General features: G+C 32.5%; 12 protein-coding genes, 2 long non-coding RNA genes and 5 other non-coding genes across 25 annotated transcripts; 12 read left to right on the forward strand and 7 right to left on the reverse strand.

Annotated features, from left to right (window-relative positions):
- Positions 1-3232: 3232 nt before the first annotated feature.
- LOC130804348 (protein NDL1) lies at positions 3233-7857 on the reverse strand. 4 transcript variants are annotated; one of them, XM_057668760.1, is made up of 11 exons: positions 7465-7857; positions 6894-6993; positions 6181-6278; positions 5945-6033; positions 5649-5709; positions 5455-5541; positions 5301-5378; positions 5131-5190; positions 4966-5021; positions 3978-4113; positions 3233-3869 (listed from the first exon to the last, which is right to left on the reverse strand). In XM_057668760.1, the coding sequence occupies exons 1-11, from the start codon at positions 7522-7524 to the stop codon at positions 3648-3650; spliced, it is 1047 nt and encodes a 348-aa protein (XP_057524743.1). In that variant the 5' UTR covers positions 7525-7857; the 3' UTR covers positions 3233-3647. The 4 variants fall into 4 exon arrangements, with proteins under 4 accessions (XP_057524743.1, XP_057524742.1, XP_057524741.1 ...); XM_057668759.1 differs by having other exon boundaries at positions 5131-5187; positions 6181-6281; positions 7465-7643; XM_057668758.1 differs by having other exon boundaries at positions 6181-6281; positions 7465-7642.
- Positions 7858-21888: 14031 nt separating this feature from the next.
- Positions 21889-31989, forward strand: LOC130804008 (serine/threonine protein phosphatase 2A 55 kDa regulatory subunit B beta isoform-like). 2 transcript variants are annotated; one of them, XM_057668291.1, is made up of 15 exons: positions 21889-22468; positions 23758-23858; positions 23970-24068; positions 24177-24296; positions 26512-26712; positions 26914-27005; positions 28465-28583; positions 29103-29226; positions 29340-29463; positions 30120-30188; positions 30296-30387; positions 30497-30574; positions 30711-30781; positions 31305-31449; positions 31607-31989. In XM_057668291.1, the coding sequence occupies exons 1-14, from the start codon at positions 22369-22371 to the stop codon at positions 31439-31441; spliced, it is 1527 nt and encodes a 508-aa protein (XP_057524274.1). In that variant the 5' UTR covers positions 21889-22368; the 3' UTR covers positions 31442-31449; positions 31607-31989. The 2 variants fall into 2 exon arrangements, with proteins under 2 accessions (XP_057524274.1, XP_057524273.1); XM_057668290.1 differs by having other exon boundaries at positions 31305-31989.
- A 4607-nt stretch (positions 31990-36596) lies between these two features.
- Positions 36597-38153, reverse strand: LOC130803780 (uncharacterized). The gene has a single exon (XM_057667981.1). It carries the CDS (start codon positions 38151-38153, stop codon positions 36597-36599), a length of 1557 nt encoding a protein of 518 aa, XP_057523964.1.
- A 3250-nt stretch (positions 38154-41403) lies between these two features.
- Positions 41404-46826, forward strand: LOC130804279 (NADH dehydrogenase [ubiquinone] iron-sulfur protein 7, mitochondrial). Its single transcript, XM_057668665.1, has 2 exons — positions 41404-41930; positions 46238-46826. The coding sequence occupies exons 1-2, from the start codon at positions 41530-41532 to the stop codon at positions 46470-46472; spliced, it is 636 nt and encodes a 211-aa protein (XP_057524648.1). The 5' UTR covers positions 41404-41529; the 3' UTR covers positions 46473-46826.
- A 1638-nt stretch (positions 46827-48464) lies between these two features.
- On the forward strand, positions 48465-55681 carry LOC130803844 (uncharacterized). Its single transcript, XM_057668043.1, has 6 exons — positions 48465-48843; positions 50432-50706; positions 50859-50948; positions 51025-51096; positions 51189-51302; positions 54233-55681. The coding sequence occupies exons 1-6, from the start codon at positions 48594-48596 to the stop codon at positions 55343-55345; spliced, it is 1914 nt and encodes a 637-aa protein (XP_057524026.1). The 5' UTR covers positions 48465-48593; the 3' UTR covers positions 55346-55681.
- A 1959-nt stretch (positions 55682-57640) lies between these two features.
- On the forward strand, positions 57641-59509 carry LOC130804299 (uncharacterized). Its single transcript, XR_009039998.1, has 2 exons — positions 57641-57828; positions 57979-59509. It is a non-coding gene; the product is annotated as an uncharacterized LOC130804299 (long non-coding RNA).
- On the forward strand, positions 58685-58836 carry LOC130804936 (small nucleolar RNA snoR138). Its single transcript, XR_009040114.1, has one exon. It is a non-coding gene; the product is annotated as a small nucleolar RNA snoR138 (small nucleolar RNA).
- LOC130804922 (small nucleolar RNA R24) lies at positions 58876-58968 on the forward strand. Its single transcript, XR_009040101.1, has one exon. It is a non-coding gene; the product is annotated as a small nucleolar RNA R24 (small nucleolar RNA).
- LOC130804924 (small nucleolar RNA R16) lies at positions 59300-59385 on the forward strand. The gene has a single exon (XR_009040103.1). It is a non-coding gene; the product is annotated as a small nucleolar RNA R16 (small nucleolar RNA).
- Positions 59510-61874: 2365 nt separating the features above from the next.
- Positions 61875-61963, reverse strand: TRNAM-CAU (transfer RNA methionine (anticodon CAU)). Its single transcript is given in 2 exon segments — positions 61875-61910; positions 61926-61963. It is a non-coding gene; the product is annotated as a tRNA-Met (tRNA).
- Positions 61964-63167: 1204 nt separating this feature from the next.
- Positions 63168-67652, reverse strand: LOC130804413 (uncharacterized protein C6G9.01c). Of its 3 annotated transcripts, XM_057668835.1 has the most exons (3): positions 67468-67652; positions 65529-65606; positions 63168-63890 (listed from the first exon to the last, which is right to left on the reverse strand). In XM_057668835.1, exon 3 carries the CDS (start codon positions 63843-63845, stop codon positions 63456-63458), a length of 390 nt encoding a protein of 129 aa, XP_057524818.1. In that variant the 5' UTR covers positions 63846-63890; positions 65529-65606; positions 67468-67652; the 3' UTR covers positions 63168-63455. The 3 variants fall into 3 exon arrangements, with proteins under 3 accessions (XP_057524818.1, XP_057524817.1, XP_057524819.1); XM_057668834.1 differs by lacking the exon at positions 65529-65606; XM_057668836.1 differs by lacking the exon at positions 65529-65606 and having other exon boundaries at positions 67448-67636.
- A 5027-nt stretch (positions 67653-72679) lies between these two features.
- LOC130803781 (thioredoxin H9-like) lies at positions 72680-73114 on the forward strand. The gene has a single exon (XM_057667982.1). It carries the CDS (start codon positions 72680-72682, stop codon positions 73112-73114), a length of 435 nt encoding a protein of 144 aa, XP_057523965.1.
- An 835-nt stretch (positions 73115-73949) lies between these two features.
- LOC130804213 (thioredoxin-like protein HCF164, chloroplastic) lies at positions 73950-79790 on the reverse strand. Its single transcript, XM_057668579.1, has 5 exons — positions 79585-79790; positions 77803-78004; positions 77247-77465; positions 74524-74627; positions 73950-74445 (listed from the first exon to the last, which is right to left on the reverse strand). Exons 2-5 carry the CDS (start codon positions 77977-77979, stop codon positions 74163-74165), a joined length of 783 nt encoding a protein of 260 aa, XP_057524562.1. The 5' UTR covers positions 77980-78004; positions 79585-79790; the 3' UTR covers positions 73950-74162.
- Positions 79791-80866: 1076 nt separating this feature from the next.
- LOC130804328 (serine hydroxymethyltransferase 3, chloroplastic) lies at positions 80867-85755 on the reverse strand. Its single transcript, XM_057668723.1, has 11 exons — positions 85222-85755; positions 84058-84253; positions 83790-83964; positions 83580-83697; positions 83376-83488; positions 83154-83276; positions 82250-82354; positions 82037-82123; positions 81848-81955; positions 81484-81556; positions 80867-81396 (listed from the first exon to the last, which is right to left on the reverse strand). The coding sequence occupies exons 1-11, from the start codon at positions 85442-85444 to the stop codon at positions 81122-81124; spliced, it is 1596 nt and encodes a 531-aa protein (XP_057524706.1). The 5' UTR covers positions 85445-85755; the 3' UTR covers positions 80867-81121.
- An 8795-nt stretch (positions 85756-94550) lies between these two features.
- On the forward strand, positions 94551-99022 carry LOC130804670 (probable protein phosphatase 2C 12). Its single transcript, XM_057669199.1, has 5 exons — positions 94551-94865; positions 95593-95901; positions 97118-97232; positions 97323-97546; positions 98305-99022. Exons 1-5 carry the CDS (start codon positions 94701-94703, stop codon positions 98503-98505), a joined length of 1014 nt encoding a protein of 337 aa, XP_057525182.1. The 5' UTR covers positions 94551-94700; the 3' UTR covers positions 98506-99022.
- Positions 99023-101051: 2029 nt separating this feature from the next.
- Positions 101052-107252, forward strand: LOC130803957 (probable protein phosphatase 2C 12). The gene is made up of 5 exons (XM_057668202.1): positions 101052-101393; positions 103854-104174; positions 105012-105129; positions 105224-105447; positions 105984-107252. The coding sequence occupies exons 1-5, from the start codon at positions 101244-101246 to the stop codon at positions 106152-106154; spliced, it is 984 nt and encodes a 327-aa protein (XP_057524185.1). The 5' UTR covers positions 101052-101243; the 3' UTR covers positions 106155-107252.
- Positions 107253-107703: 451 nt separating this feature from the next.
- Positions 107704-110953, reverse strand: LOC130803958 (uncharacterized). The gene is made up of 3 exons (XR_009039964.1): positions 110779-110953; positions 110270-110391; positions 107704-107840 (listed from the first exon to the last, which is right to left on the reverse strand). It is a non-coding gene; the product is annotated as an uncharacterized LOC130803958 (long non-coding RNA).
- An 11942-nt stretch (positions 110954-122895) lies between these two features.
- LOC130803959 (vacuolar-processing enzyme gamma-isozyme-like) lies at positions 122896-130488 on the forward strand. The gene is made up of 9 exons (XM_057668204.1): positions 122896-123169; positions 124108-124272; positions 124664-124820; positions 125504-125589; positions 125981-126180; positions 126407-126455; positions 128466-128672; positions 129465-129671; positions 130121-130488. Exons 1-9 carry the CDS (start codon positions 122963-122965, stop codon positions 130277-130279), a joined length of 1437 nt encoding a protein of 478 aa, XP_057524187.1. The 5' UTR covers positions 122896-122962; the 3' UTR covers positions 130280-130488.
- Positions 130489-139469: 8981 nt separating this feature from the next.
- On the forward strand, positions 139470-139585 carry LOC130804899 (U5 spliceosomal RNA). Its single transcript, XR_009040080.1, has one exon. It is a non-coding gene; the product is annotated as a U5 spliceosomal RNA (small nuclear RNA).
- Positions 139586-144179: the final 4594 nt, after the last annotated feature.

A 144179-nucleotide genomic window follows, 5' to 3' on the forward strand; every position in this document is an offset into this window, starting at 1 on the left:
ACTACACTCAATTATAAATTAATTCAAAATACACCCGACTATTTGGACCGGGACATAACTTTGAGTAAATCTAATTTAACTTTAATAATAAAATAAGGGTGTTATTTTGAATACATAAAAAATATTTGAGTATATCTTGAGTTAAAATACTCTAAGACTCATTCCGTTAATAATTTTTATGCTTAAAAAGTAATGAAAATGATTTTTCATTAACATTTACAATGTTTAATACTGACTATCAAATAGACTGTAATGATTCAGTATATTTCGAGCTACTTGATAATAAAAATAGTCATAGTTTATTAATATGGAAGTTTTGAACTCAAAATCGACCATCTCATCTTTTAGAATATATAACATATGTTGGAGCGTCAACCATCAGCTTAAACTTATAGTTGTATTGGTTCTTTGACTTGATATCAGAAGCCAATGTGACAAGAGGTCACGGGTTCAAATCTCAACCACCCCTCATTTAAAGGGGAATATTAAGCGCATATACACTTCTAGCCCAATAAACTCTGATACCATATCAAAGAACCAACTCAACTAAAAGTTTAAGCTAATGGTTGAAACCTCAATTTATACTATAAGATCATCTAACTTCTTTTGTTAGACATTGACCTTTAATCACGAGGAATGCATCTTCAAAGTACAAATTGACTGTACTCAAATTTTTGGCCCTTCGCTAATCAAATGGTTGCTTCTTTATGTTGGAATTCATTAATTGAAGCAAGTAAAATGAGACAAGCTTTAATTTATTTGGACAATAGGGTGGAACTGAGTAAGAATACCCTTGGAACATAAATTGTATTCAATTTTACCACCTGGGACCTTTAAGTATAAACTTTACTAGTGAAGACTTTATAACTACATCCAACAATATTATTTAATCACTAGTCAAGTATTGATACAATTATCATTTTTATTCGGATTGTACTTTTGTGTTAAACCGGGTTCGGAACCTTTTGGCTGTTGCAGGTGGTTCTGTTTTGGGATTGTTTTTTGGCGGTTTGGTACCAGTTCCATTCCCGGTAACCCGCCCCTTGGCCATCACTAATTGCAGGTATGAAGAGTCCGAATTTGCTAAATGGTATTGAATATTGATGATGTTTCTAATGGTCTTAATTTTCAGGTCCATTAGACTGATCACATTCCTGATTTGTTGACGACAATGACTAATTAGATTGTGGCATGTTTCTGAATTCTTTGAAATATTTACTGATGCAACTTCACAGATCATGGAGAGTGCATCACTTATGCCTTCCTAGCTGTTGGAATCTGATCTCCGATCTAGTTACTTTCAGCAGAACACCCCAAAATGATAAGTGGGATGCGAACAGATTCCTGATGCAGCACCGGAAAGACTCGACATCTCGGTTTGAACCAAGTCATTCAACAATAGTGCAGACGCGAACAATTATTGGTTGTTGCTCGTTACTTCTTAGCTCTCGCTTCCCTCGAACAAACAAGATTAGGGTCAGAACCCGGCTCTCACTGCAGCAACAAGCAAATATCTAGCACAAGATATCAGTCTGTGCTAACAGCAAGCTGTTCACTTGACAGTTGACAGTGTGGACTAGACTAGTTAAAACAGCTTTATGAACTCGAGTTCAAACCTTACACAATCCCTTACACGAGAGTCCTTTGGGCTAGAAGTTTGGATGCAGTACGGGTCCTCCTTATACCTAACGCTGAATATATGATCCATGGTGTTCGTTCGAGGAAACTATTGAGTATGATGATAATGATGTGTAGTTAGAAGTTCTTTCTAGAAGTTCAAACAAGTCACAGATGTTACCTTTGCTAGAAAAGGTATGTCTAGAAGTTCAAAGGAAGTATTGTGACCAACCATTATGGAAAACCCTGATGTGTATCTGTGCTTGCATTCATCCTAAATAATCATTCTTATTTCATATGCCTTTATTTGAGCTTGGCACATAATTTAAAGGGGCGGAGAGAGTACATTATACTGTGCTAGGAGAGGTGTTTCTGGGCATGTGTAATGTATCCGACTACAAAGAGCAACATAAGTAAAAAGGACTCCAATATTAGTTTATATTAGCTTATATTACTTTAGTTGCTTGAATCACATGTTTTTAGGCCCCTATATTTTCAAAGAATGTAACATTAATCGGGCCTCTAACATATTTGTGTATTTTTACTCGACCCAGATGGATGATGTTGGAAAAAATGACCCATATGTGATCCCACATCAAAAAATTAGAGAGAGATTGACTAACATATAAGTTTGATGAGGTACTCTTATTAGCAATTTATTTTAGAATAAAACCTCATCGGATTAGTGTGCAGTGTACTCTCCTCGTGCATATTGGTGCTTAGATGAGATGCACATGGTGAATATATACTTCTATGTGTAGAGGATAGACAAAAATAATAAACGTAGAAAACTCATAGGACGGAAGAAGTATTACATCTAATTAATCATTAACTGTTGTTGATAATGACTCAAAACAGCAATTGTGTCGGCAACACATACATATGCACGTTGTAATTAGTTTTTGTTTGATCATATCATTTGCTATTGAAGGATTCGCTTAGTAGTATATGATTAATTGCTAATGAAACTTCATTGTAATCAACTTGTTTTTTAATGGAAGACTTCATGTATGAAGTTAAATGTTTATTCTTGTATCTTATTGACTCTTATATGAATTTATTAGTCTTATTTGGGCTTTTTTATTTATTACTAATATAAAAATTTGTACAATACACGGAGTTTTTACTCTTAAAAGTGTTGTAACTTCTCGAACAATATTTTGTAATTGGTATCAACACAATCAAAACATTACTTGACTAGAAAACAAAAAGAGCCAAAAAAACATTTGTTGCAATACCAACATGTGTGATAGCTTGTTTCTTTATCAGTATATTGAACCCATAGATGTCACGATACAAATAGACTTCAACCTTTGATGAACTATTTCTATGTTGATTGTTGAGATAAACTTTAGCTCAACTCAAACCCATTATAATTTCAAATATAATGTACTAATATTTTTTGTTTATTTTCTTAAATGTTTCCAAACGAAAATCATAAATCAACACAGTGATTGATAGTTTTTCCTTTCACAGTTGTATGGATTCTTTAACCAAATCCGAACTAATAAAAATAGTCTCTAAATTTTGGCCAATTACGAGTTCACAACACATCTTTGATGTACAACCAATTTCAAATATCAACAGTACCTCCAAAGCAACAAGTGGGCATTGCTAAAGTCAAAACATTTTGACGTACACTGTTTGAAGCTTGAAGAAAATATAGAAATTGTTTGTATCAAAAGAAAGATAATTATTATTCCAGCCCCAAAGAATTCCATTTATTATTTCTTTCCTTCATCATAATCATTATTCCAAACATTTACACACAACTCAACCCCCCCTCCCCTCAAAATAAATTCTATGCTTACAAAATTAATAAAATTTTTGAATCTCAACCTTTCCAGACTAATTATTATTCTTGTCCTGTCTTCTATAGTTTAATATTTGTCTTCTGCTTTCATATCTACAACCCTCCTATACCCCCCATCTTCATTCCTACTAGACAAAAAACCGTCTAACATAATTCCTTAGAGCGTATATATCACGATCACAATCACAATCGACTTCTATGGATATTACACCTTGATTCATACCTCTAGTGAGACACGAGTCTTGATCGGTTTTAACTTTAGGCCCATGCTCTCGGGTGAAAGGAGTTCCGGGGAAATGCAACATGGACTTAATGGGCTTCTTGGGCTTACACTTATGTGCGATTGCCTGTAGAAACCATAGCCCATGAGGAAATATTCTAAAGGGATCAACATGGCATGTGGTTGCTCCTCCGTTACCAATGACCCGCATGCTTGAACCTGCAACGTTTTTATTTTAATGAATTAATGAGAAAATTACAGCGAATGACGTTAAATTTTCTGAGAATGATATCAACATCGTCGACAAGAAGTGAGCCCATTAGATACCTCCACTAAGGCACTAAATCTTCTATCTAGTTTTGTGGCCATGTGCACTGCTTCTGAGTGGAAAGTTGAGTCCTCTCCAACGAATATTAGTGATCGACATCGTAGTTTCTTCAATCCTTCACTTATATCAGGCCTCCTGTGTAGGGGCAAGAGGAAAAGTTGAGAATCTAAACTATCAAGTGTAAAAGCAATTAGGATTTACAGTAAATTGGATGACTGAATGAGACAGACACAAGAATATTGCTCAGTCTGTATCCAAGAAGCCACACTTTGATCAAGAATTTACCTAAAATCAAAAAAAAAAAAAAAAAGAAAGCTCTTCCATGTTCGAACATTCACAATTTTTAACTTGCCCGGGTAACAATGATTTGGAAATCTTGTCCGGTTTTGTTATTTGTAATATAGAAAGTCCAAACTTTGACTTGCTAATTTTAAATGTGAACTATTTCGTCAAAGAGTATTGAGTATTTTAAATGGACAAATAAAGGACCAGAAGTAGAATAATGCATTGGTCTAATGGTTCAAGACTCTCCCTTTCATTCCCATGCCACGAGTATAATTCTCACCACCTATAAGAAGGATGCCCTAATATCCCCTTTGTAACGGAATTATCCTTGCCAGAAAAAAGAAGTAAAATTAATAAAAATAAAAAATGAAGGATTGGAAAGGGAAGCATGAAGCATGAAGCATGGAAGAGTTTGAAATTAAGAGACATGAGTAAAAATATAATATCTTGGTTTACACAGTTGAAGGATAGATGACACTAAGTACAATTATTTTCTGTTCACTAGTATGTAAAGGTACGTTCGAGTCGGTATCAATCTATCAGATCCTAATCCCTAGCTTTAATAATACTTTAACAACCATTGTCAAGGGTTAAAAAGTAAAGGAGCAGTAGAACAAGAGGAAAAAGAGATTCTATACAAGAGATTCTTATTTTGTAGATAACATGTCAAAATCAAGTAAAAATAAAAGTGGAAAATAATACCTGTTAATTGCCTCCAGAAAATGCATTACATTAGTACTTTCTCTATCGTCCAACCACTGATTAAGACAAAGAAAAAGCCGAAAAATCAGTGTTCCCCACACAAACACCATTGTCTCACTCACATAGCAAAACACTAATAAAAGGTATCGAGGCAAGAAGACTCACTTTTCGACATGCCTGGACTATATCTGATTCTGGTACAAGAGCATTACCCCGAAGTTCCTGCTATTATTATTTACAGTGCAACAATAAACAACTTCGTATAAGTCAATAGTTTGAAAAGGAAAAACAAAGTGAGATTAAGTAATAATTACAAGCAGGAGAGTGTAATATACCTTACTAAAATACCGTTTAACCAACATCTCTTTTACAACACTACACATGCCATAGAAGTAAAGTAGATTTGACATAACCTACAAGAAATACAAAGCTTTATCAGGCAAGATTCTTTACTTTGAACAATTGGTAGGCAAGTTCAGAAAAAGGGACCTTATTGTACAACCATTCGGTCCAAGAAGGTGCTCTACATAGAGGAGAGATTAGTATCAAACCAAGAACGCGCTGTTTATATTTCGTCTGGATGCAAAAAAGGCAACAGAGCAACAATGAGTACATAATACAAACTTACTTTAGACGCTTTTTGTCACACAAGGCCGATGGGTATCAATTAAAGTTCAACTTACAGCAAACAAAGTTAAAATGTATGCTCCAGCAGTAACTCCCATACACATAACTTCACCGAGTCTGCAACAAACAACAGTTTTGAACATAAGTTTTTTCAATTGCTAAGTCACTGTTAATTTTTAAGTTAAAGATCAAAACAACAACCATAAGGCGATGTCGTAATCATTTCCGCACTCAAAAAATAGATCAGCAATGGGTGTCAGATAACACAGAGGAATTCCATTACCCCAATGCTATTAAGTGGTTCCCACCTAGGAGGGGTAGAAAACTTATAAATTTGTAACGGAAAAATTACCCAAAATAGTCAAGAACATCGAGTATCTGATCCGCCAAATCATCAACTGAAGGCTCAGAAGCATCATAATTAATTGCAGCCGCTCCCCACTGTAACAATTCATAAACAAAAGTCCCCATATTAGATTTACAAAACCCAATGAAAGATCCTTGAACAATAGTCAAACAAGAAGCTAACCATGACCAATAATATTAATTATGATAACAAAGTACTATAATTAAATCAAAGTTACAAACCTCATGACCTGGAGGGCTGATGTGGTATATACAAAAGTTGTGTAGAAGCAAAGATAAAGCCTCAGGGCACATAAATAATCCTTGAAAACAAGATGCATCTGCTTAACATAAGGCGGGAATCAATAATACGAATTCTATATTATTATATTTTAGTACTATAAACAAAAATAACCATGTTATACATAATTAATGATCAACATTTAACACTCAACTTGCATAAAAAGCAATCATCTAATCATTTAATTTCTATTTTTTTCCTTTCTGGTATTGCTTCTTTATCATCCTTAAATAAAATTATTTGAAGTCATCAAGAAGTAAGCACTACTACCTACCACAGACCCTAACACATAGCATAAACAAATGCTAATAAAGTACCAAGTAAAACCATACACAAGCTACTCAAACCAAAAAAAAATATTTTAAAGTGAAAAATGAGAATTAATGATGTAACAAATACCTCGGTCATTTGATTAAAAATCCTGCTATAATATTAAATTTTGTATCATATAAAATGTTAGTCGAATTGGTTGCATACACGAGTAGACACGAGTGTTCAGCTCAACATAAAATACTCCGTATTTAGTATTTTAAATTCCTCTCTGGTGGAAGTGGCCGAATTGGTAAATGTGGCAAACTCCTTTTGTTCCAATTTAATGACAACATTACTAATTCACCAAATTTCAATAAGAGAGCTGAGTATAAAAATTACTCACAATTTAAAGCTAAATCTGGGTAGGTAATAAGTGCTGGCTTATCTTGATCACCATAAACAGCTACCCAAACCGGACCCGAACCCGTTTTTACATAATACTCCTGGAAAAATTCAAACCAAACAATTCCATAAACACAATGCACTTAACCAAAATTAATGCGCCATTCTAATAAAATCAACAAAATCAAAACCATAACAAACATTTCCAAATTGAGAAATAATTCAATTTAAGCAAATAAAAGGCAAAAATATTCATCAACTTCGGTCCCCCTCCCCCCAATCAAAAATTTAGCAATAGGAAATCATTGCCACTTTCAAGACAAAAAAAAAGGATCAATACAATACATATATTACCTAATTACCAATTTCATAATAAGCAAAATTGCAAACTGAGTAAATAATTTCTCAACAAATTAATTGCTAAAATTGATTCATATATTCAACGAACAACTAAAATTAACACCTACAGAAAAATGTTATTTACGATATAAAAATAATCAATCTAATCTTTTCTATTATAGAAAAATAAAAGTCAAATGATTATTTTAAAAAAAAGGTAAATTAAAATGCACCTTGCTATCAATGGAGATCGGCTCAATATTGACAGAAACAGAATCACTAGAATCCGCCATTGTTCTTCGTATAATTTCTCTCTCTAGAAAGAGATTTTATTAATTTTTGGGGATTTTTAGTTCGGTGAAGGGGTTTAATTTATACGACTAAATTAAATTTTCTCTCTCCTCTGCCAGTGAAGGAGTGCAGTGAGTCACCGACGCTTAGAATAAGATGATGAGGTCAGTGAAGGGAGTTAACCATGGTTAAAGATTTAGACTAAAGATGGAGTACCGACAGTTTTATTGGAATTACTATTTTAGCCTTGTCTTTATATGGTAGTTTTGGATGTTGATGGGTAATTTTTGGAATTAAAGAAAATAATTTTTATATTTTGGGTGTGAATTTGTAGGAGATGGAAACTTCTTTTTTAATGGGTATTAATTATTGGTGGTCAAATAGTCATGTGGATCTTGAGGTTTAAACACTAAATCTACTTTTAAAGAAAAAAAGAAATTATTAATTGAATGACAAGTAAAGAATGAAAAAAAGAAGGAAAAAAGAAAAGGTGGAAAAGTGCTCAATCTATCATTGTTGGTTGATATTTGGAGTTTTTTGTTTTTTCCTTTATGTGATTTTCTTTTTCTTTTTATAAGGTAAGAAAGTAAAAATGTATAAGTAATTTTTTCACAAGAAAAAATAGTGATTGAGAAACTTTTTCTGTTACTTTTAATTTTACATTATATGGGATAAAAATTTCAGTCAAGGTAAATATAAAAGATGTAGAGGGAGTATTAACCAGTTAAATTATATATTACTCCTTTAATTTTTTTTATTTTTTATAAGTTGTAAAATGAGTAAAATTTAGTGAAAAAGGAAAATTACATTGGAGAATAAGACAAAAAAATAAGTGAATAATAGAAATAAATGGTTAAAATAAAGAAAATAATAAGTTCACGGTTGAAATTAAAAGAAAGAAGATGGGACCATTGTCATAAAAAAAAAAACAATACAAAATTAATGAGACAAAATATAATGAAAAATAATACAAATTAAAAAGCACAAGGAATATATATAAATATATTTATTTTCTAATAATTAGTGAGGTCAATGAGCTCAATAGAGACATTAACACAAAGTTGAAATGAACATATGATCTAAGAGTGCATGTTTAAAAAAAAATTAATTGTAGTTGTTCATGTTATCGTTATATTTTAGTAGTCAAAAATATATCATTATTAGTTATATTATATTTTACCCTTTATTAATTTTACCCTTTAAAAAAAAAAACAGTTATATTTTACCCTTTATTAATTTTTTCATTTTTAGAGAATGTCCTTTGAGAACATAGTTATATTATATCATTATTAGTTGAACAATAAAAATAAAATGATATATATTGCTATTTAAACTCATATTTTCGTATTGCTTTCTAATGCCTAAAAGGGATAAGACAATTAGACAATGTTGATTTAGTAGTCAAAAATCAAAATAGTAATTATGAAGTATTTTTAATATTTTGAGTTTGCTAAGTCTTAGGTTCCAATAATCTTGCCTGCGTCGGTAATATCAAAAGTTTTATGTGACTATAAATTAATTTTAAGTTTGAGTACTTTCAGAAATGATTTTATTTTAGTTCAAATAAATATTACTTTTTCTAATTCATTAAAATAAATTAAACAAGATCCTACTTAATTATGTTTTAACTTATAAATAAATAATAAAATACAAATTAAAAGTAAGAGATGATTAATATCTAAAAAGCAAACTAAACATTAATAGTGAATTGAAAGGAGTATCTTTTTCATGTAAGATTATAAAATCGAATCTCACGTATTCATCTTATTCCTTTAATTTATCCTATAATTATTAAAAAAAATTAAGTCTTCAAAAATCCGCACCGTATAAATTTAATAACCCAGGTCATACAATTTCAAGAGTGATATTGTGTGTGAGGAAAAGCATTAAATCCGTTTCATAATAAACGTTCTAATTAATAGAGATACACATCAAGGGCATATGCACACTATGTCAAGCTATTAAGAAAATATAAATTAAATTCAACAAGTATAAGTCCATTTCAGAAAGACACTGGTCTAGTTAAATTAAATTCATATATAGTTTTATATAAGAAAACAATAAATAAGACAAATAATTAAATGGTAGAAACGTTAATATTTTTCATTGGCAATGTAATTTATAATACTCCTTCCGTTTCTTTTTATTTGTCTACTTTACTTTTTGTACTTATTTCATTGCGAATTTTAAGCCTCAATATCTCTTAGTACGCATCATATAAAATTGTAAAAATTTATATATTAAAGTTGTTTACATCAAGATGAATCTAGCAAGATCCTACATGAATATATTTTATTTTTAATATATACTTTAAAAGTCAAATTCAAATTTTTCTCTCCTAAAACGAAAAAAGTTAAAGTGGACAAACAAAAACGAACAGTGTAATTAAATTATCTATCAACTATGCTATTTACAAGGACCCGTTTATGACCCTTATTAAGCTTTTTAGCCCGCTTTATTTAAATTGTAGTAAAGTCCGTTATCGACTCGACTCATTTTCGAGTTGCCCCTTACAAAACCCTTCTAAAACGAGCCAAATAAGGGTTCAAAATAGGAATCCGGGCCGTTAAACACCCCTAATCACTACTAATAAACTTTTAAGAGTTTTGATCAACTTAAACTAAACTGAAAAATAACCATGGAATTCAGTTTACACGAATACAATGCAATAATTTAAAATGGAGCCAAAAATGATAACTTTAAACCATAACTTGGTGATTTGCTCTCATATTTGTTGAAACCCATAATGTGGGAAACTTATCTTGTCTACTCTCAAACTGAAAATAAAAATTCAAGACGTACAAGTAAAAATTAATAAATGTACGTGGGTTTTTTTAAAAAAGTGAAAAAAGGGATAAATGTCATGAAACACATTACTCCTACTTATTATATGCAACCCTTGAGAAGGATAAAGCTTGAGAAAACTACGTGTAGTAGTAGTAATTGTAACAAGAGGAGTACACCAGATTCAGATTTTGTCTCATTTTGAGTAAATAATATTTTCATCAAATAAAATTTTAAATTTGATTTTTACCTATCACTTTTTTTTTTAGCCAATTCTATAATAATAATTATTATTATAATAAGTAGTAATAGTCAAGGCTAGCCTACAAGGGAGCAAAAAGATTTGTGCCGTATTCAAAAAATTAGAAAAACAATGCTATAACATTTAATAGAAGTAGTTAAGAGCTTATAATAACATATTTAGTAATTAGGGGTTTATAATTAATATTTCACCCTGACGTTTCAAATTTTAGTATCCGCAAGTGAGAGTAGTACACCGTATAGAGTTGCTTGGTTAGTTTTCAGTCCAAATTTTCTGTTGAAACATCACAAATGTTGAGGTTCGTAGTGCTTTATCATCCATACAAATGTTGAATTTCCATCACTTTTTATATGATTCAATATTGGGATGAAGTTGGTATATGTCATTGCTATTAAATTTATTTTTTTTTAATTGAAGGGTAAGTTGAGAGAAGACATAGGAAGAGTACTGAAAATTAAATTTTAAAGTTAAAATATAATTTGAGATGAATATTATATGCTCTAATTGATATATATTTAACTTTTTTTTTTCTTTGAAGGAGAAATTAAGTTAATCTATATGCTATTAGTCAATTACAATGAAACTATATTGTCATCCTTGTCACATTTTATTAAATTTATCTTTTAATCATTGTGTTTTAAAATATTTATAAGGGCTATTGTTTTATGAAAAACTACTAATAAGTGAACTGATTTTAAGTAATAAACATAAATAGTAAAATCAATTAAATTAAATTATATATATATATATATATATATATATATATATATATATATATATATATATATATATATATATATATATAATCTTTATTAATTGTTTTAAAATTTTTACTACAAAATCCCTGTTCAATTAACAAAATCAAACAATCTACATAAATTTCTTTATTATAAAGAGATTAACATTTTTTCCAAAAATTATAGTATTAGTCAAAACTCACAAAATGATTTCGAAATTTCCAAGCAAAATCTTAAAATTTTCTATCAAAATTCTCTTAAATGTTATTAATTTCGTCAATTATAAAAGAAAATTGGTTTTTTTATAACTTTCTTAATATGTTATATTAATTACAATATACTCAATTTAAGTGATAGTAAGGACAATAACTATTAAAAGATTTTATGCGTGATAAGTTCTCATCTAGCCTTAATTTTAATATTCCCTTTTTTCTTATCAAATATGCCATTTATTTTTTTGCACTACTAACCAACTACTTTTAGTTGTTTAATCAATCAAAAAATTAAAAGAAAATCAGCAAATAAAATATTATTTATAGGCTGATAATATTCTTTAAAGTTAATAAGGCCTAAGCTTCTATCCTATATTGGCTATATAGCCTTTACGGTCCGTTTGGTACATGGTATTAGAGGGCGGTAATGGTAATAAAATTAAGTAATGAAAATTTTTATTGTTTGGTTACCTTCAATGATAATGGATGGTAATAAAATAAGGTAATGAAATTACCAAAAAGAGCCATTTTCATTACCATCAAACAACATGGTATTAGGCGGTAATGATAATGAAGTATTACTGTGGTAATAAAATAAGGTAATGTTGTTTCGAGCTGAAGAAAAAAAATAATGAAGAAAAAAAAGGTAATGTATGTAATTATCCAAAAAAAATATTATTATTAAAAAAAGAATCATTAGATAGAATAATTTAAATACAATAATGCTTTTAGATACAAATATACAATAATGAAACTAGGAGTCATTACCATTTTTTATTACTAACAACCAAATGCAATCAATGGAATATTATCTTCCATTACCATTCTTTAATCATGCATACCAAACAAAAGAATCTTCATTACCAATTCTCATATCCATTCCTTCATTACTATTGCCATTATAACATTTCATTCCCATTACTTCATTACCATCAACCAAACGGGCCGTTAGGGTATATCCTAATTACTCTTATATCATATAAAAAATTAATATTTGACTCAAAAAATTCTCACATATGTATTTAAGTCAAATAGTAGTGTTTTATAGAGATGAAAGGAGTGGTAATTACCAAAAAGGCAATACAACAATATATATTTTTAATTTACATTTGAATCCTTCCTTATAAGATTAGTTATGAATTATGGTCGTGCGTTGTGGATATTAATGTTATTATTCCTTGAAGATCAAAATGATATCTATATATCTATTATTATATAAATACGCTATATATATTGATTATATATCCACCATTAAAAGTTAAAATAGTACTTGGATGGATGGACAACTAAGATCAAAGTCTACACCACTATATTCATAATCATTACGGTTTTATATTGGTAATCATTTTATGTGGATATGTTCATTTCATTTACTAGTAGTAGTCACTACTCCAAATCTATCCTTTTTTCTTAAGGCAATCTATTAGGAGTTTTATACACCTATTTAGTAAATGGCTTTGAGAAGTAGTCTGAATAAATAACGATGATTTGTAATATTAGCAAATTATTTTTATGTAGAAGAATTTAATATGGTAAGGCTTAAGGATTTTTATTTTTTTTATTTATTTTGTTAGTGTTATTGGTATTTATTTTGTCATTTTATGATGATTTACAAATTACGGGCTTTTAGGTTTGATTTTTGAAGCATTCACTCCGAGCTATTTTTTTCTCTTCAATAAACTTATATGTACTAATGTGACACTTAGTATATTATATGTTACTTCGACTTAATTTAAACTTTCATAACGCAAAATGTTGTATTTATTGTTCTAATTTAATATTAATTCACGTAAACAACGATCAAAATATCTCATCTAGCACCGCTGCCAAAAAAGTTTTAGAACAAAAACCTTGAAGAAGTCACAATTGTAAACGGAAGATCCTATATTGACCCTCCAATTTTCCTACATTTGTTTATTAGAAGTTGAAATTTTTAGTATTGATAAAGATACGCTTTATTTAAATATTTAATTAAAAAAAAAACTATATTCTAATTCATATACATATTACAATATACCATTCGAATTAAATGGCCTAATCCTTTTTCAATCACCTTATTAGTTAGTGAAGCATCAAAGAAATTGTTTGTCTTTGATAACTGGCGTTTAAATCACTTAAAAACTAACTTTTGAGACAAAAATATAAATATTTTTTGGTGTATTGTTTTTTATTAACTTAAATGTGTTGACTTTTATCTCTAATAATAAATAGAGATTTTTTCATAAAAAAAATATGTAACAAGTAAAAAAACAGACTAAAGAAAAATATAACCATTAATAAGGGACACAGTATATGTATAGATTTTGTACTCCTAATATAGTGATATATTGTTACAAGATGTCGCTATGATATGCAAACTCACAAAGAGTAAAAGTTGTATAAAAATAAAAATAAAAAGTAATGAATTTGGTTTAATAATTAATAGAAGTACTAATAATTAATTTAATATTTTCTCCGTATTGAAATATTTATTACGTTATAGTTATTAACACTATTAATTATTCAGATTTATTTTATATATCGCGGCTAATATATATGAAACAACACAATAAATTGCATTAAAAAAAATATTGCAAGTATAATGAATAGAATAAATATAACCAAAGTGTATACGTTGAATATAGAAGCAGGAGTGTAGGAGTATATTAATGGGGGTAAACATGGCAAATGGCAATGTATCCTTAATCATTTAATGTCATCTCACCTGCCAACAACCCTACTACTTCTACGATCCGTTTGGTAGGTGGTAATGGGAATGCAAAAGTAGTGTAATTTCAGTTGAAAAATTTCTTGACTACCTTGATGGTCATGCTTGTCCAACTTCAATCATCTCATTTTCTTCATAAAATCCATTTCAATGCATTACCATTAGGAGTGGTGGTATAGGGTGGTAATGGACATTTGTACATAAAAAAAAAATTTGTGATCAAAGTTTCTTTATCATGGGAATGGTACGGAACTTTTGCTGAAATTTTATACTATAAATCATTCTCATTACCACTATTTAGTACCACTAACCAAACGGATAGTTAGAATTTAAATTTGCCACATCTCCAACCTCCCGGGCATATAATCCATTTTTTTATGTTTATCATTTCACTTTTCACCTAAACTTAATGCTTTTCCACTACCTTTGTATGTTGTTTTGTAATGAAATAAGAAAGTGTAAAAAACACTTAAAATATCTGAAAATAGGTGTAATTGGAGACAACTGTTAATATGCTGAAAGTGTTTATGATCCTTTCGCTAATAAGACCTCAAATCCTGCAATACAATGTTAGCCTTGCCCGGGGTGGTTTCCTAAAAAGCCCCTCTGACGCTAAAGTCAGATCGGGAAACAGAAAGTAATGAATATATGATAATTAATGAATGCAAGATTAACGTATTACAGGATGAGTTCAGATCAATTAAGGATATTTGATTAAGTATAGATTGTAAGTAGGAGGGCGGTGTATTTTTATGGAGTAATGGTAGGAAGATAAAAACTTAGTCGGGTGCAAATGATATATGCAACATGTATTTATAATGGTAGAATGGAGGTTGGATGATGAATTAATGTGGGAATCATAGGTATGATGGGTGAGTGGTAAGTTATGGTGAGTAGTGGGTAGTTATTTTAGGGAGTTATTGGACTGATGGGGTGGTTTAGGGTTTGACTAAATAAATTACCAGTTTATTTATTTGACCCCATAGCATTTGTAATAAATATTAATACTTTTTCCGTTTCAAATTAGTTATAATATTAGAATTTTTACACTTATTTATCATTCATAATTTATGATTAATTTTTAATCTATTAATTATAAGTTAAGACACAGTTAAGTGAGATCTTGTTTAATCCATTTTAATGCAAATATTTTTAATATCAAATTTCTATAATTTTTTACTATAAAGTACATAATTAAAAATATTAAAAATTAAATTAGTGCAATAGACTGCGTGAAAAGACGAACTTTGCAAATATTTTGAAACAGAAGAAGTATTATTCATTGTAAATTAGCAGTAGAAGATTTTTTTTACTTCAATAATAAAAGTACTTGCATATCTAGACGGAGCAAAAATACATGTTTATAAACTTTAATGTTATGTTTGTTTTACTATTTAAAAAAAAATTGAATGCCTAAAAATAAATAATTAAATTATAATAAAATCAATATAAATGAATAACAATTAGTATTTGAGGCTCCTAAATTTAAGAGGTCATGCGCAATTGGACACCTTGCACATGCACAGAACCAGCACCATGCTTGATGCTTGCGTGTAACCACGTGCTTTCAAACACTAAGTCTATAATACTTATTATTATTATTATTATTATTATTATTATTAGCAGTAGTAGGTTAATCATGAATATTTATATTACTTGTTTTACATAGATTGTTACATTTGATTTAAAAACTCAAATAATTTTTTTCTCCTTAAAAGTTATCATTTTTTTAACATGTTTCATACATTTTAATTTTATTTTAATATCATTCATATAATTCAAATCAACTTTATTAGCAATTTTTAATTTTTGTATAATATGCACCTATGGTATTTTTTTAATTCCAGAGAAATAAGTTAAATATAGTAATAGACATGAGTATTATTGATGATTGACTTACTCACAACATATTAATACTAGTATTTATTAGTTTTAATAAGTATGACAGACTCATACAAGTATAAATTTTGCTTTAAGATTCACGTCATGATACTGTCAAACATCTGTCAAGACAAAAGGAGATCTAGGAGTAACTTCTAGTTCCAAATTAGTACTCCTAATAAAGTAATGGTTATGATATTTGTAACTTTTAGGGTTGTAAATAAAAATTAATAATTTTAGGGTTGTAAATAAAAATTAATAATTTTATTTATTATTAATGATTTTAACTTTTTAAGATAATTTAATCAAAAAATTGAAAAATAATTAATATTTTATTTAATTATTTTTACTTTCCAAGAAAGAATAAATGTTAAAATAATGAAATATAATTAAAATTTTATGCTTCCCGAGAAAAATTGTATTAAATCACATAAATAAAATACGAAATTCTATCTTATATACTATCCTAATATATATATATATCGTGCGGCTAAATACTCCATTTGTTTACCATTGTTGGAGTATTTGATAAATGATTTTTGGATCGGCTTTTTAATTGATTTTTGGGTTTAATTTTTTATCGACTAAAAAGTAAAAAAAATATGTTAGGTATATAGTTTCAACGGTTAACTTGTTGGCTTTTTTTTTTTTTATTGATTATTGGCTTGTTGACTTACTTTTTTCCTATTGGATAGTCAACATCTAATGTCTAATTTTAATAAATATTTTCTTAAACAACCGACTTATCCAACTAGCTTAATAACTGTAAAAAAGTTAATATTTTCAATTGGTCAAACAAGTTGCCAACAAATATTTTCCAACCACTCCTAGAGCTTTCAATCTTTAAAGGGAAATGAATTTTTATATGGAAATAATAATGAGGTAATTAGCGTGAATATTGTTTTATTGAATACTACTTCTGAATCTTTTTGATGTTCTTATTTGTCATTTTAGACAGTTTCAATTAATGTTCATACAAAAGAATATTTTTTATTAATTTATATCCAACTTTTTGTTATATTTAATCTTGATCATTCCAATTTTAATATCTTTTTAATGCTTATGCTATGCATATATTTTCCGCAAACTTTATTTTGACATTTTTATAATTCTTATGACCTTACAAGTCGTTTGTTTTCCGCTAATTTTATTTAAAAATTTTCAACGCTTGTACTACCCATGTTTTTTCGACTAATTTTATTCTATTATTTTTTAAATGTTTATTGTCTCCATTTTTTCTCGATTAATTTTGTTATTCAATAAAATAACATATATCAACTATATATCTACTTTATCATTACTTTCATTTCAATGATTTCAAATTTCTTAATTCACAAAAACATTTCTTCAAGAAACATCAATTGGGAATAGTAATAGTATTAAAGTTATGAAAAAGTGGAGAAATAAACATTGAAAATTATGAATACTTCTATAGAGTTAGTGGGAAACGTATAGATATTATAAACACTAAAAATGTTTGAATTAATTAGTAAAAACAAGGAAATCATAAGCATTAAAAATGTTGAAGTTTGAAGTAAAACTGAGATTTATTTTTATCCCGATTAAAAGAAAATGGAGTGTTTGGTAAATAGGTTATTGGACAACGTTAGCTTATTTGACATAATAGATATCAAATCACTTAAAATTAGTATTTGGTAAATTAGGTGGTTAAAATAAATTATTGTTTTGAATAAGTTGTTTTTGAACAAGCTACTCTTAGCATCAGATTCAGAATCTGTTAGTCAAACCAGTTTATAAAATCTGTCAAACAAATTAATCACTTCAATCAGCTATCAGTCATTTGTCAAACACATCACATATTTTATTCCCCTTGATTAGATTGTTTTTTGATAATGTATACACTAGAGCCTTGTATTTACTTAATCTTAAGCTCTTATAAGTTACCTATGTATAGTTTTTGATATTTGAACTTCTCTTCTTCCCTCTAATGCACATGAAGAGAGACTGAAAATTTTTAAGAAAGTGGAGCTTCATAGTGATATAGCTATGTAGTTAAGTAGGTTACTTATTTGGCTCGTCTCATTTATAGTTAGGCTTTAAAGTAGATAAAAGGGCCCCTAAAATTCTAAAGGCGTAATAAGTTATATAATCTCTTGTTGAGTCAAGCTCCAAATCTCACCTTGATGGAGGTGAGTTCGATCACCTCGGAGCTTACTCTTTAGCTTGCATGTTTCGGAATGAAGTTGTGAGCGCAAAGAAGTATGAGAGCTTATGTTTTAGGTCACTTAATGAAGTGATTAATAATGATGATTTGATATGCCTTGATGAAGGCAAGATTCAAGCGATGAGGTGCTCGACCAGCTGAACTAAGTGGAATCAGTCGAGCAATGGCTCAAGCAAAGCAGCACAGAAGATCCAGTGAGCACTAGACAGGCGCTCGACCAGTCGAGCTGGGCATGCACGCTCGATCGAGCGACATGTAGTACGTGAAAACAAAATCTTTATGTTTTAATCATGGTTTTTGTGGGCTTTTGTGGGTTTGTACTAAGGCCTCTAAATATATAATGGGACTATATAAGGAGTCTTAGAAGTTCATTAGGGTAGAAAAGAGAGCCTAATACTAAGAGTTAACTAGCGTTTTAGTCAAGAGTGTTCACTCCACATGTATTAGGGCATTTGAGAGAGATTGACATCAAAGGTTCAATCTTTCCTTTGAGAGGTTATTCTTAAAGCTTGTAAGGTGAGTTATTAATGTATTGTTGAGCATATTAATGATAAAATACTTGTTTTAAGGGGGAGGTATTCATAGATTTCTCATACATCTTGTGTTTTGCGTCTTCTATTGTTGTGCTCTGTTTTTGTTGTTTCCTTTTGTTTTTGTGTTTGTTTCTTCACCATTGCAATAGCCCATTCACAAAATCTCCTTTTATTTTGTATTGTTTATATTTTAGCTATTTTATAAAAAAAAAATCCTAATAATTGATATTATATAGCAAAAAATTAAATTATATCAATTTTATTCAAATTAAAATGAACCTTGTAGGAGTATATAAAAAAAATTGAGCCCTAAAAAATTTAATCTGTTGTATATGTTTTGGCTTGAATTTATGAAATTAAACATTTTCATTTTCCAAAAACACTTATTAACAGAATATATAATTATTATAAATAATATGCATGTTAAATTTTTGCTGAGAGCCTAAAATATTTAGGACAACTGCGATAGTAAGTGGAGAGTTCAAAGTGAAACAGAGGTAACATTATTTGAGGTGATTAATAAATTTACTATATTTCTATTGTTTAGTTTATTAAATTTGTTCAAGGGTAAATGAAAGAATTAAAAATACATAGCTATCTCATCATACAACACTTATAGATTTTTGTTTTATATTTTTTCGGAGATTTTCCCAACAAAATGGCATGCAAGTTGTAGGTTTGCCAAGAGAATTGAAAGTATCTTATATGTTCTATTTATTATTAATTTTTTTAAAATCATTATTCTGTTTTTATATTTATCCCTTGGTTCGAAAATACACAAATTCTTGTGAAAGATGGTCTCTTTGAGAGACCATGTCTAACTAGGTCGGCCCGTTAAATATTTTTTAAAATATTGTAAGTAGGCATTCAGAATGATATAAGTAGATATTTAAGATATTGGAAGTAGGCATTAAGGATACGATAAGTAAGCATTAAGGATAATATAAGTAAGCATTATGAATACGGTAATTAGACATTAATCTTTAATGAACTGGGCTTGAGATATGCCTCTCAAAGAGACAGTTTCTCAAGAGACTAGCTTTCAAAAATATTAAATATTAAACATAATAAAAAAAACTTCAGATACTTATAAATACATAATATATTTTTTTAAAAAAACCTACCATAATTTTCGATGCAATTATTTTATTAAGATTTTATCATGTGACTTATAAATTTGACGAAAATATACATTTTTTACTTCTTTTATTTGCATAATAATCATGTGCATGAAATAAGTCTGTCACGTGAGATTGTGAAAATCAATAATAGTGTTGCATTTGGTAAAGCTCTATAAGATTGTCATTTGCCATTTAGTAGCAAAATTATTAAATTACTCCACATAATATGATATATGATTTTTTATACTTATTTTATTTTCATATTAATCACGTGGTTGAAATAGGTTTACCATGCAAGATTGGGATAACCAATAACATTATTGCATTTGGTGAAGCCTTATAAAATAATCATTTGTCATTTAACAGTAAAATTAAAAAATTACATGATTAAATCTGAAATTTAGAATGCATGTCATCAATAGTAACTTTCCTAATAAAATTAATTTGAAATTTACGATGTATTTTTCTAACTTGAATTCAAGTCATCCTTATAGAGATTATCCTTACTTACCACTAATACTTATTATTCGATGTTAGTAAGTTTTTTATTAATTTTGTTCACATACAAGATTAGAGAATTCACAACGACCTAATTATTTTGTATCAAATAGCGCTAATGTTAGGGATAGTAGGAGATTCGAGTTTGTTTAGTGGTGTGTTAAGCTAGTGATGTTAAAAAAGCATTTGGTGGGAGGCAAGTCAGGCAAGTGACAACTTCGCTTCACTGGTGTTCTTCTATGTTTGATCCTACACTACACCCTTGTGAGATAGAACACATAAATGCAATAAATAGGCAAAGAATGAATAGAATAAATCAATTTTATTTATACATAAAACACAGCTAATTCTAATTGATTTAACCATACTTGAATTTGCTAGTTGAATGGGTCTTGAGGGAGGGTCTAGGTTGGGTCTGAATCTGAACACTTAGATCAGACCCATACCTGAAATCCAAATCTATTTATTTTTTTTAACTAAAAATCAAACTCGAATTTGATGGGTCTAAAAAATTACACCCATAACTTAAAAATAGAGGTGGGTGTAAGGCTGGCTTAATAGGTTATTGGACCCACCACCCTAAATCTATTTCTCTCTTATATACAGCCTTCCCTTTATATTCTATTTCTAATGCTAATTCGGGCCTTATACATACTTCCCTAAATTAATAATGGAATCTTATCAAAGGACAACACATGTCCCATACAAAAATCAACAAATTGAAAAACACAATAGTAGCTTGCACTGATCTATTTGAATGAGCAAGCTATATGCTTGAACGATCCGATCAATTTCTCAACCTAATGATGCTGCTTCTAGCTGCTGTTGCTGGCCTTGATCGAGGCACCCTCTTTGCATCCCTATTCCAACCATTATTATTGCTTCCTTGAAGCCCAACTTCAATATACTCAATCCTTTTGCATTTCCATCATTGCTCACGAATCACGATGGTGTATGCCTTGATTTGAGCCATTAGTATGGAGTACTTTCTATTTATACAAATTTATCTAGGAAAGAACATATCAACTTGAATCATTTAATAACCAAACTGAAAACTAGTCTAAGTTAAAATTCTCATAATAGGCCTAACCTAAACATACATTTGCTCTTGTGGATTTCAATAAATAGTTCATCTTCGTTGTCAAACTAAAATAAGGTTAAACACAAACATAATGATAAATGCATCATAAGAGTTGAATCTATACATGTTCGATGAGGTTCTATTTTAAAACAATTGATGATAGGAGTAGTCTATCAAACTTATATGTTAGTCAATCTTTCTAATTATTCAACGTGAGATAAGATGTGGGTCCAATATTTTCATAAATCTTTCATCGCTAAATTATTTTCTATTATTACATATTTCTAATGTTTAATTGTCAAAGTTTGAGATGAGACATAAATAGAACAATGATATAGAATTTGTAGAATCTCATAAGGCCATCATATTACCTTGAAGTTGAATCTATATTTTCTTTAGTTCACTCTTATAAGGCTACACTTACCAAATCGTGGCTATAGCACTACTCATCAACAAAGACCTCACAACATACTTATATTTAGAGAGAGATTGTCTCTATCGATGTGTGTTTTTGGCTTTGGGAATCTTTCATCTTTTGGGATCAATCATCATTGAGATTGTGAAAAACCCACAAATATAAAATTAGAAAAACCATACTTCTTTGATTATGTTCAAATTAAGAAATTTGCATTTCATTTTCGTTCATAGGTGATCTCTTTTAGACTATTGGATTGGGTATCTAATTTTGTATCCATTTGAGCGAAAAAGAAAAACGATTGGAACTTTAATGGAAGAAGATTCTATTTTACCCAGAAATCCTTAAATTTGATCGTTTTATTCATGCAATACCCTTTATATAATTGGTTGATATTGATCGTAAATCTGATCAGAAACTTCATTTGGGAATGAAGGGTGGTGATGGAGGAATGGGTCCGCCACAGCCGTGGGATTGGAAGTTCTCTCAAGTTTTTGGGGAAAGAACTGCTGGCGAAGAGATTCAGGAAGGTATATCCTATGTTAAAATCTTTGATTTTGTCATTTAATGGTAAATTAAGAACTGGGTTTTTGTTTCTTTTTGATTTTTTTTGACTTTTCAGAAATTTGTGTTTTATGTGATTTCAATGCTGTAAAGTTGAATGTAGTCATGAAATTGTCTTTAGATTGACTAAGTCTGGAATTTGAGACATAATTTTAATATGTGATAGAGTGGGTCAGCAATCAGCATTCATTTCAATGGACTATGTTATGTTTTGGGTTACAGTTTTGGTGTTTTTATTGCTGTATTGTAAATTGGGAGTTTAGGATTTTGGAGCTAGAATTTGTTTCGTTTGTTACAATCCAGGATGCCCATTTTTGTTGGAAACTCCTTCTAATAAAAGTTGTTTAGTCATGGCCAGTGTCACATGATTCACTGATATTCTCATAAATCGAAAAAGGCGAATTATGGCCGGTTTTGGGATGTTTTTGGGAGAATTGCGAATTCAAAACTACTGATCATGGCTTTGTTAGTTGTTACTTTGTCATTTGTACAGAATTGCAATTGCTAAATTGTACATATGGACTTGTGGATAGTGCCTTTTGTATTCCCAAAAAATGGGGAAGACCTATGCAGATAGATGCTTGATGGTTTAATTATGGGATTAACTGCCATTTTGGGGGATGTGGTAAGAGGCTAAGAGCCCTGAGGGTCTCTTAATTTCATTTTAATTAACTATTAATCTGTTATCAAGCTGATATAATCATATTATAATTAAGTTGCTTTATTGGCTATTCTATGAACGATTTGTATTTTCTAGTAATAAAGGATTTAAACTTGAACATCGTTTTACCGATCTATGAAATTTTCTGAGATATATGACGGGATGGGGCTTGGACTTAAGCACATGGACACCACTAACCCTAGATTTAACTTGAATCGTAGTTCATAAAAATGAAAATATCGAGTTTTGTGTGTTTGCTATGAAGGCATGCTGCTAATTTTAGATTGGTTATTTTCAAAATTCATGATTACCATACTTGGCATCAGTTGACAACATTTCATTAGCACTATAATTGGTGCATAAGAAAATGATCTTGTAAATGTCAATTATCTGAGATTTGGGATTTTATTCCCACGAGCCTGAATTTGATGGCTTGATTAATGTATCTGATGAGTCCCAAGTAAAACAATCATAAACTCGGTAATTTTCTGTGCAAGATTAAATGCCTTTGAAATTTTTTATTGATATTGCTATTGTGATCTATTATGCTTTCAGCAGAGTCCATTCATTTACAACCATTTTTCTTCTTTGCAGTTGATATAATATCAGCTATTGAATTCGACAAAAATGGGGACCACCTTGCTACTGGAGACCGTGGGGGTCGGGTGGTTTTGTTTGAGAGAACCGATAGAAAGGTGTAAGTTCGATCTTGCTTGGTTGATTTTGTCCTGTAGTAAATTTGCTGCTGTTTGATCACTTATTGTCCATTGTGATACCAATTTCTAATGTGATAATATGATATGTAGCATGTTGGACCTAGAAGAGATCTTGAAAAGATGGATAGTGCTGCTAGTAGGCATCCTGAGTTTCGCTATCAGACCGAATTTCAGAGCCATGAGCCTGAGGTATTTATTTTTCATTGTTTCGGCCATCACGTGGTGATTCGTCTCCTGCAATTAGTGGTTCTTAATGTATTCTCTATAATGAGCCATATTTTTACTGTTGTGTCTCAGTTTGACTATCTCAAGAGTTTAGAGATTGAGGAGAAAATCAATAAGATCAGATGGTGTCAGATGGCTAACGGTGCGCTATTCCTTCTTTCCACAAATGACAAAACCATCAAATTCTGGAAGGTGATTAAATACGTACTTTCAACATCTGTCATTAGATTTTCGATGACCTAATTACATCCAGATTCAACTATAGTTTATCTTGTGGATGGAGGATTTACACGTAGTTTGCTTCTTGTCTACCTTTATCTTTTTGCTATGCTAGCTTTGAGTTCAGTGAAGATTATTTAACCCTCAAAGAGGGAAGGTGTATCTAGCTTTAACACATGGAAAATAACCCACATTTGATCCCACGTCGAAGAACTTACATAGAGGTGGATTAACATATAAGCTTTGATGAGCTACTCCTCATCTTGTGTGGGTTTTGTTGTATACAAGTCCATTAATAAATTTATCATAGTATCAGAGGTCACAATTTGTTTTTAGTAGTGAACTTCTTTTGAGTTTGTAAGTATGTTTCCTCTTCTCCTCCTTGCTTGGGTTGTCTAGACCTATTTCTTAAATTCTATTAATCATGCTTATGCAAAGTCTGGCTGTTGTTTAGATCATGCTAATGTTCGAGGTGTTGAGATTTTTTGATAATGTTGTTTATTATGTATCAACTACGTTATTTCAAAAACCGACTTGTAGTATTTGGACAAACATTACCTAACAAGTTGGATTTGAATGATGACTTGGAAAACTAACTAGCTTCCAGAAAAATTTATGATTGATCCTGTAGTTTGGTTGAACTATACTATTCACAATGTTGAAGGGATAACAAAATAACGATGGAAAATTTTATTATTTGGGAGGAACTTTTGCACTTCATTTAGATTGAGGGAATTGGAAGAAAAGGAAGGGAGGGATTTGATGGGATACAATTTCCTTTGTTTAGATATTTGGAAGGGAGAGATTTGGAAATAAGAGATTTGAAGGGATTATTTCTCTTAATTTTGTTGATGACCAAATCTCTCCAAATGTGGAAAGATTTGAAAAAAAAAAGGTTTTCTTCATACACTCCCTTCCTTTTCCTCTTAAACAAACAAAAGAAGCTTTTCTTATCATTATTTCCCTGTCTTTTCCCTTCCCTACCTTCCTTGTTCCACACTTCCACCTTTTTCTTTTCCTCTTGAATTCTTATCCAAACATAGTGTTAGAGAAGAGGAAATGCTCTAGCCTTCAAGTCTAGAGGAGCAGTAATTGTTTGTTTAGAAGGAAAGGGGTGTGAAAAAAAGGGTTTCATCAATTGCTGTTTTTGTAATTAATTTGCTAACTTCTGATTGAACTCTCAGATCAAACACATTTTTATCCGTAGTTTCTTTGTTCGTGACAAATCAATGTATCTCCTACAACAGTCAACATCTGAGGTTTTGCGATAAAATTTGCAATGGATAGATGATGGATGGAATGAATAGAAGATCCTTAATTTCATAACACAAAGTAAATTTGTTCGGAATTAAAGATTCATTAGTGTATATCTAGTAAGTTTGATGAATTATAAGGAGATGAAGGCACCAACGTTTTTATGTTTCAGGAAAATAAAATTATGTTGTCATGAACAACACTATAGAAGTGAAATTACTATCTTGCGTCTTTAATAATTTATCAGATTATCTTCCTCTATTCCAATTCCACTAACCAAATACTAGGCCTGTCCATTTTCCGTATAGTTGAAACACGAGCCGTGTGTTACAGAGTTATTGCTTGAAGTAAATCAAGTTCACATCTAACGGGTCTCCTGAAGAACTTATTAGACAAAGTTTTGCCACTCAAGGGATTTTGATTCTGCAAGGCTCAATAGTTTCAGCCATTGCTCTGGCCTCTATTGAATTATTGGATTGATGGTCTTTTTTGAGGAAGAGCAATGTCCTGGGAGAATGGTGAAGAAGTCTCCCAGTAATGGATCTGCGGTGGAACTAATACTGACCAATTAGTTTATAATGTGCCGATCATTCTGAGGATTTTTGTGGTACATGAAATGGTAGTGCTAGAGTAGTCTATCAAGCATAAATTGTTCTTGTAAAGGAAGCAACTCTATCAAGGAGTTTCTGAAGTATAAGCTGGGTTTAGATGATGTATGCAGGTTTATCCCTTCTGGAATCTGTTGAGCGTTGATCTCATAACCAAAGTTCCTCTTTGTGATTGTGAGTGAAACATGTTCACCATTTTTGAATCGTGTCGATCGTGGATTTGAGCAGTCCTTGTAAAGATGAACTCGAATTTTGTGGTAGTATGCTAACATAATTAGCACATGATTCCTCTATTCTTACCTGTCTTTATGTTTTTGCCGGGGCAGGTTCAGGAGAAGAAAATTAAGAAAGTGTACAATGTGAATTTAGATTCATCGAAGATCAATCCAAGTTCTCACAATGGTTCAAGCATATTGACAAGCTCCAAACACATTCCAAATGGAGGATGTGGGATGAAGCGTGCTAATTGTTTGAGCAGTGACTTTCAATTCCCACCTGGAGGCATTGCATCACTACATTTACCCAAGGTAATTGTGTTCGACTATTAAAAGGGAATGTGGTTCTAATATTGAAGAAATTGATTGTGAATCATGGGATTTGTTCTAAAACTTCTGAACTTCTAGATATTGGCACTCATAAATTTTAAAATTAATATATAAGGAGTAACTATGAGCAAATTAACATGGTAGCCATCTTTTAATTTGCATTTTTCCAATATTGATTTCCAGGTAACTAGTCACGAAACAAATCTTATGGCAAGTTGTAGAAGAGTATACACTCATGCTCATGACTATCATATTAACTCTATTTCAAACAACAGGTTTCTTTCTTTCCTTTTAAGTGCACTTCCTTGTCTTTCCATCTGCAGTTTGATGTGTTTTATCCAGTGTCTCATGCTTTGCTAATTATGTCGAATTGCGAATTGCTAAAACGAATTATGGTCGGTTTTGGGCTACTTTTGGGTCATTTTGAGCAAATCGGTAATTCAAAAAGCGAATTAAGTAGCGAATTATGTAACACTGCCTTTGTCAATTTTAATAAGCACTCTTAAAATTTTAGCGACGTGCTTCTTGCTAGTGTATTTTCTGCAAAATTTTGCGTTCGTGGGCATATATGACCTTTATTACATCTTTCATTTTATTTCATTCGCTTTATATCGGTGGACTGATCAAACTAATCATTGTATTATTCATAAAAAGCATAAATGCCAGAAACATTTTATTCTTTCCAGTTTATATATTGTAGTGAATTTCAAAGGTATAGGATTATACTTCAGCATGGATTTTCAAATTTACAAGCAACTGAGTTTATATGCTGCTGATCTACTATCTTGTTTTTTGTTATGAACATAATGTCAAAATGCGGTAACGGTCGCGATCGCAATTTTGATGCGGTGACGGGACGGGAGTGATGAGGTTATCGTAACGCCTAAATACCGATCGAAACATAAGATATTCTTTGATACGGCGCAATCACACTGAGTTAGGTGTGGATGCCAGCTCCGCTTATATTCTCCTAGTCACAAACACGCAGCAATTAATTACAAATTTTATGTGGCTGTATCCAGCTCTCAGATATTATTAAACACTCGCTAGATTGAAATATTATGGAGAATTTTCAACGCAATGACTCCTACTAAGGTGATGTGGTTACATATGATTAATACTCCCTGATAATCCTCATGAGAGTCTAATGAGATTTCCACGTTGATAGTAACCTTACTTCGCTGATGCTTATATTAGACCTCTGTTGACCTATAAGATGATGGATCTACTCAAGTTGTTTCATTGCTGACCAGATTTACTGCAAGACAAGGATAGGTGAAAATCTTGTCTTTATGGTTCGCTAAGCCTCATTTCTCTCAAATTTGGAATTATGAGACATGCATTATTTATTAAACCCTATAAGTGGAAGGTGGTTGAGAAATGCTGTTTTGGGCCGTCTTTGTATGGGAAGTGGGTAATAGTTGAGTAAATTGTTAAAAGAAGGAAAATTGATTGCGAACATGAGTATAGCTTTACAGTACACTATACATATTGCAGTCTACTCCTGGTTTTCCTGAAAATAGTTATGTTTTACACTTTTGTTGGTAGTTCACTTTGTTGGTATTTTACTGATATCTATTCGTATACGGCTGTTTGAATCATATGATCGTTCTTGCTTGGTCTTTACAAGTCTAGTTTTATGCATGCCAGTTGTCTTAACCTGTATAGGTTTATAATTGTTTACTTTGTTGATCTTCCTATATGATAGCATCAATTTTTTTGTTTCATTAATAGTGATGGAGAGACCTTTATTTCGGCTGATGACCTGCGTATAAATCTCTGGAACTTGGAAATTAGCAGTCAAAGTTTTAATATTGTTGATGTTAAGCCTACAAACATGGAGGATCTGACTGGTAAACTCCCAACATTTTCCATGCGTTGTAACATGGCTTAATTACTGTTATCTATAAATGCAGCCTTGTCGCCCAGGTTATACTAATAAGTGCTTAGGCGGTGTAAATCTGATTTTCCGTAGATCTTGGATGTACCATGATTTACACTAAATATTTTTGTTTACATGTTTTTTCAAAATATTTAAATAAATGATTTCTTCACGGTTAAACCTATGTTGTCCGTAAAATTTAAAAAGAAACTAGTTATTTAAACCAAAAAATTTATAAAAGATGGAAAAGCTAATTGAGTAAGAGACTGCGAAGGTACAATCGCCTATATATTACTACGGGAAATCTGAAATTTCTCATGTATGTGAATTCATGTATAACATTGAGAAATTAACCTAACCTATTTACCCATCCTATGGATTGTGAATCAATTCGGCTTGAATATAAAACTTTTTCTTATTTTGAATAGAGTATAGACACTGCCTTGAATACTGTGGTTTGGAACTGACATGCTTGAGCTTGGTCTTGTAGAGGTGATAACTTCGGCTGAATTTCATCCTATCCACTGCAACATGCTAGCATATAGTAGTTCAAAGGGTTCTATTCGGTTAATTGACCTACGGCAGTCTGCTCTTTGTGATAGACATAGCAAATTGTGTGAGATCTTTCTATATTTGAGTTCCTTTCTCTGTCAAATTATTAGCTGACCATCATTATTCTCTATATATTTTTATATATGTTAGATTAAAATCATGCCTATTTTTACAGGTATGAGGTGCAGGAAGCTCCTGGTTCTAGAGCTTTTTTCACCGAGATAATTGCTTCAATTTCGGATGTTAAATTTGCAAAAGATGGTAGATATATGCTCAGTCGTGACTTTATGACTCTTAAGGTCTGTCATTCTTTAGTTTTCTATAGCTTGAGGTTGGCAAGTTTGTAACTTAGGATCCGCCCAAGTTGCATTTATGATTATCTGTATCTACTATATTATGCCTTGTGAACTATTCATATGCATTATTTTACATGCTCTAATATGTTGAAAAGGAAAATCTACTTAGCAGAATAGGTTGATAAATGCATTTTGCATTATTTAATATGGGGCTGTTTTGTAAGCAAATTTATAGCTTTGATAATCATTGTAAAGCACGCAATTAGAAAAAAGGTAGTGTAAGATCTATTTTAGATCAACTTTTGAGGTGTATGCTATTTTTCTTGAAATTACGCAACGAAGCGCAAAAAGTTAGTCTTTTTGAAGGTTGAGTTGCTAATAGAATGAGGTTGAAAGATGAGATTTGTCCAGGAGTCTCTTTGAGGAGTTTCTGCGCGATTTGTGTGGTGAGATTTTTTTAGGACTCGTGTCTCTTTGTTGCAAACCATTTCCCCAGCTCTATTATATTTTTCCATTTTGAATAAAATATTGTTTATTCCTATTATTTGCAAATTCTCGTCATTTTTTTACCCTTGTTTCATACCTTTTTGTGTAGTGATGTTTCTGCGCCAATTTTCAAAAAGCTTAACCTTTGTTTCATACTTTTTTCGTTCTTTTAGCTATGGGATATCAATATGGATTCCAGACCAGTTGCAACTTTCCAGGTTCATGAACATTTGAAGCCTAGGGTCAGTTCTTGTACCTGCCTTGCTGCGCTGTATACTACTATACTTCCTAACTCTATACTTTTATTTCTCTTTTTTGCTAATCATGTTGCTTACTTCGATGTTGTTAGCTCTGCGATCTGTATGAAAATGATTCGATTTTCGACAAATTTGAGTGCTGTTTGAGTGGTGATGGTCTGCAAGCCGCTACTGGCTCCTACAGGTGATTTTTTATCTCACACATTATGAATATCATAATTAAAATTTAAGGTGGTAATTAATATTTTGTATTTGTTACCAAATTAATGTCTGATGACAATCTCCATTCCCAGTAATCTGTTTCGTGTTTTTGGTTGCTCGTCTGCGAGCACGGAAGCCATTACCTTGGAAGCTAGCAAAAACCCCATGAGGTGAAATTCTGCCTCCCCGAATGTTGCTGTTTTAATTCAACAGATAATTGATAAAGTTCTTCCGATTTGCGTCAATTCGCAAATCCCGCTAATCTTATCTGTTGCTTTTCATGCTTCATCTAACTGTTACTTTCAGGAAGCAATTTCCAGCAACAACAAATCATAGACCTTCAAGGCCTGGAACCTTTACACGTGGTGATAGGCAAGGTATGTATGAAATGTTTAATACATATTGTTCCTAGAACTCGAACTATCACACCTTGTGAATTTCTTAGTTATGTGAAACTGCTAATGGTGTTTAAAAATTAACGGTCAATCAGAGCTAACCTCTTTGTTAAACAAGAAATTGGCCGAGTATGCCCGACCCCGACCCCCCCTTTACCCTACCTGATTGGGAACCATTTTTGTGGTGTCGGGGCTATATAATGTATGATCATAGAACTAGATTTAGAATATTAGCTGATTGAGTACTGATAAATTTGGGCTTGTACACAACAAGACCACGTAAGAGGAAAGTTGGCTGCACACAGACCGATGAGGTTCAATTAGAAAATGATCATTGTAATTTGTATGCTTCTTCACTTTCATAGTTAGAAAAATAGTTCTTACGATTTCTCAGTTGTCGATGCATCTCTTTGGTATGTGCGTGTTTGTAAATGTCGATTGCTCTACAAGCCTATTAAAAATGCTTACTGATTGTTTATCCTTTATAATATCTGGTTACATAAAGGATCGGAGAGCCCCGGAAGCGATGCAAATGGAAATGCTTTTGATTTCAACATGAAGTTGCTTCACCTAGCTTGGCACCCAACTGAAAACTCAATTGCTTGTGCTGCCGCAAACAGCCTGTATATGTATTACGCCTAGAGCTAGAGGTATTCATGGCCGCATGTTTCTACTGAATAACACTAATCGTCTTGAACTAAAATGATTTTTACTGTGAACCCTTTAGCAATTTATCAAAACGAAGAATTTCATAGATCACGGTATACAAGAAGGATGACCGGAAATGGTTTTCTTCTGCTGTTTTAGGTCAGGTGAAAAGAACATAACTCACAGGAAACCCTTTTCTAACAGTAAATACGAGGGTGTATCACTTTCAATCCCATCCCATCCTAGACCCGAATCATAGTTTTTATGAGCGGGATATACTGAGTATGATGATGATAACGAGAGTGTCTCACGGTTGGCAGTGATGATGCGTGTGGACATGAGATCAAACTATGACTACATAATCGCTATAAATATCATCCGCGCCTTGTATTATTATTATTTGAATGATCAGCAAATTTATGAGTTGTGCCAATTTACCATCTAACCAATTATTTTGCTCTTTTGTTCCCAAATTTTTTTGTTGTATAATGATAATTGTTTTTACTTGTAGTTTTATGATAATTCTTGCTTTTCTTTTATGTCATTTCCACTCTTTATGATAGTTCTTGAAAGTTGACATGAAATTTGTGGTTACAAGAATTATAACGTGGTCTAAATTTATGTGGCTCTTTGTCCTTTGTGCATGCTTTAAAGGTATGCCAACTTCTTTAGGCTTTAGGACTAGTACATCTAACGACTTTCATTGATACATATGGTGGAGATAGAACGGTCAAAACGGTCGATTGATGGGTTTTGGGTTATTGTTTTCGGTTGGGTCAATTTTGGGTTTGGTAATGCGTCAAAAGAAAAAATATCGCGAGAGACAATTTCGGATAATGGTGATTAGTTGGTGTTGCTTCTACTTTCTTTCTTCACAAAAAATAATAAGGAATTAAAATCGAAGTTAATGTGTCAAAACTGACAAGTGTAATTATCAAACCTCAGGCCCTAACATAGAAGAACCAAGTCGCACAAAGGTAGTTTTGCACCCATATTCAAAGTGTCTGACCGTTTAGGGCTCTAAAAATAAAGGTCTCAAATACTAAAAACACTAGTCATTGCTCTACAATAGCAAGGTAGAGCAGTTGGTTTGAATTCCACTTGTCAATCTTCAATTCACTTCAGTGCATTTCTTTTTCACTTGTTATTATGCATTGTTTTTCAATCTTCAATTCACTTCAGTGCATTTCTTTTTCACTTGTTATGATGCATTGTTTTTAAACTCTCAGCATCTTACTGTTTCACGGTGAAACACTCTTAATTACTTTCCTTTCTTTAAACTCTCACAGTTCTCATCTCTTAATATTTTATGTTTTCTTCCTAATCTTTCCTTTTTTCCAAATCATGTATGTAACAATTTAATCATTCATCTTTGATCCATTTTCTGTACTTTTTCAAATCACTTCAAATGGTCCTACTTTTCGTTCCTTTCCTCCAAATTACCATGTATTTTACTCTTACCTAAAACTAAAGTGAAAAAAAAAATCTTGGTTATGCACCAAGATTGGCTCCCTCAGACTCACAATCTTGCACGGAATCACTCTCGCCTTTTGAGATAATCTGTAGAATGCGGAAGCACACACAATCCTCACCAAAATATACCCAAGAACACTCTTCTTGATTCTCAGGCCAGCCTCGTGGTCTCCCTCTTCAGGCTTCACTCACCCTTGGGTTGAATCCACGACCCTTCTCTAAGCTTCACTCGCTCTTGTGGAAGGGTGACGCCCTAGATTGTTCCTCAATCTAGTTTCAGAGATATCCTTCTCTCTTAATGTGTTTGACTGATTGAAGAACACACACAATATACTCAAGGAAAACGAAGAGAACAACTAACAATGAAGACGGATTGAAACAAGGAAAAAATTTGAATGAAAACTTGTATTATTGAAATTTGTCCTTTACATCAAGTTTATGCACCTATATATAGCTTTCTATCATTACAACAGCTAGCTTGTACACGTGCCTGACATCATCCTATTTTAAAACAGAAAAATCAGAAAATTTGGCTAAGTACTGGATAGCCTATTCAGCAGCTGGCGACTGGGGTACCTTGTACTGGTTCCTCCGGCTTCTGTGGTTATTGTCAGTAGGGTCCTAGGCCCTTGATGGTTAGGTCCATGTACCATGGTGCTATATTTGCCTTGGTCACCCCTTAGAAGCTCGTGGTTAAGTCCCAGGCAACAGAGCAAGGTGGCCTGGTCATCAGGCTGTTGATCAGTGTCATTGCTTGAGTGGTCTGTTATCTTGCTCGACGGCTTGCTCGATGGCTCGGATGCATTCTGATGGCTTTTGCTCGAGTGATGTTCTGGCTTGCTCGATGACTCAAATGTCTCTAGTTCCATCATGCCTTGTTCTTGATCAGGAAGTGTACTCATAGGAAAATCAAGGCGAAGATTTGAATTGTTTGAACCATGTTTTGACCATGATGCACATGGTTCAACTCCTCCTTGAGGAAGAATTGACCTCAATTCTTGATTTGCTTGATGTAATTGAAGGTCCTCAATATTGAAGGTGTTTGATATATTGTACTCAGCTGGTAACTTCACCTTATAAGCATTATCTCCCAGTTTGGCAGTAATTGAAAATGGGCCTGCTGCCCTGGGCATCAACTTGTTCTTTCTCTGTTGTGGGAACCTCTCTTTTCTTAGATGTATCCAGACCAGGTCTCCTTTCTTCAGTGGTTCTCTAGACTTGTGCTTCCCATCTGCCTTTTGCTTATATTTCTCATTGGCTTTGCAAATATTTTCCTTGACCATTCTATGCAATTTCAACAGCTCCTCAGCTTGGCCAACCGCATCTTTTTGATTCCTGTCATGTACATTAATATGTGTGAGATTAATTGGTAGCAGGGGTTTTCCCCATAAACACATTGAAAGGGTGTAAATTTTGTAGCATAACTTGGGCTTCGGTTGTAAGCAAATTCTGCTTGACTTAGTTTAAGGTCCCAGTCCCTGAGGTGTTTATTCACTAAGGTCCTTAGGATGGATCCCAAAGTTTTATTAGTCACTTCAATTTGGACATCCGTTTGTGGGTGATGGCTTGTGCTAAAAAGCAGGGTGGTGCCTAATAGTTTCCACAGGGTCTTCCAAAAATAACTAAGGAATTTACCATCCTTATCAGATATAATGGTCTTGGGTACCCTATGTAGTCTCACAATCTCATCAAAGTATAACTTTGCTATGTGTTTGGCATCATCCACTTTAGTGCAAGCAATGAAGTGGGCCATTTTTGAGAATCTATCAACCACAACCATGATAGAATCCTTTTGCCTCTGTGTCCTTGGCAAAGCCATAACAAAGTCCATACTCACATGCTCCCAAGGTTTATCAGCTACAGGTAAAGGTCTGTATTCTCCCTTGTGAAAGGTGATCTTTGCTTTGATGCAAGTTTCACATTTCAGAATGTATTTACCTATGGTTCCCAACATTTTAGGCCAATAAAAATGTTCACTTAGCATATCTAAAGTTTTCTGAATGCCAAAGTGTCCACTTAAACTGCCCTTATGCATTTCTTTTACTAATGACAGTCTCAAGGGGGTTTTTGGTATGGACAATCTATTTCCTTTAAACAAAAATCCCTGTTGCAAATGTAAAACACCTTGAGGTTCTTTCAGACAAGCAGTATACAATTCACAGAAATCAGAATCATTAGCATATAGTTCTTTGCTCATTTCAAACCTAATCACTTTAGCATCAAGAATAGCTAGCAAGTTGTATCTCCTGCTTAATGCATCAGCAATCACATTGGTTTTACCTGTTTTGTATTTTGCAGAGAAGTTGAAAGTCTGGAGGAATTCAACCCACTTAGCATGTCTAGGGTTAAGTTTGTTTTGTCCATGAATATTCTTCAAAGATTCATGGTCAGTATATAGGATGAAGGGTTGTATTTTCAGGTAATGGGACCAGTTCTCTAAGGCCCTAATCAATGCATAGAATTCTTTGTCATAGGTTGAGTAGTTAAGTCTGGACTTATTTAGATTCTCACTAAAATAAGCCACTGGTCTGCCTTCTTGTACTAAGACTGCACCAATTCCTGTTCCACAAGCATCACACTTAACCTCAAAAGGTTGGGTGAAGTCAGGAAGCTTTAACACAGGGGCTGTACACATTTTATCTTTGATCAATTCAAAAGCCTTCTATGCTTCCAAGGTCCAACTAAATGTTCCTTTTTTGGTGCATTCTGTTATGGGGGCCATAATGGTACTAAAGTTCCTAATGAACCTCCTATAAAAAGAAGCAAGGCCATGAAAAGACCTTATTTGTGTCACTGAGGTAGGTACAGGCCAGTTCTTAACAGCTTCTATTTTAGAGGGATCAACCTTCACCCCATCCTTTCCTATGATGAATCCCAAAAATCCCACTTCTTGCATATGGAAACTGCACTTCTCCAATTTCCCATAGAGTTTTTGCTTCCTCAGAGTTTCAAAGAGCTGTTGTAAATGATCAAGGTGTTCCTCTAATTTCCTGCTGTATATCAATATGTCATCAAGATAGACTACTATGAATTTCCCCAAGAAAGGCCTCAAAACCTCATTCATCAATCTCATGAAAGTGCTGGGGGCTCCTGTCAAACCGAAAGGCATCACTAGCCACTCATACAAACCATAGTTTGTTTTAAAAGCAGTTTTCCATTCATCCCCTTCTTTCATTCTAATCTGATGGTAACCACTCCTTAAGTCAACCTTGCTGAACCAGTGTGCTCCTGATAGTTCATCCAACATATCATCTATCCTAGGTATAGGGAACCTGTATTTGATAGTAATATTATTAACACTCCTGCTATCAATGTGCATCCTCCATGTTCCATCCTTTTTTGGCACAAGCAGAGTAGGTATCGCACAGGGGCTGAGTCTTTCCCTTACATATCCTCTTTGTAGTAACTTCTCCACTTGCCTTTGTAGCTCTTTAGTCTCTGTGGGGTTAGTTTTGTAGGTTGGCTTGTTGGGTAGAGGGGCTCCTGGTATGAGATCTATCTGATGTTCAATTCCTCTCACAGGTGGTAAATCCTTAGGCAGATCATCAGGGAACACATCCATATACTGCTGTAACAGAGGTTTCACTTCAGGGGGTATCTCTATTGATTGCTCTATTTCTTTAGTGATCAAAATATAAACCTCATTCCTGTTCTTGATCTCCTTCTCACATATTCTTCATCTGATCAAGTGGACAGGTTTCCTCACAGGAGGAGGTATGACTTTGTGGGGAGGCAGGGGAATCAGTTCTTTAAGCTTCCCTTCATGTCTAATAGTATAGGTGTTGGTAAATCCATTATGCATGCTCTTTTTGTCATATTGCCAAGGTCTTCCCAAGAGCACATGGCAGACAGTCATTTCTAAAACATCACACAACACTTGATCTTTATAGGACCCTATAGCAAACCCTATTAGACATTTCTTGTTCACAGAACCAGTGGCATTGTTGTCCAACCACTTGAGCTTGTATGGATGTGTGTGTGGCCTGGTTTTCAGGTTCAAATCTGTCACTAAATCCAAGCTAGCACAGTTTGATTCACTTCCCCCATCAATTATCATCTCACAAACTTGATCCTTTATTTTACACGTGGTTTGAAAGATGTTTTCCCTTTGGTTACTTTCTTGTTCTTCATATGTGGTGTGTAGGTTCCTTCTAATGATCAAATTGTAGCACCCATCCTCAGGTAAAACCTTCTCCTGTCCCTCCTCAAATTCCTCTTCATCAGTGCTTTGCTCATACCTTACTGTCTTTCCAAAATCATCTACTATGGAAGACCCATCTAGTTCATTCTCAGCAACTGGAGGCCAATTTTCCTCCACTCTGCCATTTCTTACCACCAGCATCATTTTGGGTTGGGTGTCCTCCCTAATCTCCCTCCATTCTTGGGCAGTAAAGACTCTAATATTAGGGCAATCATTCTTATAATGTCCATGATCATGACACTTAAAACACACTACCTTGTTTAGGGGCACAGGTATCCTGCCAGGTACATTGGTAGGCTGCTCTGTTTTCCTCTGCGCCTTGGGTGATATGGGCTTAAATTGTTTGGGTGGGTAGGTCTTAGGGGACTTGTTATAGTTGTTCCATGTCATCCTTCTCTTGTTATAATTTTGTTTATACATTAGGGCTAAGTTGAAGGCTGTTTGTAGATTCAATGTGGGCATAGTCATAAGCTGATCCCTGACATCCTCCCTCAACCATGATAAAAACTTGGTTAACTTTAAGTCCTCTGCATCCTCAATTTCACACATCACTACCAATTTCTCCCATTCCTGTATATATTCAGCCACACTCCTTCCTCTTTGGCTTAAAGTACTCCATTTGATGTATAATTGGTGCTTGAAATTGACAGGAACATATTTTCTATTTAAATGCTTCTTGAGTTTATCCCAAGTATCAATCCTTTCCCTATGCTCCCTCAACCTCTGTCTCTGAGCCCCTTCTAGCCACATGGCAGCAAGTTTAGTGAGTTTCATCTTAGCTATCTTGTATTGCTTGTCAGGTGTGGTCTCTCTGTATTCAAAATACCTATCCATGCTTGCTTCCCACTCCAAATATTCTTCAGGATTATTAGAATGCCCATCAAAATCCTTAAGATCTATCCTTATCATTCTGTCTTCCTGATCATCATGAGGATGGTGGGGCTGGCGTTGTTGATTCCCTCTTTCATTTTGGGTAAGGTGTTGAACTAGCCTATGTAAGGTCTCTTCTATGGCTTCTACCCTTGCTTCCATGGATTAGGTCTCACAGCAACACACAAGAAAGAGAAACAATCAACAAAACACAAGTACACACAGGGGCTCTAAGTCTCAACAGCTACCAACACACAAAAGACAAACAGGGGCTTTAAGTCTCAACAGCTAGATACCAGCTCACAACCAAGATGCAATGCAAACAATCAAAACGGAAACAGCAAGAATCACAATTATACTACCAAGCAATCACTTAGAATAGTCACCAAATTAACAAGATTCGTGAAATAACAACAGACAAGCACCGTACAAATGAAAAACAGGAAATGATGTATCGCAAATTTGCCCTAAAACATATTGTCGACTGTAAATTTAGAATTTGAAGATACAATGAGCAATTCTTTACAAGATTGCCTGATTGATGTTTCAAAATTAACAGAATGTGATAGAAATCATACAATTAAATGTAATCAACAAATACTAAATCAAATTAATCGATTGCCAGAAAAACAAATTTGTTCGAACGATTTTCTTTGTTTTTCAGATTTTAAAACCTTCGTCTATTTTAAAGGAATTTGAAATAGACCTTCAAAACCAAATCAGAGATTAGTTGAATATCACCTTTATTCGGATTAACAATTGCATGCAACCCGAATACAAAGTTTAGAACGATTTTACCAGATTCGCACTCGTCACAAAGTCTGTCTCCTCTGATATTCCTTTACATTCTTCGATTCTCTTCAACAATGGTGGGTTGTGCCCTCTCGTCACTTATGCTCTGATACCAATTTGCACCAAGAATGGGTCCCTCAGACTCACAATCTTGCATGGAATCACTCTCGCCTTTTGAGATAATCTGTAGAATGCGGAAGCACACACAATCCTCACCAAAATATACCCAAGAACACTCTTCTTGATTCTCAGCCCAGCCTCGTGGTCTCCCTCTTCAGGCTTCACTCACCCTTGGGTTGAATCCACGACCCTTCTCTAAGCTTCACTCGCTCTTGTGGAAGGGTGACGCCCTAGATTGTTCCTCAATCTAGTTTCAGAGATATCCTTCTCTCTTAATGTGTTTGACTGATTGAAGAACACACACAATATACTCAAGGAAAATGAAGAGAACAACTAACAATGAAGACGGATTGAAATAAGGAAAAAATCTGAATGAAAACTTGTATTATTGAAATCTGTCCTTTACATCAAGCCTATGCACCTATATATAGCTTTCTATCATTACAACGCCTAGCTTGTACACGTGCCTGACATCATCCTATTTTAAAACAGAAAAATCAGAAAATTTGTCTAAGTACTGGATAGCCTATTCAGCAGCTGGCGACTGGGGTACCTTGTACTGGTTCCTCCGGCTTCTGTGGTTATTGTCAGTAGGGTCCTAGGCCCTTGATGGTTAGGTCCATGTACCATGGTGCTATATTTGCCTTGGTCACCCCTTAGAAGCTCGTGGTTAAGTCCCAGGCAACAGAGCAAGGTGGCTTGGTCATCAGGCTGTTGATCAGTGTCATTGCTCGAGTGGTATGTTATCTTGCTCGACGGCTCGAGTGTATTCTGATGGCTTTTGCTCAAGTGATATGTTATCTTGCTCGGTGGCTCGAATGTGTTCTGATGGCTTCTGCTCGAGTGTTCTGTCTTGCTCGATGGCTCGGATGCATTCTAATGGCTTTTGCTCGGGTGTTCTGTCTTGCTCGATGGCTCGGATGCATTCTGATGGCTTTTGCTCGAGTGATGTTCTGGCTTGCTCGATGACTCGAATGTCTCTAGTTCCATCATGCCTTGTTCTTGATCAGGAAGTGTACCCATAGGAAAATCAAGGCGAAGATTTGAATTGTTTGAACCATGTTTTGACCATGATGCACATGGTTCAGGTTATTAAGGACTTAGCACAACATGTTTGATTGTTGAGTAAAATAATGTTTTTATTGAATATAATTAGACTATTGATGTTTAAAATTTTTTTGATGTATTATAATTTAAGCAAAAAAATAATGCTATAAATTAGTTTTGAACTTATTTTTTTTAAATAAAGGGTCAATTTAAAGTCCGAACCATTTAAAATACCACCCGTTTAAAATACATATATTTAAGGGTTGAATTCAAGCCTCAGACCCACAACTCTAGCTAAATAAAAAAGGCTAGACTTATGGAGGCAAAATTACCTAGAACACAAATTCTTAGATGAGATGGTATATGATCATGTTTATTGAATAGACCCATATATATTTAGTGTGTCTTGGATGAGACGGTTTCAATATGAGATGAATATCCCAATCAACACAATTATAATTTTTTTTTCTCAATGCGCTTAGTACTTGATCTATTTGAGGTCATAATTGATACGTTTAAGGTTAAAGTTGAATTTTTTATAAGTTATAACTGATCATAATTAATCACTTTAAGATCTGAATTGATTATTCTTAGATCAAAATTGAATTTTTTATAACAAAGAAGTTATGAACTCTTGGTCATTTCCAAGAGCATTCATTGAATCAATTGGCAAACATAATTCGAAATCGACACTTCCTCCACATTTACATCTAGGATAAGCAAGCATTACACCTATAACTTTATTTCCAAATCTATTATGAACAGAAATTTGTTGAGAAGAGCAATACCCCTATTATTGATCGATAATTAAAGAGTACAAGTACTCTTATGTTCCATTATTGCATTTAAAACCATCATGTTGCATGAAACAAGAGTACTTATAATGGACAATGTTTTAACACTATTATTGATAGTGTTACATCATTCATTTGTTGCTTGAAATTTAACCATAGACTAATATCATTATATTACATCCATTCTGAAATTGTGAAAAAAATCATATTTAGGTAGATCAATTTAACGTCAAAATTGATCAATTTCAGGTCAAAAATAATTTTTTTTATCATAATTGATCTATTTAAGGTTTACTTTAAGTTAAAATTGATACCTTTAAGGTCAAAATTGATACATTTAAGGTCAATATTGATACATTTAAGGTCAATATTGATTAAAAGCCCAGAAAATGGAAAACTAAGGGAAAACAAGTGAGGTTGTTACACGCTTGAATTGTGCCGTCCAAATTGATGGCATTATTATGAGATCGTCTCGTCCAAATTTTTGTAAATTCTTACAAAGGATGGTATATGATCTTCTCCATTTAGATGACATGTATACATTTAATATTTAAAATAATTCTTTATAATTTTAAAATAATCAATTAAAAAAATAAACTAATTTTCTGCTTGTTTCTTGATAGACGATATCAAGACAAGTCGTACTTAGAACGTCCTCCCATTCCCAGGTTACAGGGCAAAAAGACCACCTCCAAAAATAAACCGACCCATTCTCCATTTCTCATATAAAACAATAAAAAGCTCTACCTTGCAAATCCTTCTCTCTCTTCTCATCTTCTGCAACGATGGCGCTCTTAGCTCGAGCCGCAACACGAAACACCGCCATTAAAGCCCTTCAACCTATTTCCTCAACCATCACATCTTCCTTCCACACTACTCTTCCTTCTTCTTCCTCCGCGACAACAACGCAACCAACTACCTATGGAAAAGCCCCTCCTCCAGCATTACCCAAGGCGGCGGAGTACGTCATCTCCAAAGTTGATGATCTTATGAATTGGGCTCGCCGCGGGTCTATTTGGCCCATGACTTTTGGGCTTGCTTGCTGTGCTGTTGAGATGATGCACACCGGTGCTGCCCGTTACGATCTGGATCGATTCGGTATCATTTTTAGGCCTAGTCCTCGTCAGTCTGATTGTATGATTGTTGCTGGTACTCTTACTAATAAGATGGCTCCTGCTCTTCGCAAGTATGTCTATTTCTTTCTCTTTTGATTATTCGATTTAACTTTTTCCAATCTGTTTTGATTTGATATTTTAGGGTTTCATTAATTGTTGGGTTAGGGTTCGGGATTTTTTAGGTTGCTTTGAAGAATAAGGCTTCGTGGATTAATTTGGCATGTTGTAAAGTTGTGTATTTTGTTGAGACTTGCACATTTCTTCATGTAACAAAATTTAAAATTTCTGCAGAATTGGGGCTATAATGATGGGTAAAGTCGAAGTTACTGGTATAAAGGGTATTGATTTTTAAATCAAGATCAGATACAGGACTAGTGAAAACAATAAATGTTTTCAGTAACCATGGCGAGGGATAAAAATTTTGATACTCTATTATGTTTAGTTAAGTGGGAAATGTGTTCTAAGTTGAGCTAGTTTTTGTTGATTCTCAGAAATAATCTAGTTTTGGTGCGATTTATTGTATGGCTAGTGAGAATATATATGAGGATGGACTTCTGTATGCTATATAGAATATACTTGTATTTATCATGAAATGGATTTGAGCTTGATAAGTTATCTGATTGAATCCAAACACGAAGAAGGATTACAAACTTGAGGAACGATGATAATATAAAAACTTTAAGCTTGTTATCATTTCTGACTTCTGGATTGTCTCTTTTGCAGCATGAGGGTGTACTGCCTTTTGTTATTCTCTCTTAATCTCCTTGCTGTTCTAAAATAATTTGAAGGTGTGGATTAATGGGTAGGTTAGTGTAATGGTAATGGCGGGGTATGCTTGATAGGTCTTGGACAGGTCAATATAGGGTTACGTTTATAGGGGCTGAATACTGATTAAGGGTCGATCAAACATCTATAAATCCTTGGCCCCCATCAAAATAAGGTTCATGTCTTAGAGTCCTAGTATACTTAAGTTTGTCAAATGTTTTTTTGTTCACTTTGAAGTGGCAACAACCAGCAAGGGCAAGTTAGCTATCAAGAGTCTGTTACAAAAAACATTTTTGTTATTACGAAGGTACTGATTGCTTATATCCTATCTCTGAAACCCAAGCCACTTAATGATATTGAAGTAATGGAATATTGTGGTGTTGTTCGAAGGGGCAACAAGAGGTACAAATGTACAATACGTACAATGTACCATAAAACTAAAAAGATTCGAATCCCGCTCCCACTTTGCATTCTGCATGCTCCTAACCCCAACGGTGAACTAAGATTTTAAGTTGACCTACTATCAGGTTGCCCTGTTAATGACCCGCATTGACCGACCTGACCTACCAAATCCTGACATGACGATAAGCCGATAACCAGGTGTAGGCTTTTCGTTAGTCTTGTGGATGGTGTTTGAAGTTTACAGAAAGGTTGTATTTTTATTTTTTAGGTAATGGTTCAAGTAAGCTGTTTCAACATTATCTGAATCTGTGTAAGCTATGTCCTTCCATTATAGGATGAGTCATCATATTTGTTCTACCATTCTTGATTAGAATAAATTGTAGCTTTCTTTGATGATGAACTGATGGGCTTGGTGTTTGTTGTGAGGTTTTGATGGTGTCAAGAAACTGAAAATTATATTTTATGAAAAGTTTGCTTTGTCTTGCTGATAACAAAAAATGTGGCTTAATAAATTCTTATTGTGCTGATCGAATGTAGCATAGTACTTGGGGTGTGGGACGTAACCCTATTCCACGAATCTGAAATGCCCGTCCTAACAAAATGCGACTCGAATCTCTCATTCAACCAATTTTGTAAAAGGTTTTTTGGCCTCCATTAACAAATTTAAGGTGAGGGAAAGAAGGAAATTGAAGAGATAATGTCTCAAATTGTAGAAGTATGTTTAAAAACAAGTTTTTAAAGCACGACAGTTTTTTAAAGCACAAAGGTTAATTTCATTATTTTTAATATTAACTTTACTTTCTCTACATTTTGTTTTTAGTACCTAGTCCTTCTCCACTCTAGATTGCATTCCACTTTCCTGTTCTATTCTCGTCTCACATGCCAAAATGAATTGTGTTTCGGCCTTCGGATAACAACAAAATGTAGTATTTGCCTTTCCTTATCTGTAGAATTCTAAAGGTGATTTTTACTCTAAGCCATTTTTGTATTTTAATATGAGTTTACAATGGGGTTTATGTGTAACACAATGTTTCTCAATACTTGTGTTGGTGATCTTGTAGGGCATTATGGCTTTGAATATGAAATCCAAGCCTTAGAGTATGCTTTGTTGACTGTTTTCCATTTATCAAAAGTTTGACAGGGGTCCTTGTATTATTGTGTTTAAAAAAATAGAAGACTGGGATATATGATCTAATATGAAGAGTATGTAGTCTTTCTGGGTCCTTCGTATAAAGTTAATCGCGAAGATATGATATTATTTTTATCTACAAGCTTGTCACTTATGCTTATAACATGTCAACTTATCATACTAGATTTTGGAGGGCTTTACTATACTAGTTTTTTCCTCTATTAATTGTAGCAAAAAGACCAACATTTATGCGTCTACTACCTGGTTTCATTGACTGAATTGATCTAAACTTTTTTAAGCAGTGATTCTAGCTAGTAGCTACTTATCATTCTTGATGTTTTTCCTTCTTGTGCCACTTTATTTGTGTAGTTTGGTTTGGTAGATTAAAAGTAGTACATAATGCTATCTCAAACTAGGGTGATGGTTGTGGTCAGGGCATGCAACAACAATTTACAATTTGGATCGAGACTGTAAATTTCTTCCCCTCTTTCATTGTCATTAAAAGTAGACTAGTTAAAGTTAAGGTAGTTTTGGGCAATTATAGGGCCCTGATTGAAAGATTTATGAGTTGGAGTCTTATGGAGAGAACTTTTAATTGAAAATTTCATGCGGAATGTGGACAATGGACACATGAATAGTTGGTGTATGCTCAAGTTGGATTAGTATTAGAGTGGATCAAAGTATGAACTTCACATTTTCCTATTTTTTTATTTCCATGTAACCGATCATATGTTGGGATTAGAACTTGAGCATTGTTGCTGATTGAAAAGGAAAATTGCATTATTGTAGTGGAGGCTTGGAAGTTATGTTGGTGGTCTCGTGGAGAAAGATGAACTTAATTTTTGGGGTTGTTCTTGGCGGTTGGTGCTTATGTGGTTGTTCAAGGGGATGACGGTTGTAGATATTAACCTTATTATATCAACAACACAACAATCCATTACCCAATGTCATTAAGTGGCTCCCACCCAGGTGGGTTTGGGGATTTGAAGTGTGCAGTCTTATCCTAGTTAGTGATAACACTAACAAAGAGGTTATTTTCGATTGACCATTTATAGCAAACATCATGTGCAACTTCACATAAATAAGAAGTGTACGTGATTTAATGAATCATTTTAATATAGTTCATTGTAATCCGAAATATAAAATTAGATATCTTTGTCCCCATCGAGATGAGGGATATATTTACCTTATTATATCCTTTTTAAATCTTTGGATCTAAATAAATCCTTTTTTAAAACCTTTGGATCCAAGGGTGCATATTAATACGAAGTCACCTCCTTCCTGGAATTTGAAATTTTATGGTGGTGGTCATAGAAAAATTTTGCGCCAAGAGTGGATGTGGATTTGCTGAATCCAAAGCTTATTAGATGAACGAATTGTTTAGGGATCTTTCAACGTGTAGGTATGCTATCCCAATCTAGGCTGTCAATGATGGTCAAGACGATGTAGCAGAATGTTATAAGTTGAAAGAGAAAGATTGTAAGTTTACTTGTTAGCATTGCGTGGAGATGGAAATAATGTGAAGTTAGCTCTTAGCAAGGTGCAAGGCTTTGAAATAAAAACCGGTAGTGTGAACCCATCCCATAGAAAAAATTATTAGAAAAGAGTTCATGTGGAAACAATAACAACTGCTGATGCAGCTTAAAGCCCAAAAGACTCCCTTAGTGTCTGATTTGACCTTTGTCACCTTCGATCTAGTTCAGCAAATTACCTGTCAAAATAATTAATGGGCAAAGCAGGCTCCCCAAATCACTCTTGGTTTCCCACTTATCTCAACATGCTATAACCTAACTGTAATTGTTAATACAATCCCTTACAGAGAACACTTTCGTGAGTCTTGTTTGTTACATAGGGCAATGCTTTTGCTATCTTGTGCCATTTTTTATCCTTCAGTATTTAGTTCTCTGTTAATAATTGTTTCGTCAGTGAGATCATAATTTGCTTTATGCTGCTTGTTTAGTACATACAAATGATCGACATTGTGATTGAAAGCATCACAGTGAACCTAGGTTTGTATTAAGTAGTTCTAAGTTCTAACGTGTTTAACAGAAGTCCTGAATTCATGTCTTGGAAACCTTTCAGGGTTTATGATCAGATGCCTGAGCCTAGGTGGGTTATATCTATGGGAAGCTGTGCAAATGGAGGTGGATACTACCATTATTCATACTCTGTTGTCCGAGGTTGTGATCGGATTGTTCCAGTGGATATCTATGTCCCTGGTTGCCCACCAACAGCTGAGGCTTTGCTTTATGGACTTCTACAGCTACAGAAGAAGATCAACAGACGCAAGGATTTCCTTCATTGGTGGACTAAGTGAGCAGATTCTGCTTCTATTTCTTTGCGCGGCCAGTATGAACCGAGAATAATTTGTGTAGTAAGCTGGCTTGTTATGACCAAGGTTTGATTAATACGTCTAAAAAAGTCCCTTGAAATTGCTGTAAAGTTTCAAGCTCAGTTGTGTTTTATTTTGTATCTGATGACTGATTATTTGATCTTTTATAGTTTCCTTCAGTTCCAACAGATTCTTAAATGAGATGATCCTATAATGTTTTTGTGTTTTGGCTGAAGTGAAGCTATCTTTTAATTATCTATTTTGGGAACATTGAAGAGAACTTCTGAAGAATTCGATTTCGATCTCTTCCAACTTGAATAAAGATTATTTAGCTTTGTACTTTGTTTGTTGTTCGGGTATTATTCTAAAGAATTATTGAATGTTGGCATTCACGAGTTCCAACCATGGCCGATTACCTTGGACGTATGAATTGATTACTTATTGTGTATGATTCACGTTAGTAATGAGTAGCTTGAAAGCTATTTTTATTAAGAATTCTCGGAGACCTAGCCCGCCCTTGGGATGATGAACCATACCACCTTAACCAACCTCTCTCATTTAAACTAAAATCACTTATTTGTTTCTCCATAAATCGATCTTGTACTTATAGATTTTGTATCTACAGATGGTTGGTATCATTAACTACCAACTTTATATATAAATTCGCTGATAGAAAATCAAATAACCAATTTGACCCGATTTTCAAATATAATTTACAATTATGTAAAAAGTGATGTGAACAAAAATCGATTTTAAAATGATCTGAAATACATAACCCGAAAGTAACCTAATAACTTGAATGAACACCTTTATTCAGACCTCATTTAAATAGAAATATTATGATTTTTGAATTTTAAACAAACCAATATCTTGACAAGTCTTAACAAACAAAATACTTGATTAAGCATAAGGATTAGTTTAATTTATATATAATATAAGGAGAAAGGTTGGTAAATGGGTTTGCATGTTTAAAGAACTAGTCTCATGTAAGATGATATAAAAGAATCGGAGAAAAGAAAACTGAGCTTGAGAGACAAAGAATTTATGGATAAATTGATTGATGCTAAATGAAATTATTTACTTTGGTCGTTTTATATTGACGAATGGAGGAAAACAATGTTTTTTGTGGTCTATTTTATGGAGATATTTTTTCTACTTGATTTTTTTTTTTTTCAAATTGAATTATTTTTGTAGTTTTATTAGGGTGGGATCTACATTTTGAGTATTAGTTTGAATAAGAGATCAATTCTTTAAACAATGATGAAGAATGAAAAATTTTACTTCTTTTATAATTTAGGTAATAAAAGATATATAGAGAGATAGTATAATATTTAACTGAATTAATTTTGTCGGAGTATAAAAATTATGCTGAATAAATAAGATGAGTGCATTGAAAAAAAAGTATTTTGCCTGTAGTATAAGAATTTAAATTTCTTTAAAAAGTTAAAATAAATTGTGTTTAATTGTTAATTTTAAATTTTTACGGTCAACCAAATAATAAATTTTGATTCATATAAAATTACGAGGGAAAATAAATTGGAAAAATTAAATAATACAATATTTTGTTAATTTTTCTACAATAATATCAACTTTGATTAAATAACATCATTTTAGGGGGTTTTTTCATAGAATAATATCAACTTTAGTCTATTTAGTTAATTAACTATTTTTTGTTATATAATCTCATATAGTTTAATTTTTAATATATTACGAATATTCTAGGGAAACATCCTCTAAATTGTATTATTCATAATTGATTAAAAATATGTATTATAGTAAAAAAATAAGTAAAAAATTATATTGTTTCTTATCATTTTTCCAATTAAATTTTAATATAGTGTATATTCCCATAAATATTTAATTTTAATGACAACTAAAGACGTCTACACCGAAAAAGATCACGACTTAGGAGTATCGAGTTTTTGATGTACCTGAAAAAATAAATAAAAATATTATAAAAACCGACAGGGCTTTATAATCGCTCCCAAATAACCTATCTTTTCTGGGTTAGGGTTTTTGCTTCCTCTCGTGTTCTCTTCTCATATCCACCCTTTTTCATCCTCTCTTCTTCCTCCATCACTTTAAATCTCCTGATTTTTCTTAAAAATGGCGGAAGAAGCTCAATACGATTCGCACAAGAGAAAGTACGATGAAGAAGCTACTCCACCTCGTTCGCGACGCCCTTCAGGATTTTCAGACGGTCCTCCTCCATCAGCAGCGCCTTACGGCTACGTTCCTCCTCCTTTGGAAGATTTTGAACTTGCTAAGCAGAAGATTCAAGAGCTTGCAAATCTAGCTAAGCGTTCCAAGTTCGAGAATGGCGCTTATCCTTCCAATCTTAACGCTTTATCATCAGGTAAATCTTGCGTTTTTATTCCATCATGTAATTTTTGTTCTAATTTTTCATTCTGCGCTAGTTTTTGTGTCGTCAATGATAATATATTTTACCGCTAGAATTAATGGGTATTTAGTAGGTTTTTTAAACCTGATTATGAGAATTATGTTTATGCTTGGTCCTGCTAGTGGTGAAGCCAATCGGAAAGATAAATCTTCTTGTGATTCTTTTTGAACGTTACTGTATTAATTTTGAATTATTCATCGTTTCAATATCAACGCATCCTCAACAATGCATGGTTTGTGAAACATCAAGAGTGTTTGCATTAATTATTTAATTTTCAACTCAGTCATTGAACATTGCTATGTTTTTAATGGCTGATCTTTAATTAATATAACTCTTACACATTATCAAACAAAAAGAACTCTTACTCTATATTTGGATAAAACTTTTAGGAGGGAAAGGAAAAGAAAAAAAGGCGGAGGGAAGAAAAAGGAAGGGGATAGAATGACAGGAAAAGCTTCTGTTGTTTGTTTAAGAGGGAAACGAAGGGAGAGGAAGAGAAAAACTATTTTACTTCCAAATCTTTCCACTTTTGGATAGATTTGGTCTCCCTTCAAATCCGATCTCTACCCTCCATATTTGTCACCCGAACAAAGTGTATCCCCCTAAATCCCCCCTTTCTTTTCCTTCACATTTCTCCAATCCAAACTTTTCCTTCCAATTCCTTCATTCCAAATTAAGTGTTATGTTCCATGGCTTTGTTAAATTTTGCATGTTTTTGTCCTTTTGTTCCGAACACTTTAAGAACTCATCTTTCCAGGCGTGTGAACAACATTCAAGAAACTATTGAAATGTGATCTCTTATTGGTAATTGAAACAGAAAATTAAGGAGGAAAATTGATGTATATAGTGGTAGTCATGACTTGCTAAGTCCTGAGTCTGAAGCATAGAGCTCATTTATTCTTCCAGGACTATTCTTTCTTTGCACTGCATAAAGAAGTTGCAACTGAATAATGATTTGTTTTTAAATTTTCAACCGACATATGATATACATGTATCAGTTTTTCTATCTATACCAGGTTGATAAAAATGATCTAATTAAATTCATTATCTTGACATTTAAAGTCTATATTGATTAAAGAGGAGACCAGTGTTGGATTAGGCCGGATTTGAAGTGAAAGAGGGATCCCTTGGTGAAATGGCAACTGATATGAATGTTATATTGAGTGTAGTTCTTGACCTTTGCTTTAGGGAGGTGGAGAGGGGGTAACTGTAAGCAGTGCAGAATGGAGACGTTGAGGTCTTCCAAGCCTTAATCTAAGGTTCTGTTGTTATGCTTTGTAAGTATGCTATCTGTCATAATTGTGCTTTTCCATGAAAGGGAGAGTATATTGGACAAAGAAGATTATACTTCCCATCAACTGCAACTTTATGTTCGTTTTTTTTGTTGTGTAATAGTTGTAGATGAGTTTTTGCTTATTTATCCATTATGAAAATATGATTTGCTATGTTGTATCTTTGTGCAATATGATTGACCTGGGTAAGTATCTTGTGTCTGATGTTGTTGATTGTGTAGTCTTTTAACCATTGTTGCTTTGCTTTATAGATCACAAGCCTTTGGCGTCTAATATTCAAGTTGGAAGCACAGCACCTAGCTACTCTGGTAGCAAAAAGATTGAAATACCCAACGGACGGGTTGGTGTTATCATTGGTAGAGCCGGGGACACCATAAAGAACCTTCAGCTTCAATCCGGAGCAAGGATCCAGGTGACTAGAGATGCAGAACATGATCCAAATATGCAAAGCAGAACAGTTGAGCTAATGGGAAATCAAGATCAAATTGCAAAGGCTGAACAACTCATTAACCAGGTTCTTGCCGAGGTAAAGCCACTTGTATTTGCTATTTTCGCAATGTTAAATGTTTTGCTTTAACTAGTTGATTTAGTTTGGAGTTATAGTTTGAAAATATAGTTTCTATGATAATGCATTAGATTTGTGTTGCTGAAAGGGTGTGTGTTGATATTATATGTTAGGCTGATGCTGGAGGTCCTGGCGCTGTTTCAAGGAGGTTTTCAGGAGCACCCGGGTCTGAACCTCTTGTCTTGAAGGTCCCAAACAATAAGGTAGCATTGTTAATCATATGATTGAAAGGTAAATGCTTGATTAGTAGACAAGGGATCTGAATTTTCAATCTCCCAGGTTGGTTTGGTGATTGGGAAAGGAGGTGAGACCATAAAGAACATACAATCCAGATCAGGAGCAAGAGTTCAGGTTGATGGAGGAATTAATGACATTCATCTATTATGTTCTGTTTATCTGTGTATAATCTGACAGTCATATTTAACTTGCCCAATTTCTTGCAGGTTATACCATTGCATCTTCCCCCTGGTGATGCACCTATGGAAAGAACAGTACAGATTGACGGTACCAGTGAGCAAATTGAGATTGCAAAACAAATGGTTAATGAGGTTATTGAGGTATGGATGATTATGCTTTGCTTGGTAAAGCATGTTCCCTTTAGTCTGTATATTGTCTTTCAGGGAGGTTATCCAAATATTATCACCATATATAATATGTTTTTCTCTGCTATATGCTGTTTTATGGAATTTGTTCTTTTCCACTTTCCATCTTGCGACTAGACACTGTCATATTACTATCTTTAATAGCATATCTGTTTCTGTTGTATTGCAATTGTTTTATCCTTGCTGCAATGTGCTTTGCATCTTCATGTTTATCGATGTTGCAACATGTTGGAAATAATGTTTAACCCGGTAGCTTCTTTTATGCTTATTTGACATAGCTGGTGATGTGGAATATTAATTTTTCCAACTTCCTCGCCAATTATTTAGAAGGGGCACGCACATGGTTTGGTTTTCCCCTGTAGAAAAATGTGTTAAGGCCTGTTGTAAATCATTTATCTTTATAAAGTTTTCGGAAAGAAGAGAGTAATTTCCCTTTTGTTGTCAGATCTTGAAATTTCTTGATTAGAAGTGTGACCAGTTTTAAATCCTCAAATACCCTTTATCTTACACGACTTATATGAACTTGAAACTGGCTGTCTATTGTGAAACCCAATGGGGACAAAGTTGGTTGATTATTCAACTGTTAACAACAGGATATTTGGGGACGAAAAACTCATTTTGTTATTCATATGTGGATTTTTTTGTGTAAGTTTAATTGTTATCAGTGTGTCAATAATGTCTTGTCTATTATTTAGATTTCTGACATATGGTATTGGTCCATTTGGGTAATTAAAATTGTTAAGCCGTGGAAGGTGATGTTTTAAGCGATTGTTTACACCTTTTTATTGAGGTTTTGGGATAATTGGTTTGTTTTCGAATGGTTAGCATCTTAATCGTCAATTTCTTATACAAGTCGTCATTACTTTTAGCTATGCTCCAAGATTGTATGTTTTATTATCATATAGAATGATTTGAGGCAGATAGGTGTCAAGAGAACTTTTTTGGCATTTCCCTCCACAAGATAACTTGAAGGGCTGCATGAGAAAACTCGTCAAGGAAGCTATGTCACTGGTGTTAGTAAGTTGTATTTTTGGCTCCATATTGATTTATTGGATATGCAGTACATGAGACAAGTTATGAAGTACTGTTTTCTCCTGAGAGATGTATATCTGGGTAGAATATTAATTAATCATAAAGCTTTAGTTTGTGCTATCCTTGAAATGCTTGTGAGCTGGATATTGCCCAACTGACTTCTAGGAACTTTTGTCGGGTAGGATATTTTGTTGACACCAACGTTAATTTGGCTGTTTTGGTGTTGCTGCAGCCTAGCTTTGGTATGGTTCTTTATCTATGTATAATAAAAATGTCATCTTAATCAAGGTACTATCCTGTTTGTTAGAGGTTTAAGGCTCATAGAATTGAAATTTTTTATTGATGAAAAAAAGTTGACTACCTTCCATACATGTTGCTGTTATCTGGCCAGGTAGTGGTTATGAAGAACATATGAACTATTATTTTTACAGATTATCTGCTTGTATCTGTTTCGTCAACCCAAGTTCATCCAACTCTTTATTGGTGCTGTTCAATTATAGGATATGTGAGCTTAGAAATCATTTATTGTTATTTACTGTGTAGCAGATACTACAAAGGAAATTCAAACTAATTTTGGTACACTAAATTTTCCGTGGGCTTGTATTTCTTATTGAGCCCCTTTTTTACAATACATTATTTGATGATGATCTTTGAAGCTGTTGTGCGGACCCCATATAATCATGTTTTATGCCCATTGCTTGTTTAGTTTATATGCGATTATATTGTAATATACCATGTACTCTTATAACTTGACTCCTTTTTACTCACAGTACTAATGGCTACGAGCTTGTGGTATTAATTGATGTTTGTTTTAAGTATATAACTCTCTTTATTATAAGTCTACACTAACACAACTACTAGATAAATATTCACTTTAATTTAGAGCAAATGGTTCATTTTCTTTTTTTTTTTAGGTCAGTTCACCCCCAATCGCCCCTTTCTATTTTAAGGTAATGATTTTTGACACGTGGACACTTTTTTGTTGTGGTCCACTCCTTATGTTGTACATGTGGACACCTTTTTGTGGTGATCCCTTCTTTAATTTGTACATGTGGAAACTTTTTCATTGTGGTCCGCATCTAATTTGTAGATGTAAACACCTTTTTAGTGTGATCCCCTTTTTTGCCTAAATATTTGTGCAAATCTCCAATGAGACCTTTGCTTTGAATTGGAGGGAGTATTATTTACTTCTGTTGCAGAGTTTTAATGTTAATTTTTTTACCTTTATGAAGACCAGTATCTTCATAGTTTTTTGATTTTAGATTATAATAGACTAGTAATTTATTTGAAGTTCCAGATTTTTTTTGCAATCAAGGATCAACTGGAAACAACCTCTTTTTCATTACATGTCTAAGGTTGCATATAATTGACTCCCAAAGCCTTGCCTAGGCAGGAGCTACTTGGCATTGAAATAGTGCATGTTGTACGAAGACATATTTCTTGCAACTGTTGAGCTTGTCCCTTGCAGCCATTATTATAAAATCCGATTTTGACTGCTGCTAGTCTATTTATATGTTTATATGTTGGTGCTTCTATGGTTTGTATATTGCTTGTACCCTTGAATTTTTAATAGGCAGTGGTTGGGCACCCGCTGGAGTAAGTGAACACTACTACAGACTAGTACGGTATGTAGGCGTCTAACCCTCTTGATAATTAATTATGACTTTGAATAGGTACATACTAATAGCTTCACAATTTATTAGTAACTTTTTGTTTATAATGCTTATTTTGTTACTGAGCTTAATATTTGTCATGCTTTCACCAAACCGTTCAATCACTTCTATGCTGTTTTTGTGCAGTTTATCATTGTTTTTTTGGTATTGGGCTAATATGAGTACATAAATTCCTTGCAGAATCGCGTTAGAAATCCAGGAATGAATGAAGGATACCCTCAGCAAAACTATCAAGCACGTCCTCCTACGAATTGGGCCCCTCCACCGTCCCAGATGCAGCAAGCCACTGGTTATGGCCACATGCAGCCATCTGGGGCTTATCCTGGTGCGTCCTCCCAATACAATCAGCAACCTTACCCTAGCTATCCTCCACAAAACTGGGATCAGTCAAGTGCTCCTCAAAGCCAGCAGCCTCCTCAAGCAACTGGATATGATTACTATGGCCAACAGCAACCCCAATCTCAGCAGCAGCCGCAGCATCAGCCTTACAATGGGTCTCAAAGTGGCAACACTGGTTACAACTACAATCAGCCTCCAACATCTGGTGGATATAGCCAACAAGGGTATTCTCAGGATGGATATGGAGCTGGGTACCCAGGTTATGGCCAGCCACCTGTAAATGCTCAAGGTGGTTATGGAACCACTCCTGGTTACAGTACTCCTGGTTATGGTACAGCCAACCCTCCAACTCAAGAAGGCCACCCTGCAACGTATGGAACCCAAGGTGATGCTGCTCAAGCAGCAGCATCAGGACAATCTCAACAGGGATACATGGCAAGCCAGCCTAGCTCTAACCCTCCCTACTCAACTCAGCCTGGTTATGGAGTGCCTCCAACCTCACAACCCGGTTATGGGAATCTGCCTCAGGGAGGAGCGTATGGTTCTGGATATGGTCCGCTTCAGGGCCAAAAAACACCACCAAATCCATCAGCGTATGGTCAGCCTCAACAGTCACCATCTCAAGGAGCAGGTTATGCTCCACCTGCTACCAGTCAACCTGGATATCCACCTGTTCAACCTTCTGCTCAATCAGGTGCTGCTGCATATGGAGCTGCTGCTCAGCCAGGTGCTACTGCTGCATACGGAACTGCTGCTCAGCCAGGTGCTTATCCTCAAGCATACGGGGCACCACCTGCAACTGCACAGAGCTATCCACAGCAATCATACTATGGTGGTGCTTATTCTCAGCCTGCTGCATATCCAGCTGACGATAGTGCGGTGTCTGCTGCTCCTGCTTCTCAACCTCCTGCTCAATCAAATGGAGCTGCCAAAGGTTCACCTCAAAGCTTGTGATCTGTGAGCAAGAGAAGCAGCCCCTGATGAGGAGAGTTGGAGTTGATTCTCGGCCTTGCTTTAGGTGTTACTTGGTTCCGTTCTAAAACACATTTGCCGCTTTGTAAAATTTTGAATGGTTATCTTAGTTTCTTTTGTACGATAATGATTACTATGTGGGTTTTGCTTTCTCTTTTATGTGACTCTTTTCTCATGGAAGTTGGTTCTTTAGAGGGAAAAAGGAGGATATTTTATTTAGAATTTGGTTGTACCTAAACTTTCTTCAGAAGCTTATCTGTTTCTTCCTTAACGAGAGGTGATCTTTATCATTATTAATCAGTGATTCTGATTGACAAACTTTTTGTTTCTTAGATGAGCGTAATCATGTTTATAATCTGTGCGTATTAGTTTGGGTGTTGGAATTAAATGGTGATGATGTTGGTCGTTTGGTTAATCGAATTAAATGGTGATGATGGATGTTCCAAACCTGACCTCATTATTGATCAAATTTCCTTATGCCCTCATATATTCATGGTCACATAATTTTGTTTTTGATGTTCATTAATATAGTTCTTTATTTGGAGTTTTATTAGGTCGTTTAGGATTTATTCCTAGTTTTTATCTGTGACAATTTTGTTTTAATCATTCTTATTAATTAGGAGTATAAATCTATTTCTTTTGTTAATATATGGAGTAGTAGTTTTGAATTGAAATTTATTTTAGGTCAAAATATTAAAAACTATCTATGATATTTTATTGTTTTTTAGTTTTTGACATAAATTAATTTAACGGTATTTTATGTAGGTAGTTTTTAATAAGTTTTTGTTAGTTTATCATAGTTGTAAATTTGTAATAAGTTACGATCCAAGAATATAGCAAGAAAAATGATTTCTTAGGAGCCTCACGCGTGATCATTAAGTGTTAAAGAGATTTTCACAAGTTTAGATTGATTTTAATAGGTTTTACGCCCCTTAGCTTGCATGGATATTAATTTTGAATTTTGATAAGTAATAGTGAAAATTAATTTGAATTGCAACAGCATACTTTTTTAAAAAAAATTTTAGCCCATGATGAATTTAAGTTCGATCACCAAGACCACAATGGATTTGAGTCTTTGATTTTTGTCCACCTTGAAATAAATCAAACAAATGAATTTAAAGGAGAGAGTTAAAGGGAAGGCAGAAAAATTAGTTGTGTCCTTGGAAAAAATAGACTTTAATTTTATTTGGACATGAGAGAGTTAGTGTATGCCATGAGGGAAGAAGTCGGTTAAAAGGAGAAGCAATAAAAAAACACATCTTAAAATCTTATATGAAAAAAGCGATCTATGTTCTAAATGGTAGGAGATGCATTTTTTTTACATGAGAGTTAAGAATAAGAATGGTTATGTATCAGATCTGAGTCGGGTTCAATCAGAACATGACCTACCCATTATTTTTGGTGGATTTGAACCCTTAATTCTAAAGTAGGATTCAAGTTTTACTAAAATAGTGTCTATATGTTATATATAAATTTAAATAAAGTCAAATTAAATACAAAATATGTTTTGAATGAATTAAAAATGATTTTTGATTTGTGTAATAAGTCTGGTCTAACATGTCTAAATTAGACCTTGTGGATTTTAAATGAGTCCAATGAAAAACTTTAGATTAAACATAAGTCTAAATATCATAGAGACAAACCCAATTATATTTTTAGACGAAGACTTAGATTCAGATGCAGATCCATTAGACTAAAAAATGAACCCTTAACTCTAACATTAGAAGCGATTCTCAAAACGGGTCTACTAGAATTTTAAACCCATCAAATCTCTAGTTGAGACTTGAGAGTTGAGGAATTTTTGAAATTGTTGAGCGAAAAAATAAAAAAAATTAATCAAATAAGCGATTTTTTAAACTTTTCCCAAAAGTAAGCGTCCAAACTCCAAAGCTGTGCTTTGGAGCTGTTCGCAGTTACTAACTGCGAACAGCTATAAAAGACAAACTAGCTGTTCGCAGTTGGTAACTGCGAACAACAAAAAGACAAAATAGCTGTTCGCAGTTACTAACTGCGAACAGAAAAAAAAAAAAAAAAAATTATTTATTATTTTTTTTTTTTCTGTTCGCAGTTAGTAACTGCGAACAGCTATTTTGTCTTTTTTGACCTGTTCGCAGTTACTAACTGCGAACAGCTCCAAAGCACAACTTTGCGGTTTGGATGCTTATTTTTGGGAAAAGTTTAAAAAATCGCTTATTTGATTAATTTTTTTTATTTTTTCGCTCAACTTTTTCAAATTTTCGAGAGTTGAGACCACGCATTAGGGTTTTGAGAGAGTCGCTCTCATATTGTTACTCCTATAAATCTAACGCCGTCGTTAAACTCCAGCAACATCCCAAGTCCCTAATTTCTCAGATTTCACCGCCTCCTCTTCTCAAAATCGTCTCTTCTCTATTCTCCCTTCTCATTAGAATGCAAATAGTCAATTTGTTCAATGTAATCCACCATTAACCATTGTCACGATCATGGTACTCTCTCCTTTAAAGTTGTTTGATACGCTTTAACCGTAATTATGAGTATTTTTTTATCACTTTGTGACAAACAAATTGCATCGGAGGAAGTACTAATTTAAAACAGAAATTTTAAATTGAAATTTTCGATCTTTTGGTATTTCACAGGCGTAATCGTCAATCACTCAACTACGGGAACTATATTTAAGGTATATTTTTATTTATTAATCATTGGTTATTTCGTAAATTAAAAAGGTTTTTCATTAATTTGAGAAAATAAATTTTCTTTGGAACAATTTCAGACACGGGTGTTAGTTTCTATTCGATAATTAGCCACCTTTTGCGCGGTGCCTTTACAGTTGCTATTCATCACGATTGAAGGGAACTTTGATTTTGTTTGTATAGTACGCCTCTAACTTTTTAAACAGCTATAATTTTTCCAATTGGAAGAATTCCCAGAAATGAATGGTTTTTTCTGCTTAAATGTATATATTGTATTCAAATGACTCCATCATAAGAGTCAACAGCAAGTGCCTGTTAATGGTAATTTGACTGCCGCTTGGAGCCAATATCAAAACTAGCCAGAGGAAGATTGCTTGTAACTCATGGTTGTTTCATGCCACTATACCTGGCTATATTTCATTGATTAATCTTTCTAGAGATTGTTGCTTCATCTGTGATTGAAATATGAATTGAATTGGTTAGTGGGTCTGTTCTTATTTCATTGCCTTTAAGCCGTAGCTTTGTGATTCCTTGAGTTTCAATTTCATTGATTAAAGGTTCAAGCATTACAATTTCATTGAGATTTGAACCCATTATAAGATCTGATTGTCTGTTGGTTACGTTATTATTAAAATGAGACGGAGGATGCTATATAGCCTTCGAATAGCTGAATGGTTTATCTAATAATCATTTGGTTCAGACAGAGGCTTACATTGGAAAGAAATAAATCCCTTGAACAAATCTGTTTAAGGGTAAGGATTGCTTTTTTGATGCAGTTCTTTTCCTAGATTATTTCAAACATATCCTTTTATCATTTTCATTTGAGGATTGTACTATAATCCTTTGTCAGTGACGAGCCTTTAACATATAAGAAGATCTAACTTTGTGTTAGATCTTCAATGCAATACACTTGTTAACGCTTGGCTTCTGAGATGAACCATCATTTCAAACATTTTGCAAAAAACAATGCTGCATTGCATGCGTCACATCTCCCCTGTATGTGGGTTGTTTTGAGAGATATCTCATGTTTTCGGCAATATATGGTGTTATGATAATCACATATAAATTGGCTTTTATATATTTGATTTGTATTAGTATTGCATCTGATTTACCTACTCTTCAGTTCACTATATTGAGGTGTCTGATGAGATATAGCGGATGCATATAAGAGAAAGGATGGCTTACCAGCCCAAAGCATGGAGCTTTGCTATTGCTCTGGTGTCAAATGGACCTTCCTAAATCCCTATCTTTGTTTTTTATTAGATAATTTGGCAAATGATGAAATAAGTTTTATGCTTAACACTGACATTTTTGAGTGTTGACTACAAACTCCGCTTATTATCTGATGTCATTTTTTAAATCTTGGACTTTTTTTTTGTATTTTTTGAAGTTATTTGATTGGCATATGATGAATGAATCTCTTGAAAATACTTATTCCTACACTCTGAAATTTATTGTTGATTCAGATTTACTCAAATTTCTGATGCCTAGAGACAATTAACTCGAATAGTTAAACTTATCTCTTTTGATCTTATCTTCTTTAATAAGTGTATGGTTTGCTTTTTCAATGTTTTGGCTATTTCAATGGTGAGAATCATAGTGCAAAAAAACAGTTTTGGTTACGGTCGCAAAACGGATTTCACGGTCAATACGTATAATTTTGCGGTCAGTACGGCCTATAATTCGGGTACTGCTTTATGGTGATGTAATCTTGTTTTATCACTATGATGAGAACTCAGAAATAAATCCTGCAATGATGAATAGCTAATTTATGTCTGGACTTCTGAAGTTCGCTAATGAATTAAGTATGCTCTCTCTGAGCAGGATTTTGATATTACAATCAAATTAAGTTATGCATCATGATTTATGAATAATATTATGAAATGTTTGTGATCTACTATTAGCTTTATATTCTGAATTTAATGTTTGTGCACGAGTAGCTAGTCATACAATTTGATGGCACCAGACTTTTAAAGCTAGCATCTTGACTCGCCCGAGCAACAAATGTCTAAAGCTAGCATCTTGCCTGGCTCAAGCTCCAAACAGCTAAAGCTACAATGAGCATCTTGCAAACCTAGCCTTTTACAGCAAGAGGATTCTAGATTTAAAATTCACCGGAACACCTTTTTATGGTATTCATCGGAATTATTGCTAGATGATACTATACCTTAAAATAAAGTACTGGATCCAAATGGATAAACCCACTTTTGTTAGTGGTCAGACATGGAATTTGGTTGAATTCGAACTTGAGAAAAAAAAAGAAGCTATTCTTATGAGAGATTTTCTTTTAAAGATATGATCTCTAAATAAGAAGCCCACCTTCAAATAAGATACGACATCAGATAGAACAATACGTTAAAGTCATTAGCAGGACTTATTAATGTGGTACATCAATTAGTCTTATGAAGTATATGGCTTAGATGGTTGAGAAAGAAATGACATTATACATAGATTTGCTGCTAGCAATTGGTGTAACTTGTCCAATCTGGGATATGTGTTTGTCTAATATATAACATTTTTTAGAATTCAACCAAATCAATTCATATTAATCTTGGCACTATGAGGAACTCTTGAGTATGTCTATTTCTTTGCACATTTTACCAAAACTAGAAATTATTTTGATCAATTTGCTCTAAGGTAATGCATTTATAACATCATTTCCTTCTAATTTTTTGGTTTTTATGTCTCTATTTTTGGACTGATCAGTAAAACATTACACTATTTTACATATTATGTACATTAAATATTCTGACGAGCAGAAGCTTTTGATCTATTGTCTCTCTTTTACTTTGATATATTTGAAAAATGAAGATATTTGATTATCTCATGAAATAGATATTTTTTGCTTATTTTTCTAGCACTCAAATTCCGAAAATATTTTAATGTTATTTTAACAATTGTAATGATTTTTGTTGGAAACATATATGTAGGTATGTATTATTTTCCTAATGGGGCACATAACACGTATATCACATAATCATCAAAATACGTATTTAATTATTGATGACATGAAATTGAAAAGATAATTTAACGTTACTTTTAGTTTTTTACACATTGCAACATCTTTTTTTTTAAACACGGGAGTCACGTTAATCTTAATAAGACCCATATTTCCTAAACTTTGTCGCAATAAGTATGTATTATCTTTTTTTGTCGCGTAAATTAAAAAAAGTTATTAATATCGTTTTCACCCATCTTATCAATTTGTAAGAGATACACAACATAAGCCCTTAATAGTACTTATCTCACATATTTGGTTAAAGTAATTTATGCTCAAATTTAGAAAGAAATAAAATTATGAAAATATATTAGTAATTTTAAATTATATCTCTTTGGGTCAATCCAAACCGAAAATAACCTGATCAAAATTGATTGAACCCGAAACTCGTCCCGAACTTGAGAGCAACTCAAAATTGAATGCTTAGTTCTTCTATTTTTGAAAAAACTTTTATATTTTTTCAATTTTAGTCATGTAAAGATTGGAAATTTAATATGGTCGAATGTATTTACTCAATTTTAATGTTTGTTGATCGAGAGAACAGTGCCCATTGACAATTATGCATCAAGTTCTAATTTTGGTTGTCGCACCTAAATTGCTATTTTTTTAAAAAAATTTTGAATTACATTTTATAATTTTTTTTAATGTTATCTACACATTCGATCTATTTTAAAATCAATTCAATTTTTTCATATTCTCTTTAGTCTATTTCTATTGGATGTAATCTCACTGGGACAGGTGTAATAAGCAAGAGTTCTTGAATTCAATATGAGAGTAAATTTAAGTCAATTGGTCTTTTGAAATTAGTCAGATATTTTTCTTTGAATTTGTGTGAAAAAGAAATTGGGGTGAGAGAGGCTCGAACTCTCGACCTCAGGATCACTCAACTTTTAGCTATGAGACCTACGCGCTAGCCAACTGCGCCACCACCCCACTTATATATTTCATTTTGTAACAATTCAAATATAAATAAGTACTTTATCTCAATTGCGCCAACATTAAAGTAATTGACCATGACCCCTAGTGTTGATTGTCAGTCCTAAAAGAATGCTACATTACAGTTTTCAGACTTTTAAATTTATATAAAGTACATTTATTTGCTTTTTATTTGTCCTCAATTTTAAAAATACTGTATTTTCTCAATTCATCAAACTCAATATTTGTTCAATGTAATTACAACCTATATAATTTTTCGCAAATATTCTAGCTACTATTTTAAATTTTTTGTTGATTAATTTTCAATAAATTATGTAAAATAAAAAAATAAAAAATATATGTTTGACAAGGAGTTAAGTCGGACAAAACGTGCAACTAAGCCTTTTTTAATCTTATTGTTTTTAATTAAAATTTCGATAAATTTAAGATAACAAAATTAAAAAAATTATTTATTTATAATGACATCAGATATAAATATATAAATTTTAATATATGTAAACATTCAACTATATTAATTAAAAAAATACTAAATCAAAAAATTCAACAAATATTATTTATTTATAATAATGACATCAGATATTAATTAAAAAATCATTAAAAAAATTCAACAATCTTAAAGTTATAACCCATTTTCTAAAAAACAACTGTTTAATTAAAGAAAATTTGCTTTAATAGTTATTTCAATATTTTTGATGTTGAATTAACCTTTTATATTGCTTTGATATATAAATTATTAGTTGAGAACGAGTTGAAAATGTATAAAGAAATTAGAGCGATAAAATCCAGTTAAAAACCCAAAAGAAACAACACAATAGAAAAAATGACGATCTTTAGTAATTCAGCGGACATATTTACTTGTAGTAATGGATAGGTAAATTGGTTACACCCTAGAGGTGTTTTTGAGAAAATTGCAAATGTGGAAATTTGGATAGATAATACCCGTGAAAAATGGAGAAAACGTGTTATTGATGAGGTGTTTTTTCAATAGGGGTGATAGCTCGAGAACATGAAGAAAGGTAATTATTGTTGGCTTGCTGAAGCGAGAACTGGTTGGTATGGCGGCGATTTGACGATGGCTGAGGTGAAAGCGGCTGATTGCACTATTTTTCTGGCCTTCGCATGGTTGGAGGAACATCACCATGGAAGCCAAGAAGATGCTAAAGCAATTGTCGATGCTTCGAATGGAAAGGGCGTTCATGACTTCCATACACATTCTATCAGTGACAAGATTAGAGATCAAACATAGTTTACAATCACCAATTTTTGACATGATCCATAAGACAACTCAAAAATAAGCAATTGTGACAAAAAAACCATTCTTTTGAATTCCCTGCAATGGAAATAATTTAGCAATGGATAAAATTTAGGCTAAGTCATTAATTTTCGGTTTCTTCAGAAACCACCTAATCAAAAATAGCAAGAAGATACAAAATAGAAGAAAACTTCTAAGAACAGAGCAACCAAAGAGCAAATTCTCAAGAGCAAGTTATTAGAAGCAACAAGAACAATCAAACGGGCAAAGAGCAGTGTCGCCTCCATCTTGATTGTTGATCCCCAACTCTTCTTCTGAATATATAGGAAGCCCATTGTTTGTCCGCCTTCGAGGCTTGGAATTAGAGTTAAACACTTCACTATCTTTTGGGATCTTCTTTTTCTTTATCTTCTTTGATTTTTCATTTATCTTGCTAGAGTTTTCAGCCTTTTCTTTTTCGGTCTTCTTTCTCTTTTGGCTTGCAAAGATTTGATCGATTTCATCAATCTTTTTTGAATTAGTAGATGGGTTTTCAAGAGCCGAATTGGGTTCTTTTTTTGATTTATTAGCAGCATTGGGTTCTTCTTTTAACCCAACGGATGATTTCGAAGACCTCTTTTTAGGCATGTTTACAGCAGTCTGCTCTTTGTAGTTGACTATCGATCAACTGTCCTGAAATTCCAGAGATATGGTGGTTAACAAAACAAGACAACAGCAATACACTAAAGGATGATGCATGCAAGAGAATTAAATCCTTTCTAAAGGCTAATTATAAACTGGATAAAGCAAGAGGGGTTGAAGCTAATAGTAACTCAAAGTCAAAAGCAAAAGTATCTGTGAGAAAAACAGGCGTTCAAGGCACCTACTTCATGCTACGGATTCCTCATCCTGAGGTTGTTAACAACTAAGCATTAGAATCAAGTTTACAAAAGTTATGACCAGGGAATTAAAAGTGACAATACATGCCTAAATTCCGCGTAAACAAATTAAGTCGAACAAAAGGCAGAGAAGGGAGATGATAGGATGTTATGTATTGTTGAAGGTGAAGAGCTATTCCGACCATTAAGGTTCAATCGTAAGTGGGCCAAGATTGTTAAAGAATCCTGGTGCGATGGTGCCCATAATTTCACCCTATTTTGCAGGAAAGTCAAACTTGACACCGTGTTAGAATGAATCCCAAACCTAAGTTGTAACACTTAAAAGCGTGAGGCGCAACTCTACTGCTTAGGAGCACTATCAAAAATAAACCCCAGCCAATGACACAATGTAATTTTTCCAGATTTTTTTGTGATGTTTTTTGATTAAGCACCTACACATTATATGCCTTGAGTGCCTCGTGGAGTATGAAAAGCGTTTTGGCTGGTGCATGGGTGCACCCTACGCTTAGGAGCACTTTCAAAACTAAGTCACAAACAACCCAGTGGTTAATGTAACCATGTTTCAGAATGCATTTTAATGATACTGTCGCGGCTACCAGATGAATTGTTAACGTGATAAGTACCACAAACTAATGTCTACATATCTCAAGACACATTGGATTATAGGAAAGTAATAAAATCTCTCACAAGTTAAGCCAGTTTACTTTTGTAGTTGAGACTTTACGTTCTGCCAAATATTGACACTGGATTATCGGAATGTAAAACATCCTGATATTGATAAATGATAATTACTATCTAAAACATAAACCTATATGGACATTTTCCGATGAAGACATTAACTGTGATAGACCTAGTCGCATTACTGCACCATAATTCAATATGGTATTTGAAATAAATAGGTATATTTTTTTGTTGGACACTCTAGCTGGGAGGCACAGAATGCAGATGTTGCTCTAGAGCTGTTGGCAACAAGGAGCTGTGCAGATTTGAGTATAGGCAAACTGAGTTAACCTTAAATGATAGCTAAAGCTTCAAATGGCTTTTCTACAGTCTACCTTAAGTAAAGTAAAGGAGACCCATAAGAATATAGAAAGAATATTCTATTTTGCATTTACAACTTGATTAGGGTCAACTTTGGAGCAATTCTTTTGGATAACTTGGAAGGACGAAGCCTAACATGCAACTAAGCTATCAAAGACTTTCAATTAGATGCATTATAATTCCAACACAAGTATCAGAGAACTTCAATAAGAAGCATTATAATTCCAACACAAGGTTCCTTCTCATGGGATATTAGAGGTTGAATTGGGAAAAAATTAACATGGCCAAGAAAAAGGAAGTAAAACAAAACAAAGAGCATATCAATAAAATTTGAAAAAAGGTATGAGTGGTCTAAAATGACAAACAAACATTACTAGTTCAAGGCCAATACCATTAATTAGCTCCCTCCTAGGTGTGGTCAGGGGAGTTGAACGTATACAACCTTTCCAACCTTCCTCACAGGTTGTATCTGATTAACATGTGATATCAAACATCATTTATATTTTTACATAAATTAGAAGTGCACATGATTTGATTAGCAATTACGCTAAGGTTCAAATAGTGTAAAATTAAAGAACTACAAATCCTTCGCTCCATTTAAAATACTAGTTCAAAATCCATCAAAAAAACCAAAAAGAGCACTTAATTGTCCAAAATGAAAGACAAACAAGGGTGAGGCAACAAATATCAAGACAAAAGAGTTTAATAAAAAAAATCATCATACATAAAAAAGGAAATTGTTCTTCATGAGCCTTAGCAATGTCAATTATTTTCCCAAAACCTAATCATAAATTCCTCATATAGATAAAGGAAACGCTTCAATTTCATATTCAAAGAGTACAAAAGTAAAATGGAGTTCTGATTCTAGAATCTAATTTCGGGAGGGAAAGAAAAAAAGGCTTTCATTATTGTTACTTACACCAAGATCCCTCAAGTTCCCCTCCCTCCTAGGTGTGGAAAGGGAGAGTAGGATATACGCAACCTTTCCAACCTTCCCCCAAGATGTATAGCAAACATCATCTATATTTACAGATAAGTAAGAAGTGCAATTATGTAATGGTCCATATAGTCTAAAATTAAGCCTTAGCAACGTCAATCAATATTCGAAAACCTAAACATAAATTTCTCTTATAGGTAAAGGAAGCACATCAATTTCATATTCAAAGAGTTAAAAAGTTAAATGCTGTCCAATTCTAGAATCAAATTTAGGGAGGGAAAGCATAAAAACAAAAGGTTTTCATTATTGTTACTTACACCAAGATCCCTCTAGTTCCCTCTAATTAACTTCACCGAGAACACTGACCGATACAATGCCACACAAGCAAAAAGAATACTAGTTATTTGTACTTGAAGAAAACTCTCCTAGAAAACGAAATATGTAACAAGTTACACACCTCTAGGCTATTTATTTAAGCTCCCATAGTAAATGTTTGTGTTTTTAAATCCCAAAACCCAACTATAGTTTCCTCAAAAACCCATCAAGAGATGCTTCCATTCCCTCAGCACGTATTAGGTCAATTACAACACACTCGTCTATCTTGCAACAAAATCAATTAAGTGACAAAAAAACCCTTTAATATAAAAAGCATTACTCCGTATGCTCTTTTGAGATTGATACTGATAGTGACATGAGACAAGATTCTCAAAGGCACATATTAGTACTGATTTTATGATTTTATACTTTATGCTAGAAGCAGAAAGACATGATAAACAATAAACAAGAAAACACCCCTCAAAATTCTCAGATACATTTCATCAAACACATAGAAGGCACATTATCAAAAACTATGAACGTTCACGAAATGCATCTCAACCCAAAAATCGCAGAAGATATGAAAAAAACTCTAATTATTTAGCAACTCAATCAAATAGTTTCAAGAAAGAGATGAATGAATATCCAAAATTTATAGTTGGAATTTTACCAACAAAATAATACCAGGCTATAGGTATTCAACGAAACAATAGAGCAATTGAGCAAAATTACAAGTTAGGAAATGAAAGAACAGGAAGAAAAGAGATTTACTGCAGAAACAGAAATGGTGAATAGGAAAAACGCAGGTTCTCTACGCTCCATAGTGGCATTTACAACACAAAAATTAAAATTTTATACTTTGGAATATATATGAATCATGTCATCAAGTGCCACATTTTTTATTCATTAGATCATGTCGAATACTGTTAATTTATTTTCCAACTATCAAACATTCAAACTTTATCCAACACCACAAATACTGTCAAATATGAATCACAACAAATTTAAAATAAAACAAATTGAAACAATTTTTTGAAAATATAAAGTAATTTAATTACCCAGAGCCAAAAACAATTACCAGCAAAGAAATCGAAAAAAAGCACGCAGCAGCGGCCAGCGAGAATCCAATTCTCGCCGCGATGACTAGTGGGCAGTGGCGAGTGGCGAGAAGCGTAGGAAGGGAGGAGGAGTGACTTAGGGTTAGAGGAGCTGACAGTTGAGTTATTCTATTCCTATAACATTAGGGAATGATATTTGCAAGCTCCAATCCTTATTTTTCACCACTTTTTTCATTATCGTCACCTTTATTTTAAATTAATTTAATAAAATAACAAAAATGCCCTTCAACTTAAAATTTTTAAAACTTCTATATAACACTTCAAACTCACTCAATAGTACTTTTATCACTTCAAAAAACACTAAATCTACACATAAAATTAATCGGAGCAAAGTGTGACTGAACTTAAGAGGACTCGCTAACAAAAACTCGAGGTAATTTCTATTTTAATGTAATTCAAAATTTTTAAAAAAAATAATTACGAGTCGCACAAAAAGTTCGACTGAACCTAGGAGGAGTCGCATAAAAAGTGTGACTGAACCTAGGAACAGTCGCACTTTTTGTGCGACTAAACTTAGGTCCAGTCGCACTTTTTGTGCGACTCCTCCTAGGTTCAGTCGCACTTTTTGTGCAACTCGTAATTTATTTTTATTTATTTTGAAATTTGAAATTCCAATTTGTTTATTTAATTTATTTTTTAAGTTATTATTATTTAATCAATATTGTAATAAATTATTTTATTTTAATATATTATTATATTATGATAATATTATTATAATAATTAGTTTTAAATTTAAATATTTTATTTAAATATTTAATTATTTTATAATAGAATCATAATATATTAATTAAAATTCGGTTGTTAATAATTTATTAATATAATAATTGTTATAAAATTTTATTTTAGTTGTTAATTAAATTTTAGTTGTTTAATTATTTATTAATATAATAATTGTTTATTTGTTTATATGTGTGAATTATTTTAGTTGTTAATAATTTATATGATTGTAAGTGTTTATTAAATTTAATTAAATGTTTATTAAATTAATATTGTAAATGTAATTAAAATGAATATAACTCAATGTATTTTTTTATGTTTTTAATTTTTTATTAATAGTTTATTAAATAATAAAAATTGTAGTAAATGGCTGGAAATCAGGGAAAAGGAAAAGGCTTTTTTAGAGGGTTATGGAAATAGTTTTAGGCCGAGTTTATTGAGAGGGGATCCCCATGAGAGAGGGGTTACGGGTTCTGCAAGGCCAGCCAGGCAGGAATAGGCGGCCAGACATAGTCAGGCCCAACGTTCGAGTACCCTAGACCATGTGCGTAGTCGCTTTGAGCGTCAGACTAGCCTGCGTAGTAATACGGTCGGCTCAGGTGATGATGATACTGATTACGATGAGACTGTCAGTCGGGAAGAGTCTGTCGTTCAGGATGAGTCTTTCGGTCATCCCGTTGATTGGACGCTCGTCAGAAGAAATGCCGGTCAGTTTAGGATTAGAGGGCATAACACGACTGGCACTTCTGATCACGCAGGAGTCAGCCAGGTTGCGGATGCGGCTCCACGGGGGAGGAGGCGCTCACAGTCTGCGGACATGGACTGGTTGATCACATCACCCCAGCCCGGAGGCCTTGTTGACACTAGTTTAATACCCAGCTACGGTGGGCACGTAGCGAAGGTTATATTTGAGGGATCAGAGCGCACGCCTCCGATTTTGGATTGTCGCCCTAAGAAGAGGACGTTGAAGGCGATCATCAGACTGCAGGACATGTCTAATGAGCTGTATGGGGTGTTACCTGCCACTCCTCTAGGTCGTCTGCCGTACATAATGCACCAGCATATTGATAGTCCTCTTATTACGACCTTTGTGGAATGGTGGCAGCCTAATACCAACACCTTCCACATGCCATGGGGGAGATAACCATAATGTTGCACGACGTGCAACGCATTTTAGGAGTTAGCATTGACGGTTCACTTCTCGCTAAACCTGCTGATGGTGACTGGAAGCTTGGCCTGACCGGTCTGTTTGGTGAGCCAATGTCGGAGCTGCGTAAGAAAGGGTACTTCACCAGCAGGAGCATTAACGTTGGTGAAATGTTGCAGCTATGCCACCGTTCTCAGTCTCTGGAGACTCAGACTACTGCGTATTACATGACTATAGTGGGTTCCACGCTGCTGGTGGATAAGACTAGAGTCAGGATGCGGCCTCACCCTATACTTGTTGTGACTGCTGATCAGGATGAGATTGCTTGGGGTGCAGTGACGCTGGTTAACATGTATCGCCAACTGGGTATGGCGACAAGGACTGAGTGCAAGACTATTGCTGGTTGTCTGACACTGTTGCAGACATGGATTTATGAGTACTTCCCATCCTTCCGCCCCCATCCTCGTCAAGCTGATATGCCTAACAAGACTAGGGCGGAGATGTGGTCCCCGCAGAAGCCAATTCGTGAGTTGACCAGACTGAGAGACTATAGGAGTATATTGGACTCCATGACAGAGACACAGGTTTTGTACATGACCTCACACATCATTATACTAATTATTTTAATTTTATATTATGTTGTTTATGTTAATTTTCTTTGTAAGCAGGTGGAATGGACTCCGTACATGACTTCTCCTAGGGCTTTATTGAACGAGCACCCACGTAACGCCTATATCGGGGGTATCGCCTATTTTGATATCGTGGAGGTGTATTTGCCTGAGAGGACAGTCAGACAGTAGGGCTTTATTGAACGAGCACCCACGCAATGCCTATATCGGGGGTATCGCCTATTTTGATATCGTGGAGGTGTATTTACCTGAGAGGACAGTCAGACAGCTTGGTTTTGTACAGGCTATTCCCCCCCTCCGTTGAGACCTACCCAAGCTCTGCGACCAGCATAGGGTTCCTAATCAGTGACATTCGCTTCTCCGTCTATGTACATGGAGATGTGGAGTAGGTTCCCCCCTTCGTTACGATTACGTTAGGCGTCTGAACTCTGCCGTAAATATCCCTCAACCTCTCCAACACCTAAGAATAAGACACGGCCGCCTCATCTCGCATCAAACAGAATGCAACTAAGAAGTTGTGATTGGTTGGCGTCATTCCAATTATTTCACAAAGGGGCCACTTTTGCTTATTAGTTTTGTACGTTGTGTCTATCAACACAACATGGGGCCACGAACGTATCATCTGTATAGATGTAGGATTTGCAATCAATAATATACTCAATTGCCCTTCACTATCAAAGTCTGTCCAAACTACATAATTATGCTCTGTGGCCATATAAAGACAGTGTTGAAGAGGAGTCCTACCATTCATCTCTTCTCTCCTTATTAACTGTCTTACATTATAAATTTGATTCATACTAGCAAAAAAACTAGGAAAATTCCTTCTAATTAAAGTCATTATAAACGCCGGTTGCATGCCAGTTGCACTAAGTTCTCATATGTGCTGCCTAATATCGACAATCATCCTATTTACTCTTATTTGACCATCTCTGTACACCAAGAGCAGGTGGTTATGTCTTTTTTTTTCACCAGGAAACACTCTTACCGTTCAAGGTCTTTCCCCTGGTTTACGACTACTTCCTAAAATCATAAATTTACACCCACAATGCCCTAGTTTTAAAACCAGGTCGGGCAACATTGTCTAAGTTATGCAAATCACCCCTTATATTACCATAGCAGTGACATCTTAATGCAAACTCACTCTAGAACATCCTTCCTTTTGTTTATATGAAGCACGTGTAAATTGAAAATCAATTCTTAGTGCTATCTCATCAGCCCAAACATGTAAATCATCTACAGAATCAAATTCCCTATCGATAACAAATCTATCAGAGTAATCTACATTATCCCCTAAGTTTTCAAAGTCTTGCAAATATAAATTTATTCTTAATAATTAAATGATTAAACTATTTAATATATTAACAATATCAATTAGTTTAATAATTCAAATTTCAATATATTAACAATATCAATACAAAAATATGAAATAAAAAATTTTACTAAATAAAATACATATATGAAATAAAATAAATTAAAATAACATAAATAAATCATTTAAGTAAACACAAAAATATATATAAATATATAATAAAATAAAATAATTTACTATAATATTTAATAAATAATAATAACTTAAAAAAATAATTTCCAGAACCCCCCAGTCGCACAAAAAGTGCAAATTGACCTAGGAGGAGTCGCACAAAAAGTGCGACTCAGCCTAGGTCCAGTAGCACTTTTTGTGCGACTCTCCCTAGGTCTGCTCGTACATTTTGGGCGACTCGAGGGGGTTCTGGAAATTTTTTTTTGAAAAATTTCAAATCGATATTACTTACCGAATCGTTATCATGCTCGTTTTGGTTCGCCATTGTTATTCGATGTACATTTTTAGCTTGTTTAAGTTAACATAGTGTTTTTAGAGAATTTTAGAGAGATGTTACAGTTTTTGAGTTCGAAAATTATGCAGGGGCAATCTTGAAAATTCATTATATATAGGGTGACGATAAAATGAAAAAGGTGGCGATATTTAATAATACCCAACTTAAGTTATTCTAATAGTACTTCATAATTTAGAAATACTCCTATTATTAATTATTAATTAATAAATAAATACGTCAGGAATTAGGATAAAAAAATTATTAAATTAGAAACTTAGGCTGTTTAATGCTCCATTATTTTAATTTTTTTGGGTTTTTTTTTTCAAAGTCACATGATGTTCTATGATATATAAAAATTAGTCAAAATTATTGAGAACATGGTGTAAATCATTTTTCCTTATTTTTATTTTTTATTTTCAATTAAAAAAAAACTTTTAACTAAAATTTCATATTTGAGGTGGAATTATTTTTAACCATGTACTTTTATCATTGGTTTTATAAACATTATGTTTAAGCATTTATTGAGTTCCTAAGATCAAACAAAAATTATAAGTTAATCATTCCTTTCAAAACAAAAATTCACCCCCAATTTTCTCCAATCTTAATTGTTTTCATAAATTGATTTTTGGCATAAAATCTTTTGAAATTGATCAACAAAGAAGGTTGTTCATTACATTTCACACAAAAATCTCCTTCAAAAAATGATAGAGGGGGTTGGCATGCCAAATATAAGTCTACCCCTTCAAAACAAAAGTCATCATCATCAATCAATATAATATTTCGCTTGAAAACAGAGTCCGTGTAAAAAAAGTGACGAACAATTCATACTCATACCTCTTGAAAAACAAAAGTTTAAACCAAAAACATGGATTTTACGGCGAGTAAAATATGCTGTTGTAATTATTTCGGACTATGTGGATCAACAACCAATGAAGACGAAGATTCATTTCATGCAAATGGAAATGTACAACATATCATGACGATTGAAGGTTGGGAAGAGACATTAAACCAAAACAATAAGGTAATTATAGCGTGTTTTAAGGCTTCATGGTGCGGACCTTGTAAGATAATGGAACCATTTTACGGAGATTTGTCACGAAAATATGTGTCCCTCTTATTCGTTAGCATTGATATCGATGATGTGCCAGACCTTAGTGAATCATTTGATATCCAAGCTACGCCTACGTTTTTCTTCTTCTTGGATAGGCAAGAGATCGACAAATTTGTTGGTTCAAACAAAGCAGACTTACAAAAAAAGATTGTTTCCGCTTCTGGATTGCAAGGTCGAGGAGATAACTAGAAATATGAATCAAAATGTGGATTTGGGGTTTGACAAGGTTCATGCATGTAATCACATATTTTGTTATTAAATATATGTTTTACATAGATATGTAAGGATTATCAGATTTTTAGGATTAATCCTGAGTTTTAAAAGGTTCAATCAGAAATATTAATTTTCGGCCCCATACAATCCTCTAACAATTAACTAGTAAAAAGTCATTTTTCTAACATTTTCGAATGGGCGGGGAACATAACTCATTACCGACCCTTGCAAAGCATGTCCAAGTTTTGGGTATGTATGAAGTTTATTGATTAGGCAAAATGATCTTACGAGTTACGAATTCTAATCAAAATAATTGTGAAAGTATCAATTAATAACATCCAAACATTTTCTTATATAAGTTCGAATTCTAATCAAAAATAATTGTGACAAGTTTAGCTTTTTATTTCTATTTTGTTATTATTTATTATTCACATTATGCCTCGCTAAGCAATCGTCACAATTTAGTCCTTTATGATGACAATGACGAATTTGAGCAAGAAATGTAAGAAACACACTTCAATAATGATTACTCCTCCTTCCTTTGATTTTGGGTATTGTGTAGCAGTCAAGGTATCTAGAATAAAAGAGAAAATATAGAGTAAAAATAATGAGATCATATCTTAAATTTAAAATAAGACAAATTGATTAAAACGAACAACCCTCGAATCAGAGCTCTTCGGCATGAAAGAGGCAAGTAACAATTAACAACCAAGCTTTTTTTTTTTTTTAAGAGAAGGGGAAGACTAGATGATAATGGGATCGTGGACTTTGGTCGAGGAGCACTACTTGCTCCAATCGAGGCAAGACCCAATTTTTTCGCTACCAAGCAAACATTTACTTCTAGTACTTATACACGGAATACCGTTCATGAATCATGACTCAACAAGTTTGTATTGCAAGACTTTACAATTCCCACACAAAGCAATTACATGTTGTATAATGTAAAATCATGGTAATAGTAGCATATAGACATGTACTGATGAAGTACAAGTACTATTCAAATGGTGATTGCATTATGGTAAACTTATCCATGACTTCTTGGATCGGTGACTTGATGAACCCTTCTCGCCTCCGCACTTGAAAATTGCCCGACAACACGAGCATGAGGAATCGAGTCACTACCACGTGCTAAAGCGTCCACATTTTCCATTAGATATTGTCTAGGAAGCCTACCAACGACATTTCCCTCCTCGTTACCATCCTTGTCCAAGAATGCAAAATGAGGGATGCCTTCAACACCAAACTCGTCTATCTCCTGCTCCCACTTCGTGTTATCAACATTTAGCATCACAAAGTTCACTCGATCCCTGAAGATAAAGGGTACAATAGTATGAAGGTGATGAAATAAACACTAACTTGAGTAGGAAACATGGATTAAAGGTAACCTGAACTCCTGTTCAACTTTGTATACATCTGGTGCTAATTCCCTACATACTTCACACCAGTCTGCATAAAACTCCACAACCGTTGGTTTTCCGTTTGATAAAGCCTATTACAATAGCAACCAAGCGTAAACACAGATGGTAAGTACTATAAGTTAAATGTGAATAATAGAATCGGTCCTTAGAACTGAGCATCAAGTATGTTCCAAGTCTACAACAGTGAGGTGATAAAATAGTCATGTAGGATGACAAAATGTGTATAACACAGAACAACGCCAAAGCCTTGATCCCACAAACGGAATATGTTTATAGGCTCGACAAATAATTCTCTTTTATGGAATTGATGATAAGGATTTCATACGCATTACGCGCATCACATCATGAGAAAATGAAGAGTAAAGTCAAACCACATTGAGGCACAATTTAACCTTGGGATAACTTGGGTCCTATTGACATTCCAAATTAGCAATGTGCAGCAATTAGAGGCTATAAATCAAACATAAAAATTATCATTCATTATTAATTGACCTCTAACTTGCACAAGTTTCTGCCCTAAAGACATTTAGCTTTAAGGTAGTTCACGTAATATTTACTTTAATGAATTTGCTACATACTCTATTTTGCTAGCCCCACTCATTTTGCTGCATTCCTATGTTAGATAAATGGACAACAATCTCTCCAGTCTCGTCATTTAATCTACAAACTTATTCTCTCTTAATCTCATCTACAAACTCCTATCACCCACTAGTTTTTTTTATTTTTTATTTTTTATTTTTTTTATTCGCCTCCTACTAAAATGTTGATAAAGCAAGAAAACTAATATGTAGTACAAAATACAAATGCACAAGACCGGGACACATGAGTATATTGTAAGAAAATTACAGCCTTCCACATTTTACTTTGAGATCATCACAAAGTACGAGATGTTATTTTTCCTGTTTGACTTCTCTTGTCATCATCTTGCTTTGACACTACATTCCTAAGCATCAAATTACTTAAAAATTGTGGCATTTTTCTTAAAGCTAAGAGATCCCCTCTTGATTACTCTGCTAGTCCGCAAAGAGAACTCCGGACGTTAGAAAGCACTTAGAATTTACTCACTAATAGCAGTATATATGCATAGCCTGATAAGATTCTACAAAAACTACCTATGATGCAACGACATGAATGTATAGGTCAAAATTTGGTATCAAATCAACAATTTGATCGAGTGTTTGGGGTGTTTTCCAGAGCCAACGACTAACTGGGTAACTTAAGAATTCGCCATGGCTTCATCTGAAGAAAACCTCCAACTGCTTGGGGACAGCCAAAAAATACCTGCAGTAAAACCAGTGGTATGGGTTGCTATCGGGGGTCTCATAAAAATAGAAGACAAGACAGAGTACACTTGGGGTTCACCAAACAATGTTAACAATAGCCAGGTGGGTGGAGCGCTGGTGGATTAAGCTGGTAAGGCCTTTGGGGACGGCACATCCAAGAGTGGGGGTTTCACAAGCAAGAAAAACCTCAACCTTTTCCTTGGAGACAATTAGACAATAGCACTAAAGGTGTTGGCTCTGAGCATGTTCCACAAGTTCAATTGGCCTCAATATTAAATTACATAGTATATGTCAGTGTTTAAAGATACAATGTTGTTAGAAAAATATCATAATTTTTGAAATTGCACAGGGCCTTGAAGAATTTGTTAATTTTGCTCCGCCTCTGGCTGTTGGCAATGAGAGCATGGACAAGGCTTGCGGAAAGGGTGTAAGATGGGAGTTTGTTAAAAAAAAAATTCTCCGAGGGGATAAGTACAACATAAGAATGAAGAAGGAAAGCAGGTGTCCTAAATTTGGATAACGATCGTGTCTTAAATTTGGATAACACGCCTCCAACTATTTGGGGGCAGTGAAAAAATACCAGCAGTGATGCCAGTGGTATGAATTCCTATGGGGAGTCTCATAAAAAAAGAGGATAAGACAAAGTCCACTTGGGGTTCAAAAAAAAATGTTAGCAATAGCGCTGGTGGCTGGAGCACTGTTAAAAAAGAGGACAAGACAAAGTCCACTTTGGGTTCAACAAACAATGTTAGCAATAGTTCTAGAGGCTAGAGCACAAGTAAGACCTTTGGAGACAACACATCATAGCGTTGGGGGAGATTGGAAAAGGGTTATGGAAAGGCCTTGCTATAAAAATGCCAATGTCTTTGCTAGAACGATATTTTGCAACTACCACCAGCTTTTGATGCACCCTCTCTAGCCTAAACACACAATTGGATAAAGGGCTTCCAAGCACATTTCACGTGCATCATTTAGAAGCAGAAGCATTCTGCAGTCTAGACATTCCAATACCTCCAAAAGAATCGTCTAATGTTTGTGATTGATATAAAGAAGTTAAGCTCGCCTTCTTAATGAGAATATGGGGTGTGATATGACGAAAGCAAATAAATGGACCATCTAACTTTTGGCATATTAGTAACCCACTTTCATTCTCCCTCCCCTCCGTGTATTTTGATCATATTTTGATTGCAGGTGTTAACATTAACCAAAACACCACCAATATCTCTCTAGTTCTTGTGAGCTTAACCCCACTTTCAGAAACTCCAATTTAGTTTAAAGGATTTCAAAGCTTTCAGCCCCTGCCCTCTCCAAAAAAACTAAAGACTTTCATAATGCACAAATATGAAGAAAGGTTAAATAAAAAATTTAAATACCAATTAGAAAAGAACCTCGAGAGAAAAGACAAACCTCCTCATATGGTAATGCCAAGGCAGTGAGATCTTTCAAAGAAACACCAAAATCTAAACGTGCTGAAAAGAAAAGCCCCAATGCGGCAACAGTAGAAATCACAGCAATCCTTTTATTCACTTCTTTGTTTGGAAATAGAGGAAAGCTAGATTCTGTAGAGGAAGTCGCAACTTCTCCAGGTTTATCAATAACTGAAGTGGGCTCAGCAGGTAGCTTTTCCTGGACAAAAAGTATATATGGAATAGAGGAGAATTAAATATATAAGGTAGAACAACAAAAATTTAAGTTATATTTACCTGTTATTGTGACGTTTTCCCGAACGGCCAACAATAAAAGTGTAGGATGATATAGTCGAACACGTACCGTTAAATTCTTATTATTACTATGTCGTTATTATTTACAGCAACAATACTGAACTGACAACTATGACAATTTCAACATTTATTCATTTTTACATACTGCAAGTTGCATTCTGAAGATAGAAGCCCTATACAAAAATCCATCAAAATTAAAATTTGACTGATAGTTACACTTACAAGCAATCAGACATACCTACCGTTACAGGGGTAGAATCTGAGGAAGTAGGATTGCCTTGGCATGAGATAGATGTCAGTCTTTGGGTCCTAAGTTGAACTGGTCTAGGAAATTTGAAGAGTATCTGAGAAGGACATAAATTACGATCTGGAAAAAATATCCGACCACTCACAAGGTTGGGAGAAACTCGAGCAGCCATCAGTGGTAACACAACCTCCAATCAGCTGTAGAGAAGAAACAAAAGTTTACAGCTGCCCAGAATGTAGTATCTAATATTAAAGATCAACACAATCAATATCAAGATTAACATTTCTAAAATTTTCAGTAAAGCCAAGAATGGTTAACTCTGAGTCAGAGACAAACAATGTCTAAAAGGGCACCCAACAGCGCTAGCACCTTTTGGCGTCTGGCGATACGATTTTCACAAAGGCGTACTGCGTACCTAAGGCGCATCTGGTGCTTTTTATCTTCAAAGATGTGAAGTTTTAGTCCACTCAAAATTCTCATTTTTTTAGTGTTGCACCTAGGTTTTAGGATCCTAATCGCTTTAGTGTGCCATCCACCTTTAATATATTGGAAGCAAAATACACGATAGGGAGAGACTACGAAATGAAAGTAAGTGACACATATATAACACTAAATTATCCACAAGAACCTCATGTCGTGATAGGAAGTTCAAAAGGATGACGTAACATTAACACTATGTTTGGATAACAATTTTGGAGAGTAAAGAAAGGGAGGGAAAGGGAAGGAAGGGAAGGAAAAGGAAGGAAAGAGAAATAAAAGGGAAATAGCTCTTATTTGTATAGGAGGAAATAAAAGGGAAAGGAAGGCAAATGGAAGTTTTTCCTTCAAATCTTTCTAACTTTAGAGAGATTGGAACCTTAATAAAAAGTATCAATCAAATCCTTTCAATTTCCTTCACTCCAAATCCCTTTCCTCCCATTTTGCTATCCAAACAAGAAATTCTTCCTCCCTCCAAATTCCTTTTCTTCTTTTCCCCATTTTCTTCCATCCAAATACACCCTAAGTAAAACAAAAGCAACATTCAATATCATGTAAAGGACCATCCTCTAGTATTTCTTGAATTTGAGGGGACTATACAAACAACATTAAACCCTAAAGATGAAAACCTCTTAAATCTTCAATTTTTCATCCCAATTTCATATTCCTATTCCGCATCTCTAAATACCAAAATGCCGCAAAATATCAGTTGATGAATTACAATCCTATATTAAGAAATCCCCCAGCAAATACACCATGGACCATGGTAAATCATAACTCATTTCATCAGTTGTCACTTCAACTATCCAAATGTGTGACAACTGAATTAAATTCCTATTCACAGAAGCTATAACCGGAGTATGTGAGGGTTGAATAACGGCATACCATATCCTTGTCAAAGACAGACGACATACTCTCAAATTCAACATACTAACTCAAAATTTCAGCGTTTCACTTTCAGATACCAAATCCTACATCCAAACACTTGGTTTCATACACAAAGAACCATAATTAATCACTTCACTAATTCCACCCTTCCCCAATAATTTTCCCCATAAGATGCGTTATAATCTTCCCAATCACACAACAAAAACACACAAAAGGGAGAAAAAAACTACAAATATATAGGATTAATGCTCGGAATCAACAACTAAACATGGATTTTGTACAAACAAATAAAAATCCCCTTGAAATACACACACATATATACCTGGAAGAAAGGCGCTAAATAATACAGAAATGAAAAAATTAAAAGACAACAAGCAGAAATGAAAAGTTAAAGAGCAAAAGTTTAACTCACAGCAATTTTGCAGCTGAATTCGTGTTGGGTTTGCTACTTTAATCTTCAATCTCTACTCGGCTCACAACATACTGTTAATTTTTCCTTCACTTTCTCCTTTAAAATATCATATACTTATATATTGCCACGTCTCTAAGGGTTATGGCTCATATTTTTTTCAAAATATTATTAGTATATTATATTATCTACGTGTAATTTGAATTAATGAATTTATTGATTATTGATTTATAAGCAACTGCATTTAGCTCAAATATTTCTTGATTTTGAAGAAAAGAACCTCAAACTAATCATTCACCTATGAATCTTAATTTCCTACCATTTTCATTTTATATTGTCTTGGGATGGGCATTTACGGTCCGTTTGGTTAGTAGTACTAAATGGCGCTAATGAGAATGATTTATAGTGTAAAAGTTTATCAAAAGTTCCATGTCATTCTCATGGTAATAAAACTTTGATCACAAAAAAGTTTTTCTTTTACATGTTGCCATTACCAACTAATACCACCTCTCCCAATGGTAATGCATTGGAATGAATTTTATGAAGAAAATGAGATGATTGAAGGTTGTCAAGTATGACCATTAAGGTAGTCAAAAGATTTTTCAACCAAAATTATACTAATTTTCATTCCCATTACCGCGATTTATTATTGCCTACCAAACGGACCGTTAAGAGTTTGGTCGGGTTTGGACCCTACTCGGATTCGAATCCTGTTGGTGCGTTGTATTGCAATTTTTTGTTTTTAACTTATCAACAAACAAGTTATTCTTCATTCCTTTAGAATTTACTATAAATGGGTTTGACACAAATGAGTAATTTACTTGTTGGAAGGTTAAGACAAAATAATTTAAATTTTGCAGATAATATTCTAAGAGAGAAAAAAATCCACAAACAAGATAAAAGACTTTGATAATACTATTTTCATAAAATAAAATATGGCACTTAAAACGAAAAAATTAAAAAATGCAACAAAATGCAAAAAATGAAGGGAGTATCTCTCTTCGTCAATCCACATATCCACATATTTTTATTTCGGCTTATTCGTTTATTAAACCGTTAATTTTGTAACAAACTTAAGAAAAATATTTAAACATAACCTAACATTATTAGTAATTCATTAAAACAAACTAAAAGAACATGAAAATAGCAGGACACAAGAAAAATTTAAAAGAAAAACATTAATCTCCCTCCCCTTTTCGTATCTTCTCGTCCTTCTTACTTTTCTTTCTAAAATATTATCCAAATTCAAATGTAGTTTAAATAACGTTTGTTGAAAGATGACATATGTACTAGAAAGTTTATAACATGACAACCAATTACAATTGTTGTCTTAAAAACTGTTCTGAGTGATTGTATTTTGTGATTTCATGCCAAATCCAAAATCAAAAAAACACCAGAGTATACACAGGTTATTAGACATCTGATAGGAAACAACCATTGATCATAAAATCACCACAAGATCTAACATCGTCGTCTTATTGTGGATCATGTAAATACATTTCTAGAAGCTAATCGCCTCGAGGATCATGCATCAAGTCGCTCACAACCCAGGTAACGGGAATTGGGTGGTAAGGACTTCCACTCGTTTCTGAAGGTCTAAAACACGATCCCTCAAGGGGAATTCGGGAGATGCGACAAATTTCAAAAATTCTTGGAGTTTTGTTTTGGGACGTAACTTGGTTGCTTCAAGAGTTATTTGGATTCCTTCATGAATAAAGTCTGCGGTGGCAACAAACTCTGTTTCTTTAAACCCTCTCGTTGTCATGGCGGGTGAACCAATACGTATGCCGCCAGGGACTAAGGCACTCTTGTCACCTATGTAAAATGCCACAATATTTAGAACATAAGTTTGAAGCAGCTATTAATACGAGAATGTACAACAAAAATTTGAGCACCGCTCACCAGGAACCGAATTCTTATTCAGTGTAATGGAAGCCATATCAAGAATTTTCTCAACACGAGCACCATCAACTCCCTAACAAAAGATTACATTTGATTATCAAAATGGAAATGGGGCTTACTCAAGGCCGGCCCAATAAAGGGGCAAGAGGGGCATATGCCCCGGGCAAATCCAAAAAATTAGAAAAACGACGTTTTAATATTTAATAGTTAGGGGTCTATATAATAGTATATTCAGTAATTAGGGGCTAATAATTACTGTTATGCCCCGAACCTCTCAAATCTCAGGGCCGGCCCTGGGTTTACTCTTTAAAGAAATAAAAATCCAAGATTGATTACTAGTAAAAGGTTCAAGAACACAACTCACCAATGGCCTAAGATCAACAAGAACAAGGTGGTTATCGCTCCCACCAGATACTAGTTTGTATCCCAATTCAACCAGTCGGCTCGCAAGAGCTCTAGAATTTGAGATTACCTGCAAGCCTTAACGTCAGTAAAAAGAGACGACGTGTAGAAGAAAAGCACGAGTCATCTAAACATAGAACATGGGTTATACAGCGTTTTGGTACGCCTTAAACTCTTGAGATTTTGCATGCTTAAGGCAAACTGCTAGTCCTCCTATGGTGTGGTTATGTGGGCCACCCTGCAAAACAATCGAGATAATCAAATGTAAATCCAAATAAAGATGGGTAACAAGAAGGTTGCACAAGATGAAGATGAACAATGGGGCAAAAGAATACTTGGCACTTAAAGACGAGTAACACCTTACCTGTAAGCCAGGAAAGACGGCATTATTGATGGAAGATTCTAGATCAACTCCCAAAATTGTATCCTTTTTGTAGAAGATCATTCCTCCTCTAGGTCCTCGTAGAGACTAAAAAAAATATTGGTCTAGTCAGAAGCACATAATTGTATTATGGCAATTCAAAAGCAAATACCCGATGGCGAATAAGCTGAAAAAGTTTTTATTGACTAAAAGACAGCTGAAGTCTCTTTTAGAGTTGAGCTTATAGAATCAGCTATGTCAAATGGCTTCATAAAAACTCAGCATGGGCAAAGCTAGGAAGCTTATAATAATATTTTTCAGAACCTTGTAACGTATATCGCTGGCTAATTTGCTTTTTGAATTCGCAATTAGCTCATAAATAGCTCAAAATCCACCATAATTCGCTTTTCTGATTTGCGATTCGCAAAGAGATTAGCAAATGATGTGACAGTTTATGTTACTAGGACTCGGGTATTGATGTTGAATACTTGTAAGCGTCCAATTGTCGGATACGTCTAAGTATTCAATTTTACGCCGAAAATGAAGTGTATAAGTGTCATACAAATATCCGAGCATCAAGGATCAGACATGGGTACGTGAAGCAAAATGAAAAGTTTGAGTAACATAGGTGCAGTGATCGGAGTTGACCTGAATTACAATCTTCCTAACAGAGTTTACAGAGGGAAAACAACTGTCAAAAGGGAGTGAATTTTAATATGTTCTTCAATTTAGAAAACAAAAACCATAAGTATTAAGTATTAAAATGTCCAGCAATTTAACAAAAATAACATTCCCATCAATTACAGAATACGGTAGTAATTCATATTCAGAATTAAATATATCTTTGTTTGTCATGATTGTTCTGTAAGACTTTAACAGTACAGAAATTTGAGAGGTTTAGACATACCTTGTGAGTAGTAGTTGTGACTACATCACAGTAATCAAATGGGTTACCAACGACAGAGGCAGCAACAAGCCCACTTATATGTGCCATATCCATCATAAGGAAAGCACCAACTGCATCCGCAATCTGAAACAAAAAAATATAATCAGTTAACAATTAGCAAATTGGGGTGGGGGGGGGGGGGGGGGGAGTGTATAACCCGTAAAGCTCTGAAAAGAGACACACCTTCCTCATACGAGGATAATCAAAATCTCGAGGATACGCACTGGCACCAGCAATAATGAGTTTCGGTCGAAACAGGATAGCAGTTTTCTCAAGCATGTCGTAATCAACCAAACCTTCTCTTCGGTAAAACTTAGTCAGAGATCTAACCAAACAGCAAACATATTGAAACGCAAAATCATTTATAGAGAGTGAAAAAAAATATACCTGTAGATTCGTCAAGCCGATAAGGCATCGATTCAAAATAGATCGATGTTCCTGAAACTCGTCTTTTAGGAGTCATGAAACCGTGAGACAAATGTCCTCCATGAGGTAAATCTAAACCCTGTATGTAGAAGTAGGTTAAAGTACGAGCATTGAACCTAAGAATGGTCAGATAATGTGAGTATACGACATATAGACCCTAAGTGGACATACCATGATACGGTCATGTGGCTTTAAAAGTGCAGTGTAAACCTCAAAATTTGCAGGCGAACCAGACAATGGTTGAACATTAACACCCCACTTTTCCCCATCCAGCTGAAATGCTTCCAAAGCCCTCTGCTGACAGAGAATCTCGAGCTCGTCAATATGTTCATTTCCACCGTAATACCTGTGGAAAATAAGTTGTAAATACTAAATTCAACATGAAAAATGAAAATGAATAATATAGACATTCACCTAACTTGCTCATTGTCAGCCTTACCGTTTACCCGGCAACCCCTCAGAATATTTGTTAGTGAGACATGAACCAACAGCCTCCATAACAGCTCTAGAAGTAAAATTTTCCGAGGCAATAAGTTCCAAACTTTTAAACTGCCTTTCCTTTTCCTTGCCAATGATATTATACACTTCTGGATCGGTATCACTCAGACCATTATCTTTGAAGCCGCTTGAATCATCTGAAATTCACAAAAACAATACATGCTTTAGAGAAACTTGTACATCATCTCTATCACTAGTCACACAACATCATCAAAAAAAAAAACTATTTCAAATTAATCGAACTGCAAAGATCGAAGAGCCCCTCAACTCAAGTAACGCCTGGAATACGAGGTCCATGCAAAGGAAAAGCCTACAAACGAGAACTGAAAATAGAAGACAGAAAACATAAAGACAAACAAACACAACAACATCTAGGAAAACAAAACTAGTCAGACTACAAGCCGACAAAAACGACAAAGACAACACTAAGAAAAAAAAAAGACCCAAGAAAACTAATGAGACACACACGGATTTGGCGTCTCCAACTACTCCTATGCCAAGTCAAGTACAATGACAAAATAAGAGTCCTTTCTATAGACACTTAAAAAACACTGGCACCCATCAATAATAGAACAGTACTAAGAACTCCATTTTCAGGAGAACGCGCAAAATCCATATAGCATATTGTTTTGAAGCTCATCAATATCCATCAACACAAATTACAATCATAACTATAATGAAATACAAATGCTTATTATCTATCAAAACATACAATCCAACCACAATTCTTTGTCTATAGAGAAAAACAAAACCCCATTTAAGTGGTGATAAATGATACTTTATCAAAAAAAACTCCACTAGCACAATATCATCATATACGTTGATTTTTTTACTATAAGATAGCATAATAGCATATTTTGTACAATGATAAAATCCATCATGAAAATGAAATTAAATCAAACAATAACTCAAAGCATAATCCACACAAAATTTCCACTTTGCTTATTGAAAAATTGATTCAAATAGAACCCCACAAGAATTATTAATTTACTAAAAAATCCCAGCTACAAACATTATAGATTTCAAAAATGATAATCAACCATCAAAAAAATCCATCAGTAACAATAATTAATCATAAAAAAAATTAAAAAAGAAGAGGGCAAACCTCCAGTACCAGGAGCAGGAACAGAGACAGAAGAGGGTGGTCTACCAGTAACTAAACTATTAGAAACAAAAGAAAAACGAGAAGGCTTGGAGAAATGGATGGAATAATCGAAAAAACTCAAATGATTAAACCCTTTTTGATTGAATTGAGGAAAAAGGGGAATTTTGGGGTTTGGGATTGAACCCATAGTTGTTGATGTTCCTGCACCACAATAAGTTTGCATGATTGGTTATCAAGAGAAGAAGAAATACAAAGAAATGAAGAGATTCTGGAGATTGAAGTAAAAAGTTTTAAGCTTTGAGGTTTAGTGTCGGAAAAACGCAGAGATATGGAGTGAGTATATTAGACTCTGGTTTAAACTACAACAATCAAAATAAAACCCTACATTGCGAATTGTGGGACCTTGCGCCGCTGCGAGCCGTTTGTGGACTTGGTATTGTGTACGTCCTACTTGTTGGATACGCTCAAATTATACTCCCTTCGTTTACGTGAGAATGCACCTAGGGTCGTACTTTATGTGTTTTTCTATTTAAAATATTCTACCTCAAAAATTTGATTAATATTTTTTAAGCATATTTAGAAGATAACATATATTTATATAAGATCTAATTAGATTCATCTTAATATATACTTTTTTTATTATGTATTTTTTATAAGTTTTTATTATGCGTATTTAAATACTGAGGTTTCAAATTTATTTTGAAAATTGTGAAAAAAGTAAACGAGAAAAACAAAAATAAAAGAACGGAGGGAGTATTATTAATTAATTATTTTTAATGAGTATTTTATTCTAAATTTAGATGTCAAAACATAGTCAAGTGAGATCGATTTGTCTATAATTTTTATTAATATGAATTTTTTTATAATTTTTAATTTTAAGTATGCACAATTAGAGATATATAGATTGGATTATTTAACAAAAAATTATTAATCTTATATATGTAATTAAATTATTATATGACTTCTAAATCATATTGAAACTATGAATTGATTTCTATTAAAAACACTAATATATACTTATAAAACATAATCATAGTGCACTAAAAAATATATATTTTAAGTCGTCATCATCATCATACTCAGTGTATCCCGCTCATAGAAAAATATGGTCAGGGTCTGGGAGGGAAAAAAAGGTCTTCAAAGAAAGAGAAACCTACAACTTACAAATTGAATAAATAAAATATGTATAAATAACTAAAAAAGATAAAAGAAAAAAAAGGAGGTAAAGAGCGATAATTAAAAGCAATGAACAATAACAAACGATGGATAAAAAGAATGGGTTTTGTAATCTAAGACGTGGATAAAGCGCCACCAACTACCCCTATCCTTGGTCAGGTCCTTGGAGAAGGGTAAGAAGGACTTTACACCCTTAATTTTACTAAAATAAAAAAATCTATGGTCACAATTGAGTCAAAAACACATAATTGTAAAAGTAGCTATGTTACACAGGAAAGTAACTATGACATAAATTTTTAAAATGTTCTTACTTTATAACATAGTATCTTTTTTATATAGGAAAGTTTGTTCAAAATAATCTAAACTATCACTCATTCTTCAGAAATATAATCTCAACTATCACTTATTTTTAAACAATCCTGACTTTACCTAAATTTATTCGTGATATACCCTGTGGCTTGGTAACCTACGATAGAAAGTTACAAAAATAAAAAGAAAAATTAAATAAAAAAACAAAATCCCAAAACCCTTTCCCTCACCCATTCTTCCACCCCAACCCAGCCACCACCACCCCAACCCAACCACCTCCCCCACCCTTTCTCCCTCCTGCCACTTTCTAAACTTGCCCACAAATTATACAATACATCCAAGACCAGATATGATCAGTAAACATTCTTCTTTTAATGACAAAACTCTAGACATGCACATTAGAATTAACCGCATTCAATCAGATGATCCTAAGGAAAATTTAAGATTTGTTTGCTCCAGAACATGTTCTTCTCATTTGGACAGTAAATTAGGTTAGGATTAATTGGGGTTTTTGTATTGTATTATTTGTGGGCAGATTTAGAAAGTAGAAAAGATCTTTTGAGGACGGTGACGGTCATGAACGGAACTGATAAAATAGAGCTGCTCATGTTGTTTGAGTGTTTGATGAATTTGCACAAGTTGAAACTCAAGCACACAAACTCAGATTTCTGGAGAGGCGTTGTGTGGTGATGTGTGATTGTGGAGAGGTGTTGTGATTATTTAAAAATAATCGCTAGTTGGGATTATTTCCGACTAACGATGGTAACCTGTTATCGTATGTTACCAAGTTATAGTATATGCCATGAATAAATTATGGTGAAAGTTGAGATTATTTAAAAATAATCGCTAGTTGGGATTATTTCCGACTAACGGGTAATAGTTGAGATTATTTTGAATAAATTTTCCTTATATATATATTTAACAAAACAAAATCAAATGAAAATCCTTTTCATTCTTTTTATTTTAAAAAATCCTTCTTTTATATATATATATATATATATATATATATATATATATATATATATATATATATATATATATATATATATATATATATAGATTTTGGATCAAATGAGAAAGGGTATGAAAATGAGAAGGGTGAGAAGTAATCTAAACCATTCATTTTTTTGATCAACGGACAGATTTAATTAGCATTTTTTCATAGTTGCACGCGGTTCAATTTGGATTTTTCATGTAATTTGAACCGGTTTTTTATTGATTAACCGGTTCAATATATAAAGAATTTTTTTTTTCTCTCTCCTACTTTACTTTCTCGACATTTTCTTTGCGCTCCATCCTCAAGAATTTTCGTCTTCCTCCCGTTCATTTTTCTTGGATTTTATTTGTTCTTCAATCGTTTGAATCTCAACCGTTCCATCCTGCTTTACTTTCGTTTGAATCTCGACATTTTCATTGTTCTTCAATCGTTCTTGGATTTTATTTCAGGTATTTCAGTTCTTGATTTAAGGGTTTATTTTCTTCGATTTTTGGTGTTTATTTGAATATTACTCTGGTATTTGATATTTAGGGTTAATTTCTGTTGATATTATTTGATATTACTCTGCTTTACTTCGATTTTCATCTTGTTCTGCGACTTTTCATTTTCATTCGATTTTTAGGGTTAATTTCTTCATCTTGTTCTGCGACTTTACTTCGATGTTTTGATTTTTTTAGTCTCGACATTTTGATATTATTTTTGGTTTAATTCTGGTATTTTAAATCTTCGATTATCACTTTTTTTTTTTAGTTGTCATGGCAAAAACAAGAGGTTCGTCAACTTCGAAGTCAGGTCATCAACGAGGTCGCAGTATTCCAGTTGATATTCCCTCCACTTCTAATTTACATTTGAATTCCAACACAAGAAAGAGAAGAGCTGAGGAAACTGACAATGTACAACAAAGGTCTGTAAGGTATGTTGAATTCCAAAATTGTAATTCCAACAAAGTATTCCAGGTCATCAACATTGTAATTATTCATAGTCATAGTATCCTTTATTGATAACATAGTATCTTTTTCTAAGAACATTGTATATTTTTTTTGTTGTTGCAGGTTGAGATCTACATTCCAGACAAAAAGTAGACCTTCTCAATTGATCAAATTGATGAAGGGATTCACTGAGAAACAAAAAATCTCAGTGAGAGAGATTGGTTTTGGTGGCCTTCTTAATTTAAAGTTATGTAGAAATCCATCTGCAATGCTTGGTTGGCTTGTAGATTGTTTTGATCCCGGTAGTTGTATGTTTTCGATAGACTCTTTCAAGTGCTTTCCCATTTCTGAATATGATGTATATGATGTTTTTTGTCTACCTCTGAACCCAAACAATGATGTAGATATAGTTTCAAGGTGTGCGAACAAGTATAATCCTGATTTTCCCTTGAAACAAGAATTTAGATCCTTTTTTGGTTATGAAGATACAAATGCAGCAATTCCTTTAGAATTGCTTGAACGAATGATCCCTAGGATGATTGATGGTGGGGATGAGTTCAAGCAACTTTTTGTGTTGCATGCTATTTCTTCTTTCTTAGCCCCAACCCAAAACAGAACAATAGACCTTAAGATTGTAAAGTCTATAGTAGATTCGAATAAGATTAGTTCTTTTAATTGGTGTAAGTATGTGCTTGATCAGTTTTGTGACTCTGTTGTTAGATATCGTAAAGGAAAGGTGCAATTTTTTTCTGGATGCATTGTTTTGTTGGAAATAATTTATTTTCATCGTTTGAAATTCAAGAATATCTCTTTGCCATCCTCTTTACCCCTTATCTCTCATTGGACTGATAAGGATGTGTCAAAAAGAATTAAGGAGGAAACATCTGCTAATCATTTTGGCAGTGGTTTAATTTTGAGTACATATCCCGTGAGTCAGACGATGGTTTTTGAGTATGGTCAAGCTGTTGGGTTAAAGGTGAACAACGTTGATATTGGTCAACCAAGTGTAAATGCAGAACCCTTCAGAGATCAAACAGTGCAAGACGATGATAAAATTGAGTTTCACTTGCCGTTAAATGCAATGCGTAATTCTGAAATACGCCAAGTAGCTGAGGATGTAAGTATGATCTTACTTATTTATGTATAACAAACATTTTAATGATAACACAGTAGCATTCTCCTGTATCTTTAAGTATGATCAAACACAATAGCATTTTAATCACAAACATTTTAAGTATGATAACACAGTAGCATTCTCCTGTATCTTTAAGTATGATCAAACACAGTAGCATTTTAATGATAACATTTTAATGATATGCACAGTAGCATTTTAAGTATGTAAGTGTAAGTATGATCAAACAGTAGCATTCTCCTGTATAACAAACATTTTTCAAATTTTCAAAATAGAACACAGTAGCTATACATTGTCATAGTAACTTTTAATCACAACATAGTATCTTTTTCTAAGAACATAGTAGCATTCACCTTGGCAACAAATATTTTTCAAAATTTCAAAACAGAACACAGTAGCTATACACAGTCATAGTAAGTTTTAATGATAACATAGTATCTTTTTCTAAGAACATAGTAGCATTCACTTTTGGAAAATAATCATAACATAGTATTTTAAGAACATAGTTACTTTTAATTTGAACAACATTTAACTTTATCTTTACTTATTTTTGTAGGAAATATGTGAGTTGCTGATGCTGATGAGGAGAGACACTCAAGTTGTCTCCGAGTTTTACATGCAGAAAATTAAGTTGTTTTTAGAACAAAAACGTTCATTTTCTTCTCCTCCTGTCCCTTTTCCTGATGTTCCTTCTACCTCATCCACACCTTTTTCTGAAACCCAAAGTTTTTTCATGAATCCTACCGTGCTCAATACAATCGATGAGATAGTTGACACGGTTAAATGGGTTACCTCTATTCCCAGGATGGTGAATGAGGTTTTTGTTGCTGATGAGGGTGATGTAGATGTAGATGTAGTGGATGAGGTTGAATTGGATCAAGTTGTAAATAATGTTGTAAATAATGTTGCTGATGAGGGTGATGATGATGTTGTAAATAATATCACTGTTTTTGAAAGCCATGGTTATGAGAATGTATTGATACATGGCAGGGCTAAGTGTTCCATTCCTTTCAGAGGTGTGAATGATAAATTTACATATGTTTCACATCTGCTGAAGTCAAACAAAAAATATATGAGAACTCTTGGTTCGTTACTTCAAGAAACAGTTGACTATTGTTTTGTTTCTGATCAATGTTTTGACAATAGGTGAGTCTTTTTTTTTTGGTTTATCTTTTTATGTGATTTTTGTTTTTTATTATACTTATTTTATTCCTTTTTATTTGACAGTGAATTGCTCGTTAATTATGAGGACAATTTGAGGATTCAAAGGGAAGAGTTTTATACTCTTGGGGATCCCTCAAAGTGTACTCATGTTTCTGTTGTGGATTGTTGGTGTTTATTGCTCAATGAAAATGAAAAGAACAAGCAATCTTCAAAAAAGTTCTTCTTTAGTGCTAGTTCTAGTGTACGTTTTTTGTCATTTTTATTCTAAATTACTTTTCTTTTATTTTGAATTATTTTTAGTTATTTCATTGTTTTTTTTTACAGCTTGCTTTGTTGGATTTTAATAATAATGGTGGTTCTGAACAAATTGATTTAATTTGTGATTCTTGGGTCAAATGGGTGGATTTCAACCAAGTTGATTTGACTAAGTTTGATCTGGTAAGATATTTTTTTAATGATTGATTGGCTTATATAGTCACTATTTTAGTTGTTATAGCTACTAATAGGTAGTTAGTACTTGTGCAGTCACTTTTTTTTAGATATATTTATTGATTCAGTGATATATAATATACAGATTGTTGTCCCGATATTGAAAGGCAGTCAGTACTTCTTACTTCTTCTGAATATGAAGTTAAGAATGGTTCAATGGATAGACAATGTGAACCATACTGCTGTTTCAGAAGAAGAAATTAGAAAGCTCGGTGACACTATGGTATGTGTAGCATTTTATTATCCTGAAAAACCTTTTGCCTATGTTGCTAAGATTATGAAATATTTATTAATAAATATTTAAATGAAACTTTTGTAGAAAGATTTGTTGTCAACAATTTTTGATGATAAGATGCAAGCTACTCATGTTATTCCATTATGGAAAATGGAACGAGTTCCCACCGATTGGAAAATGACTGCTAGGACGAATATTGAAAGTGATGTATTTATGATGATGAGCATGCTGTTTTTCGAGGGAACAGTTGATTTCCAGTGTCCAATATTGAATGCAGTTACGATTTTTCTTCTTAATATTATCTTTAAATGTATTTTTTTGAATGACATTCTAATTAAAAGATTCAAACTAAATGTATTTTCTTTTTATGTAGGCTCCATTGAGACATGTGGCAAGAGTTAAGATTGCCGGATCTTTATTGTTATCTGATTTGAACAAACAAAGATCCAAAGTTTTAGAAGAGCTGTCCAATTTTAAAGATAAAAGACGCTCCATTGCCAAACAAGTTTCTATCAGAAGATTAAAGATTCGTTAATGTGAAGTACAAGATGAAGTTGTGAATTTTTAAGTTGTACAAACATTTGATGGAACATAGTAGATAATCAGGCACTTAGGCTTAGGCTTTAGGTTGTACAAGATGAAGTACAAGGCTGATATTTTTGCAACAAAGTTTTTTCAAAATTACAAAACAGAAGACAGTAGCTATACATTGTCATAGTAACTTTTAATCACAACATAGTATCTTTTCTTAAGAACATAGTATCATTCACTTTTGCAACAAAAGTTTTTTCAAAATTACAAAGGAGTTGTAATTACAAAGTGGTATGCTATGTTGTTGGTGCTAACCGCCCCCCTGTATGGTAAACAAAGGAATTATATATATGAGAACTCTTCATCTATCTGTTTTTTCAACATAGTATTTTTTGCCAAACAAAAAATATATGAGAACTCTTCATCTATCTGTTTACCAAAAAATATTTTTTGCCAAAGGAATTAAATTTGTCCGTTGATCAAAAAAATGAATGCTTTAGATTACTTCTCACCCTTCTCATTTTCATATCCCTTCTCATTTGATCCAAAATCTGTCCGGTTAATCAATAACGAGTTCGATTTTATCAATCCGATTTTTGAATTTTCTGCAGATATTCATATCAAACCCATGTGATGTAAATATCAAGTGAGACAGTGATTAAGAAACCAAAACGGTTAACATCGGTTGTGTGGAATCATTTTGAAAGGGTGAAGAACGCTGATATATGTTATGCTGATATTTTTGCAACAAAGTTTTTTCAAAATTACAAAACAGAAGACAGTAGCTATACATTGTCATAGTAACTTTTAATCACAACATAGTATCTTTTCTTAAGAACATAGTATCATTCCTATACATAGTAGCATTCACCTTGGCAACAAAGATTTTCAATATTACAAAAAAAAGACAGTAAATATGCACAATCATAACTAAGTATTTTTTTTGAAGAACATAATAACATTACCTTCTGACAATTCTTTTTCATTGTTGGAAGTTTTTGGTGAATCTTCCACATTTAGCACTTTTTGTAAATCTTCCATAGTATCTCAATCTGAGTCTGTTAATCAAAATCAACAAGAAGATTCACATCAAGATCTGAGTCTGTAAATCAAAATCAACAAAGAAAAACGAAAATGAAAATCTGACTCTCAGTTTTGAAGATACTAAATCGAAAACGAAAATGAAAAACTAAGAAATCAATCAAAACAAATCTGAATTTGTAAAAGGTACACATAAGAAAACGAAAACAAGTAAAGATTTTTGACAGACTAAGTAATCAAGAGAAGAGGAACATTTTCGCAGAAGAAAACGAAAACTAAAAAATGAATCAAAACAAATCGAAAAATAAAAACTATAAAATGGTAAATTTCTAATTTGCATACCTTAATTCAATAGAAGAGGAAGATTTCGCAGAAGAAATCAAAGGTTTTTCGAAGGTTTTTCGAAGGTTTTGAAGGTTTTTCGAAGAGTATAGCTTGGAAGAGAGAAGGCGCTTGTGTTCTTCAGAAAAAACCGAATTAGCTTTTTTTTTTTTTTTTGCCCTATTTTTTTCGGCTTGATATCTAGACCATTAGATCTTTGAGAAATCGACGGCTCAAAATCCTTCTCACCCTTCTCATTTTCATACCCCTTCTCATTGGATCCCTCCCCTATATATATATATATATATATATATATATATATATATATATATATATATATATATATATATATTACTCCAACTGTCCATGATTCCAAAGTAATTTCTTCGTAAAACTTGTTATATTTTATTCTCTATTTTAGTTGTTTTCAGAATACTTTCTATGTTATTATTCAGGTCATAAAATAAGTTGTTAGTTATCCTATTTATGTATATTTTACTTCTATTGATCTATTTATCGTAAAACGGTTCGTTTGGTAAGTAGAATTAAACGGTAGTAATGTAAATGAAAATTAGTGTAATTTTGGTTGAAAAATCTCTTACTACTTTGATGGTCATGCTTGTTCAACTTTAATTATCTCATTTTTTTTCATAAATTGAAGTGATGTTTGGTGGTAATGAAAATTTATAAAAAAGATATTTTTTTTGTAATCAAAGTTTCATTATCATGGAAATAACATGTAACTTTTGATGAAATTTTACACAATAAATCATTCTTATTATCATCATTTAGTACCATTAACCAAACGGGACGTTACTTTACTTTTGTAATATTTAAAAATAGTACTGATATTTTAATATCAACCAATTGTTTAGTTAATAAGGGCATATGATAGCAAGCTCATCTAGTGGACATTTGATCTAGTCAATGATGATCATATAAAGAAATGATAATGAGCCAACTTGACTCTTAGAACACAACAAAATGACCCTTTTACCAGTTTTAAGTACGTTTCATTTTCTAATAATATATATTTAACTTATATTCATCAGAAAAGGGAAACTTTTCAAAATAGCAAGACTTCAGAAAATGATTTGTATTCATCAAATAAATTGAATTAAGTAAATTTTATTATTACCAAAATTATAAGATTAAATGGGGAGTAAATTATCAACAGGATCTGTAATCATTCCTGAGGGTCTTGGAAGTGTAGTTTATGATCAAAAGGGAATGATACATAATCATCAGATCAAATCTGGGTCTGTGCATTCACTACGAGGTGGTAAGCCTGTTAATCAAGATTCAGCTGTTCTTTGTCAGGTACTTTTTTTTTTTTTTCTAAATCTCCGTAAAATTAATCATTTTTGTAAATATGGAAAATTTAAATTTAGATTTTAACTGAATTTATAACCAATTGACTTGAATTAATTGTTTCCGTACCGAATTAACTCAAATGTTGGAGTATATGTCATATAATTTGATATTAATAGATTATTGATTTGAATTATATCATATGCAGATCCGAGCTTAGATTTCTTTGGGCCAAGCTCGGGTGAAAACCCTGAGAACATTGAAAATTGAAAACTATGCTAAATTAATTTTATGTTTTTCAATTTTCATGATTCTTAAATGAAAATTGTGAGAAATATTGTTTAAGTAATTCCATCATAAATTTAAACTTTTGGTTGAGTTGATATTATATCAGATGCTAACTTCACAAAAAATCACGGGTTCGAATCTTCTTTTTCACCCTTATTTAAAGTGAAATATTTTATGTCAGATATGAACAGGGTTTGTGCATGCTACATCCGCACTTATAACCCACATGGCTATGGGCGTGTTAGAGTATAACATATCATTAGGCAAAGTGAAATATTTCACATCGAGTACTAGAAGAGTCTGTGCGCATTACATCCATGCTTATAGTCCAAATGGCTAGCAGGCGTGTTAGAGCATAACATATCATAGGGCGAAGTGAAATATTTCGCGTCACGTATATGATGATTTAAACAATAGTAATGTATTGAAATTTGTATGTATTTTGAAGGGTTATGGATCAGAAGAAGGTGTATTTTGTGGAGTATTTGATGGTCATGGAAAAAAGGGTCATTTAGTGAGCAAGGCTATAAGAACCCGTTTGCCATTACTACTGCTGGATCAAAAGAATAAATCAGTTTCAGATCAGGTGAAGAATAGGAATGAATCTGATGAAAGTGGTTCATCACCAAACAAACAGCTAAACGAATGGAAACAGGCTTGTTTTAATGCTTTTGAAGAAATGGATGAAGAGATTAAAATGGTGGAAAAAGTGGACTACTCTTTTAGTGGAAGTACTGCTGTTGTTGTTCTCAAACAGGTATGTTTTCATAGAATTTACTGCATTAAATTAAACCAATTGGTACTAGTAGAAATTATTCCTGAAGTTTATAAAGTAACGTGTTTATTTTTCCTTCTCTGATGTAAGACAACTCATGTTTAGATAATAATGAATGTTTCAACATTTAGTAACACATTTCAAATTACAATGAACTATAACAAAATGATCTATTAAATTATATGAATTTTTTAGTCATTTGATCAAGGGAAACGAAATTCTAATTAGTATATGCAATATGCTCGACCACAAAGAGTTTTCAAAGCCTTAAATATTAAGCAATATAAATTATTTTCACTATCTACCTTATCATCACTTTAATCACAAAGATTACATCTTTCCTAATTCTTGTGAATATTCCTTGTAGAAATAATATTAAAGAATGGAGAAAGTACATAAACTATTCAAGTATATTGAGATGGAGAATGTGGTATAAGGTTTTGGTATGAAACAATTGGAAACCTTAAATATTTAAAATACGAATGGTCTTAAAAATTTTCAATTTTTAAAATGACCTTAAATGTAATGTTGCACATAATATTTGTTGTCAAGGGTTTATAGAGACAATTTTTTTGTTACCTAAAAAAGAAAAATCTCTTTGTTAGCACTAGAGGTGTTCAACGGGGTGGGTCGACCCAATGGGTCAAGGGACGGGTCATTAGCGGGTCGGGTTAATGACGGGTTGGGTCATTAATAGGCCTTTGTGTAAAGGGTCGGCAGGGACGGGTCGGATAATTATATGATGTTATTATATTCATAGTTGAATTGACCCAAGGGGGCCATAAAGTATAATGAAAAAAACTATTTTATGAATTTTTAAAAAACGGGTCAAAGTGGGTCGTATTTAAACAGGTTTGCCCCAACCCATTTAACATTTGACATGACCCACCCCGACCCGATCCATTTAAATTTTGGCCCGACCTGGCCCATTTAACACCTAGTTAACACTAACAAAAGTACTATCAAATGAAAAATTGCATACATCAAACCCCACGCTTTGTCTTGTAGGAGCCATAAATGATACTGAGGTGATGAAAAGTGGTTGTAAAACAATACTTCCTCTGTTGTTATGAGATTTTACCATTTAACTCAAATATATAAGAGCTTTTTAAATCAAATAGTACTACTGCATAGGGACAAGTTAGTAAAAGTATGCAAATTGATTAATGGTTTATGACAATAAAGGAAATGTGATCAGGGTGATGATCTTCTCATTGCTAACCTTGGGGATTCAAGGGCTATACTTGGAATTAATGGAGAAAATGGAGTTACAGCTGTTCAATTAACGACTGAATTAAAGCCTGGTATACCAGGTAACAATTCCTCAAATCTGGCGTAAATTAGACCCCAAACTATGTTATACAAAATATGTACTCTAACATAAAATAAATATTGTCATGCAGAGGAAGCTAAAAGAATAAGAAGGTTCAATGGTCGGGTTTTTGCACGGAGGAATGAAGCCGGTTTTCCACGAGCATGGTTACCTGATTCACAGAGTCCAGGAATGGCAATGTCTCGATCCTTTGGAGACTTGGTTATGAAACATTATGGCATTATCTCTACCCCAGTTATCACTGATCATCACATAACTTCTAACGATCTATTTATCCTGCTTGCGACTGACGGAGTAAGTTTACTTTTTTCCCATTTCAAATTAAAGTAGTCGAATTTGTTTTATACAACTGAAATATGTGACACATTATGGGTCATATTATTAGCTATTATTAGGGATAATTATGGGTCCAAAATCCACTTAGATCTGCCCTAGGTCCGTCTTTGTTTATAGGATTTGAATTCAATTTTTTAAGACCCAACGGATAAGGATTCGATTTCAAGTCAAAAAAATAAATGGATCAGGATTGGGTTTAGGGTCTTCACTCTTCAAACTTAGATCCGACCCAGATCCTTTCTAGGAATTCATTTAAGACTAAAATCCACTAGACCCTTTGGATCTGCTCTAGACCCAACCCATTATACAATTCAAAATCAATTTTAAATTCGTTCTAAACATATTTCTTTATTTATTTGGACTCAATTTAAACTTTAATACAACAAATAGACTTATTTTAGTACTAATAAATTATTAATCTTTAAAATTTAAGTAGTTTTAGTTTGAGTGATTAAATTAAAACCCATTAGACTCTAGACCCATTAAACCCCATGGATCTAGATTCGAATTTAAAAATTTCAAATTCTAAGTGTCCAGATCCTGATTCAAAATTTTGAGACCTAAGGGTCTATGTACGAATATGGGTCTGTTGACTTGGACCCAACTAAGACTCAACCCATGACCATTCATAGGCATTATTTGATCTTATAGGTACTCTATGAACGTAAGGACCCTTAACCAAACTTATTTGAGCTAATTTGGTTGATTGATGACAGGTATGGGATGTGCTTAGCAACGAGGAAGTAGCCTTAATTGTATGGGGCGCAGAGAATGAGAAGATGGCAGCAAAAAGTGTTGTGGATGCAGCCGTTCAAGCTTGGAAAATCAAGATTCCTTGTGATAAGCGGGATGATTGCACAGCTGTGTGCTATTTTCTACAGAAAAAGACTAAAATACAACCACACATTACCTCTTGAATCATTCTAACAAACATGATCAGGTGGTCTCACCATATACAAGTATAAATTGATTTGGACTCTGAACTGTAGGAATGTGTACAGGAAGGATTTCGGCTTGTCTTCTAAGGACTTGAAATTGAAGAACATGGATCGGAAGACCTTGCTTTGAAGCTAACGAAAAATGAGATGGATTGAAAATGCAGATGCAAATCGATCGTGATAAGAAGACCTGTGAAATACCGTAATAGTTTGTGTAATATATGATGCCCTATTTCTTTATGCATTAGGGCGGAGTTTCTATGGAGCTATTTATGGATGATGGCAGAGCGACATAGCGAATAATGAGGTTAATTGACCCAGTTAACAATATTTTTTTATACACTTGTATCATTATATTGTAAATTATAATTTTTTTGTGCAAATTTGACCATTTTTACCTAACATACTTTTATGAGGTTCTTGATGAATATTGATATAGGATGGCTGTTGATGAATATTGAAATTAAGAACTAACTATTGAGAAATTAAACAAGCAAACAATGCAAATCAACAAGACTGAAAGGATGTATGAGTTTATCTAATATGAGTTACGTCATCCTTGGTAAGGAATTGCTTTGACTGGCTATAGAGAATGCTTAGCTTGGGGGTTCTAAATGAGACATAGAGAGACTTTTAAAGGTTTTGTATTTAATCTGAGGGTTAAATGCAATGAATTAGGCTAAATATGAATCATTGTATACTCGAGGAACGTATTATAAAGCATAAAGCAACTTGAACCAAACTTGTTAAAAAATACAATTACACCTTATTTGAACACCTATGCATCATAATCTTCTGCCTTGAAACATTGCTCGATGCTCATTTGAACACATAAGTCGCTCGTTCGAGCATCTTTTGATTGAGGTCCTTTGACTATTGTACCTTGCATAATCTTTCATACTCCATTTATTCCCACATGTATGGCACTAAAATGAAAAAACACATTCTTTGAACTCTTCCCATGTTACCTACCTTTTAATGGCCAATACAAAATGTCAACTAGGTGATCCAAATCCTCAAGGGCAAGCTAGGGTCAATTTGCTTCATCTTGGTAACACTCAAGGTATATCTAACAATCTCCACCTTAACCCAAGTCCACTCAAGTCAACCATCTTCTTAAACACTTCACACTACAACAAATCTTCTTTGATCACTACATAAACACACTACACAATCATGTACATGTATGACATTTACACGTGCACATCTATACCCGGTTAAAGGCTTCATAATAGTTCATGTCATGCTAGGTGATAAATCAAATAAGTCTATTAACAATTTGAACTTGTTGTTTAGCAAGGGGTTTGTCTTTATATTCAAATAAGTCTATTCACAATAATTTTCACCAAATTTATACACTTTATTTCGAGTTCATCTCGAATGTATACACAACTAACATGAGAACTTCTTGTGAAATTATGTTTGATCATAAAAAGAATTAATTTTCTTGTACCATTGCCTTGTGAATTGCTTCAAATTATATAAAGAGTTCTCCAAGCGGCACACATGACCTTCATTGCCCACAACATCAAAGATTTTTAATTGACTCATATATATTTCTTCGGCCAATTCACCATGAACAAAAACCATCTTGAAATTCAATTTATGTAACTCCAAATTCTATATTGAAACTAGAGCTAATAAAGATATAATGGAAAAGCGTTTCATCCTAGCCTAGTAAAATAAGAGCACTAGAGTTTGTTAATCCTTTTTTCTTCTTCCGCACCCAAAGTGTACGTTTAGGTGTTCAGGTAAATTTCAAATATGATATTTTTAGTAGGAAAATTTCAATTCTGATACATACGTTACTACGTAAATATTAACAATATGATTTAGTTTTTATATTTAGGTTATTTCGAGTCAAGTCAAATTATACTCAATTTCAATCCATCGAGCCAAATTTAAACAACTCACATCACACAACTTTGTTGCTTCATATTATATCCAAACAAGTTGTTGTCCATTTAACATAGCTCATATTTCATTTATAAAAATGTTATATATATATATATATATATATATATATATATATATATATATATATATATATATATATATATTCCTTTGGATAAGTATTTGGACTAACATATATCCTCCTTTTCCCTTTCATTTAATATTATTTTTCATTTTAATTGGTCTCACTGATTTGTACTCGTTGCTTTTTAATGATTTCACTCTCATTATTTTAAGTATTTGGTCAAGTCGAGTTCGATTATAAAATCGGGTAAACATCAAAATGTCAAGTCTATTTTAAACACCTGAATGAGACAGAAACAATAATTTATGAGCACCTCCAATTTTTAGTATTCAATAAAAAACAAATGTTAAGACCTGTTCCTATTGATTCAGGAGATGGATAATACCAAATACTCCCAAACAACAAAAGGACATATCAATCCTACATGTGTACACATCATTTACACTTAAGTTTAATGTACACAAATATATGGCAACCGGTAATGACCTATCAAAATATATTTTTATAATTATATATACTAAAGTAATGTGAATAAGCCAACTTGACTCTTAAAAATATTGACACTTTATAAAATTGGTTTCTTTTCTCTTATAAAATCCTCTCCATAGGCAACTTTTCAAACTGCTAGACTTATACATATATCATTTATGCATTGAGTAGCAATTATATATTCTGTAAATTAATACAAAAATATTTCATATCCTTTTTTTTTGGGTATTTTTGAAATTATTTTTTTAAGATGGGAATTGGTGCATCAGCTCCAGTAAATCCAGAGGGTCTTGGAAATGCAATCTATGATCAAAATGATGATCAACAAATCATTTCTGCGTCTGTTTATTCTTTAAAAGGTTGTAAAGCTGTCAACCAAGATTCTGCTGTTCTTTGTCAGGTAATTTATCTTCCAACTTTTTTTATGATAAGGTCGGAAAATTTCCTACACATTAGAGAAATAAAATTTCCGATTGTATACGGTGAGAATCGAATTTTAGTCGGAATGTGAAAGAAAAAACTATTCTGATTCTTAATTCTTAATAATTGGTCAACTACAAATCATCAAATTTTTTTAATTTTAAGATTAATTTGAGATGATTTTAGTGTAGAATTATGTCTAGTTTTTTTAATGCAAAATACTTTTTTTTCCCTTTATTTAATGGAGTTGAATGTAGTTCATAAATAAATATACATGATTTATCATCGAGTCGATTCATAATAAAATTTCGATTATGTGAATTGTGTTACTATTAAAATTGTAAATTATTGAAAATTTTGATCGGACTAGCTAGACCGGAGTGGTATAAAATCGATTTTGTTATATGTCTTACTTACCCTTAAATGCTTTTTCCGTAACGGCCTAAGAGTTTGTTTGCAAGAAAACGTGAATAGTACATATTTCTAGAAAACGTGAAATGCCTTATCTATATATATTTTTTTCTTAACGGTTTAAAAGTTTATTTTCAAAAACACGTGAATGCTACATATTTTTGAACTAGTGGTTTCGAAATTTTTGAATCCAGAGTATATGGTATCCTATCTAGGTATACCTAATATATACTTTTATATTAGAAAAAATATTTTGATTTACGAGTCTAATTCTAGTTAAAACCATTGATTTAAAAAATTAATTTAACCTTGATTAAGTTATAAATGATGGAAGCTATTACAAATAAAAATAAAAATGAAAATTTAAAACCTATGTATTGTTTTGAAGTGCTTACCTAAGGGCCCAATCGATTTTATTTTGATTTCTGTTTTTTAGTTTTTTGATTTTTTCAAAATCATATGAATTATAATATGTCTATAATAAATAAAAAATTAGAGAAATTTATTGAAAATATGATGATTTTGCAAACACATACCTAAAAAGTCAAAATTACTTTTCTGATTTTAAATTTTTAGTTTTTAAAATTTTAAAAATTAAAAATTTATATATATATAAAAAAACAATATTGAACGGGCCGAAGCTGATTAAGTCAACAGTTTTATCCATAGAATAGAGTAAAGAGAAAAGATAACGTATTGTAATATAAGTTCGGCCCAAACCCATGAGATAGTCAATAATAATACCCATTCAACATATCTAGAATTTTTAAAATAGATAAGTAAAATTATTAAAAAAAAAGCATACATTAAGTTATATTTTAACTTATTTTCAAATGTAAGTGCCTCAGCCCAAAACTAAGATTCGGTTCTGGTCGCAGTTAGTAATTGCGAACAGAGTCAAACTGGACAAAAAAATTCAACCAAGCTGTTCGTAGTTAGAAACCGCGAACATGAAATTTGGTCAAAAAAAGCAAACAACTCTGTTCGTAGTTAGTAAGTGCGAACAACTCCTTTGGCTTTTTTATAATCAAACCCTTTGTTCGCAATTAGTAAGTGCGAGCAGAGCCCATACCTCAGGTTTGAGAATTAGGCGCTTATATTTGAAAATAAATTGAAACATAACTTAATGTATGCTTTTTTTTGATTATTTTACTTATCTATTCAAATTTTCACCTATCTAAAGCAATAACCCAAGTGTTTTGTTGAATTGATGGTTGAGAAGTTTATCATGGTAATATCATAAAAAATAAATCTATTGCAATACAACAAGATTTATATGAAATCATCTTATCATTTTTAATTAGTAATCACTTTAAGATTATAATAATCACTTTAAGTTTATAAAGTGATTACTTTATGATTATAATTGGTCACTTTAAGGTTATAAGTGATCACTTTAAGATCATAAGTCACTACTTTAAGACTGTAAATTTATATTGACCACTTCAATAAAAATAGTCCAAACGTATCTTGTTCGAGAATTTGTGATTGCGATAAGATAGTTTTTTTTTTGAAATTACACAAACTATTGTATTAAACGGTGTCAATGTGAAACACAATTTATATATGTGTTAAATAGTCCAACCAATATATTTTTGAGATTATAAACTCCCTAGTTCCACCATCTCATTTGAATTACATCTCTTATGTAGAGGTGTATATATTAATTCGCGAATTAAATACATAATGACAAGCAAAGTAAAAAAATAAGTATAAAACAACTCAAAATAGAGAAATTAAGTACAAATTAAAAGGATAAAATGTGCAAAATAATAAATGTAACATAGTATGATTAAAGTCGTTGGTGTTATAAAATCAATTGACTCAAAATGTCAAAAACTTATATTACTCCTTTTGTCCCATTAAAATAGCATCAATTAACTTAAATATGTGATAACTTTTTGAGTTAAATAGTGGTATTTCAGAAGTACAAATAAGTATGAGTTATTCTATCATGTTCATTCTTTAATACTTAGACTTTGTAGTAACTTTTTTTTTTTTTTTTTTTTTTTTGTCTTTGGCATGATAGGGTTATGGGTCAGAAGACGGTGTACTTTGTGGAGTATTTGATGGGCATGGCAAAAATGGTCATATAGTGAGCAGAATTGTGAGCCGGAGGTTGCCTTTACGATTACTCGATAAAAAGAATGCAGTTTCAGAGGTGAATGAGAATCATTCCGGAATCCAATCAACACAAGACGAGAGTGATTCATCGTCAACGAAGAACCAACTGAAAGAGTGGGAGGAGGCATGCTTGAAGGCATTCCCAGAATTGGATGAAGAGCTTAAGAAGGTGCAGAGAGTGGACTTTAAATTCAGTGGAACTACTGCTGTTGTTGCTCTTAAACAGGTCTCATACATTTACACCTATGTTAAACACTGCACACTTTATACTTGCAGCATCTCAAGGAACCAATTTAAACCAAAAGCTTAAGTTGATGGTTGAAACCCCAAGATATGTTATATACTCTAACATGCCTCCTCACACGAGAGACTTTTGGGCTAGAAGTATAATGCAGTACAGATCCTCCTCATACCTGGTGCGAAATATTCCATTTAAATTTGAAGAGTGATTGAGTTTCGAACCCGTGACCTTTTGTCACGATAGCTCTGATACCATGTCAAGAAACCAATTCAACCAAATTCTTACGCTGATGGTTGAGACCCTAATACCCTATGATATGTTATATACTCTAACACAACATAAATTTTACTTTTGTAACCTTATTACGTCTAATAATCGAATCAAGCCAATACCTTGCTCATCCGAGTATAAATGCACTCACTGGACGGTTATACTGTCTTTAATTGCACCATTTTGCTTGTTCGAGCCGTTCACCCATTTGTGTTGGGATGAGTTATCCCACATCGATAAATTGAAAATGGTGTGCACGCTTTATAAGCTATTAGAGACCTTCTTTCCATTGTCATATGGTTTTGGGATGGTATATATCTCCTTGGCTTATGAAGTGTGTGCACTTGTGTCCCCATTAATATGCTGGCATTCACAATAAGTCCAGCCTAATTTAACAACTTGTTCAAGCAAACTTTAACTTAGCGATAGCTCATTCCGAAGAGCCTACTTCATTATATACGAGCCAAACCACCCCAGCTCAAGGAATTCATTTACAATAACAAATCCTGTCAAAAAATGTATTCTTTGTTTCTAACATGAAATTTTAAGCAGGGTGATGATCTTCTTATTGCTAATCTAGGAGATTCAAGGGCTATTCTAGGAACAAAATCCGACGATGGAGGACTCACAGCAGTTCAATTAACCATTGATTTGAAGCCTGGCACACCTGGTAATTAATTAACATGCATATATTTTTTAAATTCTAGTTTACAATAAATTCTTTTTTTCTCTGATGAACTGCTTATGTTTTTACATTTATGCAGATGAAGCTTTAAGAATAAGAAGTTCCAATGGTAGAGTGTTTGCACTTAGAGATGAACCAGGTGCTCCACGAGCATGGTTGCCGCGTGTTTATAGTCCGGGAATGGCTATGTCTCGTTGCTTTGGAGACTTTGTTATGAAAAACTATGGCATAATCTCCGATCCGGTTATCACCCATCATCACATAACTTCTCACGATCAGTTTATCCTGCTTGCAACTGATGGGGTATGCACATTTACTTCAAATTTCTGATACAACCAAATAACAGTTTGGAAAACGGCTTTTAAGCATACTGAAAAGCCGACTTTTATGTCAATACCAAAAGCCTACGACGAGTAGTATTTTCATGGACTTTAAGTTTTTAGACCCACTTTTTCTCAATTAAACAACCGACAGCCAACAATCAACGTCTTATTTCTACCATACATCTCCATAAGAGGTGGCTTATCACTTAGCAAATCAATAACCAGTATTTTAAGTTGGTCAAACCAGCCAATACCAAAAAGCTACTATGGGTAGTATTCTCATGGGCTTTTAAGCTTTTAGACCCACTTTTTTACTATTAAACAACCGACAGCCAACAGTCAGCATTTTATTTCTACCATACATTTTCTTAAGAGGTGGCTTACAAATCAATCAATATTTCATGTCGGTCAAACCAACCAACAACCATTTGCCAAGAAACCTTATGTTTTCAATATTCTAACTTAATAATAGATTGTTGAAGCAGAATTGAGCTAAACTGAAGGACTTTTTTACAGATATGGGATGTGCTTAGCAATGAGGAAGTAGTATCAATTGTGAAGAATGTGGAGCATGAAAAAATGGCAGCAAAAGCAGTGGTAGATGCAGCAGTTGCATCATGGAAGAAGAATTTTTCTCAGAAGATTGATGATTGCACAGCAATTTGCTACTTTTTACAGAAGAACTAAAACTCTCAGAACCAGAACTCGGAAGATGAGGTTCATCTTTTGGGATAACAAATGGGTAAGATGGACTTCAGAAAACTGATTACAATCAGTTAGACATCTTGATTTCTTGTGGCGGTTTAGATTCGAGGGTTTTACATGAACTCGAAGATTTGGACTTAAAACTTTTATGACTCTTTGAGTTAATGAGGATTATGATCAAAGTGCATTGTGCAAATGAATTGTGAGGGTTTTGTGCAAGTAGAACAGTTTTTGTGTTGGATTGCAATTTTAGAATTTTCAATTTTTAGTTTTTATTTTGAAATTTCATTTAGTTCATACAGAATTGAATGAAGTTACTCCTATTAAGTATTTATGGCTCAAAAAACCACATGAGCTTGAATGATGATGGAGACTGGAAATGGTCTGTTCACTCTGCAACATGATCTTTGCATTTATGGTCAGAGGAGCAGGCGGATGGATATGGGGCAGATTAGTCCTCAAATCAACATATTCATTAGTCATTACCCATGGTAAGACTTGTATACTCATATTCATATTCTTTTCACCAAATTGATACTCATATTTATCCCAACTAATGTGAAAACAATACGAAACCCACAAAATTTTATTCGTCTGTCATCCCTATATATAAAAAGCATTATGTACATTGAAACACTTGTTTCAAGCTTGTTTAACACTCATAATTGTTGCAATTAGTAAACGCCTACCTCTATCCCAAATTTTACACTCATGATCATCCATTAAAAACGCTCATGATATCTCACTCTGCCCACTTATAATCCCACAAATTTCGACCCTCTAATCCCTTCCCTTCTTATCCATCTGTTTCCCGCGATCCAAGCAAAGTGTTAGTGGCTCAACATCATCACATCATTTCGAAGGCAAATTTTGCTTAGACGCAACACCCAAGCTCGTTTGAAGGGTACGAAGAATTAGAAGAGTTCATCATTTATTACTTCAAAGATCCATAGTTTTTTTGTTATAAATGATTATAATGGACTATAGTCAAATCATTCGTTTTTCAATTCAAAAGTTAAATCAGCTCTGAGCGTCACTGGCATTCTCTCATCCAAGTAAAAAGAAAAAGAAAAAAAGAAAGACACACAAGGTTTCAAAATGATGATTGGTCAATCGGCGGCTCCTCTCCAGGCAAGTCATCATAGGTCACAGAACCTTGTTTTTCCACAGCGCTAAGCTGCGTTGATGGTTCATCTGCTCGGGTTTGTATCTTAGTGTGATGTAACAACTAACAATGGGCGATGTGGTTGTTGTAATGTCAAATGTTGGTGCAACCATGAGATATTTCTTAACTCGCGCCCTAAAATGCTGTAACCGCCTCGAATTATGAAGGCAAACACTAACTGGAATTTAGTATTAATCAAGCGGAAGCTTACTTTTGCCAACACAATTAAGGGGTTACTTAAAGGTCAAACCAATATTCAAGTATAATACTTGAACCAAACCAAAGCAATATAACGGAAGTCTTAACTGTCCAAAATATAGGAAAATTACAACCAAATCGAAATAAGTCCAAAGTTCACATGACATCCTTAAAATAGTCTAAATCTAAACTAACAGTCTCTCAAATAAAATAACGAGATCTAAACAAAGGGGAGTCATACTCCAACTCAGGTTCATCTTCCGCTCGCATATCCATTCTCCGTCGAGGTGCCATAGGGGTTTACTCTAAAAACAAAACCATTGGAAAAACATACAAAGCATAGTATCAGCAAAAAGGCTGAGTATAAACACACTGGTGTCCGTCAAACAAGTTATTGAAACCTTTTTTTTTTTTGAGTAAATTCATTTTGAAATATGCTTTTTCATTTGATAAATCATATTATGATTCCAATCCAGTTCAATGGCTCTATAGTCATTTCAAATTCTCATTTTTCATCATAAATCATAAGATCTCAATGGATCCAAATCAATTTCAAACTCATATCATAAGTTTACATTGGTACTCTGTGAGTCATCCTGTGACTCGTTTGGTAGTCGGTCTACCGTCCGCGACATGTCCGGCAAGTGTAACACAATGGTATTGTGAACAATACGCGCTCAGCATTGGTGAGCCGTTTAATCATGCACACAACATTTGCTGTGGCATATGTACCCGCCATTTAGGCTAAAACATTTTTTTGTACATAATATATATCTTGTAATCTTAATAGCATTTGAAAGTCAAAAATATTAACTTTTTCCATATGATAAACATCTTTTATTTGCACATAGCAAAACATACTTTATTTGCAACTTAGCAAAATCAAATCATAATATTTCCCACATGGGTAAAACATGCTTAGCATAATCATATCATTAAACATAACCTTTGTATTATATTGGGGCATCACTAGCATGTATGGAAATGCATCGTAACAAAAAGTAATTAAAGTTCAATATGATTTTTTTTTTTTTAAGGAAACCACTAAAATGTTTCGTTTCAATCCTTCTCAAAGTAAATATAACTAAAAGGGTTTTGAAATTCATTCAAAACAACTAGAATATGATTCATAAGTCTATAAAATCCTTATGACAGAAGATTTCATAAAACACTATTTTCTTAAATACGAGATAGTTTTGCAGGTATTAAAATCGGTAATTGATTTACAAAGTACATATTAATTCTCCAACAAGGCCCAAATTAATCAAGTCATTATAATACCTTATTTAAAATGAATTTAAGGTTGTCCCATCAGATTATAATTGGTTATGCGAATTTATAACGATCTTACAATTATTTTCGACAATTTGGGTATTTAACGTTATTTACATGGTGTCTTAAATCCGTAAAATTTATAAACCATCTAATTTAAACTTAATTTATACTATGAGGCAGTAGGTTATTAATATAAATATAATTTTTTTTTATATAGGTTTATTTTTACCCAAATTTAATTAACAATATTACATTTTTTAATAAATAAACATTTTCTATTAATTTGATAAATTAGTAAATAATTAATAATTTATTTTATAAAATTATACCAAAGTCCCATAAGTCATATAACATGTTTATTAGGCCATTTGAACTTATAAAACTCATGTATGATGTTTTATTATTTGTATAGACATTTTATCGATAAATAAAATAAAATAGCTTTAAAATTATTTGAGTCCGATTAAAATATTATAAAAAAAATTATATGATATTCCAGAAGCTATTTTAAGGAGTATAAAATTTTAAATAACCATTAAAATTCATGTGGAGTATTTTTAATAATTAATATCGTTATTTTACCGATAAACCGAATAAAATTTATTTAAGTCCATATATGGTCACGAAAATCCATATAAATTTTTTAACATGTATCTACTGATTATATAAGTGTCTCATAAAATTTTCATGTCCAAAAGACGTCATTTAGTATTTTTTTTATATTTTACCGTTTTCAAACTTACCGATTATTAATAAACGAGTAAAAATTATTAAGGTCCTTAAATGTCAGCGAAATCTTCCCAAACTTTTACCAATTTTACCTACTGTCCATATAAGTATGTGATAAAAATTTCAAGTCCATGTGTCTTTGTTTGGTAATTATTTTATATTTTATCATTTTACAATTTACCGTTAAACAATTTAACGATTATTCAAAAATTATAAAAAAAATTCAAAACTAAATATATTCTGGCCAAATCTTGTTGGAGACATTATAATATTTTTTTATTAATTATTTTTGATGATGAAGAGTTCATCTAATACCATGTTTTATAATAAGAGTATTTAACACCTTAAATTCCATTAAAATATCAATTTAACGAATAATCTCAACAAAAAGTATCCAAGAAATTTTCTTAACATATGGCTACTGAAAATTTCTCTTATAATGAATTTAAAATGTTTTCAAATTCATATAATCATTTCCATCACAATAACTTTCACAAAGTAGTGTTAAACATGTCTTTAAACATACAATAATTTATAAAATCAACATGCATGATGCCCACAATAATAATACATGTAATAAATTATTCCATACTCAAATTTATCATTTTCACATCATTTTTCAAGATTTAAGAACTTCACTTTGGGAATTTTTTTTTTTTTAAAAGAAGTTTATACACAAACTTTCCCAACTTGTTCTTAAATCCTTTAAAAATCACCCCATGTGACATACCTCGACTCCAAGCCTATATAATTATTCCGTAAGCTCCCACGTAAGCTCCTACGCGTTCTTAGAAGTGGTTCTAACTTTGGGTCCTTGCCCTTCAAGTCTCAACTCCAACTCTTCAACTAAACCTATTGCATTCATCCAAAAATCAATAATAATTTTGGATTTCTAATATGCACTTAACTTTTCCTAGTTAGAGTTGTTAGACTAATACTTGTGATGATTTTAACATATTTGGAGTATACTTATTATGTTGAGCAACATAATTAGTTAAGTCCCATAATTTTACTTGAATCCTTTAAGTAACAAAATTTATATGTTTGTAGAAATGCATCTTCTTACTTTCTATTATGGCCTATTTTTATAGATTTATAAATGATGATTTTCTTAGTTTAGAGATAAAATATTCATTTTATAATGATCTTAGTTTATGGAAACATTCATGTAAAAAAAAATATTTTACATGAACAAGTTTTAACAAAAACTAGTGGAATAAAGAAATGAACATAACTTACTCTATACTTGGTGGATTTCTTCAAGTTTGGTGTCTATGGAAAGCTCTTAAGATGAAGATTATTTTTATGGGAGATTTGAGTTTATAAACATAAATTTTCAGAAGTTTTAGATGGGTTTTTGAAGAAGATTTGATGAGAAAATAAGGTGTTTTTGCTAGAAATTGTAAGATTGAACTTCAACTTTGCTTATGGATGAAATAAGGTGTAAAATGAAGAGTGAAAGAAGGTTGATGGAGCTGAAAATATGGACAGCAAATATGTCTTGATTTATTATGTTTGCATGCTTGTTATGATGGTGTTTTTGAGTAAGAACAATAGGGGCTTTGGGTAGAGAGTTTGGTGGAGTGTGCAAGTGAGTTTTGGGGCTAAAAGAGGGCTAGTATGACAGCTAGGGGCTGCTGTTTTGGGGCTGGTTTGGTGTGCTTTTTGTCCTCAATTTGGTCTATTATGGTATAATAAAGGTTTATCTAAGATAGTTTAAAGTTTGGGTAAAAATTGTTGTACATGTAACAAGTTATGTGACTTGTACTTCATGTTTAAAAATCACTTGTATATGTGTGAAATATTTAATTTACTCCCATCATGGTTATATAATATGCTTGGGTAATAATTAAATTTTTTTTTTGAACTGTTATGGGTAGTTGCTCAATTTTAAGTTTTTACCTCCAAAGTTTACGTTACTTGTTTCGATTCATAATCATGTTACGAATTAACAAGTTTCTAATCATCGTAGAGATTTTTTTCAAATTACTACCATCACTAATTAAATTATAATTAGTAACGAACAAATATATAAGAAAAATTAGGCGTTAAAAACGACTAATGAAATAATCTAATAATACGACTGTTTCAAATGCACCTTTCCTTACACCTTTATGATGTATGTAGTATCACTTCAAAAGATTTGAAAACCTTTATGAATCTGCCGATACTATATGATGCAACTTTGTTTTTGTGCACTAATACTTGATAGTCCTTATTGCAGCAAACCAGATAGTTTAGCTTTTAGCACAAAAGGAAAGGTAAAAGACAACTGATTATTGATTTGAAGAGAAGGGTAATGGGCCAAGAAGGCCTATAGGGAGGGTAGAGTAAGGGGCTTTGGAGCCCATAGGTAGGGCAATGGGCCATAAGATCCTGTAGGGAAGGGTAGAGTAAGGGGCTTTGGAGCCCTGATGCAAGTATGGGTAGAAGATTCCAAGAACACAATAATTCCTTCTAAGAACAACGTCAAGACTGACTTTGACACAATGACACAACACACACGCCCTTTGTTTTGGAATGAAACAGAAGGTTGGCCAGAACAACTCCAAGGAATGGCTCTTATGCCGTGGATAGAAACAAATGATCTTCACTAGATCGATTGGCCTCTTCCTCGCACTCCAATTGAAATTCACTCTTTCAATTCTCGTGGATTAAACCCGGAAAACTCACTTTGCTTCACTCACAAAGGACAGCAATTAAACAACAATTACTTGAAAGAAAATCTGTATTGAATAATCTGAATGTTTATTACAAATGAGGGTATCCCTTTATATAGGCCTTTAACGGCTATTTTCAGGCCCCTAACAAACATAACTACCTCCGTGCTTAATCATTAAAGCGCGTGTGTTACACAATAATCAAAACAGAAAACAAAACAACCTATTTATTCTAAGTATCAGTTGTATCACAAAACTGTCAAGTAGGGGACCGGACCTTGCAGCTGAGTTTATGGATTCTGTGAGTACTATCAGTATGGTTCTTGGACCCTGAATTCTTGGTCCATGTATAGAGATGCCATCTTTCAAGTTCCCACGTCCATCCATGCAGTAGGTTGTGTTCTCAATGCTGTGCAAGGTAGGCTGACAGACGGTTGGTCGTTTTGTTTGTTCTGTTGTTTGATGGTCATGAAGCAGGCTTCTGTTTTGCTTGTTTGTTGCTGGAAGGTCCTTTATTGCTTCCTCCTGGTCTTGCCATGCTTTGATACTTATGTTTGGTCTAGATTGAAGATGATCTTCCTTAGCTTCCACGCCCATATCAGTATGTTCAGCAATGTATAGATCAGTAGCAGTAGGTTCAGTGCTAGTGTTGATTCAATTATGCTCCTCATGGTTATAGTTGAGTTGTGGGCTGTTCATAATTGGATCATTCCCTCCTTCTTCAAGCAGAATTGTCCCCAATTCTGTGTTGCTTTCATGCTTTCTTAGATCTCCGATGTTGAAAGTGTTAGAGATTCCATATGTGTTAGGGAGGTCTACTTTATAGGCGTTGTCTCCAATCTTCTTCAGTATTTTGAAGGGACCATCAGCTCTTGGAAGTAGTTTGTTTTGTCTATATTTAGGGAATCTATCCTTCCTCAAGTGTATCCATACCAAGTCTCCTTCTTGGAGCTCCTTTTGTTTAATGCATTTGTTTGCGTTGCTGCTGTACTTTTCGTTTGCTTTGATTATGCTTGTCCTGATCTGTTGATGAAGTTGTAACATCCTTGTAGCTTGTTGTTTAGCATCTGAGATCAATTACATGAACTGATAAAGTTCAAAATCACGTAATATTCAAAATATAACAAAATTCCAAATACAACAATTAAATGCACGTGGTAGTTAATATATAACACAAATTCTTACTTGAGACCGTCTTTACAAAAGACGTCTAAAGTTTAGGCCTACCCAATTTTTAAATTGTTTAAAAAAATAACTAAACTTTCTAAACAATGCTTTTTATCTTTCATTTTGAGTTTTCCTTTTTCTCTTTTCTGACAAAACTACTCATCTTCTTCTTTTAAACTCTATTTGTGGTTTTCAATCTCCATCTTCTCTCTCAAACTCTATTGTTGTTTATTCTCTATTTATCTTCTTCAATATTTGCAAAATTATCAAAGTTATGTATTTATATTTCATCATTTTTGTTTTTAAAACTTCCATTTTCGTTTTTTTGGGTTGATTGTGTTATATATTAGTGGGATTACAATTTTCTGATTTTTTTTAATTAAGTTTCATCAATGGTATAAATAGTGATGTTGAAGAAAACAACAATGTCTACTGTTTGGGGGAAATTAATAAAAACAATTTTAGTTATAACATAATATATTAAGAGTTATAACATAACATATTTGTAATTATTGCATAATATATTTGGGTTTATAACCATAATACATTTGGAATTATAACATAATATAGTTGGGGTTATAACAAAATATATAACTGCGGTTATAACGTGATAGATTTGGGTTTATAACAGTATATATTTGTGATATACTACGAAATTAATATTATAATATACAAGCAAATATATTATGTTATAAAACCTCAAATATATTAAGTTTTAATTCCAAATATATTGAATTATAACCCCAAATATATTATGTTATAACCATAAATATATTCTGTTATCTTATAACTCCAAATATATTATGTTATAACCCCAAATATATTATATTATAACCCAAAATCATAAAAATTAGTCATAATTGTCATCTTCAACATCACTGTTTTTCACCATTGATAACCTTCATTTTTTTAAAAAAAAAATCAAAAACATATGATTTATTACTAATGATGTTTTATTTTGCTTGGGAATAGACAGTTAATCAAAAAACTTTTTATTTCCTAAAAAGAAAGCAGTTTTTACAATTTTTTTTTAAAATAAGATATTTACTAAAGAAGAAAAGTGGGCTGGGCTTTTGACAGAGCTAAATATATAATTATAAAAAGATATAAATGGGTCCATGATTCATGGGTCTCAAACGTGTGGACCCAGACACGAACACAGATCCTAAGGTTATAGACCAAAATCCAACCCGAATCTATAAGATCCAAAATATAGCTGGATTCAGACAAATCGGGTCTAGACCCTTAAAGTTCAAGACTCATCACCATTCCTAGCCTACAAGTATTTCATTGAACCAGTTGATATACTTTTCTCATTAAAAAAAAGAGAAAGTTTAGAAGTGATTTTCACAGAAGCCTCTTTTGCTTTGGTGTTGAGTACATAATTGGGCTTTTTTATTCCCATTATAATCATATTAAGGGTACGTATACACCATTATTCCATCTTTAACTTCATTATTTGGATGATGAAATGCCAAAGAATTGGCAAACCTTAATTGTTTAGTGATATAGAAAAGGAAAGCAAGAGTTGGACATAGCACTCTAGGTCAAGGCAAAGGCAAGCTAATCAAAAACCATAACCAGATCTAATTCAGGGGAAGCTATTCAATCAATAAGTACAACCAGAACAAAACCTGTCAATGTTCACACAATCTGATTAGGGCATAGCATTCTTCTTCTTCTTGTTCATATTTCTTCACAGATTGCAAATTACTATCATGCATATTCTTCTTTACTTCTTTGTCATCTTTGTTACCGTTCCCTGAAATTTGGCCCTCCACGACTTCAATTGTTGCAGAACAGAACTGAACAGAACGCTAGGAAATATCTTCGTTAGTTTTTAAATCCCTTGTTCAATTGGAATTACGAGGGTTTTGGAAATGGAGTCTCGCGAGTATCAACTCACTGAGTTGCTAATTCGTATTCACCGTTACTAATTTTACGGAAAGAAAAAGGTTAAGTATTTTTTTTTGCCAAGTCTAGTCTTACCGTGCGATGAGACCAATAATCTAACACAAATTGGTGCTTAATTATAATTTTTATAAGAGAAAATTCTATGAAACTACTTATTCTATACCTGAATTTGTAAAAAACTACCTTATCTAATTTTTTTTGCAAAAAACTACCTTATGTAATACTTTTGTTTGCAAAAGACTACCTTCTAACGGATTTGAGAGTTTGACCATCAAAACTAACCTTTGACTATCACGTGTGACGCACGTGACCCTTTAATAAGCAAACCTTCTTCATTTCAGAACTGTTCTTCATTGCTGCTCTTCGAAAAAACCATTTCTTTCCTCTTCTTCTTCGAAAAAACCGGTTCTCAAAGTTCTTGAATTCGCTCCCTTCTTCCTTGAGACATCTTCCAGTAACTTGTCAACTTTCTCCATTAAACCATTTTTTTTTTAATTCAGTTTAAGTAGGATGTGGAAAGCTATGCTTGAATGTCACCATAATCAGTGCGAGGCAATTGACGGTGCGCGGGGTTTAGATGCGCTTGCGTTTCCGAGCAATCCTAGTGATACACATTTAGAAGCATCCTTGCAGCTGGAGCATGACCTTTTAAATTGGACTTACCGGTTCACAGAATGGATCGGGGCTCAGAAGGGCTATGTGAGAGCATTAAATTGTTGGCTGCTGAAATGTATCTTATATGAACCAGAAGAAACAGCGGATGGTATAGCGCCTTTCTCACCCGGAAGGGCAGGGGCACCTCCTATCTTTGTAATATGCAACCAATGGAATCAATCATTGGAAAGATTATCAGAGACTTCCGAAAAGGATTTGATTGAATCAATGCGGGTCTTTGCCTTGATGGTTTTCCATTTCAGAGAACGAGACAAGGGAGAATTAAAATAGAGGATGACGGTAAATAGAGATATGGATAGAAAAGTAAAGAACTTGGAAAGAGAAGATATGAAAATGCAGAAGAAAATGGTTCTAGCTCATGGTGACTCGGACGGTCTATCATTGTCTAGCCATGTTGTTTATCAGAGTGACACCAGCAACAAGAAAATGGCTGGGAATGTCTGAAATGAAGAAGGAAGGTTTGCTTATTAAAGGGTCACGTGCGTCACACGTGATAGTCAAAGGTTAGTTTTGACGGTCAAACTCTCAAATCCGTTAGAAGGTAGTCTTTTGCAAACAAAAGTATTATATACGGTAGTTTTTTGCAAAAAAAATTAGATAAGGTAGTTTTTTGCAAATTCAGGTATAGAATAGGTAGTTTCATAGAATTTTCTCTTTTTATAATATAAGATCGTTAATTGATTAATTAAGGTAATAATTAATAAGAATCAAAGAAGACAGGTAAAAAGTTGCACTAATTAAACCACAAGTTTATAAGTTTTGAAAATTTTCTTTTGCCCTATAAATTAAATTTTTTATGTGTTCGATATTTCTTTTCAGTTTAAGTAGTGATTTACTATTATTAAGTTGATTTTTATATATTAACATATTAAATAGAATTCGATTCCATTTAAACATGCAACATATATATGAAATTTTATGTTACTTCTTTTCAAATTCTTACATTCACCACTATCCACTTAACTATCACCAAATCTTCAACACCCACCAACTAAAGATATTAAATATAATGGATATTTCATGATATACTACTGAGTTTCTTCGAAATTCACCATATACCACACAAAATGTTTTAATTCACCATATGCCATTGAATTTTCGTCCGTTAGCACAGAATACCATTAATGACAACTGCCGTTAGTGTGCCGTTTGTGGTAAATTATTAATTGACCATATACCATTAATTTTTATTTTTTTTTGCGTCAAATACCATTTTTTTAAAAAAAATATAGCTGTTGGAATTGTGATAAACAAATGAAGTGTCATACAAACCAAGTAGTTAACATTTTGTTCAAAAACAACTTGACACTAAACACTGTTCACCAAAAAAATACCAATATAAACATTGTTTTTGATTAGTTTCTTAACTGCAATACCATGCAATTGTCTTCCAAATTTCAATGCCTTTTCTTCTACACACGCCTTCAAAAGACTACATATAGTATGTTCATTCAGAAAATATCTGTTGACCAACATCCGTGATAGCAATAAGAGCGCTTTCTCACTGTAACCCTGTTGCGAGCAAGAAGTAATCATCATAGTCCAAGCAACTATATCCCGCTTGTTTATCCTATCAAAGATTCGTAAAAATTTTGAAATTCACCAGATTGTGCCTAGAAATACAAGATACCACTTTCTACAATCAAATTGCTCCACCTACCTTTGATAATACAAGCATGAACTTGCTTGCGTAGCTCATAATTCAGTCTCTTTCCACACAAAATCAACACACACACTCACGTACATCGTTCCATTTGCTTCCATACCCGACTTCATAAACTCTTAAAAAACCAAATTTCAAATATCCATTTTGCATTGCAGTCCAAAAAGCAACACTTCGTTCAAAGATTTCATCGAACACCTTACAGGCTTCCTCTAACTTTCCAAATCTCAAATACACATTAATCAAATTATTATCTACAAACACATATACTTTCATTTTACCCTTCAAAATAAAATCATGTACCACCTTAATTTCTTTCAATTTAGAACGTGATTGAAGGCAATAAATCAACCAAAATGGATCGCGTTCAACCCCATCACAGACTCGTGTTCCAAAAATTCAGAAACTGGATTTTTAGCTATCGTCAGATTTGATGCAAAAAATAGTATTTGACGCAAAAAAAAAATAATGGTATATGGTGAATTAATAATTTACCACAAACGGCACACTAACGGCAGTTGTCATTAATGGTATTTTGTGCTAACTGACGAAAATTCAATGGTATATGGTGAATTAAAACATTTTGTATGGTATATGGTGAATTTCGAAAAAATTCAGTGATATATCATGAAATATCTGTAAATATAATTATAATATTTTATGGTATTCAATAGTTTCATTTTCATTATAAATAACATTGATTTTTTCCAATAATTATTTACTATCAAAAAACATATACTCCACTCCGTTCTTTTAAGTTTGTCCAATTTGAGTTTTTCACACTTATTAAGAAAAACAGAATCTTTTATTATAGTGAGTATTATTTTAATTAGATAGTGGTGTAAAGAATGATTATATTGGAAGTATAAGAGAGAAAAATTAAAATAAAATAAAATTTAAAGAACTAAAAATTGAGTGAGAGAGTGAATATATTAAAGAAATAAGGGAGTGAAAGAGAGAAATAAGAATATATTAGGGAAAAAAATTTTCAAAAATAAAAAATATTCTAAAATAAAAGTGTACAAACTTAAAAAACAGAGGGAGTACTAGCTAAGAGGAATTTGTCAAGTTATGTACTAGTAGTCGACACACATGATGAAAAAGTCACTTATTTGACTCAACAATCAACTTTGGGTTGCTTGGAAATTGAAATGAGGCTTGGTAGTTACAAGGCACTGAAGTCACGTATGTAGTCCGAGCGAATCAATTTAATTTAAAATTTAAGTTGATGGTTAATGTTTTAGGATATGTTATATAATATATATGTTTTAACATACTTGCTTGTCATACTGACTTTTGATATCATGTCATGGAATCAATTCAACTAAAAACTTAAGTTGATAATTATAGACTCAAAATATGTTATATACTCTAACATGTAAGGCTTCGTTTGGTAGTTTAAAGCCCTCCCATGGCCTATAATAGGTCTTCAGGCGAGCAACTTGGGCAAGTAGCTACAAATGTTACAAACAAATTGTTGGATAGGTCCAGGAGATTTGGTTGAACGAACAGTTTTGAGTGTAAGGTTATACTAAATATCCTTGAGTACTCTTTGTGACTGAATTAGTGAGAGATTGTTAAACTAATATCTTGTAAACACTTAACACAATCAATAAAATTAGCGAATTAGTGATTTTCCATTGATGGATGGAATCCAATAGGAGACTCAACAATGTTATTTGTTGTTTCATTCATTATTAAACACTAGTACTATTGAAAGAGGGTCTACACTTGAAGGACATGTTTTATGCGTGTGGGCCCTATTGAAGAATAATTTATTTTCCATGACCATCATCATCTTAATTATTAACTTTATAATTCTTCCATATACATTATAGACTTCGTCTTATAATGCAGGCTTTGGTTAAAGCTCATCCAATCAACCATGGTGTCCCCCACTTGTTGATCCATTAATTTCCACTGATGGTGGAGGAATTGTTTGTTATCAAGAATGAATGATGAGAACTACTCCTAGTAGTTAGCATTAATGGTTGAGTGGGTAAGCTTTGACTAATTGTCCCATTTTAATAGTAGGACTTTTATCGCATTTATCTCCATTTAATTTGCTATATTTACTGTATAAGAAAAAAAATTTAGTTATTTGATTAACATAGAAAAATATGAGTTTGTTGATAGGGAGCATCAACAGCAAGCTAATGAAGTATGTTTTAGTGGACCCTGTTAAATTCTAATACTATTAAATTTTAACATGCAGAAAACTAAATCTTTTCAAGATTAAATCATTAATAAATCTTATAATAAAAAATTTTAAAATTAATAAAGTATTTATGTTTTGACAGTGAAATATAAATTTTTGAAAAATTTCATTTGATAACCCTAAGCTTCCAACTTTTCCACGTTGTAAAAAAAATGTTAGATTTTTGGTTAAATTAAGTATTATATTTATTTCAACTCGATTACTAAATATGGCCAATCAAGATGATCGCCAAGTCTTTTGAAATAAGTCATAATGTTTAGACAAAATAGTGCAAATTTAAGAAAAACACATCACTTTTTTTTATCATGTGGAAAAGTTAGAAGCTTAAGGTCATCACGTGGATTAATAAAAATATTTGTCTACTACGTGAAAAAGCCGATAATTAAGGTTTATAACATGGAATTTCCCTAAATTCATTCTTGAATATATTTATAATATTTAAATATATTTATTAATACAACAAGAGGTCAATGTGTTATTTGATCATCATCATCATATATATATATATATATATATATATATATATATATATATATATATATATATATATATATATATATATATATATATATATATATATATATATATATATATATATATATATATATATATAATTATGAACATCTAAAAATTTAAAAAGTCAATATTATGAAACTATGCAATTAAAAAAATTTCACTAGATGATATTTTATCTTACACATTAACTGCACTATATAAAATAAATTTGAACAATTAATAGTGTCAATAATCTTAATGTAACAAGTATTTCAAAATGGATAAAATATAAAATTAATTGTACTTTTTTCATTTTAAAAGTATATTTTACCTTTAGTCATATAAATTTATTATCTTTATTTAAAGGTAAATTTGATTTAAAAGGTACGAAATTTAACTCTTTTGCTTTTAAAGGTTCGAACTTTCGTTTATTTTTTAAAGGCTCTAACTTTGAGGTGCCTCCACTTTTAAAAGTTTTTCTTCCCGTCACAATTCAGAAACTGTTGAGATTTTGAGTTTAATTTAATCATCAAGAAATCTTCCCATCATCGGTTCTTCCCATAACCAAGCACGCGCCTTCTCAGTTCGTTGATCTCCTTCCTCAAAATCAACTCTTTTAAGCAAAATTATATACATTTCTCTTCTCTTAACCACCTTTATTTCTCTCATTTCCGCTTTAATCTTCTTTTACTCCCCCAAAAAACTCCAATCCGCCATTATACCTCAACTTAAGCTTCCTCATTCTGTAGTCATCTTGATTTCCTCAGATGGATTTCGATTTGGGTACCAATTTAAAGCCCCAACACCAAACATTCATCGATTAATCAAAAATGGCACTGAAGCTGAAATGGGTTTAATCCCAGTTTTCCCAACATTAACTTTCCCTAATCATTATTCAATTGTTACTGATTTATACACCTCCCTATCATGGGATTATTACAATTATTTTGTTGATCCTATAACAGGAGATAAGTTTACAATGTCGAATCATGATTCCAAATGGCGGCTTGGTGAACCCTTATGGGAGACTGTTTTGGGTTTTCTTTAGTTTTACATTAGGTTTTATTTATGTTTTGCTCATCTCATTTTTAATCTTGTTCAACATTAATTATTATTTTAAAATTGTAATCCTTCACCATTGTTTTTCTGGGTTAATTCACTCTAGACATTGATGCTGAGGTTAATTCAAATAAACATGAAAGGTCTTAGATGTTAATTCAAAAACCTAATTTTTGGAAATTAGAAATTAAAAAAAAAAAGTAATTTTTAAAAGGATGTTGACTTTTATGAGATGAATTTGATTAAATTTTTGTACGGAAGAATTGTTTAAAATAGGAGTAGAATTGGGAATTTAAAAAAAACAGATTGAGGTTTAAGGAAGAAGCCGATGAAAAATCAGGTTGAGGAGATGGTAACTTAATATTTCAGGTTATTAAAATCAACAGAACCTTTAAAAACGGAAGCATCTTATAATTTGAATCTATAAAAATAAACAAAAGTTCAAACTATTAAAAACAAATGAGTTAAAATTCATCAAATTTTCCTTATTTAAATATGAACATAATTTAAGACGAATGAGTAATACATTTTCTATCAATTACATGTCAAATCATCTCCTTGAATTTATAGAACATTTAACACAAAAGCTTACCGCATAAAGAAACGCATGATTTGCGATAATTAGATTCCTTGATGACCATTTTCTTGTGGGGGCGTACATAACAAACATTTTAAAGAAAATGGATTCCTCCACTGGATGTCACATCAATGTCAATGGTGCATATTAATAATCCCTTGCTTCTAGAGAAAATATATATCCTTACATTATAGTTTTTATATTTCATTTTATTAAGTAATTAAATATGGATTTAATTATTTATATCTTGAGTCATATAAAACGAATAATTATAAAATTTTGATATTAGAAAAATATGCGATTAGACGATTAAAATAAAATCGCAGTTGATTATATTTATTAGTATAATAAATATTATATATGTAAAGAAAAATTAAATTATGTTGATGATATAAAAAATTAAATGCGTAAATCAATTAATGAGATTTTAAAAAGTTTATTAGAGTCCATTTCAAATTAGACTACAATACAAAATATCAAGCAGGGCAAAAAAATGACTTTGTATCTTTAAACATTTAACATATATTACATAATTTAATATACTCCCTCCTATTCACCTTAGGAGTCCCATTTGACTTTTCACGGATTTTAAGAAGAGTCAAAAGTGAGACTCTAAGGGTAGGGTAGAGAGTGGTATTATGGGTTTTTAAAGTAAGGGAGGAAAATTAGTATGGATAATGGAGGGTATAATTGAAAATAAGATAAAGCTACTAAGGGTATAAAAGTCAAAACTCATACAAAAAATAAAAATGGGACAATTAAGGTGACTTGACCATCAAAAAAAATGGGACAGATAAGCTGAACAGGAGGGAGTATTAAACATGCTCAAAACCTCATTTGATAAAAAAAAGTTAATTAAAAAAAATTAATACAAATTGAAAACGACGTATGGAAAATAAATAGCGGAGCACTATAAATATGGAGTTTGTCATGGCATTTGGCAAACAAAAGTAGCGGCATAATATTAGATATCACTACAATCAAAAGCCTCCATTATGGATATCCACCACAATTTTTCTATCTTCATGTTTATGATCTTGGCTTTATTCACTCCAAATGCTTATAGTCGTTATACATCAAAAAACTTGTCAAAATTAGCTGATTACAACCTAAGTTTACTATCATCTTCGTCCATTGATGAAGGCACCAATTGGGCTGTTCTTGTTGCTGGTTCTCGAGGCTATGGTAATTACAGACATCAGGTATCCATCATTTTAAGTCGTCACTTTTATTTATCCCATATAATTATGTGTTTGGCTAATGGCTAATAGCTGATCATAGTGACTAATTTAATCAACTTTTTTTATTAATTGATTTGACCAATTAATTTTCAACTTACTGCTATGATCAACTTTTTCAAAAACAACCTATTTATAACATTAAGTTGTTTTAAACCACTTAATTGGTTTGACCACCCAACCTCTAATTATATTCAAATAAATTAAAATTGTCCAATAAACCATTTCAATATAATATATTCTAGAGCTTCATTTATAAGTGTAAAATATAAGTTTGATAATAAAAAAACAATTCAATAAAAATTTAATCGAAAAGTTGCAACTTATATATGTTATATTAATTCATCAGAGTCGTCATTTTCTTAAGAGTCTTTATGGGCTGAAACCGCGAATACACTACATACCATTCTCACATGGTAATTTTATAGTGTATGTTTGGCTTTAAACCTAAGTACCGCTACAATAAAATAAAATAAAATATAAATTTGTGATATTTTAATATTAATATTAAGATTATTGGTGGTTATATAGAACTAATTGCAATTAATTTCTGTCAAAATATAAAATCATTTAGAGCTTGTTTATAGATATTTCATTTGTATTTTTATTGTTAATGTTTCATTGTTTAGAAAAATAAGGAGTCACTAATTTCATAATACAATAATCAATGATGATTAGATGATTGTGAAGGTTGATGTTAAAAAGTGGATTATTATAGAATTATTCCATCTTTATAATTAACTTTAAGTATTTTATTTAAAGTAGAAATAAACGAGATTTGAAATGAAAACTACTAATCTTGAAAAATATACATATAGAATATACTTTATGATAGACTAATGTGACAAAAAAGTCAATATCTATAAAATTTTTACTCTAATTTAACTTTATTTATTTTGCAGTCTGATATTTGCCATGCTTACCAAATATTAAAGAGAGGAGGTTTAAAGGATGATAACATCATAGTTTTCATGTATGATGATATAGCCGACAATGAAGAGAACCCAAGAAAAGGAACCATAATTAATAATCCCAAAGGAGAAGATGTTTACAAAGGAGTTCCTAAGGTACGTTTTGTAATGTCACTTCCCATTTACGTTGTTATTATTATTATTATTATTATTATTATTATTATTATTATTATTATATACTAAACTATTAAAAATCGAGTTATATCTCATTTGAAAAATTAAGAAATGTCTCGAGTTTAATTCTCAGTCGTAGGTAGTTGTTTCTTTCTCTTGGCCTACTGTATAACAACTTAATAATGATGACAATAATAATATAAAATATATAGAATTTAATTTTATGTTAATTGATGAAGAAATATTATTTTTTTAAAAAATGTCTTAAATTCGATTATCACCTAGTAATCACCAATATATTAAAATATAAGTTTGGTGGCAAAATAAAGTTGCTTTTTGTATACATTAATTTGTGTGGTTGATGCTTGGGCAGGATTACACGGGTGAAGATTTAACAACTAGCAATCTTTTAGGAGTTATACTTGGAAATAAAACAGCTATAAATAGAGGCAGTGGCAAAGTTGTTAATAGTGGTCCAAATGATCGTATTTTTATTTACTATTCGGATCATGGAAGTCCTGGTGTACTCAGTATGTAACTACTAACTACTTCCTTTCATCTTACTTTGCCATATTTTATAGGATGACCTAAATATTCACCTTAATATGTATCTTATATATAATGAATCAAATTGATTATTATTATTTTTATTAGGCCGTGATAATTCGTTATATAATTTTACCGTAGTCTACTTGTGTAGACACGGAACACCCGTGGGCTCGGGCTACAAACCCACGGGTCAAGAGCATTGACTTCCACATACACTTGGTGAGATTCATTATTTCCTAAAACTATATGATAATAGGAAGATTAGATCACCCAATAAATATACAAATCAACAACCCACTACTTTATCAATGTGGGATCTTATCTCACATGTGAAGTATTTCCAACAATTTTGTACGTGTTAATATATTTTACTCGATTTAATATTTTTTAAAAATATTTGATTATTATTCTTTTATTAAGGAATTAACTCAATTAAAAATCTATTAATAGTTAAAACCCCGTAAATATAGCACATGCCTAATCATGATTGGAATTCAAACACATAATCTTTTTACACATAATCTTTTTTCTCAAAAAATCAATTCAACCAAAAACTTAAATTTATTATTAAGATTCCAATTTTCTAATAATTTTATAATCTGTGCAATTAGTTAATCTTATATTGACCTTTTTGACAGTGGAATTTAATTTACTCGTGTGACAGCTATGCCAAATGATGATGATCTATATGCAAAAGATTTCATCGACACTTTGAAGAAAAAGCACGAAATGGGAACATACAAAAGCATGGTAATAATAAGTAATAAATGCATATTTATTTGCATGACACACTTTATTATTACTCATTTTATTTCATTAACTGTCTTATTTATTTTTTTATATTATATATCAATCACGCTATTTTTATATTTCATTTTTAATTTATAAGTTAAAACATAGTCTAGTGAGCTATTATTTAATTCGTCTAAATCTAAATTTTATTAATTTCAATTTTTAAATAAGCTTTAACCAAGGACTTCAATTAAAGATATTTAAAATACAAAATATTGCATCTGAAAGTGTGATTAATCAAATGAGATATTTAATTAGAATAAGAGACGAGAGTACATAATTTTATTATGATAAATGGGAGTAGTATGTTAGGATGGATTTAAAATTTATAATTAAAGAAACTGTGCAGGTAATATATGTGGAAGCATGTGAAGCAGGGAGTATATTTGAGGGACTTTTAAAGGAGGAGTGGAATATATATGTAACAACAGCTTCTAATGCTGATGAAAGTAGTTGGGCAACTTACTGCCCTGGATTTGATCCAAGTCCTCCTCCTGAATTCCAGACCTGTTTAGGTGACCTCTATAGTGTTGCTTGGATGGAAGATAGGTACATACTCTTCCATTTTTCTCAACAAAAATTAATTTTAATTAGCAAAAATTAATTTCAATCGGTAAAAATCAATTATAATCAATTGCAAAAAATTTTGGTCAATAAAATCAGTTTCCATCACTAAAATCAATTATATCAGTAAAAATCAGGCGAATAAAGAGGGCCTAATATATTTTTATAAATTACTGTATTTACCTAAACTGTAATGGTGGTTGTTAAACAGTGAGCTGCATAATACCCAATCTGAGACTTTGAAGAAACAATATCAAGTGGTAAGAAATTCGAAATTGTATCCTCGAACTCTTTTTTTGTTAATAAAATCAGTGTCGTTGAGTTCATGATAAGTAATTTAAAGCATTCATATATAATATGCCAAACAATTCTATATATACTCATTTTTGTAATCAAATCTTTCTGACCCGACCTTAAAGTAATTTTACGATTATATATAAATAAATATGAACACATAACTTAGTATTAAACTGATTCGAAACACTTTATCCAAATAGATATTGTTGTAAATATGAACTTCATCATCGGGAACACCATATATCGAACATAATAACAAGAAGATTTTGTATGTGAACTTGATATTAATTCTAGGCGAGATGCTCTTTCCTAAAACATTATTTCTTCCGTACTATGGTGCTTGGGAATATAAACCGGAAATATGTTCTGAGACACAAAGAATTCCACTAAATTCCTAATACAAGGAAATTAGAATGACATGAGAAAACTTAAGTGGAAGAAGGAAATGAAAATTTACAATCGAGGATTACAAGTTTTCTATGTAAAGTGATAGAGAGGATAAGAAATTCAGAAATCACATGTATATTCCATGTACATCTCACATCGAAAATAACTTACACATCATTCCATCCCAATTATTCAGTTAATATAACCATATTAACCGTAGGTAGTTATAGTATAACTAACAAAACCGAATAAAACGAACATTGCAAAAACCAGCATGAAAGTCGCCAGTCGCGATCAGCCCAACTCGCAAGCCGTGACTTGTGCTTATACCAAAACAGAAACTTTTGTAATTTTGGGATATTTTCAATTAATTATTTATTTAACTAATTTATTTGATTTAATTAATTTATTATTTCTGATAATGATTATAATGATAAGGAGTCCTTGACCCAAATAAACAACTTGATACCCAATCATTTAGGCCTTAAATCTGTGGCCAGGAAAATAGCCTTTAATCTCGGACTTTAATACATCCATAATAACGCGTAGAGCACTAAAGTTGCATTCGTACAATATCTTGTCAAATTTGGATGGCTGTTATTGCTTTTATCCTAGTCTAACCCAATCATTCATATTGTAAAACAAAAATATCATATATTATAATACTCCTTCCTATTCATCTAAAATGTCCCATTTACTTTATGCATTCTATTTAATACACTTATTCGATCCTTAATATATTGAGTTATATATATTTAAAAATTATAAAAAGTTGATATTAACAATCTTTAAATCAAAACGAATCAAATAAGATCCCACATGACTATGTTTTAACTTATAGATTATTAATAAAATGCAATTTAAGAGTGATAGATGAATAGTATTCTAAAAGTAAATGAGACATTTTAGATAAATAGGAGGGAGTATTAGTTAAAAATTTATAATTAGATGCGAAATCGATAAAATAATAATAAAATAATAAAAATGTTTTATGTGTAGATTCGCTAGCATTATTGTTAATTTAGCACAACTTGATATCTTCCGGCATAGACAAATTCACAAGTCTACACATAGTGGGAAGCTAAGCTAAGGGATGACTAACGCTCGTACTATTGAATTATTAGATTTCAAAGCTTAAGTATATTTTCAACTAAAAAATTTCAAATTCTGTGATTAAAATTAAAGATTTTAATATTTAGGTAGATAAGTTAAAAATCTTACAACTGTTATTAATAGAATCTACAAGGTAATCTCGCTCGTGAATTTTGGGGTTTCCGTGCTAAATTTATGTTATAGACCCTTAAAATTTAAAGAAAAACAAACCAAAATACTAATATATCATAAAATCTCTCTATTGATTACATTAATAATATATGACTCTTTATTACTTGGTTACTCTCGTATAAAATAATATATATGTATTTGCGCGGTAATTGAAATAATAAATTAATAAGTATAAAATTGGATTTTTAGGGCCCTTCTGATAATGAGGTTATATACGATAGACAACTTTGCACATGCTAATTGACGGCCATGAGAATCCATATACTATATTTTAAAGCTAAGATGTAAAATAAAATGTACAGGTAAAGAAACGGACAGCAGCGGGGGGAGAACATGGATCACATGTGATGGAATATGGTTATACCAGCATTGGTACGGAGTTACTCTCAAATTACTTGGGCTCATCAGCATCCTATTCAACCCAACTTATTAATCACAACAACCTACAAGTTTTATCATCAATTAATGTACAACAACATGATGCTGACATTCTTTATTTGAAACAAAAGGTTTGTATATATATTCTTATAGATTATTGTTGGCAAAATAGTTTATTGGATAATTTTATCGTATTTTGAGTCAAATAGGTGATTGAATAGTCAAATTATCATATATCAATATTTGGCAAATTAACTGGTTAAAATATCTTATTGTTATGAATCAACTATTTCTAAACAAACAATTAAAATCTCAATCAGTCACTTCAATCAATTGACATCTATTAGCTATCAGTCGTTTACTAACAAATTTTGATCATTATTCAAAATTAGTTGTATAGCAAACATTATTCAATTTTATGTGCAATCACTAACTAGGTCAAACATGTCAATATATGGTTGATTGAATATTTTAACACAAATGGTCTCGAGCTTTCATAAGTTGCTCGGAGTACTTCTAAATAATGTATACTTCCATTGAAAATTTTATGTATTACGAGTCTTTATGATTAACGGTTTATAAGTGAAGTTTTTAACTGTAGTTATTAACTGATTTGATTAAATAAAAGTACTAATTGATTTATTAATTATTAAGTCAGCTCTTTAATTCAGTTGTTCAGAAGATTAGTTGTTTGATTTTTTGACCTTTTATAAAAAAAATATGTGTCAAAAAGAAGAAAAAAACACTAGCATTATGGTAATGGTTTAAAAGTCAACTTTTTATGCTTATAAATTTAATTTGACTAAAAAATACATACAAGACCAAATGTTGGTACTTGGTATAAGTATGTTATAATCATTTTCATGACCGGTTAATTAGTGTAGATATATTGATCTTGTTGTCATGTACGTATAAAAATACAGGTCCTGCGAGCACCTGAAGGATCAATTAAAAGAAAAGAGGCTCAAAAGGAATTAGATGCTGCCTTATCACACAGACAAAACATAGATACTACATTTAAACAGATTGGAAAGTCGCTTTTTGGTGATGTAAGGGGCTATGAGACAATTCAAGCTGTTAGATCATCTGGCTTGCCTATCGTGGACGATTGGGATTGTTTCAAAACACTGGTATGTTATACACCACCTCACACTAGAATCCTTTTGGCTAGAACTGTGAGTGTAGTATATGCCCTTCTCAAATCTTGCGTGAAATATTTCATTTGAATTCGAGGGATACAGTTTAGATTTGAACCCGTGACCTTTCTTATACACTCTAATAATCTACACATAACTAAAAATCTTACAAATTTAATATTTTAAAAATATGTTATTAGATGATTCAAATAAGATTTTACTTGACTGTATTTTTTCTTACATATTAGCCACAATATATTAGATAAGCTTGAATAGTAAACAATATAAAAAAAAAAAACTTATATAGCAATTATTTCAGAACGGTGATAGTATTATTTTTACATATACAACTTTTTCTTGTATTTTCAATGGTTTTTAAAAACTATATCAAAAAGTTTTTATGGGGTTGCAAATAATTATATAATGTTAATTTTTTGATGCAGGTTGAAACTTATAAGACACATTGTGGAAAATTGTCAACGTATGGAAAAAAACACATGAGAGAGTTTGCAAATATGTGCAATGCTGGAGTAGACCAATCTCAATTTAGTAAAGTTGTATCACAAGTGTGTAGCAACAATAACTTAAATCTAATAACTTAACATTAATTAGTTTCTATAACTTTTCCTACTCATACTTAATATACAAGGTTCAAAATAGATAAATTAAAAAAAAAAAAATAGATACATTGTTAGAAATATGTATATGCTTTCTACTTGTAGAATCGCAAGTAAAGGAAGACAAAGAGTATATGTCATGTTGTTAAAGATTTGCTCTCATTAATGAAACAATCAATATGATATTGTTAAGATACTCCATTTATGAACCAATTGGTGGCTGGTCCTCGATCTTTTTTGCTAGGTTTTTTAGCAATAATAAAAAATGGACTTCTAATTTCTATTATTCTCGGATATTATCTATTAGTTTATCAGTAAAATATTTTTGTTTTATCTAAATGAGCCGGTCTTTTTTTATCTAATATTTTTCATTTGTTTCTTTCATATACTCAAGTTTCATACTCATAGATTTTTCATTTAAGAAATACTCCTTGAATAAACAATAAAATAAAACACAATGATATTAATGTAAAACACACAAAAAAAATATAAGTTTTATCTATAAATAAGTAAAAGATACTCATATATTAATCTAAGCAATGTAAAAGCAATATAATACACCTTGAATTAGTTGAATACAATGTTGTTATATCAAGTCTTTTGGATAGGCGTTTTTACCATTGTTTTACTTTTATATTATAGGTAATATCTTTAGTGAAAATGTATAAAATGAGAATGTTCATAAAAAAGAATTCATTTAATAACACATAAATTAATGTTGAGGGAACAATCATTCACTCCCTTTGGGCTCATATATATATATATATATATATATATATATATATATATATATATATATGTATATATATATATATATATATATATATATATATATATATATATATATATATATATATATATATATATATATATATATATATATATATATATATATATATATATATATATATATATATATATATATATATATATATAATAGGCCCCTATCTTTGGTGATGATTTCGTTGGATATACTATATTATACCTATAAAAACAAACCAACACCAAGAGAAACACATAATGAACTAAAATTCTAAGCTAAAAAACTTAAGAAAATAAAAATCAAACTAGTAAAAGGGAATAATTAAGTGCTCTCTGTTTTTTATACGGAGGATGAGTCTACTGCTCATTTGTTATTCTTATGTGCTTTTGATTTCAGATGCCTCAAGCTCATGTTGCATTGGTTAGGGGCTTGTGAAATCGGAGATTCTATTGTTAGTTTTGCAAATAGACGATGGTCTGGAGCTAGTCTAAACTGCAAAGTGTTGATTATAACTCTTTGTAGTCTTACTTATGGTATTTGGCGTGCTAGGAATGATGCTGTGTGGATCTTCAAATTTTTCATGGCAGATTCAGCCGTGTTAAGTTGGAAGTAAAATATAGAGTTTTGAGCATTTCTATCAAAGGTGTCAAGTTGTTTGACCCTTGGATTAGAATGATGTTTTCATCTGTGATACACGGACACGGCACTGAACAGGCGTGTTGCGTGTCGGACACGCGACGGGCATGCGAAAATTCGTGTCCGACACGCCAAATGAAGTGTCCAATATTTTAATATTTTTCCGGACACGCGGACACGGCAAGGACACGCAAGGGACACGGCAAGAGTTACGGACACGTTTTTTTTAAAAAAAAAATAAAAAAATAAAAAAATTGAAATTCTGAACTTCAGTCTTCACTCTTCAGAAGTCACTGATACAGTGACTCGAATACCCATTTCCCTTCCCTCTCAAAGTCTCAACTCCCTCTCTTGCTCTCACTCCTCTCAACTCTCTTTCACTTTAACCCTAAAAACTCTACACAACTCTTTCTCCACCTCCACTGTTACCGCCGCACTCCCGCACCACGCCACCGCCGCCTCACTCCCGCACCACGCCATCAGACCATCACAGACGAATAATTCACCTTCATTGTTGGATTTGAAGGAGATTGAAGGAGAAGATTTGGGGGTTGATTGAGGAATTTGATTGGAATTTGGGTGTTTGTGTTTGAGTTTTTTGTGGGTGTTTTTGGTTGGGTTGTTTGGGCGTGGGAGTTGCATTTTTTGGTGGGAGGAGAAAATGGGTGTGAGAAAGGAGGGAGTGAAGTGAAATACTAAAATGGAATGGGTGTCTATGACTATATTTAAATATCATGTTGTTTATTTGGTACTTATTTGCATTTTATGTGAGTTTTATGTTTTTAAAGTGTTTATTTACATATATCAAATGAAAGATTGTAAAATTATCTTTAATTTGATATATTTATTATATTACCATTTTCGTGTCCCCGTATCCGCCATTTTTAAGTTAGCGTTTTCCCGTACCCGTGTCGTGTCCGTGTCCGTGTCCGTGTCCGTTTTAGTGCAACCTAGGTTTTCATGGCCAGTGTACTTGAGAGTGTATAGCCTTTATTGTCGTTTTTTGGAGATTTGTTTTTTCTGTATGTGTTTGTTTTGGACTAATGAAACAATATTTATTTTCCAAAAACAAAATAAGGGATAATCAAAATTAAGTAAAAAGATAAAATTCAAAAAATTTTGGAAAATATACTTAAAAAATATTGATTGCCTCTGACCTAACACTTTTGTTGAAGGTAGGCATGGCCACGGTCCGGGTTGGTCCGGTTCCGTTCCGGTTCCATCCGGTTCCGGTTCCACCCGGTTCCGGTTTCATTTGGAACCTGTCGCGAACGGTTCCGGTTCCGGTTCTGGTTTCGGGTGGTTCCAAACGGTTCCTTGGCGGTTCATGAGGCGGTTCCGGCGGTTCCAACTCACGGGACGGCCGGGTCGGACCATCGGTTCCATTTCTATTTTTTCTTTAAATATTTATATAATAAAAAAATACTATAATATCGCGGACGTACCTTTGATGATTACTTGATTATTAGCGAAATTCATTGCATGTCAAGTTGTCATCGTTATTGAAATATTTACTAAAAAGAATGAAAAAAATAAATTAATAAGAAACGAATCAATGATAATGTCGATAAAGATGATTAATAAAAAAAGAGGGAGAAAATGGACTTGAACCTAGTGTACCCAAATGAATACTAAGCTGTCTACGTATCCCGAAGGAATCAAAGCCCACGTAGTTCTTTGTCATACCTTTTATTTATAGTTGTTGAATGTTGATTTATCGTTGTCGTTTGTCGGATTGATCCTATTCGTCTTCGTCATCATCATGTGGTTGATTAGATACTTCCGCTGACTCTCCTCCTGACGATGATGCAGATGTATCCATCATCATCCATGGATCATCATCGTCGTCTTGATCATCATCATTCCTTAGTCCTTGTTTTCGAATCTCCGCTTGATCCCAATCTTTCATGCAAACACATATTTGAATACTATGTGGAGCAAGACGAGATCGTTTTTCGTCCAAAACTCTTCTACCTGCACTAAAAGCAGACTCCGACGCAATTGTTGACGCGGGAATTGCAAGGATATCCTTTGCAATTCTCGATAAAATGGGAAATTTAACAGATTTTTCTTTCCACCACTCCAAAATATCATAGATACTTTGGTCTATTTCAAAGTGGTGTTTAAGATAACTATCTAGTTCTAAATATGAGGTCGAGGAAGAAGAAGATGATCCTAGAAAACTATCATCTTGAGTCATTATGTTAGCTATTACCGAATTATAGTAAGAGGGACGTGCCGAAACGCTAGCACGCCTAGACATATCGCGTTTCGGGTTATATACACTAGCGTAAAAATCATAGAGTTCTGCTAAATATTTTTTACATGTTCCTACATAATTATGTACATCAGTAGACGGGCGATCTAACGATTGATAATAAAATCCTATTACTTTAGTAAGGACCTCAGTTTTAAAATGGTTGCGATTCCATAAATATAAGGAAAATCGGTAAAACATGCTTGCCATTTTTCCATCATATCTGCAAGAATCGGCCTCAATTTTGGGTTAGTATCTTCATGTGTATATTTAAGGAGATGATAAAAAATAGTAATACATTCACTTATTACTAAGTGAACGTTCGGTTCATAAACATAAGAAAAAATCTTAGTCGCGTGGTCATACGCTTCTAATATGTTATGTACACCTATAGCTAATTCCCAAGTGTCATCAGCTATGAAACTATCTGTACACTCACTATATAGTTGTGTTATTACTGGGCGATAAGCAATCGCCTTTCTTAATAAATCGTTGGTTGAGCCCCAACCTGTAGGAGTATCTAATGACCAATACACTTTTTTAAGTTGGTATTTGTCACATAATTGTTTATATCGTCTTTTTATTTTTCCGATCCTAAGCCATTTCACTATATCCCTAATTGGTTCTAATAAATCACTTAATTGTTTTATGCCTGCTTGGCAAGATAAGTTAATTATATGCGCACAACAACGTATGTGTAATAAGCTACCCCCAAGGATTAAACTAAAAGCAGGTTCGTTAAACAAAAGTTCTATACATTTAATGTTCGCGGTTGCATTATCAGTAGAACAACAAAATATTTTATCTAATAAGTTCCATTCTCTACATATCTCTACTAATCTATATTTTATGTTTTCACCGGTATGTCTTTCTGGCATTGTCTCAAAAGCAATTATTCTTTTTTGCATAATCCAATTTCGATTTATCCAGTGTGCTGTTACACACATATAAGGTTCTAAATGTGGGGGAGCAGACCAAATGTCAGTTGTTATGCTAACCCTACCATTAAACGATTTAAACATTTCAACTAATTCATAGCGCATTGATTCGTATAATTTAATTGTGCGTCTTTTAAGAGTGCTCCTAGGGATTGCTCTATATTGTGGTTGCAAAGTTTTTCTATTGAGACGCTCGTATGCCCTACTTTCACCGTGGTTAAAAGGCAATTCATCACAAGTTACATACCTAGAAAATTCATCAATCATGTCATTACGATTGTATCTAAAAGGCATACCTGTGATGGGAATGTCCCATTGTGTCTGTCGGCTTCCACTTGTGGTCCCGCTCCCGCTTGCTGCATGAGTTTCTTTTGTGATTCCATACTTCTTTGCCAAATGTTTGTTAAAAGATCCCGTACCACCACCTAACACGTATTCACAAAACACAATAAATAAATGTTTATAAAATATGAATATATAATGTATCAATGTATTATGTATGTCAGTATGTATAAAAAACTTAAAAAGTATTTACCTCTGGCGAAACTGTATGAAACTAAGGGCTTTACTCCTTGACTTTCACAAATTTGACAAGTGCATAAGAAAATATCTGGATTCTCGGTTGGTTCTTTAGTGAAATACGACCACACATGTGAAACAGCTCTACCACTAGGAGGTGGCATTGCCGGAAAAGGTTGTCTTACTGGTTCATCTTCATCTAAATAAATAATTTAAAATTATAAAACTATAATTAAATAAATAAATAATTTAAAGTTTAATTAATTTGAAGAATAAAATTATAAAACTAACCGATAGTTTGGAAATTGACTCGTTTACCACGAGCTTGTCTTTGTTGTTGTTGTTCTCCTTGTTCTTCATGTGATCTTGTTGATGACTGTCGAGATATATTTATCCCAATTGGGGTCGTTGGTTCCTCTTCTTGTTCTTCTTCTTCATCAATTTGTATTTCTCTTTCCATTTCTTCTGCATAATTATGTAACTCCGGGTTGTACCCTTCCGGATAATTATGTTCATAATTATAATTACTAATGGAAGGTGTTGTTGATACCGACGGAGTAGAAGTGGCCTTTCTTTTGGACGAACTGGAACCTCCCAATGATTTTGCCACTTTAGTAACTTTTTTTGTGGCTTTTTTCAAAAATGAAGACATGATTGATAATATTGAAGTAATAATAGAAATATAGAATTAAGAAATAAATAAATAATTAATTATGTAACTAACTAAATTAAGAAATAATTAAAAGACTAATTGTGTAATTAAGAGAATAATTGCGTAATTAAAGAATTAAGTAGAGAGAGTAAGTAGAGAGAGTAGGAGAAGAGATGAGTTGTGAATGAAAATGATTGAAAGTGATGAGTATATATAGAGGAGAATGCAACGGCTAGTTAACGGTAACAAACGGTCATATTTTGGCGAACCGGTTCCATGGAACCGGTGGGCCGGTTCAACCGGACCGGTCCCGGTTCCGGTTCCACGGAACCGTTGAGCCGGTTCAACCGGACCGGTTCCGGTTCTGGTTCCAGAACCGGTTCCATGGAACCGTTGGACCGGTTCTCCCGGACCGGTTCCGGTTCCAAACTGCGGGTTTTTTACCCGGTTCACGATGGTTTTTTCCGGCGGTTTCACGGTTCCGGCAACTTTTTTTCCGGCGGTTTCACGGTTTCGCGGTTCGGGGCGGTTCGGAACCTGTCGCAAACGGATCCGGTTCCAAGCGGTTCGGGACCGGTTCGGTTCCGGGTAACCCGCCCCGTGGCCATGCCTAGTTGAAGGTCGTTAGCTCAACTCCTGATGATGTACGAAGTAATTCCAATTGAAAGGAGGCTATCAAGAGGAATTTCAAATTAAATAAGCTATAAAACTCAACATCTTCATTTTCAAATTCATTCTCATTAAAAATAAATATGTCAATGAAAAATAAAGAGCTTATGAAATAACTAATAAGACTTGCCAATTACCTCACAATAACTTTCAAACTTATATAAGTAGATTTAATCACAATTGGTCAAAGGTCTAATGTTTTCTTCAAGCCTAGCTAAGCCCTTAATTTATAGACTATGCTCAAATCCACCTCATGACCAATTTTACACCCCATTTTGGCCTATTTTAACCAATTTTAAACCCATGCTCAAACATATTTATTATACAGTCGTTCTCATGTACAACTAGAGCTGTTCAAAACAAATCCGACCCGAAAATCCGACCCGAAATCGAAAATTATCTGACCCGAAAAAATGTAAGTTTTTAAGGTTTACCGAACCGCAATTACCCGAACCGATACTTCACTCGAACCGTTTGATAACCGAAAAGGGCAAAATCGAACTCGAACTGCAACCGAATTTTATAACCGACATATAAACCTTAACCGATGTTACCCGAACTGAACAGTGATCGATCCGAATCAAATCCGACCCGAATTATGCACGTAACCGAATGTAACCTGACTAAAACCGATTAAGATCGATCTGTTTTTAACCCGAACTGATACAAACCCAAATCGATTATTAATCGAACTGTTTTTAACCCGAACTGATATAAACCCGAATCGATTGTAAATCGAACTGTTATAAATCATAATCAAATTTTCACCTAAATTTAGCAAATTAAGTTCAATTTCAGTTTTCTAATAATACGGAAAAAAGAAGAACACAAGTTCTATATATATATATATATACATATATATATATATATACATATATATATATATATATATACATATATATATATATATATATATATATATATATATACTAATTATTGGAGTAACAGGAGTTTTCGGACTAGGTATTTCATTTTCAAAGTCCATCCTTATTTAAATAAAAAACAATTATATACTAATTCAAAACAGAGTTATTGGAGTAATTGAATTTATGGCTAAAGCAATAAAAAACAATTATATACTAATTCAATCTTGAATGTATTCTATATATGTACACACTTTCAAAGCTAAATATTAAAAAACTAAAGCTAAGAAGGACAAAACTTTCAAAGCTATGAACAAAACTTTCACGGGAGGGTCAAGACACCGCGGTGGGCCTTGGTGGTAGTGCAAACAGCCGTAGCTGCTGGTGGTGGTGCACGAAAAGGCACCAGCTGCTGCTGTTTTGTAGGCGGGTGTAGCGGGGCTCGAAGCACATATATCTAAAATCAAGAAATATTCAATAATTCAAGTATTCAAGATAAACAAATACATTAACAAACACATTAACAATAACAAAGATTCAATGACTCAAAAAAATAAACAAAAAAAAAAAATCAAGAAACAATATTCTATTAAAATTCAAGAATCAAAATTAACAATAAAGATTAGAACAACAAGATTAAGAATTTAAGATTAAGATTAAGATTACAATCAAGAGTGAAAATACCTAAAAAAATCAAAAATTTGATTTTTACGGTTTTTGTAAAGAGTAGAAGAGGAATACAGTACAGTCGACCCTCGACTTTCGACCAAGTGAGGCGTGAGCAGCAGCAAGCAGGAGCAGCGCCAGACTGTAGTGTCAGAGCCACCGGCGGCAGGCAGTGACGGTGAGGAAAGCAGAATTAGATTAGCTTGCGGCAGGCAGCAGTCTTTTTTTTGGGAAAGCAGGAAACTTGCGGGAAGGAAGATTTAGATTAGCTTAGAAGTTAGAAGTTAGAAAGCAGAATTAGAAATGTGAAGTATTGTTAGGCTTAGTTTTTTTCTTTTTTTTTTATTTTTTTTTATACTTATGTCAATATTAATGAAGGGCTAAGATTGAAACCATTTTGAAATCAATGGTTAAAATCCAAAATCCATGTGACATTTATAGTTGTATGTAATTGGTTATTGAAAGTTTTTAAGGATAGAAGAGGTGGACATTATCAAAACCATTCATTCATCCACATTACACATTATCAATGGCTTAAATTTAATTAATGGTAAATACTATTTTAATGAATATTTTCTTAAAAAAGCTAATTAGCAATAAAATTGAATAAGAATTATTTATAATTATGAGGTTATTAAATAACTTATATATTATGTAAACATAATTAAATAAAATTTTAATTCGTTATTAGTGGTTTAATTTCGTTGAATTCATAATAATTGACAACTTGCAAGTTACAATTAAATCTTTAATATACTATCGATTAAGTATCTATGTAAGACAATAAGTCTATGATAGTTTAATAGATTGTTTTGATTAGTTTTGTTCATTCAAGTTGATCAAACTTACAATATTCAATCTCACTTACAATTTAACGACATAGCTTCAAGTCTATATTAGACAAGTTCCAATTAAATCTTTATTAAACGATCGATTAAGTATCTAATTGATTAATATTAATTAATATATAGACTAATACTATATTTCTAATAGTTTATTTAGTTAATTTTAGGTTTCATTATACTTAAAAAAACTTCAAAACTATGTAAGACTGTAAGTCTATAATAATCTAATCGATTGTTTTGATAAGTTTCATTCACTCAACTTGATTAAACTTACAATATACAATATTAAACTTACATCGGCTATGAAAGATACTAATAAAAGAAAAATCCTTTAAATCACTTCCACATATCTCATATTAACTTACGCAGCCACGCCGTGAGCACAAACCGAACTATTCTTTCGCCTTTTACTAAAGAATACCATGTGCTCGCTGCATTAAGTGGCATACGTTTATTTTTGGAGGAAGCCTTTAATTAAGGTTAAATGGGTCAAATGACCTGAAATATATGAATTTAATGACCTAAAAAAAAAGCAGGTTAAATGGGTCATTAGCAGGTTGACCCGATCTGCTACAGATCAATTTGGGGTTTCAATTTTTGACCCATTTAATTAAATGGGTCAGTTTCAGGTCAAGGGTTTATTGACCCATTTATATATGACCCGAACCTGAAAATGACCCAACCCGACCTGTTTGACACCCCTATCTGCTATATCTGATAAAAAAATCGTTAATTATTTTTTGTAAGTAAATGAGCATACATCAATTAAAAAACCGGACTATTAACTTATTTCGATATTGACCCGATCAATAGTTATCCGTAACCGATAACTACTCGAAAAATAAAGCTCGAACCCGATCTATACCCGAAAAAACCGAACCAATTAGTAATCGATGACAACCCGAGACCGATTGACACTCGACACGAACTTCAACCGACACCGAACTGATGCAAACCCGATAGCTTGAATAACCGATCTCCAACCGAACCGTGACTAACCGACTCGACCCGAGTGTGACCCGTTGTAATACACAGCCGAAAAATAACCGATCCGAAATGCAACCGAACCGAATAACACCCGTCTGAAACCGACCCGATCAACCGAATGAACACCTCTATGTACAACGGTCTAATGTATGAGACTATCCTAATGTACGAGACTACCACCACTACCAGTCCATCACTCTAATCCAATAAGTTTAAATTTAACATAAATTCTTGTGAAAGACGGTTTTTTTGAGAGATAATTTTAATTGGGTTAGTCCATTATATATCTTTTAAAATATTGTAAGTAGACATTAAGAATAATATAAATAGACATTTAAGATATTAAAAGTAGACATTAAGGATACGGTAAGTAACCATTAAAGATGATGTAAGTATGCATTAAGAATATGGTAAGCAGACATTAGTTTTTAATGGGTTGAGCTTGAGATACGTCTCTCAAAGAAACGGTTTCTTAAGTGACTAGTTGTAAATTCAATACTTAAATTGCCAATTCTAAGCATTAATCTCAACAAAGGTCCAATTTGTAATTTTTTAATTTTTTATATTATTTTTTTTTTCAATTAAAATTTAAGGCTTAAAAGACCAAATTAAGATAACATTAGAATTAGTCTTTTAAGCCTTAAATTTGATCTTTTAAGACTTGAAATTGAAATATTTTTTAAAATAGTTATACTACCTAACTTAAAAATTAATATCAAATCGACTTAAGTCTTGGAATTGTTCTTTCAAGTTTTAGATTTAGCTTTTTAGGTTTTAAATTTGATCTTTAAATTTTAAATTTGGTATAAAGTATTAAAAAAATAAAGAAATTGAATAGTAGACTATTTGGCCTATATATGGATGAAAATAGTTGCACCCATGTAACCATTGTATATAAGTTTTATGTTTATTTCATTTTACAATTACTCATAACTTCAAATTTTTTAAATAATAAAGTAAAACTAATATAGTCAAAACATTTAAAACTAACTTTAAACTCTAACAAATTCATCTAGTAACTCAAACTTTGAAAACAATTTTCAGATTCTCATAATGAATACGTCTGAATCCAAATATAACGTATTTAGACCTATTTACTATTTCAAAACCGATTCATATTTATCAACAATAGTAATATTACTGATCATCATCATCCTATCCAGTATATCCCCTATCCAATATATTCCGCTCTTAGAAAGCTAAGGCCAGGGCTTAGGAAGGAAAGGACGACGGCACCTCATACCCATAAAGGAGAGCGCGGCCAAAAGAGTCCTCGACTCAAGAAAGATAAAGAGGCGCGAAAAACACAAACAAGACAACTTAAAGGCGTATAGATAGAAGGACCACTACAAAAGAAAACAAAGAACTAAATAGAAAGGAAACGGTAAGGGTAAGGGGTTGAGGGCACTAAGAGGTCAAAGGACGGACATCAGTAATCTAAGACGTGGATATGACGTCTCCAACTGCTCCTATCCCTAGTCAGGTCCGCAGAGAGGTTTAACTCTTGCAAGTCTACTCTTATTTGCTCATCCTAAGTTCTCTTTGGTCTACCACGACTCCTCTTAACATCTACTATAATGCTTTCTACCCTCCTCGCAGGGGCGTCGAAAGTCTTCCTCTGCATATGACCAAACCACCTCAATATATTCTCTCGTATTTTTCCAGATATAGGGGCTACTCCTAATTTGCCCATAAACTCTTAATTCCTAATCTATCCATCAAAAAGTACCCACAAATCCACCTCCACATACTAATAATATTACGATAAACCGGTCAAAAATAGAGCCTTGACTTAGTTCCCCCACTTCATATAGTGGATGTAACATATACATATAGTAAGGTTAGTGTCCGAATAGACTCCACTATTTTGAAGTCATTCAACTATGTATGGCCTTTCAACATGTGAACTCGGAGTATATAATTTGAACACGCTTATATGCTAAGTGGGTATGCTTGACTAAATGACAATAAGGGCTTTTAGTGGAACAGTATTATTTTGAACATCAATACCTGTTTTTTCCATAAAATTTTACACAAATTATCGTGAGAGACCATCTTTAATTGAACTTAACCGTAAAGAAAAATATAGAGTAAAAGTAGATATTAAGCTTTAATGGATTGGGTTTGAAAGATGTCTCTTAGTGAAACACTCTCTCAGGAGACTGGCTGAAAAGTTTATGTTGTTCTTTACTTTCTCCGTCTCATTTAATTTATAGTAATTTTTTGATTTTGGTCCGTCTCATTTAATTTGTATCATTTCTATTTTTGTATTATGGCCTATCATTTTCTGTTTATCGCATTTATACATTTTAACTCTCTTTTAATTTCATTTACACAATTCATTATCTCTCTTTATTTATTACAATTATCCACCCTTTTCTTAAAAACAACAATTTTATCTTTGATGCAAATTACACATGACAGAGAAATTATTAAAAACAATCATTTAGGGGGGCAGCTTTGAATCGACAATTATTAATTAGTCTTACTGTCTTAGTGCTTTCTCTTTCACTCTTACAATAAAGGTTTAATTCTCAGTACTTACATACTACAATAATAAAGTTTAATTCTCTCACCCCCTTAGTTGTATGGATTCTCTAACTAGTTAATAAGAATAAATATAATACTACGTTTCAAAATGGTGATTTCATTTAAAAAATTAAAATTGACTCAAATAAATTAGTGTTTGGCAAATTAAAAAAAAAATCAAATTTGGATATGAGCACACCAATTTTACCATTGTCTTAAAAGTAGTTGAAATTGAGCATTTGAGAATAATTTCTCAAATCTGATCATTCTAAAATTCTTTATTTATAGTTTTATAACTAAAATTTAAGCTTAAAATGAAATCTATAACTATTAGTAAAACAAAAATACTGTTGATGTCTTTAATTTTTAAAATTGTTTTATGTCACTTTCTCAATAAAATTTTTCTTCTAAAATTCATGATGGTGTCATTGTTATTATGACTAAAATCTAAATCTTTGACGTTACTTCTTCTAATTATGACTAAAATATTATTCATGTTGATTGAATTTTTTCTTTTTAGGTCACACTATTTAATGTATTAGAAATTTATATATTTTGTTTAATTTTATTCAATTATTTATAAAGTATTTATAATTTTATTAATTAAATGAATATATGATATTTGAAGATAGTTAAAACATAAAATCATAAATTTTAATTTTTTTGTTTATGCAAAGATATTAAAAAATTTAATAAAATTATGCCGTGGCACGGATATTATTTAATACTCAACTATGACATAACATAATTCTCAAATTTAATATGCTATGCTAATTAAATCTGAAAAAAAAGGTTATCAAAAGTATGAAAACTTTATATATCTTTAACATCGGTTAATGGTTACAAACTCATTATAAACCATGTATATTAATTATTTATTATTTAGGTGAAACGTGAGAGTTTTAAAGATAATATATAAGATTTATGCACGTCCCATAATCGATAATGGGCGCAACATTGTAAGTATACTATAACCCCACTATCTACTTGTTCTAGTGATACATAATACATTTACATATAAAATATAAAATGCCTATTATACCATTTTCCAACAAAGAGTAGTGATAATCACGTCGTCAATATAAGTTGTGGACAAGAAAAAATTATCCTAATTTCCTTGTCAAATGTTTATTAGCAGTATTGTAATAATTTATAGGAAAAATTATAAGAAACTATATAATTTATAGGTTTATTTGCAAAAAATTATTTTATGGATTTTTTTTTTTTTTTTTTTTTTTTTTGCAAAACACTACCTAATCTAATGCATTTCTCTGCAAATGACTAACACTTAACGGAAAATTTTGGTTGACCGTTAAGTTTGAGGGTTTGACCAATTTCAGAGGTTAAGTTGTATATGTGGCAGAATCTCACGTCATTTTTACCCATCATAACGATTTTTTTCTAAAAAACAAACATCGTGATTACGCTTGTGGCGTAACTCTTTCGAAAATTCGGTCGAAACAAGTACTTATTTGTCTATTTTTCGATACGTAAATAGAAAAAGATATTTAACGTTATTTTTACCCATCATAATGCGATTATCCTTATGGGATAACTCTTT

Source organism: Amaranthus tricolor, chromosome 17 (assembly GCF_026212465.1).
Source record: "Amaranthus tricolor cultivar Red isolate AtriRed21 chromosome 17, ASM2621246v1, whole genome shotgun sequence".
Taxonomy (NCBI): domain Eukaryota; kingdom Viridiplantae; phylum Streptophyta; class Magnoliopsida; order Caryophyllales; family Amaranthaceae; genus Amaranthus; species Amaranthus tricolor.

What these genes read in the sequence shown, in the direction of transcription:
- LOC130804670 (XM_057669199.1), top strand. Translation starts at nt 94,701, where the DNA reads ATGGGGAGTAAATTATCAACAGGATCTGTAATCATTCCTGAGGGTCTT. An exon ending in CTGTTGTTGTTCTCAAACAG is followed by an intron (nt 95,902 to 97,117) that starts GTATGTTTTCAT and finishes AAATGTGATCAG; the next exon opens with GGTGATGATCTTCTCATTGC. An exon ending in ATTAAAGCCTGGTATACCAG is followed by an intron (nt 97,233 to 97,322) that starts GTAACAATTCCT and finishes ATTGTCATGCAG; the next exon opens with AGGAAGCTAAAAGAATAAGA.
- LOC130804213 (XM_057668579.1), bottom strand. Translation starts at nt 77,979, where the DNA reads ATGGCTGCTCGAGTTTCTCCCAACCTTGTGAGTGGTCGGATATTTTTT. An exon ending in TGGCATTACCATATGAGGAG is followed by an intron (nt 74,628 to 77,246) that starts GTTTGTCTTTTC and finishes CTATTGTAATAG; the next exon opens with GCTTTATCAAACGGAAAACC. An exon ending in AAAGTTGAACAGGAGTTCAG is followed by an intron (nt 74,446 to 74,523) that starts GTTACCTTTAAT and finishes CTTTATCTTCAG; the next exon opens with GGATCGAGTGAACTTTGTGA.
- LOC130804008 (XM_057668290.1), top strand. Translation starts at nt 22,369, where the DNA reads ATGAAGGGTGGTGATGGAGGAATGGGTCCGCCACAGCCGTGGGATTGG. An exon ending in AAACCATCAAATTCTGGAAG is followed by an intron (nt 24,297 to 26,511) that starts GTGATTAAATAC and finishes TTGCCGGGGCAG; the next exon opens with GTTCAGGAGAAGAAAATTAA. An exon ending in ATGAACATTTGAAGCCTAGG is followed by an intron (nt 30,189 to 30,295) that starts GTCAGTTCTTGT and finishes CGATGTTGTTAG; the next exon opens with CTCTGCGATCTGTATGAAAA.
- LOC130803957 (XM_057668202.1), top strand. Translation starts at nt 101,244, where the DNA reads ATGGGAATTGGTGCATCAGCTCCAGTAAATCCAGAGGGTCTTGGAAAT. An exon ending in ATTCTGCTGTTCTTTGTCAG is followed by an intron (nt 101,394 to 103,853) that starts GTAATTTATCTT and finishes TTGGCATGATAG; the next exon opens with GGTTATGGGTCAGAAGACGG. An exon ending in CTGTTGTTGCTCTTAAACAG is followed by an intron (nt 104,175 to 105,011) that starts GTCTCATACATT and finishes AATTTTAAGCAG; the next exon opens with GGTGATGATCTTCTTATTGC.
- LOC130803780 (XM_057667981.1), bottom strand. Translation starts at nt 38,153, where the DNA reads ATGGAAGCAAGGGTAGAAGCCATAGAAGAGACCTTACATAGGCTAGTT.
- LOC130803781 (XM_057667982.1), top strand. Translation starts at nt 72,680, where the DNA reads ATGGATTTTACGGCGAGTAAAATATGCTGTTGTAATTATTTCGGACTA.
- LOC130803959 (XM_057668204.1), top strand. Translation starts at nt 122,963, where the DNA reads ATGGATATCCACCACAATTTTTCTATCTTCATGTTTATGATCTTGGCT. An exon ending in TGGAAGTCCTGGTGTACTCA is followed by an intron (nt 124,821 to 125,503) that starts GTATGTAACTAC and finishes CTCGTGTGACAG; the next exon opens with CTATGCCAAATGATGATGAT. An exon ending in TTCTTTATTTGAAACAAAAG is followed by an intron (nt 128,673 to 129,464) that starts GTTTGTATATAT and finishes ATAAAAATACAG; the next exon opens with GTCCTGCGAGCACCTGAAGG.
- LOC130804328 (XM_057668723.1), bottom strand. Translation starts at nt 85,444, where the DNA reads ATGCAAACTTATTGTGGTGCAGGAACATCAACAACTATGGGTTCAATC. An exon ending in TTAAGGCGTACCAAAACGCT is followed by an intron (nt 81,956 to 82,036) that starts GTATAACCCATG and finishes TAAGGCTTGCAG; the next exon opens with GTAATCTCAAATTCTAGAGC. An exon ending in TTGTTGATCTTAGGCCATTG is followed by an intron (nt 81,557 to 81,847) that starts GTGAGTTGTGTT and finishes ATCTTTTGTTAG; the next exon opens with GGAGTTGATGGTGCTCGTGT.
- LOC130803844 (XM_057668043.1), top strand. Translation starts at nt 48,594, where the DNA reads ATGGCGGAAGAAGCTCAATACGATTCGCACAAGAGAAAGTACGATGAA. An exon ending in TGAAGGTCCCAAACAATAAG is followed by an intron (nt 50,949 to 51,024) that starts GTAGCATTGTTA and finishes TCAATCTCCCAG; the next exon opens with GTTGGTTTGGTGATTGGGAA. An exon ending in GATCAGGAGCAAGAGTTCAG is followed by an intron (nt 51,097 to 51,188) that starts GTTGATGGAGGA and finishes AATTTCTTGCAG; the next exon opens with GTTATACCATTGCATCTTCC.
- LOC130804279 (XM_057668665.1), top strand. Translation starts at nt 41,530, where the DNA reads ATGGCGCTCTTAGCTCGAGCCGCAACACGAAACACCGCCATTAAAGCC. An exon ending in ATGGCTCCTGCTCTTCGCAA is followed by an intron (nt 41,931 to 46,237) that starts GTATGTCTATTT and finishes GAAACCTTTCAG; the next exon opens with GGTTTATGATCAGATGCCTG.
- LOC130804348 (XM_057668758.1), bottom strand. Translation starts at nt 7,524, where the DNA reads ATGGCGGATTCTAGTGATTCTGTTTCTGTCAATATTGAGCCGATCTCC. An exon ending in GATGTTCTTGACTATTTTGG is followed by an intron (nt 5,710 to 5,944) that starts GTAATTTTTCCG and finishes TGTTTGTTGCAG; the next exon opens with ACTCGGTGAAGTTATGTGTA. An exon ending in GATTTAGTGCCTTAGTGGAG is followed by an intron (nt 3,870 to 3,977) that starts GTATCTAATGGG and finishes AAAACGTTGCAG; the next exon opens with GTTCAAGCATGCGGGTCATT.
- LOC130804413 (XM_057668834.1), bottom strand. Translation starts at nt 63,845, where the DNA reads ATGCCTAAAAAGAGGTCTTCGAAATCATCCGTTGGGTTAAAAGAAGAA.